A 144179-nucleotide genomic window follows, 5' to 3' on the forward strand; every position below is an offset into this window, starting at 1 on the left:
CTTCTTAATCTACGTGGCCATCCTGCGAGCGAGTGAGTGACCCGGCGGGTTGTGGGAGCCAGTGACCCAGGCCCAGGCTTCCTGCTCATTTCCATTCATCGGGAGCGGGGTCCTCCTCTCCGCCCGACCCCGGCCCTCTCCTCCACACAACCCACCGCCCGACCGGGGTCCTCCCCTCCACACAACCCGCGGCCCGACCGGAGTCCTCCCCTCCACACAACCCACTGCCCGACCGGGGTCCTTCCCTCCACACAACCCGCGGCCCGACCGGGGTCCTCCCCTCCACACAACCCGCGGCCCGACCGGCGTCCTCCCCTCCACACAACCCACCGCCCGACCGGCGTCCTCCCCTCCACACAACCCACCGCCCGACTGGGGCGTGGCCGACAACCCGGTCTACAACTCGCAGACCGGCGGGTAAGCGGGGATCGCACGTGGCTTGGCCCGCGGGAGAGGGGCAGGAGAGACTGAACTGGGATAGATGGTGGGAGAGAGAGAGACTGAACTGGGATAGATGGTGGGGGAGAGAGAGACTGAACTGGGATAGATGGTGGGGGGGGGGGAGAGAGAGACTGAACTGGGATAGATGGTGGGGGAGAGAGAGAGAGACTGAACCGGGATAGATGGTGGGGGAGAGAGAGACTGAACCGGGATAGATGGTGGGGGAGAGAGAGACTGAACCGGGATAGATGGTGGGGGAGAGAGAGACTGAACCGGGATAGATGGTGGGGGAGAGAGAGACTGAACCGGGATAGATGGTGGGGGAGAGAGAGACTGAACCGGGATAGATGGTGGGGGAGAGAGAGCGACTGAACCGGGATAGATGGTGGGGGAGAGAGAGACTGAACCGGGATAGATGGTGGGGGAGAGAGAGACTGAACCGGGATAGATGGTGGGGGAGAGAGAGAGACTGAACCGGGATAGATGGTGGGGGAGAGAGAGCGACTGAACCGGGATAGATGGTGGGGGAGAGAGAGCGACTGAACCGGGATAGATGGTGGGGGAGAGAGAGCGACTGAACCGGGATAGATGGTGGGGGAGAGAGAGCGACTGAACCGGGATAGATGGTGGGGGAGAGAGAGTGACTGAACCGGGATAGATGGTGGGAGGGAGAGAGAGAGACTGAACCAGGATAGATGGTGGGAGGGAGGGAGAGAGAGAGACTGAACCGGGATAGATGGGAGAGAGGGAGACTGAACTGGGATAGATGGTGGGTGAGAGAGAGAGAGAGACTGAACTAGGATAGAAACATAGAAAATAGGTGCAGGAGAAGGCCATTCGAGCCTGCGCCCCCATTCAATAAGTACCCCTTTCCTGCTTTCTCTCCATACCCCTTGATCCCCTTAGCCGTAAAAGCCATATCTAACTCCCTCTTGAATATATCCAATGAACTGGCATCAACAACTCTCTGCGACGGGAATTCCACAGGTTAACAACTCTCTTGAGTGAAGGTGTTTCTCCTCATCTCAGTCCTAAATGGCCTACCCCTTATCCAAAAACTCTGTCCCCTGGTTCTGGACTTTCCCAACATCAGAAACATTCTACCTGCATCTAACCTGTCCCGTCCTGTCAGAATCTTGTATGTTTCTATGAGATCCCCTCTCATCCTTCTAAACTCCAATGTATAAAGGCCCAGTTGATCCAATCTCTCTTCATATGTCAGTCTTGCCATCCCGGGAATCAGTCTGGTGAACCTTCACTGCACTCCCTCAATAGCAAGAATGTCCTTCCTCAGATTAGGAGACCAAAACTGAACACAATATACCAGGCGAGGCCTCACCAAGGCCCTGTACAACTGCAGTAAGATCTCCCTGCTCCTATACTCAAATCCCCTCGCTATGAAGGCCAACCTACCATTTGCCGGCTTCACCGTCTGCTGTACCTGTATGCTAACTTTCATTGACTGATGAACCATGACACCCAGGTCTTGTTGCACCTCCCCTTTTCCTAATCTGCTGCCATTCAGATAATCTGTCTTAGTGTTTTTGCCCCCAAGGTGGATAACCACACATTTATCCACATTATACTGCATCTGCCATGCATTTGCCCATTCACCTAACCTGTCCAAGTCACCCTGCAGCCTCCTAGCGCCCCCCTCACAGCTCACACCGCCACCCAGTTTAGTGTCATCTGCAGACTTGGAGATATTACAATCAATTCCTTCATCCAAATCATTGATGTATATTTTAAAGAGCTGGGGTCCCAGCACTGAGCCCTGCGGCACTCCACTCGTCACTGCATGCCATTCTGAAAAGGACCCGTTAATCCCGACTCTCTGCTTCCTGTCTGCCAACCAGTTCTCTATCCACATCAGTATATTACCCCCAATACCATGTGCTTTGATTTTGCACACCAATCTCTTGTGTGGGACCTTGTTCAAAAGCCTTTTGAAAGTCCAAATATACCACATCCACTGGTTCTCCCTTGTCCACTCTCCTAGTTACATCCTCAAAAAATTCCAGAAGATTTGTCAAGCATGATTTCCCCTTCATAAATCCATGCTGACTTGGACCGATCCTGTCACTGCTTTCCAAATGCGCTGCTATTTCATCCTTAATAATTGATTCCAACATTTTCCCCACTACTGATGTCAGGCTAACTGGTCTATAATTACCCGCTTTCTCTCTCCCTCCCTTTTTAAAAAGTGGCATTACATTAGCTCCCCTCCAGTCCATAGGAACTGATCCAGAGTCAATAGACTGTTGGAAAATGATCACCAATGCATCCACTATTTCTAGGGCCACTTCCTTAAGTACTCTGGGATGCAGACTATCAGGCCCCGGGGGTTTATCGGCCTTCAATCCCATCAATTTCCCTAACACAATTTCCTGCCTAATAAGGATATCCTTCAGTTCCTCCTTCTCACTAGACCCTCGGTCCCCTAGTACTTTTGGAAAGTTATTTGTGTCTTCCTTCGTGAAAACAGAACCGAAGCATTTGTTCAATTGGTCTGCCATTTCTTTGTTCCCCATTATAAATTCACCTGAATCCAACTGCAAGGGACCTACATTTGTCTTCACTAATCTTTTTCTTTTCACATATCTATAGAAGCTTTTGCATTCAGTTTTTATGTTCCAGGCAAGCTTCTTCTCGTACTCTATATTCCCCCTCTTAATTAAACCCTTTGTCCTCCTCTGCTGAATTCTAAATTTCTCCCAATCCTCAGGTTTGTCGCTTTTTCTGACCCATTTATATGCCTCTTCCTTGGATTTAACACTATCCTTAATTTCTCTTGTTAGCCACGGTTGAGCCACCTTTCCTGTTTTTTATTTTTACTCCAGCCAGGGATGTACAATTGCTGAAGTTCATCCATGTGATCTTTAAATATTTGCCATTGCCTATCCACTGTCAACCCTTTAAATATCATTTGCCAGTCTATTGTCACCAATTCAAGCCTCAAACATCGAAGTTACCTTTCCTTAAGTTCGGGACCCTAGTTTCTGAATTAACTGTGTCACTCTCCATCTTAATAAAGAATTCTACCATGTTATGGTCACTTTTCCCCAAGGGGCCTTGCACAACAAGATTGCTAATTAGTCCTTTCTCATTACACATCACCCAGTCTAGGATGGCCAGTTCGCTAGTTGGTTCCTCGACATATTGGTCTAGAAAACCATCCCTAATACACTCCAGGAAATCCTCCTCCACCGCATTGCTACCAGTTTGGTTAGCCCAATCAATATGTAGATTAAAGTCACCCATGATAACTGCTGTACCTTTATTGCATGCATCCCTAATTTCTTGTTTGATGCTGTCCCCAACCTTTATTACTACTACTGTTTGGTCTGTACACAACTCCCACTAGTGTTTTCTGCCCCATGGTATTCCGTAGCTCCACCCATACCGATTCCACATCATCCAAGTTAATGTCCTTTCTTACTATTGCATTAATTTCCTCTTTAACCAGCAATGCCACCTTGCCTCTTTTTCCTTTCTGTCTTCTTCCTAAATGTTGAATACCCCTGGATGTTGAGTTCCCAGCCTTGGTCACCCTGGAGCCATAGATGGTGATAGAACTAGGATAGATGGTGGGAGAGAGAGACTGAACTGGGATAGATGGGAACGAGAGAGAGAGACTGAACTTGGATAGATGGTGGGAGAGAGAGAGAGTCTGAACTGGGATAGATGGTGAGCGAGAGAGAGAGACACACACACACACACACACACACACACACACACACACACACACACACGAGGGGTGAGAGGGGATGGGAGAGACTGGACTGGGATAGATGGTGAGACAGGGAGAGACTGGACTGGGATAGATGGAGAGGGGGAGTGGGAGAGACTGGACTGGGATTGATGGGTGGGTTGTGGGGAGGGAGACTGTACTGTGATAGATAGACAAGAGTTTTTAACAACAAGAAACAGCCAACGGGCCCAACAAGTCTGTTAAATTATCTAAACTCAACTAGCCCACCTTGTCATAATTGCCTCTAGTGCGTACTGTCCTTTTAAAAACAGCTTTAGTCTGCAAATTATGCTAAATCATACCAATTCTTTTCCAGCTCCCTTTATCCTAAAGAAACTGGATAGTATCTGAACTTCGCTGCCAGCAGAGACCAGCATGGTGCAGGACAGTGGTTGTCAAAGTTGATTTCCATTGGTACAGAATGAGAATGAACATGGACAATCGGGGATGCTACTGCTGCTAACAAATGGATCTTTTAAACTCTTCTATGGGACAAACTGTCAACCCTCATCATATTTTAAAACTCTTCTGCCTGTGCAACTGGATTCATTGCGAGTAATGCATCTCTCACCATGACCGTTCCCCATTTTATTTCAAACCGTGGTTTTTTTATTTGTAATTGTTTTACACCTTGGTTATCCAATTATGCATCAGTGTGCAAACAAACCTGTGAATTTGATCCATGTTCCAGCTGGTTGAGACCAGCCGAGTTTCCTCCTTTTTGGGGAATTACTGCAGCAATTGCAGTATTTGATAAGTGCTTCGATGATGCAAAACAAATCTAATGAATCTTAGGAGTACATGACTAAAAGATAATGGAGATACCTGTTATGCCTTCAGTTATGAAGGGTGCAATCAATGTAAGAAATAGTATGGAGCATTGATACTTTCCCGTCCATGATTTGTGTTTAATTGAAGTTTTCTCACTGGATTTGCTTTAATAATTGGTTTTGCACAAAAAAGATTTAAATACATTCTCATTGGATTATCTATATTAAAAAAAACTATTCATTGTAATTTTTCATCTGGTCTGATAAGATTATGAAATCTTGTGTTAGTTGCACTGATGTAAAAGGCACACCTGATTTTAACATTTTTTTTCTTAAACCACTTCTTACACTTGCCCTTACATTTTCATCTATCTGTTTTGCTCTTTCTCTAATGTATCTAAATTGTAAGCCAACTGTATGTTACATTTTGATGTTCTTTCACCTCCCTAAATATCTGAAAGCCATAAACCATGCTGGGGTTTTGTTTACAGAACATTAGCAGCTTTTATTGGCCATTTTACTCTTTTCTGAACTGGGGGTGAAAGTTGGTTTATGTTCTGTTTAAACCAATAGTGATATTGTTGTTCCTTCAAGGAGCCATTAATAAAAACCAGCTAGCCTGTTCAAATTGGAAATGGGCTGGTAAGTGATCATTTGGCACATTCTGCCAGTTAGCTTGTTCCACTCATTGGTCAGGAAAGCCTTGAGTAAACTGGTGGATCATATTCCATGATCACTTGGGCATATCTAATCCGAGACCCCCCTCTTCTTCCCCCCCCCCCCCCCCCCCCCCCCCCCCCAAGACACGTGTATGGGAGATGTGGCAGGGGCAGACCCACGAAGGGCTCTCCACCGGTACAGCGGACATTGTGTTGGAATATATTTTGCTTCATTCCAAGCCATTGGGTGAAAATGGCACCAATGGAAGGGAGAGTACCACCACTTACAAAAACAGGTGGCAGTAGGGTAGTGGTGGTATTGCTGCACTAATAATCCAGAGAACGCAAGTTCAAATTCCACCATGGCAGTTTGAGAATTTGAATTCATTTTTTTTTAAATTGGGAATAAAAAGGTGGTATCAGTAAAAGTGACCATGAAGCTGTCAGATTGTCGTAAAATCCTAACCAGTTCACTAATGTCCTTGTAGGGAAGGAAACTTGCCACTCTTACCTGGCCTGGGCTGTATGTGACTCCAGTCCCACACCAACATGGTTGACTTTTAACTGCCCTCTGAAGTGACCTTGCATGCAACTGCTACACTGCAGTGGTTCAAGAAGACCCACTTCCACCTCTCAAGAACAACCAGGCAATAAATACTGTAATTGCTAGTGATGCCTACATACCAGAGTGAATAAAAAATATTAAATGTGCCAGTAAATTTAGGCAATCCAGAAAGTGCATAGTACACATTTCTCTAGTCTCCAACTCTCCCAAATGGTATAACATTGAACTCTAGGCCTTGAATGTAGAAGTTCACATGCACAATGGAACATGTGGCTTGTTGGCACATCTGTACATTTTTTGTGCACTCCATTTGTGGTCCCAGCAGCCATGAGTTTGAAATTTGTGAAACCGCTACCCCGATTAATGGTGCTTTTTTAGCCTTCTCTTCTGCCCCCTCTCACTACCCCCCCACCATGTGAACTTCCGCATTCACAGTATAGAGTTCGATGTTACAACACCATCTGGGAGAGTAGGAGACTAGACAAACTTGATGAAGCTTTAATGCTTGTACTCTGCACTTTTTAGATTGCCTAAATTTACTTCAGTGCCAAAGAATTTGCATGCCTTTCGCCAAAGTCTAGGTCATTGTAGCAAGCTTGGGGATCAAACAGAAACTCTGTTCAGTATTTGATTTAACCATTACATTATGTGCCCTCATGTGATTTCCTAAACTTTGAAAAGCAGAATGAACACTTAGATTATACTTTAGGCTACAAAACACAACTGCAAATAGATAACTTAAGCAGTCGCAAAGACAAACAGATTTACTGTAATAGATGTAACAAATTCTTCTTTGGAATGCAGAAAATGACAGTCAATTCTCCTGTGCTAAAACTCAATGTTAAGCTGACCATAACCTTTACAGCTACCTCTTATCATTCTCTCTAATGACTTCAGAAGAACTGACAACCTGATATTGGACTGCCCACTTTTAAAATCCTTTGAAGATTGACCAGAGCCAAGGAAATTAAAATATATATCTCAAATTCAAAAAGGAGCTGTATTCAAATGCATGAAAAGCATTCACGTTTGAGTTGAATGGTTTGGCACGTGCCTGGAATCAAATTGACCGGTTTCAACCACTTTGGATCAACTATGAGACATTCCTATATCAAAGAACAGCAGGAGTAATAAATAATTGCTACATGCGAATTTCCATCATTATTTGTGCCACTGGCAATCGATGTGCTCCCTAATTTATTTTGGGTACATAGCCCATTCACACTTTCCCCCTTAAGGGACTGTGCTGGACCGGCAAACGGCTGCGGGGCTCAGAGGGAACTTGCAATATATACCTCCTGCCACTTATTTCCATAGCTTCGCCCCCTGCACAAGACCAGCTTGCGTGAGTTTCCTGGATTTATGCAAATAATGCACTGGCATAGATTTACACTCAAAAATGTAAGCATAGAGTGGTCACCTCATAGTGGCACATAGAGATACTTGGAATTTGATAGTGATTTTCTTTGCAGTTCAAAAAAAATTCTTGAGAGCTGCACCGTACTTAACCAGAGTGCAGTCAGTCTCGGGCCACTGAACATTTTTCAGAATTCCCCCCCGCCCTCCCCACATTCAAAAGGATTAAGCAGCTGGAATGGGCTTCCTGAAAGGAATATTCCTGTTCTGCATAATAGAGCCGCAGAGGCTCAGAGTGACGTGCCATAGCAGAATACAGCAATCCACTCATTGTTACCTCTATTGGTGGTGCTATATTTGCACTTGTTTTATGCTGGTTTTCATTTGCGGAATGACTATTTGTACTAATACTGTTCTTTCTGCGTCCTCCAGACCCCGCCCCCGACATCTCCCACCCGGAAACGGGGCCGCATTGTTCTTCAATTGTCCACGTTGTTTGACAGAACCGCTGAGCCTCCGACCGAGCTGCTGAGTCTCCCCCCAAGCCCTCCTGATTGGGCGGCGGAGAGGGAGGCGACAGGGGAGGGAGAGAGACACACAAGGGGAATAAGAAACACGGGTGGGGCGGGAAAGACACGGGGAGTGGGAGATAGGGAAAACGGATCACTTCTCGGAAAGCTCGGTGCGTCATTGTTGGAGCGGAATTCAGAAGTCACGACACTCATTATTCACTTCATACCCAATAAACCAGTTAACAATCTGACCCACTCAATGTCCCATCTATGGGGGGGGGCGGGGGTATGGTCATGCACTTGCTCTGGGGTAAGGGACTTTGGCTGGAGAAGGCAGCACCTGCGCTGAGGTAAGGGACTTCAGCTGGGGGAGGCAGCACTTGCATTGGGATAAGGGACTTCGGCTGGAACTTGGTGGCTTTTGCTGGGTTGTTTGAGATCTGGCTTCTGAAGTCAGAATGGATCAAATTACAATTTGCAAAGTCAGTCAGAACTTGGGCTGGGCGGTCCCAGTTACACATTCCAGAGAAACTTCAGGATGTGGCTTATCCTCCAAGGGGACCAATCAACAATAGGTCATGTGATAATGGAGAACCAATCAGAGACATGGTGGCCATTTTATTAGTACAAATAAATGCATTATTTTATTATGAAAACTCCAAAATACAACTCATGTACTAAATGAGTACAAATTACTCATATAAGAGATTCAACAAAAGAATATTTATTGCAATATTCATACAATATTATAGTTATATAGTAAGATTCATAATCTTAACAAGCTGCATCCATAAATTATCAGACTTTAATAATTATAAGCCTGGGAGATACAAAAGGATGTTCTCCTTTGACTGTAAGCTGTCAGCTTTTTGTTTCCCGGTGTGTTCTTTGAACTAAACTGCAAACTGTTCCTAATTTAAAAGCTCAAAAAGATACAATCCATGTGACTTTTTGGTTACCTCTGTCAATCAAATCATTAATGTGAAAGTTATTTATCAAACAAAACATTCCATTTGATGGCTGTTTAGCTTTCATAAGAACATAAGAAATAAGAACAGGAGTAGGCCATACGGCACCTCGAGCCTGCTCCGCCATTCAATAAGATCATGGCTGATCTGATCATGGACTCAGCTCCGCTTCCCATAACCCCTTATTCGCTTATTATTTAAGAAACTGTCTATTTCTGTCTTTAAATTGTTCAATGTCCCAGTATCCACAGCTCTCAGAGGCAGCGAATTCCACAGATTTACAACCCTCTGGGAGAAGAAATTTCTCCTCATCTCTGTTTTAAATGGACGGCCCCTTATTCGAAGATCATGCCCTCTAGTTTTTGTCTCCCCCATCAGTGTAAACATCCTCTCTGCATCCACCTTGTCAAGCCCCCTCATAATCTTATACGTTTCGACAAGATCACCTCTCATTCTTCTGAATTCCAATGAGTAGAGGCCCAACCTATTCAACCTTTCCTCATAAGTCATCCCCCGAATCAGCCTAGTGAACCTTCTCTGAACTGCCTCCAAAGCAAGTATATCCTTTCGTAAATATGGAAACAAAAACTGCATGCAGTATTCCAGGTGTGGCCTCACCAATACCTCATATAGCTGCAGCAAGACTTCCCTGCTTTTATATTCCATCCCTTTTGCAATAAAGGCCAAGATACCAATGGCCTTCCTGATTACTTGCTGTACCTGCATACTATCCTTTTGTGTTTCATGCACAAGTACCCCCAGGTCCCGCTGTATTGCAGTACTTTGCATTCTTTCTCCATTTAAATAATAACTTGCTCTTTGATTTTTTTTTCTGCCAAAGTACACTTTCCAACATTATACTCCATCTGCCAAATTTTTGCCCACTCACTTAGCCTATGTCCTTTTTCAGGTTTTTTGTGTCCTCACACATTGCTATTCCTCCCATCTTTGTATCGTCAGCAAACTTGGCTACGTTACACGTCTTCCAAGTCATTAATATAGATTGTAGATCGTTGGGGTCCCAGCACTGATCCCTGCAGCACCCCACTAGTTACTGATTGCCAACCAGAACCATGTGAAGGTTCCTGCCCTGTGTAATATATTTCCAGCTCCTCAGCTTCTGGTTTCACTCAAGACTTTCCTCTTCCTCGAAGACCTATTCTTAACTCTTGTCAGATGTAAGCGTGGGTTTGTTCGGAAGCAGCAGTCGTGTCTCTGAAAATGGGTGAGTCATCTGCAAATATATGAAGGTGCCAATTCAAATTAATGACTTTGTAAAGATCACCATCAATGTGTGAGAACAAATAGTTTGTAGTGACAGAAAGTTAGCTGAGATATATAAAAATGTTGCGTAGGTTTTCTGTATGTCTGCAATAATAGTTATTTTGATCATTTTCTACCTAGTTGTCTCAACACAAGGCAGCAAATGATGGATTACAGTCTATCAGGCAGACCTCTGTTACCTTATCAAAGTAACATTCTTCTCATAATGAAGGTCTATTCATATATGTGGGGGACTCACATTCAAACCTGAATCTGTTCTCTACACATAGGCACACACACACATTTGGGTTGCCAACTCTGGTTTGTCACATTCCTGGGGATTCCATGGTATTCTATCACATGACACCGCTCATGTGACGCTCAATCACATGATATTTCAACACATGACATTTGCCCGCTGTTTGCAAACAAGGTGTGCACAGACCCGGCGAGGCATCGCAAAAGCCAGTTTTCAGGGCGCAATGCGCATGTGCCAAAAAACAGCTTTTCTGATCTGTCAAGATTTCTCTTGACAGATCCTCCACATCCCTGGGGAAAGGACATTCGCGCAGGAGGGATTGAGCTATTTGCCCAACTCGTGCCCAGCAAATTTCCTTCAAACCCTTACGCCTGGTAAAAGCAGGCGTATAGCTTACTTTTGCCAGTGTAGGAGTTTAAAAACATAGAAAAATTAAATTTAATCATTCATTTTTATGTTAAAACCCCTGTCCATTAAGGTAAGTTTATTTTTAACCCTACTAAAACACATTAAAAAAAATTCCAAAAGATATATATTTTTTCCAAAACATTTAATTAACTTTCATTTCAATTAATTTTAAATATGTGAGGTGTTTTTAATATTTATTATGTTGTGTTTCTTGTTTAAGGGGCAGTTATTCTCATTGATAGTAATGGTAACTCGTAAAAACGGAGTTCCCATTATTATCAATGAGAATACTCTTTAGTGATTGGTGGTCCAGGCCCACACGACTCCAGCATTTTCGTCTGTACAGGGAAGTCATCTCCCCGTACGCTGCGCATCGAATGAAGGCCTGAGACCAGAATTGACCACAAGGTACTTTCGCAAAAAAAATTCGGATCGGAGGCGTTTGTCCGAAGGAAGCCTCTGACTGGAATTTCCCCCCCAGTATTGCATTTACCTTAGTTGAGTGTGTCAGTATCACCAATCCCCGAATAAAATATTTCAATTTTTTGTGTTATAGCGAGATGAATAACATAATTTATAAACCAAAGAAAGAACAGAAAGATTTAAGGATAAGTAATATTTAAATAAAAACTACTATGTTTCTACAGTATCAATCCATGAGAAACACCAAATAAAGACTACTGATTCAACAAAAACATCATCAATATAAGTAACTCCTAAGTAAAGTTTCTGCACAATTTTATAACTTTTTACAATGTGTAGCAAGTTATAAAAATAATAATTAATACTAAAACCAAATGCACATGCGCATTTAAACTCGGAAATCCTGAAGTTGCTCTCAGTTATACCCTCCTCCTCCACAGGGTGCGCTGTTGCAGTCATAAGACCATAAGAATATAAGAACATTCTTTGAGGATGTAATGAACAGGGTGGATAAAGGGGAACCGGTGGATGTGGTGTATTTGGACTTCCAGAAGGCATTTGACAAGGTGCCACATAAAAGGTTACTGCACAAGATAAAAGTTCACAGGGTGGGGGGTAATATATTAGCATGGATAGAGGATTGGCTAACCAACAGAAAACAGAGAGTCGGGATAAATGGTTCATTCTCTGGTTGGCAACCAGTAACTAGTGGGGTGCCGCAGGGATCAGTGCTGGGACCCCAACTATTTACAATCTATATTAACGATTTGGAAGAAGGGACTGAGTGTAATGTAGCCAAGTTTGCTGACGATACAAAGATTGGAGGAAAAGCAATGTGTGAAGAGGACACAAAAAAATCTGAAAAAGGACATAGACTGGCTAGGTGATTGGGCAATAATTTGGCAGATGGAGTATAATGTCGGAAAGTGTGAGGTCATGTACTTTGGCAGAAAAAATCAAAGAGCAACTTATTATTTAAATGGAGAAAGATTGCAAAGTGCCACTGTAAAGCGGGACCTGGGGATACTTGTGCATGAAACACAAAAGGATAGTATGCAGGTACAGCAGCTGATCAGGAAGGTCAATGGAATCTTGGCCTTTATTGCAAAGGAGATGAAGTATAAAAGCAGTGAAGTCTTGCTACAGCTATATAAGGTATTGGTGAGGCCACACCTGGAATACTGTGTGCAGTTTTGGTTTCCATATTTACGAAAGGATATACTTGTTTTAGAGGCAGTTCAGAGAAGGTTCACTAGGTTGATTCCGGGGATGAGGGGTTGACTTATGAGGAAAGGTTGAGTAGGTTGCGCCTCTACTCATTGGAATTCAGAAGAATGTTCCTGGTGAAAGCATGGCTCTCATTATATAAGTGCTGGGCACAAGTGGTGGAGTTGCAGAAGGGAGACATCAGCCAGGTGCAGAGCTGATAGCCCCTGTCTCCAAGCAGCCGCTCTCGAGTTTGATGTGATGGCTGGAAGATTGCTGGCACAGTGGACTGACACAGGATGAAGGCATCGAGGCTGCTGCCAGCATCGTGGCTGCTGCCAGGATAGTGGGCATTGATCTTCAGGAAGCTCTGGCCGTGGTTGCACACCAATTGCACATTAAATGAATGGTAGCGTTTGTGATTATGGAATATCTCAGGATTGTTATGTAGTGCCTGCATAGCTGCATGGGTGCAGTTGATGGCGCCCTGCCCCATGGGGAAGCCCGCTCTCCTGGCAAAGTCACATGCACACTCGTCCTGCTTCTCTCTGCTCAGAGTGAAGAAAACGTAGTCCTTTCTCCTGCTGTAGAGACTCAGTGACCTCCCAGATGCCGCGATTGATTTCAAACTGGGAGATGTCAGCTATGTCCCCTGCTGCAGACTGGAAGGATCCACTGGTGAAGAAACTGAGGGCCACGGTGACCTTGACTGCCACTGGGCGAGTTGTAGTCGTCCTGTTCTCTAGCTGCAGGTCTGTTAGTAGGAGGTGGCAGAGTTCTGTGACCACCTCCTTGTTGAAGCGGAGACTTCTAATACTCTGCTCCTGGCTTAACTGGAGATAAGAGAAGTGCTCTCGGAAGACTCTAGGTATGTAAGCGAGCCTATTGAGAGTCCTCCTGGCACTCCTCCACCCTCTGGGTGCATCTTCTCTTCGCTGCCTCCGCTCCCTCTCCCGAAGATACTCAAGCACGAGGAAGACTGCAAGTAGAGCCCCCATGACTGTGAGCAAGTGTTGTGAGCAGAAGCTTTTAAATAAGAATGAAGGCATTCTCCACTTGCAACAACACTCCCTATTACATTTGAACCTTGAAAGAAGTTAATAAAGCTGCTGGAGTTGCAGAAAGTTTCATAGAGCCAGTCAAACGGCAGAAACGTGTCAGATGCAAGTTGTTGCTAATGATCCCGTTAAATACCACTGCCAGACATGATTATAGTCTTGATCGAGTGGCAAAGTTGAAACTCGCAGATCGGGCATCGAATGAATGTCGCACATACACTGACGCATGATCTGCATCATCTACATAATTTTGGCAAGCGCCGATATTGGCAGCGCTGCCAGCCATCCAAAAAAGGCAGCCACCACAGGACCACAGGCAGAAAAGCGGCGGCTGCCATTTCTTTCCCCGAATTTGGTGGTAACAGGTGGCGCTAAACCCCTGAATTTTTGGTCCTAGGAGTCAAAATGGTAGGTTTTAAGGAAGATCTCAAAGGAATAGAGGGAGGTGGAGAGGCAGAGAGGTTTAGGAAAGGACTTCCAGAGCTTAGGGCTTAGACGACTGAAATTACGGCTGCCAATGGTGGGGCGAAAGGAGGTGGGATTCACAAGAGGCCAGAGTCAGAATAATGGAGCATTCAGGATGGGTTGTATAGCTGGAAGAGGTCAGGGAGAGGTGAAGCCATAAAGTGATTTAAACACAGGCATGTGAATTTTTAAATCGGAGACATTGGCAGACCAGGTGCCGGTGAGGACAGGAATGATACGTGAGCAGGATCTTGTGCGGGATAGGACAATGGCAGCAGAGTACTGGATGAACTGAAGTTTACAGAAAGTGGAGGCCGGGAGGCCGGACAGGAGAGCCTTGGGATGTATCTTTTCTTTTTCATTAGTTATAGATGTGTTGGTTAAGCAGAATTTTCTTTGGTGAACCATGGTATACAAAAGTTATCTCACTTATGAGGAAACACTTCATACTTCACACAATGCTTCCCTAAGGATTATCCTCTATTTGTAGCATGGAACGAGAGATCATTTCAGTTCAAAGTGTAAGTTGAAGTAGTAAACAAGCATTCACACCTGGGATATAACTTGTTTCCACAATCCACGTAACACTTACCAGACCACATTATACCATAAACCACACTGAAAAAACTTGCAGGCTGAACCTTCCCTGAATTGCTCTGGGAGGTTCTCACATTTGCTTAAAGATCTACAGCCTATCTCTTTCACATGTGTGAAAGTTGCTTGCTCCTGAGCTCAGTCCACTGCTGTTGAGACTAATATTGTGCCTATGAAAACGGGCTTCATTCATTTAATCACTTTGGTTAAGTTGGCTCCTGGCCTGTCTTGACGAAGGGTCTCACCTGAAACATGAACCGACCTTTCTCTATCGGATGTTAAGTAAACTGTTGCGCATTTACGTTTGTTCTGTTTTTATTCCAGATTCCACCATTTATCTCCAGAAACCATGAGGAAAATTGTAGCATAAGAATTGCCAACCTTTAAACAGGACCTCCATGTTTATTCCTTAAGTAGAAGGGCTGCTTCAGCTGCATCTCAACACTCTGTATCGTCCAAAAGCAGAAAAATGCCTCCCCTCCTGATATCAGTGGGCATTGCAAGATATGTAGGATGAAAATTCAGTACCGCCCATTTTGAAGCATTAATCCAGGTGGAGCGGTAATTATGGCGCCTTGAAAATGTTTGCGCCTCCTGCCAAGAAATTGGCTGGAATCGGACGAAGAGCTGAAGGGGGTGCTAAAGCAGCCGTTACTCACTTGACCTGGGGAGACACTACTGAAAATGTTGGCGGTAAACTTTGTCGAACCGTTGCGCATGCTCCAAAGTCCAATTCACATCCCGGGGAAAAGCCGAGTCTTAAAGGTGCGGCAAGGTAAGTATACGCATGCGCAGCTCCATCTCCTCACTGACTTGAGAGTGGGAAAATGGACGAGCAGCGAGGAAGGCAGAGAGCGCACTATTTCTCGGCCATGGCCCTTAAGGCAACAATCCGCTACATCCTGGAGGGTGAAGAAGGCCAGTGCCAAGGGTCTTCAGGAGGCTGTGGCCCAGCACGTCTCTGCCCATGACAAGGTGGCCAGGACAGCGACACAATGTCACAAAAAATTCAACAACCTCACTAGGTCGTCAGGGTGAGTACCCTTTACATTAACCTTGCAATGCGTTCATGTGAGCCTCACTGTCTTACACAATGTAAAAGCTTTACACCCCTTCTCTATATGTACCAAGCCATGCTCCTCATTGTTGGAGACACCCTAAAAGCTCTCTATTGCCTCACCAGACATGCCCTGCCCATCCAAGCATCGCTCAGCTTCTAGCTCCCAAGTCAGCCTGAGGACACCCACCGACACCTTTTGGCTGTTTCTCCCTGGTCATCGGGAAGTTAATGAAGTCCATTCTGTGTGTGTAAAGAACCTGTGTGATGTCGTGGATGCAGCGATGTGCTGTGAATTGTGAGATGCTGCATATATCTCCTGATGCAGCCTGGAAGGAGTTGGAGGCATAGAAGGTGAGTGCCACCATGAGTCCTGGTGCCGATGTGAGGCTGTATCTCTATATATCTCTAATAAGCTCCTTTTGGAAGCACAGCCTTCTAACACACTGCTCCTCGGACAGGTCCAGGTATGAGCGTTGCCGCTGGTAAAGCCGTGGGAGGTAAGGCCGCCTGTCCTGATGTCTAGGGGTTCTCCTCTTTCAGCCGCCAACATGTCCAACAGCCCTTCTCTCTTGACGCCGCCTTGCTAGAGCATGTAGAATGCAATGCTGGCAGCACAGTAATGCATCCATTAAAGTTTTCAAAATGACTTTTTTTTCAAGCTGTATTGTTATGTCTGTCTGCTGCTGCAATCTCAGAGGCTCAGGCACCATGCTCTGTGAAAACGTTGCACTGACTTTGACCTCCGAGGGAAGCGTTTCCACATCCCTTTAAGTAGCCAACAGTTAACGACTGTGGAAGGCTATACCGACTGTTTTTTCAGACGTGATTCGTGGCGGTCGCTAAATGAGGCGACCGCACCTAATTTAGCGAGTGGGGCGCAAGCGTCGTCGTTGCATCAGGACTGACGTCATGAGTGGACTGATAGTCAGCAGCCAGGCGCTAGTGTTTTTCTCCGCCTCAACTATATTTTCCAGAGGAGCATTACAAGCTTTCTGCCCGGTCGGTATGCTATTAGGCTCGCATTAACGCCCCTTCTGGCCGCTAACTGAGGGGCTTGACAACCAAATTTCCACCCCGTTGCATATCTTAGACCATGCATGACAGACACCAGGTAACCCGGGAAGTATTTAGTTTGGATGGGTTGAATGGTAAGTTATTAATTACATTCTTGAAAGAGGGTGCTTGAACAATAATCTGTGGCATTCAGCATAAGCTAGTGCAAAATCCTTCCCTGTTTGTGGGACCTTGCTGTGTTCAAATTGCTTTGTTTGTCTCGAATAAACAGGGACTGCTGTTCAACTACTACTTCATTGGCTGTGAAGCGCTTTGGGACGTGAGGTTGGAAAATGTGGTATGCAAAGGACTGCTGGAAAGCTTATTAGAGGAAGTACAAGCGGAGGTGAAATACAGTGGTGGGGACTTTGCAAGACTTGGAAAATTTAAAGATATTGAATCATAGAATGATACAGAACAAAAGGCCATCCAAATCGAAGGTAATGATCCAGAGGCCTGGACTAACAGCCCAGAGATGTTATATATGCAGACTATAGATATACTCTCTGTATAGTTACTGTACAGTTGCATAAGATGGAGACTTGTTTACCTGATGTACTATCAATAAGGTTTACACTGTGTATATACTATGCTGGCACCACTAGAGGGTCAAACTAGTGGAGACCAGGGTTTTCTGCCCTGGTGGCAGGGGCTGTATAAAAGGGTAGCCACCATGCGGCTGCCTCACTCTGGAGTTATGAATAAAGGACCAAGGTCACTACAGTTTGAGTACAACACATTGCCTCGTGGAGTCATTCATAAGTACATTACAGACATAACAACTGGTGACGAGAATATGGACTTTCACGCGATTATGGCTACTGTTGGCACACTAAAAGACTTCGTAGAGGGTGATGATTGGAATGCCTTCATGGCAAAGAACCTGGCAGGGGAGACGGATGCATCGGCGCAGAAGCGCAAGGCGATACTGCTGACCTGTTGTGGGCCCGAGGTCTACTGCCTCGGCGAGAGGTGCGTCGGAGAGGCAGTCGGGAGTTCGTTGGAGAGGCCTATAAAAGGCACAGCAGGGAGTCCGGGGCCCAGCGTCGGCGAGAGGTACGTGGAGAGGCAGTCGGGAGTTCGTTGGAGAGGCCTATAAAAGGCACAGCAGGGAGTCCGGGGCCCAGCGTCGGCGAGAGGTGCGTGGAGAGGTGTACTTGTGCAGCTACAGGGAGAAGGCAAAAAAGAAGTAGAAAGAAACAGAAAGGTGATGTCACAGCCAAGGGGGTAAGTGATTGGTGAGTAGTTTTTCTTTTTTCTCTTCTATAACAGTGAGTAAACTTTAACATTGTTGTTACCAATTTAAGTGTATCTAAGGGTTAAGTCATGGCAGGAGAGCTCGGTCACGTAATATGCTCCTCCTGTACCATGTGGGAACTCAGGGACACTTCCGGTGGCCCTGACGACTACGTGTGCGGGAAGTGTATCCGCCTCCAGCTCCTGACGGTCCGCATTGCGGAATTGGAGCTGAGGGTGGATTCACTCTGGAGCATCCACGATGCTGAGAATGATGTGAGTAGCACGTGTAGCGAGCTGGTCTTACCACAGGTGAAGGGTCCACAGCCAGCAGGAAGAGCAGTGCAAGGAAGGTAGTGCAGGGGTCCCCTGCGGTCATCCCCCTGCAAAACAGATACACCGTTTTGAGTACTGCTGAGGGGGATGACTCATTAGGAGAGGGCAGCAGCAGCCAAGTTCATGGCACCGTGGCTGGCTCTGCTGCACAGGAGGGCAGGAAAAAGAGTGGGAGAGCGATAGTGATAGGGGATTCGATGGTGAGGGGAATAGATAGGCGTTTCTGCGGCCGCAACCGAGACTCCAGGATGGTATGTTGCCTCCCTGGTGCAAGGGTCAAGGATGTCTTGGAGCGGGTGCAGGACATTCTGAAAAGGGAGGGTGAACAGCCAGTTGTCGTGGTGCACATTGGTACCAATGATATAGGTAAAAAAAGGGATGAGGTCCTACAAGATGAATTTAAGGAGCTAGGAGCTAAAGTAAAACGTAGGACCTCAAAAGTAGTAATCTCCGGATTGCTACCAGTGCCACGTGCTAGTCAGAATAGGAATCGCAGGACAGCTCAAATGAATACGTGGCTTGAGCAGTGGTGCAGCAGGGAGGGATTCAAATTCCTGGGGCATTGGAACCGGTTCTGGGGGAGGTGGGACCAGTACAAACCGGACAGTCTGCACCTGGGCAGGACCGGAACCAATGTCCTAGGGGGAGTGTTTGCTAGTGCTGTTGGGGAGGAGTTAAACTAATATGGCAGGGGGATGGGAACCAATGCAGGGAGACAGAGGGAAACAAAAAGGAGACAAAAGCAAAAGACAGAAAGGAGATGAGTAAAAGTAGAGGGCAGAGAAACCCAAGGCAAAAATCAAAAAGGGCCACTGAATATAAAGGGGCTGCAGGAGGGGTCAAAACTAAAAATCATAGTTTAAAAACTAGTATTAAAACACTCTACCTAAACGCACGCAGCATTTGAAATAAAGTAAATGAGTTGACGGCACAAATCATTACAAATGGGTATTATTTGGTGGCCATTACAGAAACGTGGTTGCAGGGTGGCCAAGACTGGGAATTAAACATACAGGGGTATCTGACGATTCGGAAAGATAGACAAGAGGGAAAGGAGGTGGGGTAGCTCTGTTAATAAAGGATGATATTAGGGCAGTTGTGAGAGACGATATTGGCTCTAATGAACAAAATGTTGAATCATTGTGGGTGGAGATTAGAGATAGTAAGGGGAAAAAGTCACTGGTGGGTGTAGTTTATAGGTCCCCAAATAATAACTTCACGGTGGGGAGGGCAATAATCAAGGGAATAATGGAGGCATGTGAAAAAGGAACGGCAGTAATCATGGGGGATTTTAACCTACATATCGATTGGTCAAATCAAATCGCACGGGGTAGCCTGGAGGAGGAATTCATAGAATGCATACGGGATTGTTTCTTAGAACAGTATGTTACAGAACCTACAAGGGAGCAAGCTATCTTAGATCTGGTCCTGTGTAATGAGACAGGAATAATAAACGATCTCCTAGTAAAAGATCCTCTCGGATTGAGTGATCACAGTATGGTTGAATTTGTAATACAGATTGAGGATGAGGAAGTTGTGTCTCAAACGAGCGTACTATGCTTAAACAAAGGGGACTACAGTGGGATGAGGGCAGAGTTGGCTAAAGTAGACTGGAAATACAGACTAAACGGTGGCACAATTGAGGAAAAGTGGAGGACTTTTAAGGAGCTCTTTCATAGTGCTCAACAAAAATATATTCCAGTGAAAAAGAAGGGCAGTAAGAGAAGGGATAACCAGCCGTGGATAACCAAGGAAATAAAGGAGAGTATCAAATTAAAAACCAATGTGTATAAGGTGGCCAAGGTTAGTGGGAAAATAGAAGATTGGGAAAAGTTTAAACGACAGCAAAGAATGACTAAGAAAGCAATAAAGAATGGAAAGATAGATTACGAAGGTAAACTTGCGCAAAACATAAAAACGGATAGTAAAAGCTTTTACAGATATATAAAACGGAAAAGAGTGACTAAAGTAAATGTTGGTCCCTTAGAAGATGAGAAGGGGGATTTAATAATGGGAAATGTGGAAATGGCTGAGACCTTAAACAATTATTTTGCTTCGGTCTTCACAGTGGAAGACACAAAAACCATGCCAAAAATTGCTGGTCACAGGAATGTGGGAAGGGAGGACCTTGGGACAATCACTATCACTAGGGGGGTAGTGCTGGACAGGCTAATGGGACTCAAGGTAGACAAGTCCTCTGGTCCTGATGAAATGCATCCCAGGGTATTAAAAGAGATGGCGGAAGTTATAGCAGATGCATTCGTTATAATCTACCAAAAGTCTCTGGACTCTGGGGAGGTACCAGCGGATTGGAAAGCAGCTAATGTAACACCTCTGTTTAAAAAAAGGGGCAGACAAAAGGCAGGTAACTATAGGCCGGTTAGTTTAACATCTGTAGTGGGGAAAATGCTTGAAGCTATCATTAAGGAAGAAATAGCGGGACATCTAGATAGGAATAATGCAATCAATACAGGCCCCAAGAAGAAGTGTATGGAGTGTATACCTGCACCACCGATTGTCCTCCAATGAAGATGGAAGTCGAGATAAACGGCGTTCCAGGCTTCATGGAAGTGGACACGGGAGAGAGCCAGTCAGTGATGAGCCAGGATGCCTTTGAGAGGCTATGGAACGAAAAACGACCCAAGCTGGTTCCAGTACAGGAAAAGTTGCGCACCTACACCAAGGAGCTAATCCCAGTCCTTGGTAGTGCGGATGTAAGTGTAATCCATAATGGCGTGATGCACAAGTTACCTCTGTGGATTGTTGCAGGTGATGGCCCAACACTACTTGGAAGAAGGTGAATGGGGAAGATCCAGTGGAAATGGGAAGACCTCTTCACTCCAGCAATCGATGTCCCCCATGCTCAGAGGCAGAGCAAAACCTCAACTTCGCTTGGGCCAGGCACCAGAGAACAGACCAGCACAGCACCTGAGGCACAGACCGTCCATCACGACTGCGTGGCAATGATCGACCAGAACGACCTAAAAGTACCTTCCCGGCTCCAGTGGCAGGACTCCTGGGGAGGAAGATTGAATTCACAGGCACTCTTCCAGCTTTTGTGGCAGAATCGCGGGAGAGAGGATCAAGGCAGTCGATCTCGAGTACAGAGGCAAGATGGCGTCCCTGCTGCAGCGAGGTGCGGCGTGGCTGAAAAAAAGATGGCCGCGGCCAGACCATGAGGTGCAATGCTGAGGGACCATCACATGGTGTCTAACAAAGGTTTTGATTGGGGTAAAGCCAGCAGGGTTCTCTTAAAGGAGACCTGCAACCAACTGAACTTAAGGAAACATTGTATGCATGGCAATCAATGTAACGAACCGATTACGATTGTGAACAAAATGTTGTTGCGAGATGTCGGTACTATTCCTCATGTAAAAAACAAAATGTTGTTGCGAGATGTCGGGAATAGAGTGTCCCCAAAAGTAGCAAGCGAGCGAATTCGGGAGGGTAAAAGCGCTGATCCTGATGCCCTATCCCAGATCTATCCCACGCTGCAGGCACCCGATGGCATTATTCGCCACGGACCTGGAAACGAAAACGGCGCCAATACGCGTAGTTGGCCGCCGTTGCCCATCACCTGGGTGGAGACGGCACAGCCCCCAGACCCAGTCGCTACCTCGGTCATGTCCGGGAGCGAAAGGTCAGAACCAACGAGTTCCCCAAACGGGACCTGGAGCAGCCAGGTTCCCAACACCGTTAGAGAGCAGGCAGAAGATTCTGCAGCCCTCAAAGGAGGACAGGGAGGCCATACACATCTTGGCTCTGCCCACCACTAGGCAACGGCAAAGGCCCTGTGTCCTGGCAAGGTGAACAAACCAAGCCCACCCCGCTAGCAGGGGGCACAGCCCCGCCATCAGACGACTAGGACACCGTCCGGTTGCTCTGGAACCAGCGTTCTCGCATACCCGTACTGCTACCTCAGTACTGACCATGACTGAACCATGAATGCAATCTACTCAATCCTGGTGGATGACCATAAAATGTAACGAATGTAAGTCACTGAACCAAGGTGTCATGATACAAACTGTCTTTTTTTTCTTGCTTTCTTTGTACTTGCACTGTGTCTGATCCTGTATGTTAATGTAACGGGCCAGCTGCATGATCTCGCTATGGGGGGGGAATGGATGTATGTAACCATGGACACACACATGGATCACACCCAGAACCCACTGGAAACTCCACCGCATCATCAAACCATCCAAACTAGTAACCACTACCCAACATTGTGGCAAAAGGACTGGGGGGTTAACAGGGAGAGAGTCAAGCCAAAGCACAGCCAAGGTGCAAGGGCTATTGACACTTAAGTCTGGGGAGAGCTAAGCCGGAGCACATAGTGCAAAGGTAATTGGCACAAAGGACTTGGGGGAGAGTGATGTTATATATGCAGACTATAGATATAATCTCTGTGTAGTCACTGAATAGTTGCATAAGATGGAGACTTGTTTACCTGATGTATTATCAATAAGGTTTACACTGTGTATATACTATGCTGGCACCACTAGAGGGTGCAACTGGTGGAAACCGGGGTTTCTTGCCCTGGTGGCAGGGGCTGTATAAAAGGGTAGCCACCATGCGGCTGCCTAACTCTGGAGTTACGAATAAAGGACCAAGGTCACGACAGTTTGAGTACAACACATTGTCTCGTGGAGTCATTCATAAGTACATTACAGACGCAACAGGAGACATGAGTTAAAATCTCACCACAGCAGCTGGAGAATTTAAATCCAGTTAATTAATTAAATAAATCTGGAATAAAAAATGAGTACCAGTAATGGTAACCATGAAACTACTGGATTGTTGTAAAAACCCATCTGGTTCACAACTGGCCTATATATGAATCCAGACCCACAGCAATGTGGTTGCCTCTTAATTGCCCTCTGAAATGGCCCGGCAAGCCACTCAGTTGTATCAAATCTCTATGAAAAATAATAATAAGAATAAAGCAAGGTGGACAACCCGGCATCGACCTAGGTACCGGATTTGGACTTAACAAAGACACGCCCAGCCCAGTCGGCTGCAAAGTCCACCTCATTAACATCTGGGGACTTGTGCCAAAATTAATAGAACTGTCCCACAGACTATTCAAGCAATAGCCTGACATAGTCATACTCAATGAATCATACCTTTCAGCCAATGTCCCAGAATCCTCCATCACCATACCTGGTATATACTGTCCCACCGGCAGGATAGATCCACCCGAGGTGGTGGCACAGTGGTATACAGTCGGGAGGGAGTAGCCTTGGGAATCCTCAACATTGAATCCGAACCCCATGAAGTCTCATGGCTTCAGGTCAAACATGGGCAAGGAAACCTCCTGCTGATTATCACCTACGTCCCTCCCTCAGCTGGCGAATCAGCACTCCTCGATATTGAGCACCACTTGGAAGAAGCACTCAGGGTAGAAAGGGCATAAAATATACTCCGGGTGGGGGACTTCAATGTCCATCACCAAGAGTGGCTCGGTAGCACCACTACTGACCAAGCTGGCTGAGTCCTGAAGGACATAGCTGCCAGCCTGGGCTTGCAGCGAGAGAACCAATACAAGTGAAGAACCTACCTCAACCTCGGCCTCACCAATCTACCTGTCATAAGAACATAAGAACATAAGAAATAGGAGCAGGAGTAGGCCATACGGTCCCTCGAGCCTGCTCTGTCATTTAATAAGATCATGGCTGATCCGATCATGGACTCAGGTCCACTTCCCTGTCCACTCCCCATAACCTCTTATACCCTTATCTGTCGCAGATGCATCTGTCCATGACAGCATTGGTAGTAATGATCACTGTACAGTCCTTGTGGAGATGAAATCCTGTCTTCACACTGAGGACATCCTCCATCATGTTGTGTGGCACTACCAAGTGCTAAATGGGATAGATTTAGAATAGATCTAGCAGCTCAAAACTGGGCATCCATGAGGCGCTATGGGCCATCAGCAGCAGGAGAATTGTATTCCACCACGAACTGCAACCTCACCCGGCATACAGTTAGTGTGATTGATCCTTTATTATCTTTTACAGCTATCCATGTGGATTCTATTTTTGTCTTACTGATGGTTGTGTCACTTTTTTTCTACTGCTATTATGTTATCTCTAATAAAGGTCATCTACCTTGGAAAAAAAAAACAGTAAAAGGGAATATTATTTGAATGGGGAGAAATTACAACATGCTGCAGTGCAGAGGGACCTGGGGGTCCTTGTGCATGAAGTTTTTTTTTTGGGCACTAAAATCATATTTTTTCTCCGTGCCCCCTATAAAAGGGGAGGGGGACACTAAAAACACCGGCAATTAAAACAAATTAAACTTTAAAACATAAAATCAAATTAAAATTTGGTTGCTGGGCGTGATGATGCACTCCAGTCCCTCCGGTGCCCACCTCTCGCGGAGGGCCGCGAGCGTACCGGTGGACACCGCGTGCTCCATCTCCAAGGACACCCTGGCACGGATGTACGCACGGAAGAGAGGCAGGCAGTCAGGTTAAACGACCCCCTCGACTGCCCGCTGCCTGGACTGGCTGATGGCACCCTTGGCCATGCCCAGGAGCAGTCCTACGAGGAGGCCCTCGGACCTACCCGCTCCCCTCCGCACAGGGTGCCCAAAGATCAGGAGTGTGGGACTGAAGTGCAGCCAGAATTTCAGGAGCAGCCCCTTTAAATAATAAAACAGGGGCTGCAACCTTGTGCATTCGATAAAAACATGGAACACGGACTCTTCCAGACCGCAGAAATTGCAGGCGGCCTGGGAGCCCGTGAACCGGCTTAAAAATTTATTGCACGGCACTGCTCCGTGCACCACCCTCCAGGCCAAGTCCCCGATAAATACTGGGAGGACTCCCGCGTAGAGTGCCCTCCATCGGGGACCCCCGCCTCCTCCGGACGGCAAGATGGTACGCCATGGCGTGTCCGGACGGCAGGCGAATGGAATGTTGGCCTTAATTGCGAGAGGGATGGAGTACAAAAGCAGGGAGGTCCTGCTGCAACTGTATAGGGTATTGGTGACGTCGCACCTGGAGTACTGCGTGCAGTTTTGGTCACCTTACTTAAGGAAGTATATACTAGCTTTGGAGGGGGTACAGAGTCGATTCACTAGGCTGATTCCGGAGATGAGGGGGTTACCTTATGATGATAGATTGAGTAGACTGGGTCTTTACTCGTTGGAGTTCAGAAGGATGAGGGGTGATCTTATAGAAACATTTAAAATAATGAAAGGGATAGACAAGATAGAGGCAGAGAGGTTGTTTCCACTGGTCGGGGAGACTAGAACTAGGGGGCACAGCCTCAAAATACGGGGGAGCAAATTTAAAACCGAGTTGAGAAGGAATTTCTTCTCCCAGAGGGTTATGAATCTGTGAAATTCTTTGCCCAAGGAAGCAGTTGAGGCTAGCTCATTGAATATATTCAAATCACAGATAGATAGATTTTTTAACCAATAAGGGAATTAAGGGTTACGGGGAGCGGGCGGGTAAGTGGAGCTGAGTCCACGGCCAGATCAGCCATGATCTTGTTGAATGGCGGAGCAGGCTCGAGGGGCTAGATGGCCTACTCCTGTTCCTAATTCTTATGTTCTTATGTTCTTATGTGTACATGGTTGAGCTGTACTTAATTATATTCATCTCCCTATAAAATTGTCAGTATTTGGGTAATATGTGCGCTCAATCTTTTTTTCATGGCATGTTTTCAAATGTATTTGTCGGCTGGGTTGAAAGTGTCAGTTCTTGGTTTTTACCCCACCTACTCCTACGAATGGATTTGTTTTCCATTGATAAAATCTTTCAGTGAGTTGCTTTTTGTGACAATAATATCTTCTTCCTATCTGCGATAAATATACATTAGTGCAATCCTTTACTCCGGAGAGTTCTGTGCCTTTTAGAAGTCTACGGCTCTTCTCCTTAACGACCGTGCGGTTGCTACGTGATGTCATCCCCGGGCTCCGGCGCGGGATGCCTGGCGGCGGCTGGTTGCGGCAGTCGGGCAGAGGCGGCGGGGCAGGGCCGATGGAGCAGCAGAAGGCGGCTCGCGGTTGCTGCGGCCAGGGCCCCGACTTTGCAACGCGGCCGAGCGGACAGTGAGAGTCCGTGGACTCCAGCCGCGGGCGTCATGTGTCGGCCTCACTGAAGAAACAAAAGGTGAGTTGGAGCCCGTGCAGTCGGTGCGTCCCCCTCCCCGGGAGAGCCCGGCACTCCCCCTCCCCCTCCCCGGTTCAGTCGGTGCCTCCCCCTTCCCCGGTAGAGCCCCCTCCCGCTCCCCGGTACAGTGCGCCCCCTCCCCGGGAGAGTCCTGCGCTTCCTACCCCCGTTCCCTGGTAGAGCCCGGGACACACTCCGGTAGACAGCAAGGCTTTCTTGTGAGTTAAACAATGCCTGGAAACATGGTGTCAGTAAGTGAATCTTCACAGAACATATTAATGGTACTGAGGAGAAAGTGTGATTTGTATCTGATGTCCTACTTGCATAACCATAATGTTGTTGTTTCTGAATTGTGATACTGTTCATGCAATAGTCAACTTGAAGTGAATTTGAGTGGTTTTAAAACAAGATTCTGATCAAGTATTGCAATTCCTCTGACATTCTGATTCAGATGAAACTCACCTTTGGCATCTTAAGGGACAAGGCACAGTAAGAGTCGCAGGCTGAAAGCAGTCTGGAGGATGAAAACAGACAAAAGTCATAATTCAAAGATTTACCGACAGTTATCCTTGGCTCAGTGGTTGGACTATTGCCTCTGAGTCAGAAGATTGAATCCAAGTCCTGTTTTAGGACTTAAGCACGTAATCTAGGCTGGCACTTCACTCCATTGCTGCAGGAGAGCAGCAGTGTCACAGATTCTATCTTTTGGATGAGAAGAACATAAAAACATAAGAAATAGGAGCAGGTTTAGGCCATTTGGCCCCTCGAGCCTGCTCTGCCATTCACTAAGATCATGGCTGATCTGATCATGCCTGCTCCCCATAACCCTTTACTCCCTTATCGCTCAAAAATCTGTCCATCTCTGCCTTAAATATATTCTTTGACCCAGCCTCCACAGCTCTCTGGGGCAGAGAATTCCATAGGTTTACAACCCTCCGAGAGAAGAAATTCCTCCTCATCTCAGTTTTAAATGGGCGACCCCTTATTCTAAGACTATGTCCCCTAGTTTTAGTTTCCCTTATGAGTGGAAATATATTCTCTGCATCCACTTTGTCGAGCCCCCTCATTATCTTATGTTTCGATAAGATCACCTCTCATTCTTCTGAACTCCAATGTATTTATGCTCAATCTATCTTCATAAGTCAACCCCCTCATCTCCAGAATCAACCTAGTGAACCTTCTCTGAACAGTCTCCAATGCAAGTATATTCTTCCTTAAATACGGAGACCAAAATTATATGCAGTACTCTAGGTGTGACCTCACCAATACCCTGTACAGTTGTAGCAGGACTTCTCTGTTTTTATACTCTCTCCCCCTTGCAATAAAGGCCAACATTCCATTTGCCTTCCTGATTACTTGCTGTACCTGCATACTAACTTTTTGTGTTTCATAAACAAGGATCCCCCAGGTCCCTCTACTGCAGCACTTTGCAATTTTTCTCCATTTAAATTGTAATTTGCTTTTCTATTATTTCTGCCAAAGTGGATAACCTCACATTTTCCCATATTATACTTCCATCTGCCAAATTTTTGCCCACTCACTTAGCCTGTCTATATCCCTTTGCAGATTTTTTGTGTCCTCCTCACAATCTGCTTTCCCACCCATCTTTGTATCATCAGCAAACTTGGCTACATTATACTCGGTCCCTTCATCCAAGTCATTAATATAGATTGTAAATAGTTGAGGACCCAGCACCGATCCCTGCGGCACCCCACTAGTCACTGTTTGCCAACCGGAAAATGACACATTTATCCCGACTCTGTCTCCCTTTTGAGGGAGACGCCTAAGACTCTGGTGGTGGTTGAAAAAGAGCCTGGGATTTCAACTAGTGCCCTGGGCAGTATGTATCCCTCAACCATCATCAGCAAAACAGATGCATTGGTCATTCCATCTTCTTGTTGTTTGTGCGCAAAATTGGCTGTGTAAGAACAGTGACTGCCCTTCAAAGTAATTCATTGACATTAGCGATATCCTGAGGACACAAATGGCACTATACCAGTGTAACTTCTCTCTCTATGTTTTTATAAGTTTGTCTAATGGTCTCTGTTTAATTCATAGGTGACTATGGAGATCAGCGGTCTCCCACTGGAGTTGTGGCGCCTGATCCTTGCATATTTGCCTCTCCCAGACCTGGGTCGCTGCTGTGTGGTGTGCAGGGCCTGGCATGAATTGATTCTCAGCTTGGATAATACCCGATGGAGGCAGCTGTGTCTTGGATGCAGTGAGTGCAAACACCCAAACTGGCCTAATCAGCCTGATGTTGAGCCCCAATCCTGGCGGGAAGCATTTAAACAACACCATTTAGCTTCAAAAATCTGGACCAAAAATGCCCAGGACCTGGAATCCTCAAACTGTTTGTATTTATTTAGGCGGAAGAAGGATAGAAAAACTATATTCGTCGGTCCAACAAGTGAACATGTAAACCTCAGGAGTGCCTTAGCAGTTGCCAATGTGTATGATAAGATTATTGTTTCCCCTGGAGTATATGAAGAACAGAATGAGGTGACTTTGAAGGTCCCCGTAGAGATAATTGGACATGGAAAGCTAGGGGACGTGGCACTCCTCATTAGTTTCGACCAACACTGTCCAACAGCACGGCTATGCAATCTGGTCCTTATGCCCGCGTGGTTCACACCTGTTGTGTACAAGGTGAGCGAGCATCCATTCCAGAATATCTAGTAGGAACGTGAGAATTGTCAGATGAAAAATTACCAGGGTCCATCTAGTTGGCCTTCCACCATCTTGGTAGTTTGATGCAGTGTTATCATAGGCAGTCCCTCGGAATCGAGGAAGACTTGCTTCCACTCTTAGCATGAGTTCTTAGGTGGCTGTACAGTCCAATACGAGGACCACAGTCTCTGTCACAGGTGGGACAGATAGTGGTTGAAGGGAAGGGTGGGCGGGGAGCCTGGTTTGCCGCACGCTCCTTCTGCTGCCTGTGCTTGATTTCTGCATGCCCTTGGCGATGATACTCGAAGAGCTCAGCGCCCTCCCGGATGCACTTCCTCTACTTAGGGCGGTCTTTGGCCAGGGACTCCCAGGTGTCAGTGGGGATGTTGCACTTTATCAGGGAGGCTTTGAGTGTCCTTGCAACGTTGCCGCTGCCCACCTTTGGCTAGTTTGCCGTGGACGAGTTCTGAGTAGAGCGCTTGCTTTGGAAGTCTCGTGTCTGGCATGCGAACTATGTGGCCTGCCCAGCGGAGCTGATCAAGTGTGGTCACTGCATCAATGCTGGGGATGTTGGCTTGGACGAGGACACTAATGTTGGTGCGTCTGTCCTCCCAAGGGATTTGTAGGATCTTGCGGAGACATCATTGGTGGTATTTCTCCAGCGACTTGAGGTGTCTACTGTACATGGTCCACGTCTTTGAGCCATACAGGAGAGCAGGTATTACAACAGCCCTGTAGACCATGAACTTGGTGACAGTTTTGAGGCCTGGTCTTCAAACACTCTTTTCCTCAGGCGGCCAAAGGCTGCACTGGAGGCGGTGTTGGATCACATGATCAATGCCTGCTCTTGTTGATAGGAGGATCCCGAGATAAGGGACGTGGTCTACATTGTCCAGGGCCACGCCGTGGATCTTGATGTCTTGATGCAGTGTTAATGGAGTTGATGATTAATCATAGCAATCAATCTCTCTAAATTAGACTCCAACAGACCTAGACATGAGGTGAGGAAAACCCCAGGGATGGAAAGCTTTGGGTACCATCTGTTCCTCCCAGGCATCCAACTCTTGCCATATGTTATTTCTCAAATTACTCATATACTGTATATTTGGTGTGTCTCATTATCCTGGATTAAGCAGATATCTTCCTAAAAAGGAGATCTTTCACCTCATTAATCCAGTATGCAAGTCTCGGTTTACTCGGTTATGGCTTGAGATGCTGTACCCAAATTCTACAATTGATGTTTTATGCCAGTGCAATCCACTCCATCTCATTGTCCAATTGAAAACCTTAATTGTTTTACAGAGTGTATAGGTTTTGCTTTGTGTGAATTTTGTGCTCGTCCAAGTGAGGGAGGTTAGTGCTGGGGAATGGAATGCTTTCTGTTTCAGGCTCACCAGTGTGAGTGTTGGGCAGTCCCTATCACAGACTAGCACCACCTGCTCCTCTCCATTTCCTGAGCCAGCCATCCTATGGCCCGGAGTCAGATTGGCGGTTTAATGTCAGTCTTATGCTGTAGGCCCATTCCCATTAGGAGTTGGATCAAGACTGCACAAACTAATTTTATGCAGGATCCTTACAACCAGCAGAGGAGATGTTTGTCCTGTCAGTCTGGGGTGGATTTGAAACCAGGTAGGAGAGGCCAAAAACTAGAGCTTGATCTAATGTGCACCCCAGTCCCAAGAAAATGTCTTGAAGCAAGAGGTCTTCTATTTATAGGGCACCTCACTGGAATGGCCAGTAATCATCCTTCAGCTGCATGCATGCGTGTGCACTGAAAAGGAAGGTTGAGTAAATGCTACAAAAGCTCTGGTTATCTGGCCTTTCTAGAAGCTGGAGGTTTATAGATTTATTAACTACATCCATATTGCTTGCTGAATCACATCCAATTTCCTGCAGCAAAGAGCTTTGTGTGGTTCAGTTTACTGTAATGATTTAAACTGCCAGGTAGTAGAAGATCTTGCCTCCTTGGTGCCATTTAAATCTGAGTGGGTAGGGTGCAGTAAATCACGTTGGCCCACAGTGGATGTCTACATTATTCTGTTTTTATGCTAAACCTCTTGGCAATTAGTAAAAAAGTGAGCTGAAATTTTAAGGATCTTCACATTGTTTTGGTACAAGACGAACATCTCCTGAAAACCAATAACATAAGAAAGCTGCGACAACTTTTAGACCGTATACATTGAATACAAGCTACCAACCTGGCTGGATGCATCAGGCTTATTTTTTCAATAGGATATAACTTAAGCTGGAAGTCTGGCACTGTTTTAGATGGGAGGGGACCAAGATTTAGCTGCATTTCAGCATTTGGTTGATGCTTTATTTTACAGATATATTTTAATTGAGAGATCATCCACCGTACCAATGATGTGAACTAATCATGATTTGCCCTACAGTCACTTGCATATTTTGAGGATGTAGTTTGCATTTTTCTGCACTCTTCTCAACTCTGTCATTTTCAAGATTGAGTTCGATAGACTTTTGTTGAGTAAAGGTAGCCAAGTTTGCTGACGATACAAAGATGGGAGGAAAAGCAATGTGTAAGGAAGACATAAAAAATCTGCAAAAGGACATACAGGCTAAGTGAGTGGGCAAAAATTGGCAGATGGGGTACAATGTTGGAAAGTGTGAGGTCATGCACTTTGGCAGAAAAAAAATCAAAGAGCAAATTATTATTTAAATGGAGAAAGATTGCAAAGTGCTGCAGTACAGCAGGACCTGGAGGTACTTGTGCATGAAACACAAAAAGATAGTATGCAAGTACAGCAAGTAATCAGGAAGGCCAATGGTATCTTGGCCTTTATTGCAAAGGGGATGGAGTATAAAAGCAGGGAAGTCTTGCTACAGCTATATAAGGTATTGGTGAGGCCACACCTGGAATACTGCATGCAGTTTTGATTTCCATATTTACGAAAGGATATACTTGCTTTGGAGGCAGTTCAGAGAAGGTTCACTAGGTTGATTTCGGGGATAAGGGGGTTGACTTATGAGGAAAGGTTGGGTCTCTACTCATTGGAATTCAGAAGAAATATAGAAATTAGGTGCAGGCTATTTGGTCCTTCAAGCCTGCACCGCCATTCAATAAGATCATGGCTGATCATTCAACCTCAGTACCCCTTTCCTGCTTTCTCTCCATACCCCTTGATCCCTTTGCCGTAAGGGCCATATCTAAGTCCCTTTTGACTATATCTAACGAACTGGCCTCAACAACTTTCTGCGGTAGAGAATTCCACAGGTTAACCACTCTCTGAGTGAAGAAGTTTCTCCTCATCTCGGTCCTAAATGGCTTGCCCCTTATTCTTAGACTGTGACCCCTGGTTCTGGAACTCCCCAGCAATGGGAACATTCTTCCTGCCTCTAACCTGTCAATCCCGTCAGGATTTTATATGTTTCTATGAGATCCCCCCTCATTCTTCTAAACTCCAGTGGATACAAGCCCAGTTGATCCAGTCTCTCCTCAAATGTCAATCCTGCCACCCCGGGAATCAGTCTGGTGAAGCTTCGCTGTACTCTCTCAATAGCAAGAACATCCTTCCTCAGATTAGGAGACCAAAACTGAACACACTATTCTAGGTGTGGCCTCACCAAGGCTCTATACAACTGCAGTAAGACCTCCCTGCTCCTATACTCAAATCCTCTAGCTATGAAGGCCAACATGCCTTTTGCCGCCTTCACTGCCTGCTGTACCTGCATGCCAACCTTCAATGACTGACGTACCATGTCACCCAGGTCTCGTTGCACCTCCCCTTTTCCTAATCTGTCGCCATTCAGATAATATTCTGTCTTCCTGTTTTTGCCACCAAAGTAGATAACCTCACATTTATCAACATTATACTGCATCTGCCATGCATTTGCCCACTCACCTAACCTGTCCAAGTCACCCTGCAGCCTTTTCGCATCCTCCTCACAGCTCACACCGCCACCCAGCTTAGTGTCATCTGCAAACTTGGAGATATTACATTCAATTCCTTCATCATTGATGTATATTGTAAATAGCTGGGGTCTCAGCACTGAACCCTGCGGCACCCCACTAGTCACTGCCTGCCATTCTGAAAAGGACCCATTTATTCTGACTCTCTGCTTCCTGTCTGCCAACCAGTTTTCTATCCACATCAATACATTACCCCAAATACCATGTGCTTTAATTTTGCATGCTAATCTCTTGTGTGGGACCTTGTCAAAAGCCTTTTGAAAGTCCTAATACACCACACCCAGTGGTTCTCCCTTGTCCACTCTACTAGTTACATCCTCAAAAAATGTTTAGAAGATTTGTCAAGCATGATTTCCCTTTCATAAATCCATGCTGACTTGGACCAATCCTGTCACTGCTTTCCAAATGCGCTGCTATTTCATCTTTAATAATTGATTCCAACATTTTCCCCACTACTGATGTCAGGCTAACCGGTCTATAATTCCCTGTTTTCTCTCTCTCTCCTGTTTTAACAAGTGGTGTTACATTAGCTACCCTCCAGTCCATCGGAACTGATCCAGAGTCAATAGACTGTTGGAAAACGATGGCCAATGCATCCACTATTTCTAGGGCCATTTCCTTAGGCTGCATCCCAGAGTACTTATCAGAATGAGAGCTGAAATGTATAAGATTGAGGGGGCTTGACAAGGTGGATGCAGAGAGGATGTTTCCACTGATGGGGGAGACTGGAACTAGAGGGTATGATCTTAGAATAAAGAACCGCCCATTTAAAACAGAGATGAGGAGAAATTTATTTTGAGGTTTATAAATCTGTGGAATTCACTGACTCAGAGAGCTGTGGAAGCTGGGACATTGAATAAATTTAAGATAGAAATAGACTGTTTCTTAAACGATAAGGGGATAAGGGGTTATGGGAAACGGGCGGGGAAGTGGAGCTGAGTCCATGATCAGAACAGCCATGATTTTATTGCATGGCGGAGCAGGCTAAGGGGCTGTATGGCCTACTCCTGTTCCTATTTCTTATGTTCTTATTAAACATATCATGGGATATAGATCAAAGAAAGGTAAATGGAATTGAGATATAGATCAGCCATGATCTAATTGAATGGCAGAACAGGCTCGAGGGGCTGAATGGCCTACTCCTATTTCTCAATTCCATAGTGTAGAAAATATAGGATGGCCCAATGGACAGGTATTATCCTTCAATCCTGTGACCTACACTTGATAACTCTGCACTGCGCAAAAATAGTCCTGTGTATTATTATTAATTTGCTTTAGCTGACTATTTCTGGTTTAGTTGACAACGCCCATGTTGCTGATATCCTGCAAATAGTCTTGTTGAATAAGTCATGAATTAATAACCTAATTTAGATGAATAATTCATATTAGTTTACTAGATTATTGATTATGAACCTCTCTAAATGTCAATGTTCAATTGAGTTGTAGTGAGGCTAAATGAGTATCTTGTCAAATTTTATTCTGATAATTTACGTCATTATCCTATCAAGAAATAATCGAACGTCATTTGAAAAGCTGAGGATATGTCCTCACTGGCGATCTGTTGCTGTAGAGTAGTTTAGCATGAATATTAGCTTGAGTAAAATCTTATTACATTGTGTTTTTGAGCATGGGGAAAGGAGCACATATGCAAGGGATATGAACACTGATCTTGTGAGCAGTTTAGAATGCATCATATAAATATAAAGTATGGAGTGAAACACAGCATTTGACCCAACTATCTAAAACAGACTGTGCCCAATTGACACTATTATTAACTCTCCCTAACTTGTTTAAGCTCCCGAGCAATCACAAGTAAAATGTCCAAATAGAGATAATATTGAAATTTCTCCCTGATCTTAAAAGCCGATCAGGCAGAAGTTTATTACATTATCGAACTCTGGCCAATTGCATTCTACTGATAGCTGGTCTATGGCTGTGCTCCAGGAACTCTAGCATAGAAGCATTGACCATACTCGATCAGCTCCGTTGGGCGGGCCACATCGTCTGCATGCCCGACACGAGATTCCCAAAGCAAGCGCTCTACGCGGAACTTCGACACGGCAAGCGAACCCCAGGTGGGCTGGGACAACGCTTCAAGGACACTCTCAAAGCCTACTTGATAATGTGCAACATCCCCACTGACTCCTGGGAATCCCTAGCCCATGACCGCCCAAAATGGAGGAAGAGCATCTGGGAGGGAGCTGAGCACCTCGAGTTCCATCGGTGAGAACAAGCAGAAACCAAGCGCAGATGGCAGAGGGAGCATGCGTCAACCCAGATTCCCCAGCCACCCTTTCCTTCAATCACTGTCTGCCCCACCTGTGACCGAGACTGAGGAGTGCAATGCGGGACCTACAATCACCTGAGAACTCGCTTTTAGAGTGGAAACAAGTCATCCTCGACTCCGAAGGACTGTTGATGATGATGTGCTCCATTTACTGGCAGGGAGGGAGATGGAGGCATTTAGGATACATAACATAAGAAATAGGAGCAGGAGTAGGCCATTTGGCCCCTCGAGCCTGCTCTGCCATTCAATAAAATCATGGCTGATCTGATCAAGTGAGGTTGTGAACTTAAAACCAATTCATTGGGGATCTTGCGGAGCTTGATGCGAGTGTAGGGGACTTTGCGTGGGTGAGGATACAGGTTGCAATATTCTGCAGTAGCTGTAACCTGTGGAGCATGCAAGTGCAGTGCTTAAGAAATTGAATGCTGAAATGACACAGGCATGATTTAGACTTTTCATCGTTATAGAAGACAGATTTGAGCAACAGTGGAAGAAAGCAGTGTTTGTAAGAGAGTAGATGTGGAACACGAAGTGTTATAGAAAGAGGGAGCAGTTTTTTTGCCATCTTGAACTATTTATAACAATAAAATATTAATGGTCGGGGAATGGTTGTACAACAGCTAAGTATAAAGACAATTAAACTAATGTACATCACACTGGAGAGAGGGGGAGGGCACAATTTCTCTAGCTCACTGGTTTATGCCTTTTTGTAAAACATTTTTTAATGAACTAATTAAGATGCAAGAATAACCTATATTAAGGTTTTTAAAGTTCTTTACGAAATGAAAGTGAAGGGGTTAATAAACGCTTTAAAATCATGGACAAAACCTTTTTATGCTAGAGCAAGGGGTTGCCGAACAGTGAAGACGTAGGTTAGCAGGATGGGCTGGCAGGTGGCAGGTACAGTTTAACATGGAGAAATTTGAAGAAATGCATCAGGAAAAAGGAGTAGAGTCTCAAAGGAAAGACGCTGAAAGGAATGGAGGAAGGAAGACCTAGGTGTGGAAATTTGGAATTCCCTGAAAGTACAAGTGGAAATGGGTAAAGTTTTTTTTTTTAAAAAGGCCAGTAGCATTTTGGGTTTTATAAATGGGTGCATTGTGTACAAGAGCAAAGAGGTAATGAAAACTTGTGTTTATATAGTGCCTTCAATGTAGTAAAACATCCTAAGGAGTTTCACAGGAGTAATCAGGCCAAAATTGACACTGAGCCAAAGGGGACATTAGGACAGGTGATTAAAAGTTTGGTCACAGTGGTAGGTTTTGAGGAGCATCTTAAAGGAGGAAAGAGGTGGAGAAGCGGAGAGGATTTGGGAGGGAATTTCAGAGCTTGGGGCCTAAGTGGCTGAAGGCATGTCCGCCAATAGTGGGGTGAAGGAAGTCGGGGATGCACAAGAGGCCAAATTTGGAGGAACTGCGTTTTCAGAGGGTTGTACGGCTGGCGGAGGTTAGGGGTGGGGTGGATCGAGACCATGGAGGAATTTGATTGAGGATGAGAATTTTAAACTCGAGGCGTTGGTGAACTGGGAGCCAATATAGGTCAGCGAGCACAGGGTTGGTAAGTGAATGTGACTTGATGCGAGTTAGGGTCCTGACTTGTGCCTGGTAGATGGTCGAAAGGCTTTGGGGTGTCTGGAGGTGTTGAGAAGCTATAGCTCTGGGGAGAGATTTAAGATACTGGGACTAATTCCACTGGAACAGACTTAATAGAAGAAAGTGGTGAGAGATTTGGGGAGGAGTATATAGTCAGCTGCTGGTGAAGGGAGCCGAGGAATAGATCGAAGTCGGAGGAGTGGGGGGGTGTTATGAAAGATTTTTATGGGTTGGGGGGAGTCAGGGAAGAAGAGTCCCATTTAAAGTCATCACCCAGGTGTGAGGGGAGAAGTTAGGAGGAATGTCTTTCTTTATATGGAGGGTTGTTGAAGCATGGAATGCTTTACCACAAGGAGTGGAGAACTTTGCATCTTTGAGAAGGGCATATAAATAGTTGAAGGGGAACATACAGGACTATGGAGGCGAGCAGGGCAGTAGAAGTGGTTTTGAATTGCTTTGGCAAAGAGCCAGCACACACAAGATGAGCTGAATGACCTCTTCCTGTGCTGAAAACTCCTATGGTACTATGGAAAGCACTAACTACCTGATAAAATTAAGTCCCTTAGGGCTTGACTAATGTACAGTGGACAATCTCCCTCATTCTTACTGGGCCTAATTTACTGGAAAATCATTAATATTAAGTGAAGGATTTTGGACTTTTCAATATGGACATTTAATACCTGTATGAGCAGGAGGAATTCTACTGCAAATCTGTACTTGGAATAAACATTGAAAAGATAGATTTTTGGACTTGAAGCTGCATTTGAAAAAAAACATAAATGCCATGTTCTACAATGAGCACTGCTAGATGATACGAAGATACAGGACTATAATTATCAGGCATTCCTCTAGCTCCCAAAGTTATGGAATAAAACTGTTTCATTGCTATGTGGTGAGTCACAAGAATCTCTTGTGCTTCTTTCTTTCCCTCGCACGTCGCTCTCCTGTTGTTCTGGCTTCTTCAACAGCACCTCCCAAACCCATGACCTCTACCACCTAGAAAGAGAAGGCCAGCAGGTGCATGGAAACACCATCACCTACAAGTTCTCCTCCAAGTCACACACCATCCTAACTTGGAAATATATCGCCATTCTTTCATAGTGAACCTGTGGAATTCTCTACCACAGAAAGTTGTTGAGGCCAGTTAGAAACATAGAAAATAGGTGCAGGAGTAGGCCATTAGGCCCTTCGAGCCTGCACTGCCATTCAATGAGTTCATAGCTGAACATGCAACTTCAGTACCCCATTCCTGCTTTCTCGCCATACCCCTTGATCCCCCTAGTAGATTTGTCTAGCATGATTTCCCTTTCACAAATCCATGCTGACTTGACCTATCATGTCACCTCTTTCCAAATGCGCTGCTATGACATCCTTAATAATTGATTCCATCATTTTACCCACTACCGATGTCAGTTCGTTAGATATATTCAAAAGGGAGTTAGATGTGGCCCTTTTGGCTAAAGGGATCAAGGGGTATGGAGAGAAAGCAGGAATGGGGTACTGAAGTTGCATGATCAGCCATGATCTTATTGAATGCTGGTACAGGCTCGAAGGGCCGAATGGCCTACTTCTGCACATATTTTCTATGTTTCTAGTTACTGGATCAAAATCCAGAAACTCCCTCTCACCACTGTGCAAATACCTTCACCACATGTACTGCAGCGGTTCAAGAAGGCTGCCCTTCTCCAGGGCAATTAGGGATGGGCAATAAATGCTGGCCTTGCCAGCGACGCTCACATCCCATAAACAAATTTTAAAGAATTATTGCACAGTGTCACAGATTGGGGCACAGTTCAATGTTGGATATCATTGCAGTGTTAAATCCAAGGAAGAGGCATATAAATTGGCCAGCAAAAGCTGCAAACCTGAGGACTGGGAGAAATTTAGAATTCAGCAGAGGAGGACAAAGGGTTTAGTTAGGAGGGGGAAAATAAAGTATGAGAGGAAGCTTGCAGGGAACATAAAAAACTGACTGCAAAATCTTCTATAGATATGTGAAAAGAAAAAGATTAGTGAAGACAAACGTAGGTCCCTTGCAGTCAGAATGAGGTGAATTTATAATGGGGAGCAAAGAAATGGCAGACCAATTGAACAAATACTTTGGTTCTGTCTTCACGAAGGAAGACACAAATAACCTTCCGGAAATACTAGGGAACCAAAGATCTAGCAAGAAGGAGGAACTGAAGGAAATCCTTATTGGTCAGGAAATTGTGTTAAGGAAATTGATGGGATTGAAGGCCGATAAATCCCCAGGGCCTGATGGTCTGCATCCCAGAGTACTTAAGGAAGTGGCCCTAGAAATAGTGGATGCATTGGTGATCATTTTCCAACAGTCTATCGACTCTGGATCAGTTCCTATGGACTGGAGGGTAGCTATTGTAACACCACTTTTTAAAAAAGGAGGGAGAGATAAAACGGGGAATTACAGACCGGTTAGCCTGACATCAGTGGTGGGGAAAATGTTGGAATCAGTTATTAAAGATGAAATAGCAGCGCATTTGGAAAGCAGTGACAGGATCGGTCCAAGTCAGCATGGATTTATGAAAGGGAAATCATGCTTGACAAATCTTCTGGAATTTTTTGAGGATGTAACTAGTAGAGCGGACAAGGGAGAACCAGTGGATGTGGTGTACTTGGACTTTCAAAAGGCTTTTGACAAGGTCCCATACAAGAGATTAGTGTGCAAAATTAAAGCACATGGTATTGGGGGTAATGTATTGATGTGAATAGAGAACTGGTTGGTAGACGGGAAGCAGAGAGTCGGGATAAACTGGTCCTTTTCAGAATGGCAGGCAGTGACTAGTGGGGTGCCGCAGGGTTCAGTGTTGGAACCCCAGCTATTTACACTATACATCAATGATTTAGATGAAGGAATTGAGTGTAATATCTCTAAGTTTGCAGATGACGCTAAGCTGGGTGGCATTGTGAGCTGTGAGGAGGATGCTAAGGTGAGCAGGGTGACTTGTACAGTTTAGGTGAGTGGGCAAATGCATGGCAGATGCAGTATAATGTGGATAAATGTGAGGTTATCCACTTTGGTGGCAAAAACACGAAGGCAGAATATTATGTGAATGGCGGCAGATTAGGAAAAGGGGAGGTGCAACGAGACCTAGGTGTCATGGTACATCAGTCATTGAAAGTTGGCATGAAGGTACAGCAGGCGGTGAAGAAGGCAAATGGTATGTTGACCTTCAGAGCTAGGGGATTTGAGTATAGGAGCAGGGAGGTCTTATTGGGGAGTTGTACGGGGCCTTGGTGAGGCCTCACCTGGAATATTGTGTTCAGTTTTGGTCTCCTAATCTGAGGAAGGATGTTCTTGCTATTGAGGGAGTGCAGCGAAGGTTCATCAGACTGATTCCTGGGATGGCAGGACTGACATATGAGGGGAGACTGGATCGACTGGGCCTGTATTCACTGGAGTTTAGAAGGATGAGAGGGGATCTCATAGAAACATATAAAATTCTGACGGGACTGGACAGGTTAGATGCAGGAAGAATGTTCCCGATGTTGGGGAAGTCCACAACCAGGGTCACAGTCTAAGGATAAGGGGTAAGCCATTTCGGACTGAGATGAGGAGAAACTTCTTCACTCAGAGTATTGTTAACCTGTGGAATTCTCTACCGCAGAGAATTGTTGATGCCAGTTCGTTGGATATATTCAAGAGGGAGTTGGATATGGCCCTTACGGCTAAAGGGATCAAGGGGTATGGAGAGAAAGCAGGAAAGGGGTACTGAGGTGAATGATCAGCTATGATCTTATTGAATGGTGGTTCAGTTTCGAAGGGCCGAATGGCCTACTCCTGCACCTATTTTCTATGTTTCTATGTCACAGATTGGGGCACAGTTCAATGTTGGGTATCATTGCACGGTGCCACCGGCTGATTTGTGCACGTTTTTTGCCACCCAGTTCTGCTCGGTGCATGGTCAGTGATTTTGCTTTGCGGAGATGATGCAATCACCTTTGCCTGCGCTTCCACCCCTGCCATTATATAGGGCAGATCAGATGGTGAGTTGCATCGGGGCTGCGTTTGCACACCTCTTAATGGCAACATGAAGTGGTGTTGGTGAATGTGTGGAAGGATGTTGCCTCTAAGGGATGCACGACACCGGGGAGACCAGAATTAAGCAAAATATAAAGAAAACTGTGGAGCAAATGCTCTTTTTCTGGTTTTTAAATAAAAAATCCAACGCTGTAATTTCACTCGTAGGAACTAACCGCAATGATTTCGTGCTTCTTGCACAGATCTTCATAATAGCTATTTGGTGTAAAATTCATGACAATGACAATGACTTTGGGCCCGCACAATCTTCCAACCATTGAAATTAATCACTGGACAATCGTGACCGCTGTTGATCATACTGAGCGCTGAGTTCTGCACCAAAATTCCTGATAAACGTTCCTGTTGCATAAAGCCCTCTGCCGTGAAGTGAGGGAATCATAAAATTCAACCTTTGATGCTTTTGGAATTGTTGGTGTGTACACGGGGTATGTTAACCTAGTGGCTGTGGTACTGGACAAGCAACCCAAAGGTTGCGAGTATAAATACCACCAATACATCTGGTAATTTGTGGGCGGGACCCATAAATGTGACCCTGAAAGCTGCTGGCTTGTTTTGAAAATCCAACTGGATCACCTCATGCCCTTCAGGGAGGGGAACCTGCCACCCCTACCCTGTCTGGGTCTGCATGTGACTTCAGTCCCAATTTATGGATTGACTCAATGCCCTCAGGGCAGCCAGAGATGGGCAGTAAATGCGACCTTGCCAATGTCTCCCCCCATCCCGAGAACAAAGAAAACTAAAAAGAATGGTCTTGGTTTAACTTAATGTGAAGAGATTGTTGAGCACATGTGTTGACTTTGTCACTTTTAATCAACAGACGTTGTCCGGCCATGTCCAGCTTGACAACTGCAACATAGAGAATGGCCAGCTGCAGATCCACGCACCTGGAACCTGTCAGATGAAGTTTTGCACTTTCAGCCAGTCTAGTGTGAATTTCCACAATGTAGCTCTCAGTATAATTGAAAACTGTGAGTTTATTGGGAGTGAGAATACATCGGTGACCGTGGAGGGCCCCAGTCTGACTGACAGAAACTGGGCCTGCAAACACCTGGCGGTGGCTGCCAAATCCAAAGCCGTTTTGAACGCGCCAGGCCAAGCACTTTCAAACACTTGTAGCTCTAAAAATCATTGTCAACGTTCATTGAGCAACTTTAGAACATTTGAATTGAACGAGAATGTGACTGATTCACGCCAGGCTTCGGGCTCCAAACAAAACTTCCAGACGCCCTGCGTGAGAGATGGCCAGTGCAACGGAGAAAGATGCATTCCAAAAGGGAGCCCTTGTGAGGGGGAAGTCATTACCTTGGAGACTGATTACAGTGACAGTGAAATGAGCACGGGTAGCGAGAATGAAGATGATGAGCAGTCTGTGTATAAACTCTCTTACCAGTCCCATGGTCTGAGTCGCCTGTTGGCAAGGACCAATCCGTTTAGACCTCAGAAGAAGGGAACTGATCTCCTGCAAATGGACTTGGAGTTAAAAACTCTCCAAAAGGAGCTGCAAAAGGATAAAGAGGCTCAGATTCTCGCTAGCACCATGCAGGGCTGCTTAATCCGAAAGTGCCTTTTTCGGGATGGAAAGGGCGGTGTGTTTGTCTGCAGTCAAGGGCAAGCTAGACTGGAGTGCAACATCTTCAGAAATCTGAGTTATGCTGTGCGGTGCATCCAAAATGCCAAGGTATAACTAAGGGAAGGGATTTCAAGAGCAGATGGGCAAGGTTGCAAGGTTTAAACGTCAGGGACCCCCACCCCGGCCCCTAAATCTGCCTATTAATGTTGGATTTATTTTGTTCGCCTGGTTTCTAGTCTAAAGTTGGAGCATCTTTTGGATGGGGGAATGGCACAGGGACTCTGAACATGTACTGGGAAGAGATAGAAAGTATCCAAACCTGTCTGCTGATCAGGGAGTGGCTTTGTTGGTGGTGATGGAAAGGCCCAAGCCGACGCTCTTCTATCAACGCTAGTACTGCGATTGAGCAGGCAGGGGCTCTTTTCTCTGGAGAGCTGATGGAGGACTTTAAAATTATGAAAGGGTTTTATAGAGTGGATGTGGCAAAACTGTTTTCACTGGGTGAATCCAGAACAAGAGGGCATAAATATAAGATGGCTGCAAATTTCAAAGTATGGCGATGACACAAAACTTGGAAATGTAGTACACCATGAGGAGGAAAGTAGTACACCATGAGGAGGAAAATAGCACACTTTAAGAGGACATAGTGAAATGGGCAGACAAATAGCAGATGCAATTTAATGCAGAGAAGTGTGAAATGATGTAATTCGAAACGTATAAGATTATGAGGGGGCTTGACGAGGTGGATGCAGAGAGGATGTTTCCACTGATGGGGGAGACTAGCACTAGAGTGCATAATCTTAGAATAAGGGGCCGCCCATTTAAAACTGAGATGAGGAGGAATTTCTTCTCTGAGAGTTGTAAGTCGTGGAATTCGCTGCCTCAGAGAGCTATGGAATCCGGGACATTGAATAAATTTAAGACAGAGATAGACAGCTTCTCAACCGATAAAGGATTAAGGGGTTATGGGGAGCGGGCAGGGAAGTGGACTTGAGTCCATGATCGGATCATCCATGATCGTATTAAATGGCGGAGCAGGCGCGAGCGGCCATATGGCCCACTCCTCCCTATTTCTTATGCTCTTATGTAACAGGGTGCTCTCCCTGCTGTCCGTGTCAATATTTATCCCTCAACCAACATCACTAAAACAAATGATAATTTATCCGATTGCTAATTGTGGGAGCTTGCTGTGCGCAAATGGTTGTCATGTTTCCTACATTTCAACAGTGACTAAACTTCAAAAGTATTTCGTTAGCTGTAAAGCACTTTTGGGACTCCTGATGTTGTGAAAGGCCCTATATAAATGCAAGTTTTTTCTTACTCTACACTTTAGAGGCAGCCTAGGAGCAGACATTTGGTTCTGGATTTCCCTCCACTGTCCTCCCTGAATGGTACGTTTATCCACAAACCCCTCAAGGGGCTCATTGCTGCTCGTCATAGGCAACTATTCTAACTGAGAACAAAGTCCACCGTGGACATTTCTGTCAATAGTGACCTGGTAGAAGTCAGTTTGCTCACTAATACTGGGGTTCAACGCTATACTGCGCAGCCACACTTGCCTCACCAAGGAAAGAATGACCATGATTATCTGAGGAATAGGGGTACTGATTTCTAACAATTCCAGAGTTAATTACCAGTTTGTACTCTGACGTTGGAGTGATGTTGGTTGAGGGATAAATATTGGTTAGGACACTGGAGAGAACTCCCCAGCTCTTCCTCGAACAGTGCCCTGGGATCTTTTACATCCACCTGAGAGGGCAGATGGGGATTATCACCTCACCTGAAAGACAGCACCTTTGACAGTGCAGCACTCCCTCAGTACTGCATTGGAGTGTGTATATATAATGTAGTTATCTTGTTTGTTCACTTTTAAGGGAAAACTGCAGGCTCCAGACTTCTGTCTGTGATCATTGTTGATGCTAGTTCAATATTTTCTTCTAATTGCCCATTTCTAAACAGTTGGATAGGAAGCGTAGCAACAAACGATTGCACAGCAGGACACCAAGTTGCATCATGATAATCTGCCTGTTGAACCAGCATTCATCAGCAGTGCACTGATTCAAGATGAAGGCTGTAGTACCTGCTAAATTTAGTTGCACAGCATGTCAGGTACGGGAGGGGAGGAAGAAAAAAAACAGTGTGAACTAGCTGGGCAAAGATTTAATACGAGGTAGGAAGAAATGCCCAAGAATATTCTTTTTTAATTGAATTGGATTAATGGCCCTTAACTGGCCTGAAGCTTGGTTTTGATATTCTACTTGTGTAATTGAGGCTAAGAATACAAGCTCATTGGTATGACTAGTTTGCAGAAGAAAGTTTTCTGGATTTTAAAAGTCTTGATGAGATAAAGCAAAAAGCCATTCGGGTTCACGGCAGCAATGGTGTGTTTAGTAGGGTCTACAATTATAGAGATTAAAATAATGTTTAAAGAGGGAATCTCGCCATCAGTGCTATTCATAAAATTCTGTATAGAAATAATTTATAATTAACAATGCCAGAAAAATATGCAGAATTCATTAAGCTTAATAGTTCAGCTTCTCTGAACAAACACATGTGAAGATGACAAGAAAGCAACATAATGTTTAAAAATAGATCTCAAATTAATTTTGGGACATTGGTAGTGAAACTAAGCGAAGATTGCTGCTGAAAGGAAAAAGTTGTTTTAATACAGAGCAGTTTCCATTGAATTATAGCAAACAGTGAATAGATATTCATAAACACATTAATTAGGTGTTGGTCTGACTCAGTTAGTAGCACTCGTTCTTCGGAGTTGGAAGGCTGTGGGTCCAAGCCTCACTCCAGGACTTGAGTACACAATCTAGCTTCTGTGTGCTGTATGTAAGGATTGCTGCATTGTCAGAGGTGCTGTCTTTCAGATGAGACATCAAACAAAGGCCCCATCAGTAGTATAGAAAAGAACTAAGGCACTATTCAACAAGAAGGGGAGTTCCCCTGATGTCCTAGCCAAAATTTCCTCCCTCAGTCAGTATAATTCACTCGTGAAGCATTTCAGGGCATTGAGGACATGCAAAGTGCTGTGTAAAAGCAAATTGTTTCTTCTCACCTTACAAGTTCTTTCTGGAACTGAAAAGCACTCTGGATTCTGTACTCTGTAATCTGTTTCTGGGTTGCCCTTTTATAGAATCATAGAAATTTACAGCCCGTCGTGTCGCGCCAATTTTAAATGGGGTGCTGGAACAGTAGTCCTGGGGTTCACAGACACAAATCTTTATAGATGGCAGAACAAGTTGATAAGGCTGTTTGTAAATAAAAAAACACATATGGGATTGTAGGCTTTATTAACAGAGGTATAAGTGCAAAAGGAAGGAAGTTATGCTAAATATTTATAAATCATGGGTTAGGCCTCCACTGGAGTATTGTTTCCAATTCTGGGCACCACACTTTAGGAAGGATGTCCAAGCCTTGGAGAGGGTGCAGAGGAGATTTACTAGAATTTTACCAGGGATGAGGGACTTCAGATTTGTAGACGTACTAGGGCTCCTGGGACTTTTTCCCTTGGAGCACAGAAGGTTAACAGGAGATATAATAGAGGAAATAATTCTAAATTATGAAGGGTTTTGATACAGTAAATAAGGAAAAACTGTTTTAAGTGGCAGAAGGGTCAATAATGCCAGGACAAAGATTTAAGATAATTGGGGGAAGATGAGACATTTTTTATGTAGCGATGAGTTATGGTCTGGAATGCACTACCTGAAGGGATGTTGAAAGCAAATGCAATAGTAACTTTCAAAAGAGAATTGGATAGATACTCGAAAAGCAGGGGTATAGATGGGGAAAGAGCAGGGGAATGGGACTAATTAAACAGTTCTTTCAAAGAGCCTGGGGAGGCTAAATAGACCAAATGAGGGCCAGGAGGAAATCACTGCTTTCAAAGAAGAAACTTTTAATGGACCATCCCTGGGTCGCGCCACATCTATTACCACCGTCACTAAAGCTGCCCCTACAGTTGGTGTATTAATTGCTGTTTTAGTAATAAAGTTGTACAGATCAACAATACACAGGGCTCTCTTCCTGTCCCAAAGTGGCTGCTTTATGCTGGGATGTAATTCCACAGTCTCCAAGAGACCTCTGCTGTTTTGCCCAAGTGAGTATTTGTGGGCTATTTGATCATGGAGTGGGATGTCACTCCATGTGGCGTGGCACTGAGCCTAATCCTTTCCCATGTATCAGATCAGTGCACTTTCCAACAAAGGTCAGTGATAGAGAAGAGCAGGAGCACTGGCTAGTTTTATTTTTGTTGCATTTTCCCTTAATTTGTCGAGGGCACAGATCGGTTATATTCCTCAGCTGAAATTAACTAACTCAGCACAACCTGGGCTCAGTGACAGCAGTCTCTCCTCTGAATCAGTAGGTTGTAGGTTTAGACCCGCACCATGATTTGAGCACATAATTTAGGCTGATACTTCAGTACTGAGGGAGTGCTGCACTGTTGGAGATGCTCTTTTGGGGATAAGGTCTCACTTTCCCCCTCTCGGATGGATGTAAAAGATCCCATGGTGTTTTTAAGGAAGAATGGCATGTTCTTCCTGGTGTACTTGGCAATATTTATCCCACAATCAACATCACTAAAACAGATGATCATTTATCCCATTGCTATTTGTGGGAGCTTGCTGTGCACAAATAGCTGTCATGTTTCCTACATTTCAACAGTGACTAAACTTCAAAAGTATTTTGTTAGCGGTAAAGTGCTTTTGGGACTCCTGATGTTGTGAAAGGCCCTATACAAATGCAAGTTCTTCATTACTCTACACTTTAGAGGCAGCCTAGAAGCAGACATGTGGTTCTGGATTTCCCTCCACTGTCCTCCCTGAATGGTACATTTACCCACAAACCCCTCAAGGGGCTCATTGCTGCTTGTCTTAGGCAACTATTCTAACTGAGAACAAAGTCCACTGTGGACATTTCTGTCAATAGTGACCCGGCAGAGGTCAGTTTGCTCACTAATACTGGGGTTCAACACTGTACTGCGCAGCCACACTCGCCTCACCAAGGAAAGAATGACCATGATTATCTGAGGAATAGGGGTACTGAATTTAACAATTCCAGAGTTAATTACCAGTTGTTCTCTGACTGAAGGAAAAGGGTTCCTCAAGCCCAGGATCAGTTTGATCTGTACCAAGCACTGTGCATATGATCTGATGGCAAAAGATAGCTACGGATGTTCCCGGAATGGTTAATGTCAGGAGATGGAAATGCGCTGACTCTTAAGATCTGGTTTTATTGCGTCGAGGGCACAATCAAAAGTTAATTTGTGCTGTGACCTGGATATTGTAGAAATATCTCTTTATTTATAGATTACTCTGATATAGCGCTTTTCATGACCTTGAGATGTCCCAAAGCACTTCACACTTAATTAAATACTTTTGAAATGTACTCACTGTTGTAATGAAGGAAACGCGGCAGCCAATTTTAACAGCAAAGTCTCACACATGTCATGAGATAAATGGCTAGACAATCTGATTTAGTGATGTTGGTTGAGAGATAACTATTGGCTAGGACACCGGAGAGAACTCCCCAGCTCTTCTTCGAACAATTTCCCTGAAATCTTTTCCATCCAGCTGGGAGGGTAGATGGAGGTTATCATCTCATCTGAAAGACGGCAGCACTCCCTCAGTACTGCATTGAAGTGTATATATAATGTAGTTATCTTATTTATTCATTGATGCTAGTTCAATATTTTCTTCTAGTTGTCCACTTCTAAACAGTTGGATAGGAAGCGTAGCACAGTTGGATAGGAAGCGTAGCAACAAACGATTGCACAGCAGGACACCAAGTTGCATCATGATAATCTGCCTGTTGAACCAGCATTCATCAGCAGTGCACTGATTCAAGATGAAGGCTGTAGTACCTGCTAAATTTAGTTGCACAGCATGTCAGGTACGGGAGTGGAGGAAGAAAAAAAACAATGTGAACTAGCTGGGCAAAGATTTAATACGAGGTAGGAAGAAATGCCCAAGAATATTCTTTTTTAATTGAATTGGATTAATGGCCCTTAACTGGCCTGAAGCTTGGTTTTGATATTCTACTTGTGTAATTGAGACTAAGAATACAAGCTCATTGGTATGACTAGTTTGCAGAAGAAAGTTTTCTGGATTTTAAAAGTCTTGATGAGATGAAGCAAAAAGCCATTCGGGTTCACGACAGCAATGGTGTGTTTAGTAGGGTCTACAATTATAGAGATTAAAATAATGTTTAAAGAGGGAATCTCACCATCAGTGCTATTCATAAAATTCTGTATAGAAATAATTTATAATTAACAATGCCAGAAAAATATGTAGAATTCATTAAGTTTAATAGTTCAGCTTCTCTGAACAAACACATGTGAAGATGACAAGAAAGCAACATAATATTTAAAAATAGACCTTCAATTAATTTTGGGACATTGGTAGTGAGACTAAGCAAAGCTTGCTGCTGAAAGGAAAAGTTGTTTAATACAGAGAAGTTTCCATTGAATTATAGCAAAGAGTGAATAGATATTCATAAACACAATAATTAGGTGTTGGTTTGACTTAGTTAGTAGCACTCGTTCTTGGAGTCGGAACGCTTTGGGTTCAAGCCTCACTCCAGGACTTGAGTACACAATCTAGCTTCTGTGTGCTGTACGTAAGGATTGCTGCATTGTCGGAGGTGCTGTCTTTCAGATGAGACATCAAACAAAGGCCCCATAAGTAGGATAGAAAAGATCTAAGGCACTATCAAAGCGCTGGGGAGTTCCCCTGATGTCCTAGTCAAAATTTCCTCCCTCAATCAGTATAATTCACTTGTGAAGCATTTCAGGGCATTGAGGACATGCAAAGTGCTGTGTAAAAGCAAATTGTTTCTTCTTTCCTTCCAAGTTCTCGGGATTCTGTACTCTCTAGTTCTGTTTCTGGGTTGCCCTTTTTTAAAAAAAAATTACAAACCGTTCTTTTTTTCCCTTTCCCATCCTGAATCCTCAATTGTTCATCTTTTTCTCCACGCTTCTCACTAACCTTTCCTCACTCTTGCGTGGCCATTTTGACTTGAACCGTACATCAAGCAGCTGTTTAAAATGTACCCAGATTGAGGACTCTAATTTGTCCCTCGTTTGATGCTGCCTTCGGGTCTGCATCATCATTCATTCACTTTAGATTCAAATATGACACCAACTGAGGGCCAGATAGAGTCTTTTATACGTATTTACGTGCACGTCAGTCCTTCACACAGCGCAGAGGAGTTGAGTTTGGAAAGCTTGCTCCTTCCTCTACAGTAACTGACTAGTTTTTCATGCCACTTAAAGGAGCACTCCAGGGCAACAGAATTTCATTTCACCAAATCCTAGATCTACTCAACTCTTCTGCTAAATGTTTATTGAGTGCAAATACATTGTTGCAAAATGATGATATATTTATAATTGGGTTCAGCTGCCAACAGTGGTCCAAAATGTAATGCCTGTAATTTCATTATTTAGCTTTTGACACGTATTGAAAAATATAAAAGAATTGCAGCTTCAAATATTCAATTTCCCTGAGCTTGGTGGTCTCTTGCTAGATTGAATTTACAACTCATTGTAATGCCTTCAAAAACTTCCCTATCTCTGTAACCTCCTCCAGCCCTACAACCCTCCAAGAACTCTGCGTTCCTCCAACTCTGGCCTCTTGTGCAACCCCTACTTCCTTCTCCCCACCATTGGCGGCAGTGCCCTCGGCCGTCTAGGCCCTAATCTCTGGAATTCCCTCCCAAACCTATTCGCTTCTTCACCTCTCCTCTTTTCGACTCTGCTTAAGACGTACCTCTTTGGACAAGCGTTTGATCACCTGGCTTAATGTCATCTTTTTTTTACATAGGATGTATGGCACTGAAACAGGCCATTCAACCCAACCAGTCCATGCCAGCATTTATGCTCCACTCGAGCCTCCTCCCATCTTTCCTCATCTAAATCTATGTATAACCCTCTATTCCCTTATCCCTCATATGCTTGTCTAGCCTCCCCTTAAATGCATCTACACGATTCGCTTCAACCACTCCCTGTGGTAGCGAGTTTCACATTCTCACCACTCTTTGGGTGAAGAAGTTTCTTCTGAATTCCCTATCGGATTTCTTGGTGACTATAGTATATTGATGGCCTCTAGTTATGCTCTTTCCCACAATCAGCGGATATAGGGAGAAACATTCTCCCTGTATCCTCTCTATCAAAACCTTTTATAACTTTAATGACCTTTATTAGGTCACCCCTCAGCCTTTTCTTTTGAAAAGAAAAGAAACCCAGCCTGTTCATCCTTTCCTGATTTGTATACCCTCGCATTTCTGGTATCCTCCTTGTAAACCTTCTCTGCACCCTCTCCAGTGCCTCTATATCTTTTTTCTAATATGGCGACCAGAACTGTATGCGGTCTAACCAAGGTTCGATACAGGTTGAGCCTAACTTCCATACTTTTCAATTCTATGCTTCTAGAAATAAACCCTACTGCTTGGTTTGCTTTTTTTACAGGCTTGCTAGCCTCCGTCACAACTTTTAGTGATTTGTGTATTTGTATTCCGAGATCCCTTTGTTCCTCTACCTCACCTAGACTCTCACCCTCCAAGTAATAAGTGACCTCCCTATTCATCCTACCAAAATGTAATACCTCACATTGATCGATGTTGAACTTCATTTGCCAATTATATGCCCATTCTGCAAGTTTATTAATGTCCTCCTGTAATTTGTTACAGTCCTCCTCAGTTTTGACTATCCTCCCACTCTTAAACCATGAGAGCAAAGCTTGAACAGTTTCTCTTGTCTCTACTAAGTTAATTGGTCATGCAGAATATCAGTCAAGTGTTGCTATTGGCTTGGGACCCCTGGCTGGAGAAGGGAGGAAAATATCATCAGGAGTTCTTGCTCCTGATTGCTATCCAGTGAGCCCCTTTGTTGAGTGGACATGTGCAATGTTGGTTGAGGACAGGATTGGTTAATGGCTTTCACACTTGAGAGCCAGCCACCACTCACTGTCGAGGCCAGTGGTGAGGAATCAATTATTTTAATAGGAATATCGCAACAAGAGAGTAGGCCATACAGTCCTTGAGTCTCTTTCACCATTCAATTAGCTCACAGCTGATCTCTTTCTCAGCTGCATTTATCTGCCTTTGCTCCATATACCTGAAACTATTGCCTAACAAATTTCTTTTGATCTCCGTCTTAAAAATTTCAATTGACCCAGCGTCCATGGCTATTTAGGGGAGGAGTTACAGATTTCCACTACCCTTTGTGTGGAAAAAGTGCTTCCTTATTTCACTCCTGGTGACCTAGTTGTAATTTTAAGATTGTGGCCACTTGTTCTGGATTCCCCCACCAGAGGAAATAGTTTCTGTCTCCCTACCCTATTGAATTTTTAAAATCATTTTGAAGACCTTGATTAGATCACACCACAACCGTCTAAACTTCAGGAACATAAACCATTTATGCAACTTGTCTTCATAATTTTAACCCTTTCAGCCTTTGTATCATTCTAGTGAATCTGAGCTATACCCAGGTCACAAGATTGCCTCCAATTCCATGCACTCTAATTTTTCATGAGGACCACTCTCAAATCACTGTACGGCAACACTAGAGGTGACCATTTTGTGAGATTTTGGATTAGGAGTTTGGGGGCCACTCTCCTTTCCACTCTGCCATTTTTTTGGTCAAATCCAGCACACTGCCACCACGCAATATTGTGCTTGAAAGACCGGCTCCTTGTTCTCGAGTTTAAAAAGGAGTCACTCTGTGTATTTACTTTTCTGCTTTGATAAAGAGACCTTAGCAGATTAACATCACCATACCGTGCAAATCCAGCATCTCACACAGAATGTAGCAGATTCTTACCCCAAAGACTGAAATATCAAATTCACATAGAATAGGGGAATTTTAAACTTCACTGCTTGGGCGTTAATCTGGCAGAGCACATGGCCATCCATTTTGCACCTGCGTGATTTCTGTTCCATTGATTTCAATGAATGTTTGGCCGTTGTGGCCCCATTTGGAAGGGTTTTTTATTTACATTAAATTTATATTTAAGATAAACTTGCCTTTCGTAGGCAGCAGCTGTAGAATCCTGAGCAGGGCAGGTCCATCACCTGCTCCGCTCAACGGAAACCAGTTTTCCAGAGGGGTCCTTCGACGTGTGTTCGGTCCCTAATTAATGAATACAATGGACCTGGTGCCTGTTTTAGGCAGCCCCTAAAAAGTGGGTCTGACTTAGCTGTGACCCAAATTCACGGGGCTGTCCCACTGCTTAATTTGTCAGCATTGCGCCTATTTTGCGCTCGAAAAACAAACACAATGCAAACCAATTTGTGATCCCTCAACTGCTGCTGCCTGCAGTGCTGAAACTCTCTGGTAAAACAGACTTGTTCCCTCCTCCCCCCCCCCCCCCCCCCACCCCCTCCCAAAATGTCATTCCAGTCATTCTGAAGGTTTAAAAAAACAAAAAGCAATTGATGATTGCATCTTTAATACAATCTTGCAGCACAGGAGTCCATTCGGCCCATATACCTGTGCTGGCTCTTTGAAAGAGTAATCTAATTATACCCACTTCCCTGCTCTTTCACCATAACCCTGCAATTTTTTCCTAATTACATTGAGCAACAGCCATCCACAGAAGGCTGCATTTTTCTAATCAATATTAAATTGATGGCCAACCTTGGCAAAGAAGACTGAGATTCAATGTGATGGCTCTGGTCATTTAAACACATAGGGCCCAAGTTTCCACATGATTTGCTCCTGATTTTTAGGAGCAACTGGTGGTTGAGACATTCCACTCTACTTTATTTAGCAACTTGTACCTTGGCTTTTCTTTTGAGAAAGACTCATTACATTCTCTTACTAGCAATATAAATGCAAGTTAAGAATTCAAGACACACACATCCATTCTTTTGTTACAATTTTCTTTTTCTTCCCATAATCTTGTCATCATTATTACAACTATACATTGCCTTCTCACCAAGGTCTTAGCTGTGGATTTGGATTGATTATCACTTGGATGTGCTTTTCCACAAAGGTTTCCCTCCCTTGTTTTATTTCTCTTTCAGTCTCTGTCATGCTGAGTTTTTCTTTTTTATTCATTCTCAGAGGAAAAACAATGCATCAAATAGTGTATTTGAAGGAATTCCATAAAAATAAAAAAAGATTTGCCTTTGTATAGCGTCTTTCACGACCACCAGGCATCTCAAAGCGCTTTACAACCAATTAAGTACTTTTGGAGTGTAATCACTGTTGTAATGTAGGAAACGCAGCAACCAATTTGCACACAACAAAGTTCCACAAACAGCAATGTGATATTGACCAGAAAATCTTTTTTTTTTTGTTATGTTGAATGAGAGATAAATATTGGCCAGGACACTGGGGACAACGCCCCTGCTATTCTTCGAAATAATGCCATGGGTTCTTTTATGTTCACCTGAGAGCAGACGGGGCCTCGGTTTAACGTCTCATCCAAAAGATGGCACCTCTGTCAGTGCAGCACTCCCTCAGCACTGCACTGGAGTGTCAGCCGAGATTTATGTGCTCAAGTCTCTGGAGTGGGACTTGAACCCACAACCTTCTGACTCGGAGGTAAGTGTGTTATCCACTGAGCCACAGTTGATACAAGGAAAGCAAACATAAAATCTCTCGGGAGAGGGACCTGAGGATTAAAAATTTAATATGTTAAGGAAGGCATATTTTGGGAGAATGAGAAATTCAGCTAACGAGAGGCTGAACTCTGGAGCATGCTTTACATGGGGGCAAATTAGCCATGCCTGTGTCTGATGTTGGCAAGTGGTTGAGTTGAAAGCAGGGAACCTTGTACAAGCACCAAGTGTTTTGTGAGGCCTTTTATACGGAATCTTGTCTGTGGAACCTTGTACTCTGGTATGATAAACCGCCAAAAAGTGCGCTAGAGCAGAAACCATTATTGGGTACTGGGTTGGTTAAATGCATAAAATGGTGGAAATGCACAGCAAGTCCATTTGTTTCGATGTACTATACTGCTTTATTGAATTTTTATTTTAAGTTTTTTAATTCATTCTCTGGATCTGGGTGTCGCTGGCAAGGCCGAGGTTTTTGTCCATCTCTAGTTGCCCTGAAAAGGTGATGGTGGGTCGCCTTGTTGAGCTAGTGTAGCGGTTTGCGAGGCCATGTCAGAGGGCAGTTAAGAATCAACTATATTGGTGTGGGACTGGAGTCACATATAGATCAGACCGGGTAAGTACGGCATGTTTCCTTCCCTAAAGGACGTTAATGAACTAGTTGGGTGTTTACAACAATCTGACAGCTTCATGGTCAGTTTTAGTGATATCAGTTTTTTTTTATTGCTAATTTTTTTTTTAAATTGAATTCAAATTCTCAAACTGTCATTATGGGATTTGTACACTCGTTCTCTGGATTATTAGTTCAGGTGTCTGGATTACTTTTCTAATAAGTTTCAAACTTCATTTTCCAGCAAAATAGAGGTACCGTATAACCTTCATGCAGAATCATAGAACAGTACAGCACAAAGAGAGGCCATTCGGCCCATCAAATCTGAGCCTGCTCTTTCAAAGAGCAATCCAGTTAGTCCCACTCCCTGCTCTTTCCCCATAGCCCTGCAATTTTTTCTCCTTCAAGTAGTTATCCAATTCCCTTTTGAAGGCTACAATTTAATCCGTATCCACCACCCGATCAGGCAGTGCATTCCAACCACTCGTTGCGTAAAAAAGATTTTCCTCATGTCGTCTCTGGTTATTTTGCCAATCACCTTAATCTGTGCCCTCTTGTTAACAACCTTTCAGCCATTGGAAACCATTACTCTTTATTTACTGCATCTAAACCTTTCATTATTTTAAACACCTCTACCAAATCTCCTCTAAGGAGAACAACACTAACTTTTCTAGTCTGTCCACGTAACTGTCATCCCTCATCCACTGAACCATAATGGTAAGTTTCTTCTGTACCCTCTCCAGAGCCACATCCTTCCTAAAGTGTGGTGCCCAGAATTGAACACACTACTCCAGCTGTGGCCGAACTAGTGTTTTATATAGGTTTACAATAACCACCTGGCTTTTGTACGCTATTTAGAAAGCCCAGAATCCTTTAAGCTTTAACTACTTTGTTAACCTGTCCTTCCACCGTCAAAAATTTGTGCACAAACGGGTCTCTCTGCTCTTGCACCTCCTTTTAAAATTGTACCATTTAGCTTGTATTGTTTCTTCGTTCTTCCTACCAAAATGTATCATCTCGTACTTTTCTACGTTGAATTTCATCTGCTATGTGTCTGCCCATTCCATCAGCCTGTCTATGTCCTTATGAAGTCTATTACTATATTCCTCGCTGTTTACTTCTAAGATTTGTGTCATCTGCAAATTTTGAAATTGTGCCTTGTACCCCAAAGTCATTAATGTATATCAAAAATAGCATTGGTCCTAGTACTGAACTTTAATATATTCAATGGTGGTAATTTTAGGATACTATGGCACACAGTTGCAGATTAAAGCTCTGTGGTTATATCACTTGCCTTCATGTGATCTTCCCCCAACTCCAGAAGCCGGTAGATTAATCATGGTTTAAGCTAAAAACTGATGAGCGGCTTAATTAAATAGTAAATGAATAAATTAACAAAGAAATGAACAGAAACAATCTCACATTATAGGTTTACAGCAGTTATATCTTGCCTAAATATTACCTTTACTTGGTGATTTACTGTTACCATCCAATGTTTTGGCTTATCCATTTTTGAAGGCTTCACTTGGATTTAATTTTTACTAAAAAGGCACAGAAAAAAATTTTTGAGACAAAATTCCACAAGACACCTGCATTTAAATTGAATGGCCTAGCCCCTCCCTTGATAACTGACCACACACAACATCTATAATTCTGCAACTATTGTATTAAAACCAGACGAGTTGCACCTCAACAGGACTGGGACAAATGTCCTCGCGGGGAGTTTAATTAGGGCTGTGGTGGAGGGCGGAAACTAATTTGGCAGGGAGATGGGCACTGGAATGAAATGCAAGTTAGAATATTGAAGCAATGTCAAATCAGGTACAGAAAGAGAAATAGAGAGGTTTGACAAATTTGCTAGAATTCTTTGATGATGTAATGAACAGGGTCGATAAAGGGGAACCAGTGGATGCGGTGTATTTGGATTTCCAGAAGGCATTTGACAAGGTGCCACATAAAAGATTACTGCACAAGATAAAAGTTCACGGGGTTGGGGTAATATATTAGCATGGATAGAGGATTGGCTAACGAGCAGAAAACAGAGAGTAAGGATAAATGGTTCATTCTCTGGTTGGCAATCAGTAACCAGTGGTGTGCCGCAGGAATCAGTGCTGGGACCCCAACTATTTACAATCTATATTGATGATTTGGAGGAAGAGACCGAGTGTAACATAGCCAAATTTGCTGACGATACAAAGATGGGAGGAAAAGCAATGTGTGAGGACAACACAAAAAATCTGTAAAAGGACATAGACAGGCTAAGTGAGTGGGCAAAAATTTGGCAGATGGAGTATAATGTTGGAAAGTGTGAGGTTATGCACTTTGGTAAAAAAAAATCAAAGTGCAAGTTATTATTCAAATGGAGAAAGATTGCAAAGTGCTGCAGTACAGCGGGACTTGGGGGTACTTGTGCATGAAACACAAAAGGTTAGTATGCAGGTACAGCAAATGATCAGGAATGCCAATGGAATCTTGGTCTTTATTGCAAAGTGGATGAAGTATAAAAGCTGAGAAATCTTGCTACAGTTATACAGGGTATTGGTGAGGCCACACCTGGAATACTGCGTGCAGTTTTGGTTTCCATATTTACGAAAGGATATACTTGCTTTGGAGGCAGTTCAGAGAAGGTTCACAAGGTTGATTCCGGGGATGAGGGGGTTGACTTATAAGGTAAGGTTGAGGAGGTTGGGCCTCTACTCATTGGAATTCAGAAGAATGAGAGGTGATCTTATTGAAACGTATAAGATTATGAGGGGGCTTGACGAAGTGGATGCAGAGAGGATGTTTCCACTGATGGGGGAGACTAGAACTAGAGAACGTAATCTTAGAATAAGGGGCCGCACATTTAAAACTGAGATGAGGAGAAATTTCTTCTGAAGGTTGTGGGTATGTGGAATTCGTTGCCTCTGAGAGCTGTGGAAGCTGGGACATAAAATAAATTTAAGACAGAAATAGACAGTTTCTTAAACGATAAGAGAATAAGGGGTTATGGAGAGCGGGCAGGGAAGTGGACCTGAGTCCATGATCGGATCAGCCATGATCGTATTAAATGGCGGAGCAGGCTCGAGGGGCTGTATTAGCCTACTCCTGCTCCTATTTCTTATGTTCTTGTGAAAGAAAAATTGGATTAAGAGAGAACGAAAAAGACAAAGTAAAAGTAAAAAAAACATTTTTAATTGAAATGTTTTTTAAAAATCTCCAACAATTAAAATATGATGGAATGAGGCTCCACACTTGTAATCGTTAATGTTCACTGCAAGAGAGGTTGATTGGCAGTAATTAACATTTACCACACCATTAAAAAGGGTACTTGGACTAAAATGGACATATCCTAACTTTGTAGCGAATTTAGTTCGTGTCTACCATGCAAGGACAGGAACTTCATGCTGTTCAGTGCATTTGAATGGTCAGTCAGACAGCAAGATGCTGTTTTTGCAAAGCAGCACATGTTGGACAGCAACTTCCGGATGCTCGCGTTTAACTGCACATCTGCCCTCGCCTGAAATTGCTGTGTGATTTGCGTACAAATAATGGTGAGTGCCGTTGGCCTCAAATTCTGGGCCAATAGCCAGGGGCAAGTTTAATTGGCACTGGGAAAAGTATTGGCCATTAAATGAAAGGCAGCTTGGATTTGTTAAAGAGAAATCTTGTTTGACTGCCTTGATTGATTTATTTGATGAAGTAACACAAGGGTTGATTAGGGTAATGCGGTTGATGTGTATATGGACTTTCAGAAGGTGTTTGATAAAGTACCACTTTATATTCATGTTAGCAAAATTGAAGCCCAGGGATTAAAAGGACAGTGGCAGCCAGGATATGAAATTGGCTGAGGGACAGAAAGCAGAGTAGTGGTGAATGGTTGTTTTTCAAACTGGAGGGAGCTAATCAGTGGTTTCCCCCAGGGGCTGCTACTAGGGCCACATCTCTCTTTGATATTTTTAATGACCTGGGTATACAGAGCAATATTTCCAAGTTTGCAGATGATATGAAACTCTGAAATATAGTAAATAATGAGGGGGAAAGCAACAGACTTCAATAGATCATAAATTGGTGAAATGGGCAGACACATGACAGATAACATTTAATACAGAGAAGTGTGAAGTGATACATTTTGGGAGGACAAATTAGGAGAAGCAATATAAACTAAATGGTACTATTTTAAAAGGGGTGCAGCAACAGGGAGACCTGGGGGTGTACGTACACAAATCTTTGAAGGTGGGAGGACAAGTTGAGAAAGCTGTTTTTTAAAAAGTGTACTGGATCCTTGGCATTAAAATTGAGACATTGAGTACAAAAGCAAGGAGTTTATGCTAAACTTTTTATAAAACACAGGTTAGGCCCCAGAAGGAATATTGATACTATTTTCGGGCACCACACTTTAGGAAGAATGTCAAAGCCTTAGAGAGGGTACAGAAGAGATTTATTAGAATGGTACCAGGAATGAGGGAATTCAGTTATGTGGAGAGATTGGAGAAGCTGGTGGTGTTCGCCTTAGCACAGAGAAATTAAGAGGAGATTTAATAGATGTATTCAAAATCATGAAGGGTTTTGATAGTGAATAAGAGGAAACTTTCCAGTGGCTGAACATTCGTCAACCAGAGGACACAGATTTAAGGCAATTGGCAAAAGAACCAGTGGCGACAGGAGGGAAAAAATGACACAGCGAGTTGTTATGACCGGGAATGCACTGCCTGAAAAAGTGGTGGAAGCAGATTCAATAGCAACCTTCAAAGGAATTGGACAAATACTTGAAGGGGGAAAAATGTGCAGGGCTATGGGGAAAAAGCAGGAGAGTGGAACTCATTGGATAGCTTTTTCAAAGAGCCAGCACTGGCACAATAGGCCGAATGGCCACCTTCTGTGCTGTATCATTGTATGATTCTGTCCATTATCCTCAAATTGTTGTATTTTGTGGGTAGAATTTATGTGAAACAGAATGTTACTTGAGTAGAATGGCAGAAGCTTGCATGCTCTGTATGTTAAGTTTCCTTGTACTTCAGGTTATTTATACTCTGGTGTATTTGGGGGATGCGGTTATTGTGTTCATTTGATACATTCTTTGTCTGCAATGTTGCTATTTATTGTAGAGGCAACTTTGAAACGGAATGGAAATTTAAGACAGTTTTTGGAATATAAATGTAATAATGGTCCAGATTCTCAAATTGAATAAGTTGCACTCAGTTTTTAGGCACTAGAATTTGAAGCCCTAACCGATAGTTTTGACCCAAGCTATACCAGGGATTTAACAGAGTAAATACAACCAGTAGAACAAGTGATGCAGAAGACATGGTCCAGGTTATTGGACTGAATTACTGTGTATTTGGACAATTAAAGCATGTTCAGCCATGGAGAAAAAGACTATCCAGAAACATTTTAGTGTAATTTAAGTGATATAAGGTCTGTTGCTTTTTTTATTTCACAGTACAGCTGGAGTTGGAAGGTAGCAGCTTGGAATGGCTAGTGAGGAAATGCAGTCCAAAATATTGCTCCAAAAATGGGAAAATTCACCAAATGAAATTTTGATTAAGAAAGAAAATGGGAGATACAAATGCTCTTGATGGTCCCCAATCCTCCCACTAAAAAAACCCTCACATCTTCTATATGTACACAAAAACAACTTGCATTTATATAGCACCTTTAACGTAGTAAAACTTCCCAAGGCATTTCACAGGAGCGTATGGAGACAAAAATTAACACTGAGCTAAAGAAAGAGACATTATGACAGATGACCAAAAGCTTGGTGAAACAGAGGGGTTTTAAGGAATGTCTTAAAGGAGGAGAGAGTAGGTGAGGTTTAGGGAGGGAATTCCAGAGCTTGGGGACTAGCCAGCTGAAGGCACGGCCACCAATGATGGTGTGAAGGAAGAGGTTTGGACAAGAGGTTAGAATAGGAGGACCGGAGGATTGTAGGGCTGGCTTCAGTTTAATGTCTCGTATGAAAGATGGTACCTCTAACAGTGCAGCACTCCCTCAGTACTGAAGTGTTGACATAGAAGCATAGAAAATAGGTGCAGGAGTAGGCCATTCAGCCCTTCAAGCCTGCACCAGCATTCAATAAGATCATGGCTGATCATTCACCTCAGTACCCCTTTCCGGCTTTCTCTCTATACCCCTTGATCCTTTTAGCCGTAAGTCCCATCCCTCTTGAATATATCCAATGAACTGGCATCAGCAACTCTCTGCAGTCGGGAATTCCACAGGTTAACAATACTGAGTGAAGAAGTTTCTCCTTGTCTCAGTCCTAAATGGCTTACCCCTTATCCTTAGACTGTGTCCCCTGGATCTGGACTTGCCCAACATCGGGACCATTCTTCCTGCATCTAACCAGTCCAGTCCCGTCAGAATTTTATATGTTTCTATGAGATCCCCTCTCATCCTTCTAAACTCCAGTGAATACAGGCCCAGTCGATCCAGTCTCTCCTCGTATGTTAATCCTGCCATCCCGGGAATCAGTCTGATGAACCTTCGCTGCACTCCCTCAATAGCAAGAACATCCTTCCTCAGATTAGGAGACCAAAACTGAACACAATATTCCAGGTGAGGCTCACCAAGGCCCTGTACAACTGCAGTAAGACCTCCCTGCTCCTATACTCAAATCCCCGAGCTATGAAGGCCAGCATACCATTTGCCGTCTTCACCGCCTGCTGTACCTGCATGCCAACTTTCAATGACTGATGTACCATGACATCCAGGTCTTGTTGCACCTCCCCTTTTCCTAATCTGCCGCCATTCACATAATAATCCGCCTTCGTGTTTTGGCACCAAAGTGGATAACCTCACATTTATCCACATTATACTGCATCTGCCATGCATTTGCCCACTCACCTAACCTGTCCAAGTCACCTTGCAGCCTCTTAGCGTCCTCCTCACAGCTCACACCGCCACCCAGCTTAGTGTCATCTGCAAACTTGGAGATATTACACTCAATTCCTTCATCTAAACCATTAATGTATATTGTAAATAGCTGGGGTCCCAGCACTGAGCCCTGCGGCACCCCACTGATCACTGCCTGCCATTCTGAAAAGGACCCATTTATCCCGACTCTCTGCTTCCTGTCTGCCAAGCAGTTCTCTATCCACGACCCGATATTACCCCCAACACCATGTGCTTTAATTTTGCACACTAATCTCTTGTGTGGGACCTTGTCAAAAGCCTTTTGAAAGTCCAAATACACCACATCCACTGGTTCTCCCTTGTCCACTCTACTAGTTACATCTTCAAAAAAATCTAGAAGATTTGTCGAGCATGGTTTGACTTTCATAAATCCATGCTGACTTGGATTGATCCTGTCACTGCTTTCCAAATGCGCTGCTATTTCATCTTTAATAATTGATTCCAACATTTTCCCCACTACTGATTTCAGGCTAACCGGTCTATAATTACGCGTTTTCTCTCTTCCCTCCTTTCTTAAAAAGTGGGGTTACATTAGATACTCTCCAGTCCATAGGAACTGATCCAGAGTCGATAGACTGTTCGAAAATGATCACCAATGCATCCACTATTTCTAGGGCCACTTCCTTAAATACTCTGGGATGCAGACCATCAGGCCCCAGGGATTTATCGGCCTTCAATCCCATCAATTTCCCTAACACAATTTCACGTCTAATAAGGATTTCCTTCAGTTCCTCCTTCTCACTAAACCCTCAATCCCTTTGTATTTCCGGAAGGTTATTTGTGTCTTCCCTCGTGAAGACAGAACCAAAGTATTTTTTCAACTGGTCTGCCATTTCTTTGTTCCCCATTATAAATTCACCTGAATCTGACTGCAAGGGACCTATGTTTGTCTTCACTAATCTTTTTCTCTTCACATATCTATAGAAGCTTTTGCAGTCAGTTTTTATGTTCCCAGCAAGCTTCCTCTCATACTCTATTTTCCCCCTCCTAATTAGACCCTTTGTCCTCCTCTGCTGAATTCTAAATTTCTCCCAGTCCTCAGGTTTGCTGCTTTTTCTGGCCAATTTATATGCCTCTTCCTTGGATCTAACACTATCCTTAATTTCCCTTGTTGGCCACAGTTGAGCCACCTTCCCCGTTTTATTTTTACTCCAGGCTGGGATGTACAATTGTTGAAGTTCATCCATGTGATCTTTAAATGTTTGCCATTGCCTATCCACTGTCAACCCCCCAAGTATCATTTGCCAGTCTATTCTAGCCAATTTACGCCTCATACCATCGAAGTTACCTTTCCTTAAGTTTAGGACCCTAGTCTCTGAATTAACTGTCACTCCATCTTAATAACGAATTCTACCATATTATGGTCACTCTTCCCCAAGAGGTCTCGCACAACAAGATTGCTAATTAGTCCTTTCTCATTACACATCACCCAGTCTAGGATGGCCAGCCCTCTAGTTGGTTCCTTGACATATTGGTCTAGAAAACCATCCCTAATACACTCCAGGAAATCCTCCTCCTCCGCATTGCTACCAGTTTGGTTAGCCCAATCTATATGTCGATTAAAGTCGCCCATGATAACTGCTGTACCTTTATTGCATGCATCCCTAATTTCTTGTTTGATGCTGTCCCCAGCCTCACAGGTCTGTACACAACTCCCACTAGTGTTTTCTGACCTTTGGTATTTCGTAGCTCCATCCATACTGATTCCACATCATCCAAGCTAATGTCCTTCCTTGCTATTGCGTTAATTTCCTCTTTAACCAGCAACGCCATCCCGCCTCCTTTTCCTTTCTTACTATCCTTCCTGACTGTTGAATACCCCTGGATGTTGAGTTCCCAGCCTTGGTCACCCTAGATTATGTGCTTAAATCACTGGAGTGGGAACCCACAACCTTTTGGCTCAGATGCAAGAATGCTATCACTGAACCAAGACTGACCACTTGTGCTGAATTTTCACAAAGTTCAACTGTTTAATGGATTAATACAGTGTGTAGTTAGTGGCTTGTGAATATGGGTGGCTGCTGTAGTTTAGTATTAATCAAATGTGCTCTGATTGGTAGGTAGCTAATAGTCCTGTTTCTCATCCTCAGATTATAATGATGAAGAATGAAATTAGTCAATGCAAAGCATCTGGAATCTTTTTACGACTGGCGGCAGGAGGTCTAATAGCGGAAAACAACATCCACTCCAATTCAGAGGCTGGTATTGATATCCGGAAGGGAGCCAACCCTTTGATACTGGTAATTAACACTTTGTTTTGCATGATTCTTTGCTGCCATTGATTTTGACCTGCAATCAGTCTCAGTATAGCTCTTGATCCCAAACAGAAATTATTTAACCTGGGTGTATCAGAATTTACTCCCAAGTGCGCAAGATCTTTTCTCCATTTAACTCCCATTTTAAAAAAAATAGTCTTGTAGGTTGTCTCTTGTATAGCGATGGTATCACTGTGACACTACTAATAACATAGCACGTTGCTCACTTTTTACCTGTTGACACGTGGATCTGAATTCAGCCCAAACTGATGGGATGAAAATCTCTGCCACTCTGCTGATTGTATTGATTCTACAGGAATGGCTTTGGGACTTGTTCTAGTGAGCACCAGCTCACAACACAAAGGAGCTTCCAACTTGCACAAATTGGCATTCAATTGGAGATTGCACTGAGAAAGGTGATGAGCAAAGCTGTTGTGGGAAATGAAAATGCCACCCCTCTGACATTGAGGTTAAGCAATGCTGAGACAGAGGAGAGGAGCCTTGATCTCCACCTGGCCTGTATTTGGGTGTTCAGGGTGGGCGAAAGCTTCAGTCCACAAAAGCCACATCCTTCACTCTAATGTGTACAGAAGGATGCAAAAAACATACCAATTTTTGGATTATCCTACTCCTATCTTTTCTCTCTCTTCCCCCCCCCCCCCCCCCCCCCGCCCCCCACTACTGTTCAAGTCTCTGGTTTTCTGATACCATGAGAAATTGGGCAGGGTGAAAACAAACTCATATTAGAGATACAACTGAGGTACCCAGACAAAACTGACCTTTTATAGTTTATTCATATGGCTATGTTGATTAGCCAGAAATCAACTGACTTTTTCCTCTTCATTTTCTTCCCTCTCTCCTGGAGATGAGGGGTTGACTTAGGAGGATAGGTTGGGTCTCTACTCATTGGAATTCAGAAGAATGAGAGGTGATCTTATCGAAACGTATAAGATTATGAGGGGGTTTGACAAGGTGGATGCAGAGAGGATGTTTCCACTGATAAGGGAGACTAGAACTAGGGGGCATTATCTTAGAATAAGGGGCCGTCCATTTAAAACTGAGAAGAGGAGGAATTTTTTCTTCTCGGGGTTGTAAATCTCTGGAATTCGCTGCCTCAGAAAGCTATGGAAGCTGGCTCATTGAATAAATTTAAGAGAGTTAAACAGTTTCTTAACCGATTAAGGGGTTATAGAGAGCGGGCAGGAAAATGGACCTGAGTCCATGATCGGATCAGTCATAATCGTATTAAATAGTGGAGCAGGCTTGAAGGGTTGTATGTCCTACTCCTGCTCCTATTTCTTATGTTCTTTATTTTCCTACTTTCCCAAAGGATGGGCTTTAGCTCCACATGTACTGATTACCTTGTGGTACCTTGTTCAGTTGCACATTCTTCATGATTGAAGATTGATGATGAACATTAATAGACTATTCTGTCATGGCGTTGGGCGGGAGTGGATTACAGACAAACCCAATTCTGGCATCCAGCAAGAATCACCGGATAGAGACCGGGAGCAGGACCTGCTTGCCCCATGAGGCTAATTGTAGCACCCTTCCACCACTTTAACACTGGTGTGAAGCATTTGCCCAACTTGAGCATCCAAACATGGTCTAAGTGGAGAGTAAGGCTCCCTCTATTCTGACCCAACAATATTCCTTAACCCCAGTCTCAGAGGAGTGCCCTAACAGCATAGATTTGGGGGGTGAAATTGCGATTTTTAAAAATTTGAACAATTAGCGCCAGGCAATAATCATTTAAAAAAAAAATTTAAATTCGGCATTTGTGCTCCGAGGAGGAAGCGGAGCACTAAACCAAGCGCTCCACTTCCTTCCTGGAGTGCAATCGGCTGCAGGCGGGACGGCTGCAGTTCAGCAGTGCTGCACACTGGGCCGTGCAGTGCTGCCATTGAAAGGCTCCTTCCCTCCCTCTCTGCAAAGGAAAAACACTTACCTTGTCCACGATGGCAGCAGCGATCACACGCGATCAGCCCGGCACTCGAGCAGAGTGCTGGGCTGATCGATCGTCGGCAGGAACCCGTGAAAAAAGCTGCGAGAGAGAAGACAGGTTGGTTGTTTTTGTTTACTTACCTCGGCCACCTCACCTTTAAGCATTGCCTCCGAAGCTGCTGTCCGCTCGATGCACGCCTCCTGCCGTTGCCAGTGTTTTCGCCTGGCGATGCGGCAAGGGACGGAATGCAATTTTGGGCCTAGTGCGATGCGTACAGCGATGACATCACGATTTCCGGGCGAAGGAGATTGGGGCGCAAGACCATACTGCTGCCGCAATACACCCGCCGAATTTGCCCCAGAGCCGCAAAGGAATCCAATTTCGCCCCCTTCGTGTCGAATCTGGGGAGTGGGGGGGGGGGGGTCTACTGCCCTTGGAGCGCCACATCAGGTTTATTTTGTAATGGCCTAACAATGTATTCAGTTTGAGTCTGAATTTTCAGAAGAAGCAGTCTGTGGTCTTTTAGTGCTGTGCGGCAGAGGTGATGCCGTTCAAACAGCAATACTCAATTGTGGTGTTTCCCTCTTTTTGCTTTTCTCTGCAGTGTAACCAGATACACAGCGGCCATCGCTCAGGGATTGTTGTGCTCGGGAATGGAAAAGGCATCATTCGCAGTAATCGAATCTATGGAAATAAAGAAGCTGGCATCTACATTTTATATAATGGAAACCCCGTGGTGAGGTGAGTGCTCCAATGAACTGTCTCACTTGCAACTTCTGTCATTTTGGTCCTAATCTCTTGGGCACAGCTGTGACTCCTGGGGTTTGTGTAATGTCTAACTGAGCGTTACAGATATTTGCATGATCTGGAGTCTTTTAAATACATTTGTAGTAGCTGTGAAATTGTATTTTGTTGCTTAGCACCTGAGATATAAATAGGCAACACATGTTTTTCTTGAGAGTAATTGGTGAACCTACAAATCCCAAGTTGCATTACTGCCGTTATGTGTATGTCATGAATAGTTAAATGTAATCTGCTCATCTTCATTAAAAAGTAACAGTGGAAAAAGGTATATTGTACATTTAGACTTGTAACAAAGACTGGGAGCCTTACTATTAGCCATTCCACTGAGTTTTGCTAAAACATGGTTTCGAAGCATTGTGTTTTTTTTTTTCTCAAAAAGGTGCTATGGAATATTCCCAAGCCGAGGTCTAACCTAGATACTGACTCTTTATTTACAAAAGTCAACTATAGATGACTTGTTACGATAATACAATTCACGATCAAACAGTTATTAGAATATAGTTACACTATGTTTTAGCTAGGTTATAAAGGTCTGCGGGTAAGGTGATCTGGATAAGGTAATGAACATCTTTATGACATCTCAAGCAGTTAATAACCTTTTTCCTTCCCAAAATTGCCACAGCCAAGGTTTTGGTGCTGAGCTTTGGCTCAGTGGTACCACTCCTGCCTCTGAGTCAGAAGGTTGTGGGTTCAAATCCCACTCCAGATACTTGAACATAAAATCCAGACTAGCACTTCAATGCAGTACTGAGGGAGTGCTACAATGTCGTGCCGTCCTTTGGAAGGGACATTAAACCAAGATCCCATCTGCCCTCTTGGGTGTTCTGGCCAATATTGATCTCTCAACCAGTACCACTTGGTCATTTTTTTCATTGCTGTTTGTGGGATCTTGCTGGGTGCAAATGGCTGCTGTGTTTCCTACATTACAACAGTGATTACACATCAAAAGTACTTCATTGGCTGTGGGACATCCTGAGGTTGTGAAAGGTGCTATATAAATACAAGTTATTTCGTTCTTCACTCACTCACTCACGTAAAGCGCTGAGTGTCGTTGATGTATGTGGGAAAACTTCTGGGTAACATCCCAGAAGAGAAGCATTGAAAGAAAAAATGGTAAGAGCTAAGGCTGCAACCCTGGGGTATGCCAGTGGTGACTCTGCAGGTGTGGTAAGAGATTCCCCCCTTAACCTCCACTGACACAGACAGTAACACTTCCTAGTCCTGTATGTATTCAGTTGATAATGTCTCTTCACAGTGGGAATCACATTTACCAAGGACTTGCCGCAGGTGTTGCAGTGAACGAAAATGGAAGGGGCCAAATATTGGGTCAGTATGCAGCTTTACAACATGCAAAACACTGGGCTTTTTAACCAAAGACACACATTTAAATTGAGCACTCTGTGAGGTTATGCTCATTTTGCTAATCTATATTACAAGAAGGACTCGAGCACTCACTGAATTTTAAGTAACTAACAGAGGCTCTATTTTTAGTGTCTTATTTCTGTTTGTATAATCTTTCCAAGGCCTGATTTTATTTGCTGTATTTGAATAAAGAGTACCTGTGTTCCCACTCAGTGTTTACAACCTTTTGAAATAAAAAAACAAATCCATCATGGTAAGGTTCTCTTCCCCAAACCTCACTTATGTGTAGTATGCAGCTCATGGTTTGATCAATTAGTTAGAGATTGGAGCTCTTCCGTTAATGGATGTACAGAAATAATTTGGTGGGGGAGGGGTGGAAATCACCTGCGGCTGTTCTCTGCCCAGTATTGCTGCTGGAGAAGTGTGTACGTGAAGGCATTGGTTGAAATTTACCAAAATTCCCTGGATTCTGGGGAGGTCCCAGCAGGTTGGAAAACTGCAAATGTAATGCCCCTATTTAAAAAAAAAAAAAAAAAAAGAGGCAGACAAAAAGCAGGAAACTACAGATCAGTTAACCTAACATCTGTGGTTGGGAAAATGTTGGGAGTCCATTATTAAAGAAGCAGTAGCAGGACATTTGGAAAAGCATAATTCGATCAGGCAAAGTCAGCATGGATTTATGAAGGGGAAGTCATGTTTGACAAATTGGCTGGAATTCTTTGAGGATGTAACGAGCAGAGTGGATAAAGGGGAATCAGTGGATGGTAGTGTATTTGGACTTCCAGAAGGCATTTGACGGAAGATGCCACATAAAAAGTTACTGCACAAGATAAAAGTTCACGGGGTTGGGGGTAATATATTAGCATGAATAGAGGATTGGCTAACTAACCGAGTCGGGATAAATGGTTCATTCTCGGGTTGGCAACCAGTAACTAATGGGGTGCCGCAAGGATCAGTGCTGGGACCCCACCTATTTACAATCGATATTAATGACTCGGGAGAAGGGACCGAGTGTAACGTAGCCAAGTTTGCTGATGATACAAAGACGGGAGGAAAAGCAATGTGTTTGGAGGACACAAAAAATCTGCAAAAGGATATAGACAGGCTGAGTGAGTGGGCAAAACTTTGGCAGATGAAGTATAATGTTGGAAAGTGTGAGGTCATGCACTTTGGCAGAAAAAAAAATCAAAGAACAAGTTATTTAAATAGAGAAAAATTGCAAAGTGCTGCAGTACAGCAGGACCTGGGGATACTTGTGCATGAAACACAAAAGATTAGTATGCAGGTACAGCAAGTGATCAGGAAGGCCAATGGAATCTTGGCCTTTATTGCAAACGGGATGGAGTATAAAAGCAGGGAAGTCTTGCTGCAGTTGTACAGGATATTGGTGAGGCCACACCTGGAATACTGCGTACAGTTTTGGTTTCCATATTTACGAAAGGATATACTTGCTTCTGAGACTGTTCAGAGAAGGTTCACTAGTTGATTCCGGAGATGAGGGGGTTGACTTATGAGGAAAGGTTGAGAAGGTTGGGCCTCTACTCTTTGGAATTCAGAAGAATGAGTGGTGATCTTATCAAAATGTATAAGATTATGAGGGGGTTTGACAAGGTGGATGCAGAGAGGATGTTTCCACTGATGGGGGAGACTAGAACTAGAGGGCATAATCTTAGAATAAGGGGCCATCCATTTAAAACTGAGATGAGGAGAAATTTCTTCTCTGAGGGTTGTGGATCTGTGGAATTCGCTGCCTCAGAGAGCTGTGGAAGTTGTGACATTGAATAAATTTAAGATGGAGATAGACAGCTTCTTAACTGATGAGGGAATAAGGGGTTATGGAGAGCAGGCAGGGAAGTGGACCTGAGTCCATGATCGTATTAAATGGCGGAGCAGGTTCGAGGGCTGTATGGCCTACTCCTGCTCCTATTTCTGATGATCTTGTGTAAGGCAGGATTGGGCTCAGCTGTGATGCTCCTTACTGTCACATAACCTGATGACATTTACTACTGCGATCCAGAAATGACGAATAGGTAGAGGGAATAGGTGTCTGTAGCTCGTGGAAGCATGTCCAAGCAGTGTTCACAGCCTTCAGGAGAGGAGGGGGGCAGTTGGAGAAAAGAGAATGATTGAAAGCTACTGAGATGGTCGTGGGTGTTTAAAATTACATAGTGCCGTGTATGCTCCCTATCACTGTCCCGTTCCTAATATCGTTTAAAATATAGCGCAATTTGCTGATGCAGTAGTAATTTCCGCGTAGGTTCAACTCGCACCCCAGGAGATGGGCGTAAACAGATAGTTGGGTATGTTCTTCGACAACATTCAACATGGTTTATCATTTCAACTGAGTTTGTGGTTGTTGTTGTAATTACATATATTTCATTTCAATTTTAGAAAATATTATACGTGAAAATCATTGGGGAGGTGCGGATATTCGGCGAGGAGGGGACCCTATTCTGAGAAACAATCTTATCTGCTACGGTTATTCAGATGGAGTCGTTGTGGGCGAGCGAGGGAAAGGGTTGATAGAAGGGAACACCATATATGGTAAGGAGTGCGATAGGTTATATTTCAGCTCATCTTTAAGTTTCTGTGTCCTGTGTAATCAAACCTCAAATAGGTTTGTTTTTGCTACTTACACTGGTCTGCGCGCAGGTTGTTTAAGTACATTGAATTAAGATGTCCTGTCCGATTAATGAAGTGGCGCAGTGCCGTGTTGTACAGCAGCGACGTTCCCTATCACTGTCCTGTTCCTAACATAGTTTAATATCCTGCAATCGTTTAAGAAACAATTGGATGTCGTGCTGTGGAGGGGAACAAAAGAGAAATGGATATATACTTGAAAAAGAAACATTTTCAGAGCTATAGGGGAGGGGTAGTAATTGGTAAGTTCTTTCAAAGAACCGACACAGGCACAAAATGGCCAAATGGTCTCCTTCTGTGCTGTAAGATTCTATGACACTAGGGCCTTTCTGGCCATTTGCCCTAAGATGGAGCAAAGAGCTCTTTTCTCCTGTTTTTTATCTAGTGAACACTAAAAGCAACTTCCCTTGTTTTCTTTGCTTGACCAAATTAATGACTGGTTTATTGACTGGATGGGAACTAGTTGATAGACCCTCACAAACTTAATCACATCTGCCATTGTGCTGTTCAGCAGGACTGCTGAACATTCGACAAATGTGCCATTAATTCACAATGACTTCATGTAAACAGCCCCACTGTGATCAGTCCAAATTGTACTGTGAATTCCACAGTCGTGATGAGAATGCAGTGCAATCAATCTTGCTGATTTAATTTGCATGGTTTCCAAATGAGTCTGTTCTGTTGACAAACTCCTTCACAGCCATCACAAGGTCAGAGTAAGACATTAACCTTGGTGATTAGCAGAGCTTTTACATTTAAGCTTATAATCATAGTGAATGAATTCTGAACACATTTGAGCACCTATGTCGAATTTCTTTTGATCAGGGAGTACTGGCACTTTATTGAACAGATTCTGCTTTTCATTGGAATTGGACGCCAATCAGTCTTTTCTATGTTTCTATGTTTCTTCAACTATTGAAAATGATGTATGCAAATATATCTGTTCTATAACTTCCATGTGTCATTTCTGGTTTGCACTGTGCACATTTCTGCTCTCCATATTATAAAAAGGATATAGAAGCATTGGACAAGGTGCAAAAAAGATTCACAAAGATGATACCAGAACTGCGAGGTCATAGAAACATAGAAAATAGGAGCAGTAGTTGGCCATTCAATATGATCATGGCTGATCCTCTATCTCAACACCATATTCCCACTTTTTCCCCATACCCCTTGATGCCTTTTGTTTCTACAAATCTATCTATCTCCCTCTTAAATATATTCAGTGACTTGGCCTCAACAGCCTTCTGTGGTAGAGAATTCCACAGGTTCAACACCCTCTGAGTGAAACAATTTCTCTTCATCTCGATCCTAAATTTCCTATCCCGTATCCTGAGACTGTGACCCCTTGTTCTAGACTTCCCAGCCAGGGGAAACATCCTCCCCGCATCCAGTCTATCCAACCCAGTCAGAATTTTAAATGTTTCAATGAGATCCCCTCTCATTCTTCTAAACTCTAGTGAATACAGGCCTAGTCGACCCAGTCTCTCCTCATACGACAGTCCTGCCATCTCAGGAATCAGTCTGGTGAACCTTCGCTGCACTCCCTCTATGGCAAGTATATCTTTTCTTGGGTAAGGAGACCAAAACTGCACACAATACTCCAGGTGCGGTCTCACCAAGGCCCTGTATAACTGTAGTAAGAATTCCTTGCTCCTGTACTCACATCCTCATGCAATGAAGGCCAACATACCATTTGCCTTCCTAATTGCTTGCTGTACCTGCATGTTTGCTTTCAATGACTGGTGTACAAGGACATCCAGGTCCCTCTGTACATCAACACTTCCCAAGCCATCACCATTTAAATAATACTTTGTCCTTATGTTTTTCCTACCAAAGTGGACAACTTCACATTTATCCACGTTATACTGCATCTGCCATGTGTTTGCCCACTCACTCAACCTATCTAAATCGCCTTGCAACCCCACCTAGTTTTGTGTCATCAGTAAACTTGGAAATATTACATTTGGTTCCCTCATCCAAATCATATATATATTTATATATATTATATATATATATATTATATAATATATATTTATTTTTATATATTTATATAGCAATAGAAATATATATGAATAGCTGGAGCCCAAGCACTGATCCCTGTGGTATCCCACTAGTCACTGCCCGCCACCCCGAAAAAGACCCGTTTACTCCTACTCTCTGTTTCCTGTCAGTTAACCAATTTTCAATCCATGCCTATACATTACTCCCAGTCCCCTGTGCTTTAATTTTGCACACTAACTTCTTATGTGGGATTTTATCAAAGGCCTTCTGAAAATCCAAATACACTACATCCACTGGTTCTCCCTTATCTATTCTATCAGTTACTTCCTCAAAAAAACTCCAGTAGGTTTGTCAAACCTGATTTTCCTTTCATAAATCCATGTTGACTTTGTTTAATCCCGTTGATATTATCTAAGTGTGCTGTTATCACATCCTTTATAATAGACTCCAGCATTTTCCCTACTACTGATGTCAGGCTAACCAGTCTGTCGTTCCTTGTTTTTTTTTCCTCCTCTTTTAAATAGTGGGGTTACATTTGCCACCCTCCAATCTGCAGGAACTGTTCCATAATCTATAAAATTTTGGAAGATGACAACCAATGCATCTACTCTTTCCATGGCTACCTCTTTTAGTACTCTAGGCTGCAGATCATCAGGCCCTAGGGGTTTATCTGCGTTCAGTCCTATTAGTTTCTCCAGCATAAGACTGAACTGGTTGGGACACTTTTCTCTGGAAAAGAGAAGGCTAAGGGTGATTTAATAGAGGTCTTTAAGATAATGAAAGAGTTTGAAAATGTTTCCACTTGTAAGAAGACCAAAACTAGAGGCAATTGTAAGAGAAATTAGAGCATTAGGGGTTAAAGTGCTGGTTCCTGCACCGACCCATAAGGAGGTAAAAGGTCTCTCTTCGGCCTTGTCCCAAGGCTCCAGAAATGATCAATTCAATAATATTCCGACAAGATACGATGTGAGAACCTAAATAGACATTGATAAGACCTTGCGAAGAGGCTCGAGGCGGACTCACGGGCACCAAGGAGAATCAACAAATTCTGACCTAATGAAGTCATTCTAGTCACGGCCTAAGGTGGTCACGAGGGTCTTGGCCTGTCAATCCAAAGTAGCACTAATAAGGTAATCCAATTAGAGAAGTAGTACTGATAAGGCAGTCCAATTAGAGATCTAGGGAGGTCTTACCAGGGAACGGAGAGGTTTTTGAAATGTATAAAAGTTGTATGATTGTGCTGTTCGGAGAGCATCTCCACTCATAGGCGGCTGTGATAAGAGGTGTTCCCGGACGTTCGTAATAAAAGATCGTTATACCTTGCCATCCGTCTCTGCCTGCTAACTCTGGGGGCTGTTACGCGGGTTGGGGCGAGCAACGACCCTCTATATCAGGGGGCCCGCTCGTGGGAGGAGAAGCCTTCCCATTTTCCCTTACACAATAAATATAAGATAGTCACTAATAAATACAATCGGGAATTCAGGAGAAACTTCTTTACCCAAAGAGTGGCTAGAATGTGGAGTCATTGAGGCAAATAGCATAGATGCATTTAAGGCGAAGCTAGATAAGCACATGTGGGAGCAAGGAATAGAAGGATATGCTGATCGGGTTAGATAAAGAGGGTTGGGAGGTGGTTCATGTGGTGCATAAACGCTGGTATAGACCAGTTAGGCTGAATAACCTGTTGCTGTGCTGTAGACTCAATGTAATTTCAATAGAGGGGGTTCCTTAGAGACTTGTGTTCACCCCTGTAGTTTTCTGTAAAGAGGCTGATATCTGAAAACTCTGAATAAGCAATGGTTTTATTGCTTCATATCGACAGCCCATCCCTGTGATTCATACTGTTTTAGTCTTTAACGTCCTGTCATTCAGCCAGACTTCACTGTAAAGGTGATGCTTTACTTAGTAGGTGGGTAGGATTAAAATCCACATCCAGCCCCCGGCCACAGTGACCAGAACAGTCTTGGGTTCGATTCCCAATTAGTAGCAAGGTAGCTGACGTCAGCAGAATGGCAATTGGGAAGGTCCATGTGATGTGCGAATGAAGTCGGTCTCAACGACCATGTCACAACATTCGCTGCCTAACCTCCCACATGAAGATCAGCTACCAGACAAAGTACTAATGGAACCGTACCCCAGCATGGGGTTATACAATTCCAAAGAGAAAAGAGCAGAACGTCAGAAAGGACAAAAGCATCTTGAATAAAGCTGTTCACTGTTTCCTGAATCCCGATTTAAGAATTTCATTTCATTCATAAATGTCTGTGCAGGTAACAAGGGCTGTGGTGTGTGGGTTATGTCCTCTAGTCTCCCCCACATTGCCAATAACCAGATTAGCCGCAACAACATCTATGGAGTGGCTGTCTTCTGTCGTAAAGATGATGCAAACGACTACCTCAACAACCAAGGAGGCAATGAGAACTTCAATGATGAAGGGGAGATCGTCAATTGGGAAAACGACTTTGACAGTGATGAGGAGAGATATACGTCGCACAAGCCAATCACCGTGGCACTGATTGAGTTTAACAACATCAATCACAATGGCGGTAAGTGGATAATCAAACTTAAAGCAAATTGTGCAAGTAATTGTCGGTGATGTGTGAGCAATTGGTTTCAAAGGCTGAGTATTAAACGTCTTCAGACATTCTCGTTGGTCACAAAGCCAGGGTAGGATAACTTAATTTTTAAAATAACTATCACGGTTTGGCTGATGGAGAATATATAATATTGGAAATTGAGAGAAGTAGCTGTTGGAAATAAAACCATTACATTTCTCTTGTAATAAAATCATGGAAACAAAATACTCTGGTGAGAATGTGGAACTCGCTACCATATGGAGTGGTTGAGGCAAATAGCATAGATGCTTTTAAGGATAAGATAGATAAGTACATGAAGGAGAAAGGAATAGAAAGATGTTGATAGGGTGAGATGAAGTAAGGTGGGGAGGAGGCTCGTGTGGAGCATTAACACCACTGTTGGGCCGAATGATCCATTTCTGTGTTGTAAATTCTATGTATGCTTTCATACTGAATTACACCTCATATTCCCCTCCGGCTTAATTTTTTTTTAAAGAGGTACTTTTGGTGAGGTGCTTATATAACCATTAGCAAATCGCACATGTTCTGTTCAATGTCCATTTTAACATGAATTATGGTATAAGGACAGGAACATTATACTGTGCAAAACACAACCAGGCCAATTTTTGTCTCCTGGTGTAAGTCAGTTCTAAATCATTAAGAATGGTAGGGGGTAATTTTGACTTTGACATAAAACAGGCAATATTGGTTCAGACGCTCGTTCTACATTCTTCCGATTTTCATTTCTGTTGACTTCAATTACCCCCTGTAATATGCTAACAGCATCTAAAATTCCAAGACCAGTCCCCTGGGAGGAGAAAATTGCATGCAAGTGAAATTTAAAAGGTTGGGGATTTAAATACAACTTTGGCGAGGCGCAGCATAGGCGGTGGTGGATCAGCTGCCCATTATACACCTTGCCCAAATTTCCTTTCCTTTTGGGAGGGGTGTATAATGGATAGCTGATCTGCTTACAGCCCTTGTTTTGCTCCCCCATTGGAGTTGGAATAGTTGATGGTTCATAGGGTGTCAAGTAGCTTCCTGTTATCTCAGCACTGACTGAAAGCTACGACAGAACTGACTTCTCTCATCCTGTCTCCGCCATCATTGTGGTAATCAAAGTTAAAAATGTTATGGCACATTATTGGCAGACTGGCCTGAGAGTTTGATTGGCGGCCTGCAAGACCTCCATTGAGCTCCAAATGCAATGTGTTATCTCCAACAAAGTAAGATGCCTGTAAATAAACATGAACTATGTCATGTCTGGAAAGCAGCAAAGCAATTTGAATCCAGAAAATGATTAACTATATATAAAGTGGTGCCCGCTGTAAGGCCTTCAGTGTACTGTTGAGATGGTGTCCAGTATAGTGGATCCGTATGGTTCGCAGTATGGATTGTTGTCTGGGCTATCACTTTTTAAGCAACCTGCTATAAAAGGCCGAGTGTATCCTTGATACATTATCACTGTGGAATGATGCATACTCCCACCATTAACTTTCCCCAAAAGTTTGGTGTTCGGGCTTTTTTGTTCTCGGGGTGCACTTTTCGTGCAATGGGTAGTGGAAATCAGGTACATTCTCTCTCCCTCCCCGAAAGGCAATGGATACTGGGTCAGCTGAAATTGTTAAGACACGGACCAATGAAATTTTGTTGTGAGTCACATCAATGAAATTTTGTTGTGCAAGGAATATGGATCAGGCAGGTAAATGGAGTTGGTACAGATCGACCATAATCTAATAGAATGGCAGAACAGGCTTGAGTATCTGAATGGCTTACTCCTGTTCCTTTGAGGTTGATGCTGGCCAGACCACATTTATTGGCCATCCGTAGTTGCCTTGTGAAGATGGTCGTGGGCCTTCTCCTTGAACTGATGTAGTCCTTGTGCTAATGCTGCCCTCACAATGGTGTAATTGGAATTATCAGAGCATTTGGTTAGAACTTCAACTGTAATGCCATCAGGTTGGTTCCAGAAAGAGATTATTATTTGCACACCCAGTTACTCTTTACTGTTGCAGCCTGTGCGTTTATAACTACTGTAGTTTCATGTGCTTGCTGACTTCCTTTCTTTTTTCTCTCATTTCTTCTAATCAGCTGCTGGACTCTACATAAAAAGCAGCGAGACACTCAACATAATAGCCAACGCAGTCCATGCCAACCATGACAATGGGATTGCAGTTTATCAGAGCAGTCAATTCACCCACATCACAAACAACAGCATCACCTGCAACAGTGTAGGTGGAGTTCTTGTAGAAGCAGGATGCAAAGTTGAACTCCGGGGCAATGGTATCTATGACAACAGCAGCCATGGTGTCACCTCAAAGGGAGAAGGGACTGTCTTGGAGAATGACATCCTGGGAAACCATGGGTGTGGCCTACAGCTACTGGAAAATGCAGATATGAAGGTGGGTTCTCAATCAGAATTTTAAACTGTCTTTAGTGACCTTTGAGGACCAGACCATTTATTTTCTCTGAACATACAGTTGCAATATTTTGTGACTAGAGTGCAATCAAAATAAGCCTCCATCTCGTTGTGCAACTTACTTTGGCTGAATTACGCGTCAATGTTAAAATATTCCGTGCTTTTTAACTGCAGTAGGTGAGTTATGTACTGACACCAAAACTCTGGCCCCCAGTTAAAATTGGGGCCAATTAATTACTTTTGAAGTGCAGTCACTGTTGTTTTATAGACAAACACACAGCAAAGTCCCACAAACAACAATGACCAGATAATCTGATTTTAGTAATGATGGTTAATAAATATTGGCCAGGACACTGGGAGAACTCCTCAACTCTTTAAACAGTGCTGTTGGATTTTTTACATTTACCTGTAAGGGCAGACCTTCGGTTTAATGTCTCGTCAGAAAGAGTGCACTGAATGTCAGTCTAGATTATGAGCTCAAGTCTTCGAATGGGGCTTGAACTAATGCCCTCTGGCTCAGACTCCAGGATGGTATGTTTAATCCCTGGTGCAAGGGTCAAGGATGTCTCGGAGCGGGTGCAGGGCATTCTGAAAAGGAAGGGTGAACAGCCAGTTGTCGTGGTGCATATAGGTACCAATGACATAGGTAAAAAAAATGGGATGAGTTCCTACGAGACGAATTTAGGGAGCTAGGAGTTAAATTTTTAAAAAGTAGGACCTTAAAAGTAGTAATCTCAGGATTGCTACCAGTGCCACATGCTAGTCAGAGTAGGAATCGCAGAATAGCTCAGATGAATACGTGGCTTGAGGAGTGGTGCAGAAGGGAGGGATTCAAATTCCTGGGACATTGGAACCGGTTCTGGGGGAGGTGGGACCAGTACAAACCAGACGGTCTGCACCTGGGCAGGACCGGAATCAATGTCCTAGGGGGAGTGTTTGCTAGTGCTGTTGGGGAGGAGTTAAACTAATACGGCAGGGGGATGGGAACCTATTCAGGGAGACAGAGGGAAATAAAATATAGAAAAGAGAATCGTAAAAGTGGAGGGCAGAGAAACCCAAGGCAAAAAACAAAAAGGGCCACATTACAGCAAAATTCTAAAGGGGCAAAGTGTGTTTAAAAAAACAAGCCTGAAGGCTCTGTGCCTCAATGCGAGGAGTATTCGGAATAAGGTGGACGAATTAACTGCGCAGATAGCAGTTAACGGATACGATGTGATTGACATCACGGAGACATGGCTACAGGGTGACCAAGGCTGGGAACTCAACATCCAAGGGTATTCAGCATTTAGGAAGGATAGACAGAAAGGAAAAGGAGGCGGGGTGGCGTTGCTGGTTAAAGAAGAAATCAATGCAATTGTAAGGAAGGACATTAGCCTGGGTGATGTGGAATCGGTATGGGTGGAGCTGCGGAATTCCAAAGGGCAGAAAACGCTAGTGGGAGTTGTGTATGGACCACCAAATAGTAGTAGTGAGGTTGGGGACAGCATCAAACAAGAAATAAGGGATGTGTGCAATAAAGGTACAGCAGTAATCATGGGCGACTTTAATCTACATATAAATTGGGCTAACCTAACTGGTAGCAATGCGGTGGAGGAGGATTTCCTGGAGTGTATTAGGGATGGTTTTCTAGACCAATATGTTGTGGAACCAACCAGGGAGCTGGCCATCCTAGACTGGGTGATGTGTAATGAGAAGGGATTAATTAGCGATCTTGTGCGAGGCCCCTTGGGGAAAAGTAACCATAATATGATAGAATTCCTTATTAAGATGGAGAGTGACAAAGTTAATTCGGAAACTAGGGTCCTGAACTTAAGGAAAGGTAACTTCGACGGTATGAGGCGTGAATAGACTGGCGAAGGATACTCAAAGGGTTGATTGTGGATTAGCAGTGGCAAACATTTAAAGATCACATGAATGAATTTCAGCAATTGTTCATCCCTGTCTGGAGTAAAAATAAAACTGGGAAGGTGGCTCAACCATGGCTAACAAAGGAAATTAAGGATAGTGTTAAAGCCAAGGAAGAGGCATATAAATTGGCTAGAAAAAGTAACAAACCTGAGGACTGGGAGAAATTTGGAATTCAACAGAGGAGGACTAAGGGTTTAATTAGGAGGGGGGAAATAGAGTATGAGAGGAAACTTGCAGGGAATATAAAAACTGACTGCAAAAGCTTCTTTAAATATGTGAAGAGAAAAAGATTGGTAAAGACAAACATAGATCCCTTGCAGTCGGATTCAGGTGAATTTATAATGGGGAACAAAGAAATGACAGACCAATTGAACCAATACTTCGGTTCTGTCTTCACGAAGGAAGATACAAATAACCTTCCGAAGGTACTAGGGGACAGTGGGTCTAGTGAGAAGAAGGAACTGAAGGTTAGCCTTATTAGGCGGGAAATTGTGTTTGGGAATTTGATGGGATTGAAGCCCGATAAATCCCTGGGGCCTGATAGTCTGCATCCCAGAGTACTCAAGGAAGTGGCCCTATGATCATTTTCCAACAGTCTATCGACTCTGGATCAGTTCCTATGGACTGGAGGGTAGCTAATGTAATACCACTTTTTTTAAAAGAAGGGAGAAAGAAATCGGGTAATTATAGATCGGTTAGCCTGACATCAGTAGTGGGGAAAATGTTGGAATCAATCATTAAGGATGAAATAGCAGCCCATTTGGAAAGCAGTGACAGGATCGGACCAAGTCAGCATGGATTTATGAAAGGGAAATCATGCTTGATGAATCTTCTGGAATTTTTTGAGGATGTAACTCGCAGAGTGGACAAGGGAGAACCCGTGGATGTGGTGTATTTGGACTTTCAAAAGTCTTTTGACAAGGTCCCGCACAAGAGATTGGTGTGCAAAATCAAAGCACATGGTATTGGGGGTAATGTACTGACGTGGATAGAGAACTGGTTGGCAGACAGGAAGCAGAGAGTCAGGATAAGCAGGTCCTTTTCAGAATGGCAGGCAGTGACTAGTGGAGTGTCACAGGGCTCAGTGCTGGGACCCAAGCTCTTTACAATGTACATTAACGATTTAGATGAAGGAATAGAGTGTAATATCTCGAAGTTTGCGGATGACACTAAACTTGGTGGCAGTGTGAGCTGTGAGGAGGACGCTAAGAGGCTGCAGGGTGACTTGGACAGGTTAGGTGAGTGGGCAAAGACATGGCAGATGCAGTATAATGTGGATAAATGTGAGGTTATCCATTTTGGGAGCAAAAACCCGAAGACAGAATATTATGTGAATGGCGGCAGACTAGGAAAAGCGGAGGGTGCAACGAGACCTGGGTGTCATGGTTCATCAGTCACTGAAAGTGGGCACGCAGGTACAGCAGGCGGTAAAGAAGGCAAATGGTATGTTGGCCTTCATAGCTAGGGGATTTGAATATAGAAGCAGGGAGGTCTTAATGCAGCTGTACAGGGCCTTAGTGAGGCCTCACCTGGAATATTGTGTTCAGTTTTGGTCTCCTAGTCTGAGGAAGGACGTTCTTGCTATTGAGGGAGTGCAGCGAAGGTTCACTAGACTGATTCCAGGGATGGCTGGGCTGTCATATGAGGAGAGACTGGATCAACTGGGCCTTTATTCACTGAAGTTTAGAAAGATGAGAGGGGATCACATAGAAAAGTATAAGATTCTGACGGGACTGGACAGGATAGATGCGGGAAAAATGTTCCCGATGTTGGGGAAGTCCAGAACCAGGGGACATAGTCTGAGGATAAGGGGTAGGCCATTTAGGACTGAGATGAGGAGAAACTTCTTCACTGAGAGTTGTTAACCTGTGGAATTCCCTGCCGCAGAGAGTTGTTGATGCCAGTTCATTGGATATATTCAAGAGGGAGTTAGATATGGCCCTTACGGTTAAGGGGATCAAGGGGTATGGAGAGAAAGCAGGAAAGGGGTACTGAGGTGAAGGATTAGCCATGATCTTATTGAATGGCGGTGCAGACTCTAAGGGCCGAATGGCCTACTCCTGCACCTATTTTCTATGTTTCTAAGCACAAGTGCTATCATAGAGCCAAGGCAGATATTTGCAGATGCTGCTAGAAAAGTGACTTTAGCAGAAACTGCCGAATGTTGTGTGCTAACCACCCACAGGAGGCTGAACATTTAGTTATGGAATGCAAGGGTATGAGAGAGCAATGCTGTATGGTCTTTGTATAATGATGTTGAAGTGCCTCCACATCTGATGTGGTTGTTGAAATTTTATGCAGTATGGAGTCCGGCCTCTCCATGCAGCACTGCTTTGAAATGACTATATCTGCCACCTCCCGCCAAACTCCCCCAGGGACAGAAACTAACGGGCCTTATTCACCTGCTGACGATTCTCAGGGCTGAACCCAAACATTAAGTTTAATGATTTGTTCGTCTGCGATCTGGGCTGTTACTAGGAGATCCAGTCGGAGGTTTGTGTCATATTTTCCGATGTGTTCCTAGCTGTTTAATGATGGTTTGAAATGTGTTGCTTGTATGTTAAAAGGGTGTTGCCGCGCTTTGCCCCTTGCAGCAGCATCAAACCTAGAGCGTCATGATAAAAGCTGTCTTTCCAGGGCATTGTCACCTACATTTTATAACTGCAGTAAATGGAGAGTGAGGCTCCTTCTTGCCAAAAGTTTTTTTTAACCTATTTGCCGATTTATTGATTTGGAGTTGGAAAGGAAGAAATTACTTGCATTTATATAGCGCCTTTCATGACCTCCAGATGTCCCAAAGCTCTTCACAGCCAATGAAATACTTTTATTGAAGTGTAGTCACTGCTGTAATGCAGGAAATCGCGTTAGCCAATTTGCATACAGCAAGATCTTATACGTCCACCTGAATGAGCAGACATCCTTTGGTTTAACATCCCATCCGAAACACGACACCTCCGACAGTGCAGCACTCCCTCAGTACTGCCTTAAAGTGACAGCCTGGATTATGTGTGCAAGTCTCTGGAGCAGGGCTTGACCCCTTCTATCTCCGAGGTGAGAATGCTATCACTGAGTCACAGCTGACGCCTTGGTTGCTACATATCTAGAAAAACTCCAGATTCTCATTTCTAGCAATCGTTTCCTTTTTTAAGTATTCTATGACATAACAGCCAACTCTTATTAATTCAAAATTGCTTTTGTTTTGATATTTTAAAAAATTATCCATGAGTTTGAATTAAACAATTGAAATAAAACAGCGCCAATGTGTTTTTTTTGGGGTTCGATTTCAGTTTGAATTAACATAATTCAATTTAGCAGATCATTTGAATTAAGCAATCAATTTAAGAGGTGTAGACTGTTTATCTGGGGAGCTTTATGACTATCTGAACATTACTGTGGGATAGGGGAGAGAATGGTTTATTAGAAATGGGAATGATCCGTGAGATAACTCTTCGATGTGCTTTGCTGCAGGTGACAAAGAACAGAATCCAATCTCTTCACGACTATGGGATTGCAATCTTGGACCAAGCTAAGGGAGCAGTGCAAGAAAATCAAATTTTCAAAGGAAAAATAGGGAAGACCATTTTAGAGAAAACGGAAAACCCAGAAAAGTGTACTGTCCAGAGCAATGAAATTTTAGCCTGCAGCAAAAAGTAAGATCTTGCTGTTTATAAGATATTTATATTTTTATTAGTTTCCCTTGTGCATAGACATGATGGGCCGAATGGCCTCCTGCCTTACTGTAATTTCCCCAACCTGCTTATTTTCTTCTGTGTGCCTCCCACCTTCTCGCGCTGAGCTAGGTTAGGTGGGATCTTCCATCTCGGGTCTCTTGGTTTGGAGGGGGAGGGGGTGGGGGGGGAAAAAGAGAAATGAATGCGTCTTTTGGAAATCCACTGTCACACACACATTCATACTCACACACTCCCTCTCCGGGGGGGGGGGTTGGAAGCCAAAGATTCCCGAGTCGAAAGGCCTCCTCCGCTGCACTCCGCTTGGCTTTCTGCCGAGAAAAGTGGGATGAAATTCCCGCCCACTCAGTCCCAGTGGTCGGGCAGTAAAAAATGGCGCACCGCCCGGGGACCGCTGAAAACGGGCAGACCATGTGCTTCACCAATTTCGGCCCCCATGTCTTCCCCTGGCAAATAGTGTGAAGTAGTGGAAGGATTCGCAGGCTGATTAACGGTCTGACATGCCACAATGTGAACACTCCTGTAGCCGTAACATCTTAGTGGATAGGGTGGTTAGTCCTATACAGAGGGAGGGTTTTATGAGCTCCCACAGCTCATATATTATCTATTGAGAGAGGACATTAAACAAGATGTAGGCTCAGGATTAGTGTCCACTGTTGTGACACCAAAGTGTGACAACATGCAATTTTTTTATACAGTCTCCATCACTAATAGTGAGCGCGTTAGTGCGAACCTGATTTGTCCGCTCTACCCATTGGATGGTTTATATGTGGTCGTGTAACTACCTTGGAGCGCTTGTCATGACGAGTCATATATATCTCATCCTTTTTCCATTGGTATTGCTAGCTAATCCACTCCCTGTCTCACACAACATTGTAATGTTCTTGATCTGGTATTCCACTCAAGTATGAGTGTAGAAAATATGTGAGCACCTTTCATCTTGTTGCGTGGACGATTTAATGAATTTGATTCAGCCAAGGTGGCAGGTAAACTTGATGGACTTTAATAACTCCCCTTCATTATACATGTGATAAAAATTAATGTAAAAGTAATCTACATAATTTAGGTTTATAAGTCAACAATAGATTGCAAACTATAACCTGACCTCACTGGAGGGGATTAAGTGTAGGAGGTAATTGTACCTCAACGAGGTGCAAATTTATTGAACACCTGGTGCAGTTTGAAAAAGCCAGTACATTTAACACGCTGTAAGCTGATAATAATATTGATGGACATTGGTTAGCAATATTAGCCCGATTTAAACGTGGGTGGTGTAAGTGTTGGGGATTGTCTATCAATGGTGAGCTCCAAACCTACAGACATGTTTTTAAAAAAAATTTTGATAGTAAACCATGGTAGGACAGCACTGTTAATGCATTGGAGGTTTTATATGTTATACACTCCATTCCTGCTGTGTTTGGTACTGGTCAGTGTTCAGTCCTTCTACAATGCAGCATCGCTTCAGCAAACAGGAAATGATAGATTCTCAAAGTCATCCTTAAGAATGAATAAGGTTCATCATTCAGCTTTCTCTACAGGACTGAGTAATGGTTGTCTCATTGTATCAGCCTGTGGGTTGAACACCGTCGCTCCTTGTGTTCTGTGACAAGTGAGATCTGTAAACAACATTCATAATCTTTAGTCCTTAATTGAACATTTCTGTTAGTTCTTGCAGATCTGGTGTAGCCTGGAAACTGGACAACCCTCCAGCGAGGCCACTTATCGATGGATCAAATCGAGCCACCTCCACGGTCCAGACCAGTCAAAGAGTTGCATCCATGACAACTCGAATAGCTGCAAGGGTCGAAGGGGGCTGCCATGGCAACGGAAGCATTTTCTGTTCCATTCTTTAATGATGAAAATCAACATCGGTACAGAACGTGCCACAGAAAAAAGATTTAATGCCTCAGCTCGTGTATCAAATGTGCTTTTAGTAATGGACAAGAAACTTGGGGCACACCTTTTGTTAATTCACTGCTTTACAGGTTATCTTGGACATAATATAATCAAATGAACAGCATGACTGTTGATTTTAACCTCCATTTGGAGTTTAATATGGTGCAATTCTCTAATAGAAGCTTAAACCTGCTTATTAAAGTTCCTGGTTTCGTAACTCATAACTCATTATTCTGCATAATTAACAGCTGCCAATCTTATCCATGTATTTTGACTCCAGGGCGGTATGCAACAAGGACAATGCTTTACCCTGTACCTGAATGTTTCCCAACCTGTGGCATCTACACAGAAATAAGATATTTCCCCAAACATTTCAACGAGCAATGGTTATGAATGGAATTCCACCGATTGGGGAACCTGCAGAACATTTCATTGTGTGTTAATTTAACTTTTTAATTTTCTTTGTGGAATAGTACTGAATTCCTTCGAAAGTTTTATTATTTTTAAGAGTAAAAGAACGTTTTGAGACCTTGGTTACACTGGACTCTGCGCTATGTGCCTAGATGGACAAAACTTTTTTTTTTTAAAAAGAGGTTTTTTACATTGCGCACTTCCCCTGAATCCTATGGTGTGGTACTTTGTCATGGAGCACAGGAAGATCTTGGGTTTGAACCCTGGTCTGTAATGTGGTACACAGAAGCAGCATTGCTGACGTGAAATCAGCTCCCTGATGGCGATCTAGTTTAGAGGTTAAGCTCCCTGATGCTGGTCACTTTGCGAAACACTGGAGCTTAAGTTTGTTTAACGATTTCTTCTGTGAGCTATGTCTTGAAGCCATTTATAAAGAATGCTTGGCACGTAGCACATGGAGGAAATCTCCCCCTGACCTTATTCCATTCTGATTCAGGACTCCCATTTTGTGGGGGGGGGGGGGGGGGGGGTGGTGGGGGCGGCGGCGGCGCAAGTTTCTTTCGATTTGAAGGGAGAGTCTCTCTCTAGTCTGGCTTCAGAATGATGTCAAGGGAAACCCCGGAGGCCAATTGAAAAGAAAACCTATTTTAAACACCACCTTATGGAATTTCGAATTTCGGTTAAACTTGACTGTGTAGAGTCGATCCATTTTAAATCTTCTGCCAAACAGAACTACAGCTGATAGTGATCCAAGTCTTAGTAAAATAAAAAATATTGGCCCTGAAATTCCACAGGGTTTCTAAACTAGTGAGAGACCAACAAAAAACTCCCGAAGAACAGTGTAAAAGTCCACCCTCCGCCATTGCCCTGAAGGTTCCACCAGACCTCCTGACAGCCTAGGATTCCAGTAGAATTCTGGTGGAATTTGAGGGCCACAGTGTAGGTATTGAATACCGTGTAGGGCAAGTTTCCACAGCGGTTTTCCCCACTCGCACACCGTGACTTTGCCATTTTTCTAGCGTTGCCGTAGCTCTTCTATCAAAGTTAGGGAAGTTGTTGTCATGAGAGAAAGAGAACCCCTGGGGAATCCCTTGAAGAGTTGGGGAAAATGCTTGCTTTTCGACTTTTACCCGCATTGTGATCCTTGCTCATCCCTGTCTTATTTGGATGTCTCCAAAAGGAGAAACTTAGAATAACTTTTCAGTCAGAATGTGAAGAGCTGCCTCACACTTGCGAGCAGTGACAACCGTTTCTCTGTTCAGCTCAGTGAGTTGATTGTATGATGCTGCATTCATGTTAAAAATTGAACACCGAAAAAAAATTGGCAAAGGATAATAACACAATTATTCAAAATCTAGAAACATAGGAAGCAAAATGCAATCGGGGCACAAAACAGGCAATAGTGGATCGCCCAGCCATTATACACACTATCCGCTTCAGGGAAAGGAAAATCAGGTGGCGTAAATATCAGCTGGGCAGTGGAACTGGCAACCGATCTGCTACTGCCCGTTTTACACTCCAACTGAAGCTTCATTGTATGTTTTAGGCAAGTCTCAAATTTAGTTTTTATTTTGTGTAAAATCTTGGAGCTCCATTTATTGTTGATCCAATCATCTTTTAAAATTGGTTATACATGGAGTGAGTTTTCAATTCCCCAGGTTCTATATTACTATTTAGTAATTCTCTTAAATCTTCCTGTAGATTGGCAGGCTATTATAAAAAATATCATTGCTAGTCATTACCTTTTTTCCTGTTGGCTTGTAATGAAAAATAAATATTTTTTTTTCTAATCCCATCTCACATGAAGCCTCTGATTTTACATTTATATAAGAACACAAGAAATAGGAACAGGAGTAGGCCATTTGGCCCCTCGAGCCTGCTCTGCCATTCAATAAGATCATGATCCTGACCTCAACTCCACTTCCTGCCCACTCCCCATAACCCTTCACTCCTTTATCATTCAAAGGCCCAGCCTCCACAGCTCTCTGGGGTAGAGAATTCCAAAGATTCACGACCCTTAGAGAAGAAATCCCTCCTCATTTCTGTTTTAAATGGGCGACACCTTATTCTGAAACTATGCCCCCTAGTTCTAGATTCCCCTATGAGGGGCAACATCCTCTCTGCATCTACCCTGTCAAGCCCCCTCAGAATCTTATGTTTCAATTAAGATCACCTTTCATTTTCTTCTAAACTCCAATGAGTATAGGCCCAACCTGCTTAACCTTTCTTCATATGACAACCCCTTCATCTCAGGAATCAACCTCGTGAACCTTCTCTGAACTGCCTCCAATGCAAGTATATCCTTAAATAAGGAGACCAAAACTGTATGCAGTACTCCAGGTGTGGTCTTACCAATGCCCTGTACAGTTGTAGCAGGACTTCTCTACTTTTATACTCCATCCCCCTTGCAATTAAGGCCAATATTCCATTTGACTTCCTGCTTACTCGCTGTACCTGCATGCTAACTTTTTGCATTTCATGTACAAGAACCCCCAGATCCCTCTGTACTACAGCATTTTGTACTCGCTCCCCCATTTAAATAATAATTTGCTTTTCTATTTTTCCTACCAAAGTGGATAACCCCACATTTTCCCACATTATAGTCCATCTGCCAAATTGTTGCCCACTCACTGAGCCTGTCTGTATCTCTTTGTAGATTCTTTGTGTCCTCCTCACAATTTGCTTTCCCACCTATCTTTGTATCATCAGCAAATTTGGCTACATTATACTCGGTCCCTTCATCCAAATCATTAATATAAATTGTAAATAGTTGAGGCCTCAGAACTGATCCTCGGTGGCACCCCACTAGTTAGTTTGCCAACCTGAAAATGATCCGCTTATCCCGACTTTCTGTTAGTTAGCCAATCCTCTAGCCACGCTATCATATTCCCTGAAACCCAGTGAGCTCTTGTGCAGTAACCTTTTGTGTGGCACCTTATCGAATGCTTTCTAGAAATCCAAATACACATCAACTGGTTCCCCTTTATCCACTCTGCTTGTTACATCCTTAAAGAACTCCAGCAAATTTGTCAAACATGAGAAGGGAGGTTATGCTTCAATTGTATAATACACTGGTTAGGCCACAGCTGGAATACTGAGTGCAGGTCTGGTTGCCGTATTATAGGAAGGACGTGATTGCACTGGAGGGTGCAGGGGAGATTTACGAGGATGCTGCCTGGAATGGAGAATCTATGAGGACAGATTGGATAGGCTGGGTTTGTTCTCCTTGCAACACAGGAGGCTGAGGGGAGACTTCAGTGAGGTGTATAAAATTTTGAGAGGCCCAGATATAGTGGATAGCAAGGGCCTATTGGTGGAGGGGTCAATTATGAGGGGGCATAGGTTTAAGATTGTTGGTGGAAGCTTCTTCACGCAGAGGGTTGTGGGGTTCTGGAACTCGCTGGAAGGGTGGTAGAGGCAGAAACACTCACCACATTTAAAAGGTGCTTGGATGGGCATTTGAAGTGCCGTAACCTGCAGAGTTACGGACCGAGAGCTGATAAGTGGGATTAGACTGGATAACCTCTTGTTGACTGGCGCAGATACGATGGTACATACTGCAAGGAGTCTAATACAGCCAGAGTGATCTTCTGGATGTGTCAGAGAAGAACTTTCCCAGATTTTTTTCCCCCCAATTGGCCTGGTTTTTATCTCTTTTGCCTCTCCCAGGAGATCGCATGGCTGCGTGTGGGGTGGAGTGTAAAATGTTGCGCTGCAGGGGGTGTCGCAGTTGTGTGGGGTCAGACTGGTTGGGCCCGATGCTCTTTACCTGTCCACCATTGTACATTGTTCATAGGTTTATATGTAACCTTCAGAGCTGCTAACCGTGTGGCCCTTTGTCGGCCGGCGTGAACACGATGGGCCGAAATGGCCTTTTTCTGCACTGTAAATTTCTGTTTCTATGATTTCCTTTTCATAAAACCATGCTGACTCTGCTTGACTGCATTATGATTTTCTAAATGTCCTACTAATGGATCCACTTTCTCTGCAGCCACTTCTTTTAAGATCCTCAGATGCAGGACCAGGGGACTTGTCCATCTTTAGTCCCATTAATTTGCCCAGTACATTATCTCTAGTGATCATGATTGTTTTAAGTTCCCCCACCCCCTGTAGCTCCTTGATTATCAATTATTGGGATGTTTTCGAGTGTCCTCTACAGTGAAGACAAATACAAAATATTTGTTCAAAGTTGCTGCCATTTCCGTTTCCCATTATTAATTCTCTAGTCTCATCCTCCAAGGGACCAACGTTTACTTTAGCTACTTGTTTCCTTTTTATATACCTGTCGAAGCTCTTGCGTTCTGTTTTTATATTTCTTGCTAGTTTACTCTATGCTATCTTCTCTGTCTTTATCTTTTTTTAGTTGTCCTTTGCTGGTTTCTAAAAATTTCTCAATCCTCTGGCTTTCCACTGCCCAACATTGTATGCCTTTGTTTTCAATTTGATACCAGCCTTTACTTCCTTAGTTAGCCACGGATGGTTCATCCTTCTCTTAATCGTTCTTTCTCACTGGAATATATCTTTGTTGAGTTATGAAATATTTCCTTAAATGTTTTCCACTGCTTTTCTACTGTCTTGCCCTTTAATATATTTTCCCAGTCCACTTTAACCAACTCTGCCTTCATACCTTTGTAATTATCTTTATTTAAGTTCAGGACACGAGTTTGAGTCTGAACTTTCTCACCGTCAAACTAAATTTGAAATTCTACCCTGCTATGATCACTCTTCCCAAGAAGAACCTTCACTACAAGATCATTAATTAATCCAGACTCATTACACATTACCAGATCTAAAATAGTCTGCTGACTGGTTGGTTCCACTCTGGGCCCTAGGATTTGGAACCATATTGTATTTCAATACAAAACAAAAGGAACTTGTTTTTTTTTATAGCATCTTATCACATCCTCACACTATCTAAAAATTTACAGCCAGTCAAATACTTGAAATGTAAGCATCTGTAGCTGCCAAGTTTGCACGCAGTAAGGTCACACAAACATCAAATGAATTACATCTTACTCTTTAATGATATAGGTTGAGCGATGAATATTGGCCAGGATAGTCGGAGAACTCCCCTGCTCTTGTTCATACAGTGCCATGGGCTCTTTTACATGCACTTGAACAAGCAGATGGAGCTGCTGTTTAAAATCTCATCCAGAAGACAGCACCTCCAACAGTGCAGTACTCCCTCAGTACTGCACTGAAATGTCAGCCTAGATTATGGGCTCAAGTCTCTGGAATGGAGCTTGAACTCACTGAAAGAGTGCTAATGACAGCCAAGCAGACACAAAATCAAGTCAATTGTTTATATAAACAAACAGTTGAATTTTATGTACCAAAAATTTCTTCATATTGATTCCATCTGGACTTAGTGTCAGTAGATTGTTCCCCTTCAATTGAAAGGATGCACTGCAGCTCATGAAGAGTAAGAAATTTAAAAATTGTGAAACCTGCAATCTGTAACCGAGATACTCCAGGCCCCCACATGCCTTTTCTTTACTGCAGATAGCTGTAAACTGTCCTTGGCATTTTTCAAAGTTATCGCTCAACAACACCACTAGAACAGATGGTGGGTGGGTAACAGCTGCAGGACACATTGCACATATGATGAAAGCTCCCAACTGGTGTTATGTTACTTCCCTCCCCCCTTCCTCAAAAACAAATATAATGGCATTTGACACCAGGATGGGGCTTGGTCTTCGCTGTGATGCCCTCCTTAAAAGATTAACCCACTTAACAGTGAGTAGGGACCATTAATTATGAGCCCAGCTCTGCAGGAGCATGGGAGAAATTTGGATGAGAAATCTAATTAAAACCATTTATCAGTAAAATTATTCTCTACCTCCATTTTCCTCCAGAAATATCATTTAAATGTATTTTTCAGAAAAATCACAAGTTATTCTGATGTCAGTTGATGTAGTAAATTAGAATATGGAAAACCCATCTGTATGTCTTTGCCTCACTGCCGCAGGGGTTTTAGCAATTTAGGATGTGTCTTAGTGTTTTAAATAATTAGCAGTTACCTTTTCTAACCCATCAGCAAAACATAAATGAATAATTAGTTGATTTCAAAATTCAACTCTTCTATTTTGAAACCTAAACTATTCAATTCTCTCTCCTTTCCCCCCCCCCCCCCCAAAAAAGCTTATTGCAAATTTTGGAATATAAAATCAAAGCTGCAACAGAAGTATCCACTTTCTCATTCTGTTCTACACACACACTAAGCACAAAACTATTTTGAAATGTGATCTCGTTTCTCAAAGTGATTTCAAGAAAACCTACAGATTGTACTGATGCAGCCTGATAAATTAGATACACGACAGGTGACTGACTGCACACTCCAAATTCAGCTCATACTAGCACAGCTCTGGGGAAAATATCAAGTCTGAGTCAGGATTTTGAGAAAGGATAAGGGGTTCAAGTACCTGCAAAACCTTTAATAAAAGTATTGAGAGGCACAAGATAATTCACTGGATCCATTTAATGTAATTGTGAAATATGTATTTTTAAAATGTTTGTACTTGTTTAGGGCATTTTAAATGAGAATAAAATTCAGAAAGCAGGAATAATTTGCAAAAAGAGAGTGGCCAGATTACACAATCTAAGACTAATATTGGCTTACTGTAAAACAGCAGCTAACATATCACATGACATCTTTAACATTGAAAATCCTAGCACTGCACCACCTACAGGAGTAATAGCTACTTAGCAGTTTTCAATAAAACACGAGGCACATATGCTGAATTTGATATCAAGGTGAGGATGTCAGTATCGTGGAACAGAACACCTGTTACCCAGTGTCAGAACTACAGGTCATTTACAACACACCCCAAGGAATAATTTTCAACCTTCTCTACCAGGGTGGTAATCTGGCAGAGCAGTTATAGAACCCCACTGATTTTCAATGCACTGAAATCAACAGGATGAAAATTGGTTGGGTTCTGAAAAGGGCAGGTGATCCACTCCACCAGATTACCACCATGGCAGTGAAGGGAAATTGGCCCCCAGTCACTATGTGCATCTGATGCCCGACGTGTCCCCTTGTCCTCAACGCACCTGATGATGTTGCTCAACGGGGTTGGGGTAATATATCAGCATGGATAGAGGATTGGCTAACTAACAGAGAACAGAGAGTCGGGATAAATGGTTAATTCTCTGGTTGGCAACCAGTAACCAGTGGGGTGCCGCAGGGATCAGTGGTGGGACCCCAACTATTTACAATCTATATTAACGACTTGGATGAAGGGACTGAGTATAACGTAGCCAAATTTGCTGACGATACAAAGATGGGAGGAAAAGCAATGTGTGAGGAGTACACAAAAAATCTGCAAAAGGACAGACAGGCTAAGTGAGTGGGCAAAAATTTGGCAGATGGGAGTATATTGGAATGGGTGAGGTCATGCACTTTGGCAGAAAAAAAATCAAAGAGCGAGTTATTATTTAAATGGAGAAAGATTGCAAAGTGCCGCAGTACAGCGGGACCTGGGGGTACTTGTGCATGAAACACAAAAGAATAGTATGCAGGTACAGCAAATGATCAGGAAGGCCAATGGTATCTTGGCCTTTATTGCAAAGAGGATGGAGTATAAAAACAGGGAAATCTTGCTACAGCTGTACAAGGTATGGGTGAGGCCACATCTGGAATACTGCATGCAGTTTTGGTTTCCATATTTATGCTTTGGAGACAGTTCAGAGAATCACTAGTTTGATTCCGGGGATGAGGGGGTTGACGTATGAGGAAAGGTTGAGTAGGTTGGGCTTCGACTCATTGGAATTCAGAAGAATGAGAGATGAACTTATCGAAAGGTATAAGATTATGAGTGGGCTTGACGAGGTGGATACAGAGAGGATGTTTCCACTGATGGGGGAGACTAGAACTAGAGGGCATGATCTTAAAATAAAGGGCCGCCCATTTAAAACAAATGAGAAATTTCTTCTCAGTTGTAAATCTGTGGAATTCGCTGCCTCAGAGAGCTGTGGAAGCTGGGACATTGAATAAATTTAAGACAGAAATAGACAGTTTCTTAAACAATAAGGGGATAAGGGATTATGGGGAGCGGGCGGGGAAGTGGAGCTGAGTCTATGATCAGATTAGCCATGATCTTATTGAATGGCGGAGCAGGCTCGAGGGGCCGTATGGCCTACTCCTGTTCCTATTTCTTATGTTCTTATGCTCACTCTCTGCCCCTTCTCTCTCAAAGAATAGGAAGGTTCAGCCTGCATGAATGCATACCAGGAATTTGGAAAGGAGCTTCCAATCTCTATATAAAAAAAAATTATGTTTAAGTACTTGAACAGAAAACAAATGCATTAAAAAAATGATTTGGGTACAAGGGCCATATGGACACCTGTTGATTTCGAGCCAACTTTACACAAAGTATGGAGTGGTGCAGTAAAGGGAAATACAATTATTTTGGCAAGACGAGTAAAACTTGGGCATTTTTTCCCCCCTCAAATCTCACCACAAGCCACACAAGCCGTGTGTACTCGCAACATCCAAATTACTGAACAGCAGTACAACAATGCTTGCAAACCCAAAGCTTCAGTTTGAGCCTCAGACAAGCCAAGCAACATCTGCTGAGAAAAAGCTGAATTTACATTCACTTTAGAGCAAAGTAGCTTAGGGGGAGATTTAATAGAGGAGCTCAAAATTATGAGAGGTTTTTTTTTTATAAGAGTTTAAACTAGCAAGCTCAGTAATCAGAGTACACAGATTTAAGCTAATTGGGAAGAGAATTTTGTTTTAAAACCAGTTATGGTCTGAAATGCAGTCCCAGAAAAGGTGGGGGAAGCAGTTTCACTAGTAACTTTCAAAAGGGAATTGATATACACTTGGAAAAGGGAAAATTTGCAGAGCTATTGGGAAAGAGCAGGGGAATGGAACCAATAGGATAGCTCTTTCAGAGCCGGCACAGGCACGATGGGTTAAATGGCCGCCTTGTGTGCCACAGGATTCTATGAACTGAATTGCTATTAACATGTACTCAGCAAAAAGTCTGTAAGGCAAGGAAAATGGCCCATCAAGCCTGCTCCTTCCACACACGATCTACACACCGCATGCAGCAAGACTTGGACGATCCAGACCTGAGCTGATAAGTGGCGTAACATTCACGCCACACAAGTGCCAGGCAATAACTATCTCCAACAAGCCAGAGTCTAACCACCTCCCCATAACATTCAATGGCATTACCATCACTGAATCCCCCACCATCAACATCCTGGGATCACCATTGACCAGAAACTTAACTGGACTAGCCACATAAATACTGTGGCTACAAGAGCGCGTCAGAGGTCGGGTATTCTACAGCGAGTGTCTCACCTCCCAACTCCCCAAAGCCTTTCCACCATCTACAAGGCACAAGTTAGGAGTGTAATGGAATACGCACCACTTGCCGAGATGAGTGCAGCTCCAGCAACACTCACGAGGCTTGATCCCATCCAGGACAAAGCAGCCCACTTGATTGGCACCCCATCTACCGTGACTGCAGTGTGTACCAACTACAAGATGCTCTGCAGCGATGCTAAGGCTTCTTCGGAAGCACCTCCCAAACCTGTGACCTCTACCACCTAGAAGGACAAAGGCAACAGACATATGGGAGCACCATCACCTGCAAGATCCCCTCCAAGTTACACGCCATCCTGACTTGGAAATATATTGCTGTTCCTTCATCTTCGCTGGGTCAAAATCCTGGAACTCCCTTCCTAACAGCACTGTGGGAGTACCTTCGCCACAAGGACTGCAGCGGTTCAAGGCGGCAGCTCACACCACCTTCTCAAGGACAATTAGGGATGGGCAATAAATGCTGGCCTTGCCACGGACGCTCACATTCCAGGAACGAATACAAAAAAATACCATCTATATTCCAATAACACTGATCTGTGTCCACCATGTCAATAGAAAATGTGTTTATTCAGATAAGTGAATGTTACAAATTAAATAAACGTTTTGATGAAGCTTGTTTAGTACTTCTTGATTCTCATCTTAGTCTGGATAATGTTTAAACATTCTTAAAAGTAAAAGTATATTCTACTGAATTTCCCTACATTTCTAAATCTTTTAAAAAAAACTGCAGCTTTCTTTATCACACCACTTCCTGGTTTTGAATTGTTGGTTAGAGGCAGTCTGCAAGATACCTGGTGCAGAATTCGTGTTATATCAAAAATAAAGAGGACCATTTGCTACCCATTGGGACACATTACAGATTAAACTTTACATCAATTGAACCAACACCATCAAAAAGCAGATTGGTTGTTCATTCATTTGCTATTTGTGGAACCTTGTGTGCAAATTAGCTGTCACATTTAACCATGTAACGAGTGACTGTATTTCAGCAATAATCCCTCAGTTGTGAAGTGCTTTGACCAGATAAGAGTCTATTTAATCCAAATTCTGTATTTTATTTGTATAGGCAATTCAGTTGAACATAAGTAAAAGGTTGTGTTTTCAAATACCTGCTGACAGCATTTTGCTGAACAGTGTCATGAGGAGTTAATACAAGGGTTTTTGCTACTGAATCCCTTCCTGCTATTGATTGAACCACTAAGCGAAACACATTTCACATGGAGGAAAAACAAGAGATTTTAATCTGTGCTGCTTTTCTGTACCACCTAGTAAATGGTTTGGGAGTCTCGTGTCGGGCACGTGGACGATGTGGCCTGCCCAACGGAGCTGGTCGAGCATGATCAGTGGTTCGATACTGGGGATGTTAGCCTGAGCGAGAACACTGACGTTGGTGCGTCTCGCTTCCCAGTGGATTTGCAGGATCTTGCGGAGGCAGCGTTGGTGGTACTTCTCCAGCATCCACATGCCCGACATGAGACTCCCTAAGCAAGCGCTCTACTCGGAACTCTGCAAGCGAGCCCCAGGTGGGACACCCTCAAAGCCTCCTTGATAAAAGTGCAACATCCCCACTGGCACCTGGGAATCCCTGGCCCAAGACCACCCAAAATGGAGGAAGAGCATCCGGGAGGGTGCTGAGCACGAGTCTCATCGCCGAAAGTGTGCAGAAATCAAGCGCAAATAGCGGAAGGAGCGTGCGGCAAACCAGGCTCCCCACCCACCCTTTCCTTCAACCACTGTCTGCCCCACCTGTGACAGAGACTGTAATTCCCGCATTGGACTGTACAGTCACCTGAGAACTCACTTTTAGAGTGGGAACAAGTCTTCCTCGATTTTGAGGGACGGCCTATGATGATATGATGAGTAAATGGTTACAGATCAGCATCCACAAAGACCTGAGCCAGGTCTATCCAACTTAGTCAAGATTTGGTTTGTAAAACTGGAAAGCTTTTTATAGCATTTAGATGGTGCCTTTCACATCCTCAGGACATCCTAAAGCACTTCACAGTCAATTAAGCACTTTGAAATATAGTTACTATTGTTATGTCGGCAAATACAACAGCCAATTTCATGCACAGCAAGATCCCATAAATAGGAAATTAGATAAATGACCAGGCAATCTGTTTTTTGTTGGGGTTTGCTCAACTGTTATAAAAGCTGAAAGGGGAAGAGAGCTTTCCAAACATATTACATCTGCCTGCCATTAGTCAGTAATGATCTTCGTTGTAAGGACACTAATACTGCATTGCATGTGCAGGTGATTCAATGCATTTTATATGATATCCATGCGAGCTTGGATTTTACTGGGCACAAGCTTTGATCTCGACAGATCCTTTGATACCTTTAGTTATGCAGCTACAGGAACGATTTGCTTTAGAGGGCTGTGTTTCATTATATAAATAATATTAAAGACGGGGCATGAAACACAAAGCACAAGGTATCGGTCACCTTTGTGGTTTTAAATTCATCATGTCTGCTATTAGCTCAGCTAAAACACAGCTGAGCCTGATCAACCTACACTTTCCATCAGTCATTGAAAAGTAATAGAACATAAGAACATAAGAAATAGGAGCAGGAGTAGACCATTTAGCCCCTTGAGCCTGCTCACCATTCAATAAAATCATGGCTGATCTGATCAAGGATTCAGCTCCACTTCCCTGCCTGCTCCCCATAACCCTTTACTCCTTTATTGCTCAAAAATCTGTATCTCCACAGCTCTCTGGGGCAGAGAATTCCATAGATTTACAACCCTCAGAAGAAATTTCTCCTCATCTCAGTTTTAAAGGGGCGGCTCTTATTCTAAGACTATGTCCCCTAGTTTTAGTTTCCCCTATGAGTGGAAATATCCTCTCTGCATCCACCTTGTCGAGCCCCCTCATTATTTTATATGTTTCAATAAGATCACCTCTCATTCTTCTGAACTCCAATGTGTATAGGCCCAAACTACTCAACCTATCCCCATAAGTCAACCCCCTCATCTCCAGAATCAACCTAGTGAACCTTCTCTGAACAGCCTCAAATGCAAGTATATCCTTCCTTAAATACGGAGACTAAAACTGTACGCAGTACTCCACGTGTGGCCTCACCAATACACTACAGTTGTAGCAGAACTTTTCTGCTTTTATACTCTACACCCCTTGCAATAAAGGCCAGCGTTCCATTTGCCTTTCTGATTACTTGCTGTACTTGCATTCTTTTTGTGTTTCATGCACAAGGACCCCCAGGTCTCTCTGTACTGCAGCACTTTGCAATTTTTCTCCATTTAAATTGTAATTTGCTTTTCTAGTATTTCTGCCAAAGTGGACAACCTCACATTTTCCCACATTATAGTCCATCTACCAAATTTTGCCCACTCACTTAGCCTGTTCTATATCCCTTTGCAGATTTTTTATGTCCTCTTCACAATTTGCTTTCCCACCCATTTTTGTATCATCAGCAAACTTGGCTACATTACACTCAGTCCCTTCATCCAAGTCATTAATATAGATTGTAAATAGCGGCTGATTATTCCCCTTTATTTGAATGCAAGTGCCATGGGATCTTTTATGTTCACCTGAGATAGCTGTCGGAGCCTTGGTTTCAGCTGGAAGACGACATGGCCAACAGTGCAGCACACCCTCAGTTCTGCATTGAAGTGTCAGCCTGGATGATGTGCTCAAGTCTCTGGAGTGGGACTTGAACCCAAGACCCTCTGACTCAGAGGCGAGTGTAATACCAACAGCTATGTACAGAAATGATAAATCTGGAACATTACTCTAAATTAAATCTTGACAGTAGGACAATGAGGCATAGGGTCAAACTGTTGATAGGCAAACAAAGGACTGAAAGCAATTCTTCACACAAAGAGGCATCAGAATATGAGATGTGCAAGGCAGAAGCTGTGAAACCATTTAAGAAATATTTGAATGTTGTGATTGGGGGGAGGGGGTATGTTTTTTTAATCAAGGATGAATGGGCTTCTTCATCTATATCAATCTTACGACTCTGCCCCACATATTTAAATCCCGAGGAAAAGCTCTGCAAAACTCTTGACCCCCAAAAGTAATTGAGCAAAATTCCAGAATATCAAGCCATACCATATCCAATGTCAACCTACTACCAAACTTCACCAGGAAACAAACAACGGTGTCTCAGTATAACCAGGTTAGCTTTGACTGAATTGATAAATAAGATGTAAAGGGTGAAGATGTGCAAAACAACCAGTTTGTACAAATTCTGATCCAAGCAACCTGACACATCCACTGGAAATCAACTGGACAAATACTCAATTCCACATGAATTACTCAGTTGTATGTTGAAGTTTTAATAATAAAACCAGAGACATATCTCAACAGTTAACTATTAACTCATAATTTAAAGCGCCTATTACATCTCAATCATACTGTAATGATACCCGGGTCTTACTATTTAAAATTAAAATATTTTCTGAAGTATTTGCCAACTCTTCATAGCAAACAGGGTTTCTCTGGTTAGAGATTCTTCACATATGTTCCTTTGTGCACTCAGAGGTTGATTTTACCCTTGGCTTGTGTGCAACGTTACTTGTAATTTTTTTGGGGGGGACCGTGCGGACCATTCAAAATATCGCGCATGCAGTCTTTCCCATTGCAAAGCCGGCTACGTAAGTCCCCTGGAGCGTTGCGCGGCCACGTGGCTTAAAGAGAACGTGTCTCTGATTCCAATTTTTTTCATTTCATTTTCTTCCTTTTGTGTCCACGAAGTGTACTTTGTACAACCAATGGTAATATGAGAGTCGCTATTTTATGATCCTCTGCAGCACCACCGGGAATATCCACCTTTTTCTTTGCAACCTTTAAACCCATCGCTCTTGCAATGTCCAAAATTCTGTAAAGTACAATAAAACATGTATTCAGAAATGAACAGCTTTTGTACCATTCTCTACATTAACAAAGTGAGAGAGAGAAAGATAAATGAAAACAGTTAATGGCACATGTAAGGGGAATGTTTGCTCATGCACCAATTCAACCCTTATATAATAATCAAGGTGCGACTGTGGAGCTCCTAATCAGACCCCGGAGCACATTGTTGAGCACTGCCCACGGAGGATGCTTGTAGGCAGCCTGCGGGATATCCACGCTGTTATGCCGGAAGGTTTGGCCTGGATATCCAACTTGGATATTGACATTTGATTTGCGTTGCTACTACCATACGAAAGATGATGATAATCAAGGTTTGTGCAACTGAATTGTTAGATAAAAGCAATATTCTGCTCACCATGGTTGGGGGTTCAATGTCCCCAATGAGGTAGAGATTTTTGTTGGGTAATGGTATGAAGGGATATGGAGCAAAGGCAGGTAAATAAGAGTTGAGATACAGATCTAACTAAATGGGGGAACAGGCTCAAGAGGCTGATTGGCATACTCTTGTTCCCAAATTACTGTAGTGTAGAGCAGAGGAGTCCAAGCTTTTGCCTCCATGGATCACAGAGATATAGTATGGAGCCTCAGGGGCTACATACAAAATTCAATTCGTATTTCAAAGTCTTGATGTTCTAAATTTAGGATTTATTCACCAATGAGGCAACAGAGCTCAGAACAGCCCATTCCAAACCTCCAAGCCCACAGAAACCAAACAGGACAAACCACAAATCAGAAATGTAAACACAAATAGGATCGAGCTGTCTAGGGTTCAAGGGCTGTGCTTGAGGCCTCACTTGGGACCCTGAGCTGGAGGTCGCACGCCACTGCTGTAGACAATGTAGGATTTAGTAGGGAGTTACAAATCTGAAAATGTTAGAGGTGGGTGAAGGTACATGTCACGATAGCCATCTTTTATGGTCAATTGGGCATTTAGTGGCTCTGAGCCAACACTACACAGCTGTTAATAACTTTACAAATTCAGGGCAGGGAACTATGAAAATTGTCAAAATGCTGAACGTTCTAAGTCCTTGTTAGTGGTAAGCTTAAGACATTATAGACTTCAAACGTTTAATTACAAGCCATTAAAGTGCATTGCTGCTAGGAATTAAAATATATTTTCTACTATCGGACTGGGCAGAAATAGTGTTGCAAAACAGTTCCAATTGTTCTTGCTGTCAAAATAGGCAAGACTAAGAAATTACAAAATAAATGCATGTCCAAATCTAGTGAGGCCCAGTTACTGCAGGAGTTCTGGAGGTTGGTTTCACAACGAGTAGTCCTTAATGGAAACTATTTCATTTCTTTATATAAATTATCTACATTCAGCATGCAGATGTCAAAAACCATTTAAAATGTACTAAACCAGCACTGAATTTAGTGAGGGTCCCAACTGAAGTGAGCCATTCGAAAAGATAAGGAGCAGAAAGCACTGTGCAACAGTTTTTCTTTTTAAATTGAAATTATATTTAAACATTATCTTACTTTCTACAAAACTGTTACTATTTAGCTACTCAAAAAAAACAAATGGATTACAAAAATATGGAAATTGTGTACAACACACTTAGAACACCTGAAAAGACACTTCAGCTGGGCCCCTCACTAAATAGAGGCACAAACATCATCACATTGCACTACTGCTAAAATACATTTCCATCAATGGAAGTGTCGTCAGTCACAAGCTTTTAAAGGGCTTGGGCCCACACACACTAAAGCAGAGATCTTGCATAGAAAGAACTAGAACAAATAAGCATTTATTTTCACACCTCTCACAATGTCCGAAAGTGCTTCCTTCACACCCCATACTTTACAGCTCAAACTTTTGCATACACTTTCACAACATTGTGTGCGGCATACTTCTGGGTGCAGGATCTGAGCACTTTGTAGCCTTGGCTCATGTGACATCTAAACTTGCAGTGCATGTGGAACCCGATTTGTGTTGTGTGAATCAGGTTGCCATGCCCCCAATTGGACACTCTTAAATAATGAACATTAAAAGGACCATTCTTTCCAATCTGCATTGCTTGCTATTACGTGGCCTGCTCTTTCCAATCTAAAGAACTTGCATTTATATAGCATGCTTTACAATCAGTACTTTAGACGTGTAGTCACTGCTAGGAAATGCAGCAACCAATTTGTGCACAGCAAGTTCTCACAAACAGCAATGTGATAATGGCCAGATGATCTGTTTTAGGGATGTTGTTCGAGGGATCACCTTGTCAAGCCCCCTCATAATCTTATACGTTTTGATAAGATCACCTCTCATTCTTCTGAATTCCAATGAGTAGAGGCCCAACCTACTAAACCTTTCCTCATAAGTCAACCGCCTCATCCCCAGAATCAACCTAGTGAACCTTCTCTGAACTGCCTCCAAAGCAAGTACATCCTTTCGTAAATATGGAAACCAAAACTGCACACAGTATTCCAGGTGTGGCCTCACCAATACCTTGTATAGCTGTAGCAAGACTTCCCTGCTTTTATACTCCATCCCCTTTGCAATAAAGGCCAAGATACCATTGACCTTCCTGATCACTTGCTGTACCTGCATACTATCCTTTTGTGTTTCATGCACAAGTACCCCCAGGTCCCGCTGTACTGCAGCACTTGGCAATCTTTCTCCATTTAAATAATAACTTGCTCTTTGATTTTTTTTCTGCCAAAGTGCATGACCTCACACTTTCCAACATTATACTCCATCTGTCAAATTTTTGCCCACTCACTTCGCCTGACTATGTCCTTTTGCAGATTTTTGTGTCCTCTTCATACATTGCTTTTCCTCCCATCTTTGTATCGTCAGCAAACTTGGCTACGTTACACTCGGTCCCTTCTTCCAAGTCGTTAATATAGATTGTAAATAATTGGGGTCCCAGCACTGATCCCTGCGGCACCCCACTGGTTACTGGTTGCCAACCAGAGAATGAACCATTTATCCTGACTCTCTGTTCTCTGTTAGTTAGCCAATCCTCTATCCATGCTAATATATTACCCCCAACCCCGTGAACTTTTATCTTGGAAGGGGAGGATCCAGTTGTCGTGGTGAACTTAGGAACCAAGGACATAGGTAGATCTAAGAATGAGGTTCTTCTGAAAGAGTTTGAAGAGTTGGGGTCCAAATTAAAAAGCAGAACCTCAAAGGTAATAATCTCTGGATTGTTACCTGAGCCACGCGTCAATTGGTATAGGGTTAAGCAGTTAGAAAGTTAAATGTGTGGCTCAAAGAGTGGTGTAGGAGGCAGGGGTTTTGCTTCATGGGCACTGGCACCAGTACTGGGGAAAGATGGAGCGGTTCTGTTGGAACGGGCTCCACTTGAATCAGTGTCCTGGCGAATCAAATAACATGGACAGTAGATGGGGCTTTAATGGAAGGGGGTGGGAGGATTCAGGAAAGAATTTAAAAGCATCAAGAGAAATATCAAGGCTCTCGAGAGCAGAGTTTGGGGTGAGAATAAGCAGAGTGGACCAGGAAAGGAGAGAGAGAGTAACAAAGGTAATAGAGCATTACTGACTATGCTGACATCAGGGAAAAATAGACAGAGCTAAAGGCACTATATCTGAATGCGCGAAGCATTCGCAACAAATTAGATGAATTAATAGCGCAGATAGAAATGAATAGATTTGATTTAAAAGCCATCACGGATACGTGGTTGCAAAGTGAGCACAGTTGGGAACTAAATATTCCAGGATACTTTACTTTTAGAAGATATAGGCAAAATGGAAAAGGAGGAGGGTTAGCCTGATAATAAAAGATGGGATAAAGACAGTAGAGAGAAAGAATCTTAGCTCTGAAAATCAAGTAGTAGAATCAGTTTGGGTGGAGCTAAGAAACAGCTGGGGCAGAAAACATTGGTGGGAGTTGTTTATCGGCCCCCAAACAGTAGTGATAATGTAGGGCTCAATATAAATCAGGAAATTAGAGGTGCATGTGACAAAGGTAATACAATCATCATGGGGGACTTTAATCTACATATTGATTAGGCAAATAAAATTTGCAGTAATAGTGTGGAGAACAAATTCATGGAATGTTTACAAGATGGTTTTCTAGATCAGTATGTTGAGGAACCAACTAGAGAATAGGCTATTTTAGATCTAGTATTGTGCAATGAGAAAAGGTTAATTAATAACCTTGTAGTAGGGAAAAGTGGCCATAATATGATAGAATTTTACATTAAGGTTGAAAGTGATTTAGTTAAATCCAAAACTAGGGTCTTAAATCTAAACAAAAGAAACTACATAGGTATGAGGGGAGAGTCGGCTAAGGTCGATTGGGAAACTACATTGAAAGGTATGATGGTAGATGAGCAGTGGCTAGCATTTAAAGAATTAATACATAATTTATAACAAATATACATTCCTTCAAGGCACAAAAAACCCACAGGAAATGTGATCCAACCATGGTTAACAAGAGACGTTAAAGATAGTATTAGATCAAAGGAAGAGGCTTATAATGTTGCCAAAAAGAGCAGTAAGCCTGAGGACTGGGAGCATTTTAGAATTCAGCAAAGGAGGACCAAGAAATTGATAAAGAATGGGTAAATAGAATATGGGAGTAAATTAGCGAGATACAAAAAAAAACAGACTGTAAAAGCTTCTATAGGTATGTAAAAAGGAAAAGATTAGCAAAAGTAAATGTGGGTTCCCTACAGGCTGAGACAGGAGAAATTATAATGGGGAATAAGGAAATGGCAGAGAAATTATACAAATACTGTGTGTCTGTCTTCTCAGAAGAAGACACGAAAAACCTCCAGGAAATAGTGGAGTACCAAGAGTCTAGCGAGAATGAGGAACTGAAGGAAATTAGTATTAGTAAAAAAATAGTACTGAAGAAATTAATGGGACTGAAAGCTGATAAATCCCCTGGACCTGATGGCCTACATCCTAGGGCTTTGAAAGCGGTGGCTATAGAGATAGCGGATGCATTGGTTGTCATCTTCCAAAAGTCCATAGATTCTAGAACGGTTCTTGCAAATTGGAAGGTAGCTAATGTAACCCTGCTATTTAAGAAAGAAGGGAGAGAGAAAACAGGGAACTACAGACCTGTTAGCCTGACATTAGTAGGGAAAATGCTAGAATCTATTATTAAGGACGTGGTAACAGGGCACTTAGAAAAGAATACTAGGATTGGACAGAGTCAACATGGATTTATGAAAGGAAAATCATGTTTGACAAATCTGTTCAGAGTTTTTCGATAAGGGGGAACCAGTGAATGTGAAGTATTTGGATTTTCAGAAGGCATTTGATAAGGTGCCGCACAAGAGGTTATTGAACAAAATTAGGGCTCATGGAATTGGGGGTAATATACTAGCATGGACTGAGGATTGGTTAACGGAAGAAAACAGAAGGAATAAACGGATCATTTTCGAGTTGGCAGACTGTAGCTAGTGGAGGTGTTGTAAGGATTGGTATTTGGGCCCCAGCTATTCACAATCTAGATCAATGATTTGGATGAGGAAATTAGGAGTGGGAAAATAGAGTATGAGAGTAAGCTTGCAGGGAACATAAAAACTGACTGCAAAAGCTTCTATAAATACGTGAAGAGAAAAAGATTAGTGAAGACAAATGTAGGTCCCTTGCGGTCCAGACCTGTAACATCCCGCTATAGGTCAGAAGTGGTTGAAATATTAATGAAAGCGGGAAAGGGGTACTGAGATGAAGGATCAGCCATGATCTTATTGAATGGTGGTACAGGCTCGAAGGGACGAATGGCTTACTCCTGCACCTATTTTCTATGTTTCTAATTAAGTGAATTTATAATGGGGAATAAAGAAATGGCAGACCAATTGAACAAATACTTTGGCTCGGTTTTCACTAAGGAAGACACAAATAACCTTCCGGAAATACTAGGGGACCGAGAGTCTAGCGAGAAGGAGGAACTGAAGGAAATCCTTCTAAGTCAGGAAATTGTGATAGGGAAATTGATGGGATTGAAGGTCGATAAATCCCCAGGGCCTGATCGCCTGCATCCCAGAGTACTTAAGGAAGTGGCTTTAGAAATAGAGGATGCATTGGTGGTCATTTTCCAACATTCTATTGACTCTGAATCAGTTCCTATGGATTGAAGGGTAGCTAATGTAACCCCACTTTTTAAAAAAGGAGAGAGAAAACAGGGAATTATAGACCGGTTAGCCTGACATCGGTAGTGGGGAAAATGTTGCAATCAATTATTAAAGATGTAATAGCAGCACATTTGGAAAGTAGTGACAGGATCGGTCCAATTCGGAATGGATTTATGAAAGGGAAATCATGCTTGACAAATCTTCTAGAATTTTTTGAGGATGTAACTAGTAGAGTGAACAAGGGAGGACCAGTGGATGTGGTGTATTTGGACTTTTAAAAGGCTTTTGACAAGGTCTCACACAAGAGATTAGTGTGCAAAATTAAAGCACATGGTATTGGGGGTAATGTATTGACGTGGATAGAGAACTGGTTGGCAGACACGAAGCAAAGAGTGGGAATAAACAGGTCCTTTTCAGAATGGCAGGCAGTGACTAGTGGGGTACCGCAATGTTCAGTGCTGGGACCCCAGCTATTTACAATATACATCAATGATTTAGACAAAGGAATTGAATGTAATATCTCCAAGTTTGCGGATGACACTAAGCTGGGTGGCGGTGTGAGCTGTGAGGAGGATGCTAAGAGGCTGCAGGGTGATTTGGACAGGTTAGGTGAGTGGGCAAGTGCATGGCAGATGCAGTATAATGTGGATAAATGTGAGGTTATCCACTTTAGTGGCAAAAACAGGAAGGCAGAATATTATCTGAATGGTGGCAGATTAGGAAAAGGGGAGGTGCAACGAGACCTGGGTGTCATGGTACATTAGTCATTGAAAATTGGCATACAGGTACAGCAGGCGGTGAAGGCAGCAAATGGCATGTTGGCCTTCATAGCGAGAGGATTTGAGTATAGGAGCAGGGAGGTCTTACTGCAGATGTACAGGGCCTTGGTGAGGCCACACCTTGAATATTGTGTTCAGTTTTGGTCTCCTAATCTGAGGAAGGACATTCTTGCTATTTAGGGAGTGCAGCGAAAGTTCACCAGACTGATTCCCAGGATGGCAGGACTGACATATGAAGAAAGACTGGATCGACTAGGCTTATATTCACTGGAATTTAGAAGAATGAGAGGGGATCTCATAGAAACATATATAATTCTGACACGACTGGACAGGTTAGATGCAGGAAGAATATTCCTGATGTTGGGGAAGTCCAGAACCAGGGGTCACAGTTTAAGGATAAGGTGTAAGCCATTTAGGACCGAGATGAGGAGAATCTTCTTCACTCAGAGAATTGTGAACCTGTGGAATTCTCAACCACAGAAAAAGTTGTTGAGGCCAGTTCGTTAGATATATTCAAAAGGGAGTTAGATGTTGCCCTTCCGGCTATAGGGATCAAGCGGTATGGAGAGAAAGCAGGAATGGGGTACTAAAGTTGCATGATCAACCATGATCATATTGAATGGTGGTGCAGGTTCGAAGGGCCGAATGGCCTACTCCTGCACCTATTTTCTCTGTTTCTATGTTTCTATGAGGGGACCGAATGTAATATATCCAAGTTTGCTGATGATACAAAGCTAGGTGGGATTGTAAGTTGTAAGGAGGATGCAAAGCGGCTTCAAGGGGATATAGACAGGTGTAGTGAGTGGGGAAGACAATGCTAAATGGAATATAATGTGGAGAAATGTTAAGTTATCAACTTTGATAGGAAAAATAGGAAAGTAGAGTATTTTTTAAATGGTGAGAGATTGAGAAATGTTGGTGTTCAGAGGGACCTGGGTGTAATTGTACACGAATCATTGAAAGTAAACATGCAGGTACAGCAAGCAATTAAGAAAGCAAATGGTATACCTGTATTAGCCTTTATTACTAGAGGATTTGAGTTTAAGAGTAAAGACGTCTCACTGCACCTGGAGTATTGTGTTCAATTTTGATCTCCTTAACGAAGGAAAGATGTACTTGCAACAAAGGTTCACCAGAATGATTCCTGGAATGGGGTGGGGGGGGGGGGGGGGGGGGCAGGGGGCGGAATTGTCCTAGGAGGCCGAATTGAAACATACAAAATTCTTACATGGCTTGACAGGGCAGATGCAGGGAGGATGTTTCCTCTGGTTGGGGAGTCTAGAACCAGGGGGGTCACAGTCTCAAAATAAGGAGTTGGCCATTTAGGACTGAGATAAGGAGAAACATCTTCACTCAGAGGGTGGTGAATCTTTGGAATTCTCTACCCCAGAGGGCTGTGGAAGCTCAGTCTTTGAGTATATTCAAGTCAGAGATTAGTAGATTTTTGGCTATTAAGGTAATCAAGAGATATGGGGATAGTGCAGGAAACTGGAGTTGAAGTAAAAGATCAGCCATGATCTCATTAATGGCAGAGGAGGCTCGAGGAACCAAATGGCCTACTCCTGCTCCTAATTCTTATGTTCTTATAGTGTTAGTTAATAAAATATAGCAACTGTGTGACTTGGTTAATTTATAACACTCCAGAAATCCAATTCAGCTATTCCAGAATGAATGTAGGGCAGAATCAATCAGAAATCTTACACCTATAATGTAGCATGTTAGTGTGCCCAAGCCTTTGTGATGGTCACAGAATACAAAGGGCACACCTGCAATTCCTCAGATGGTAAGCTCGCAACCTTTGCTTAACCATCAGCTGGGAGGCATCACTGAAGATAAGGAGGGGAAATTTCAGGCCAAGTTATCCCAGGTTGCTGGTTACCAAGTAACCAGTACAGGCAGAGACTACTGACAGTAATAACCCGAGGGGAGGAAATAACTAAGCAACTAATGAAATATTTCAAAGAAAAACAACCTTACCTGTTTTCACTGATTTTCAAATCTCGCTGTAGATATGTGAGGTCAGTTTGAAAACTGTTGATGTGTAAAGCCAGTGCAATAATGTATGTCACTATCTTGGCTTTCATGGAAGCAGGCATTACATTTTTTATACTGAAAGCAGAGACAGTAGGACTTGGTTAGATACAAGATTTGAGGACATGACTTCATACAACAGCCACCATTGCAAACCCTTGTTTCATTTATTGCCAGATGTACAGTCAATTTTAGAGATAGGATAAATATATTCTTACTGAATATTCTTGGAGTTAAACATTTGTTATTTTATTCAGTAATACTATTGGGGACAGAAATTCGGGTTTTAGCACTTTCACCCGTTTTTGGGTGATAATTGCGGTGGAATTTTTTTTTACTGCTGGGGTACAATTATCGCCAGACCTAATAAAATTTGCCTAACGGTGACCAGCGATAGCGATAAATCTGGCGTTGCACAACTGAATTTGTGCACAGGAGCCGAAATTTGCAAGTGAAACAAAAACGTACCTTTTGTGCATGCGCTATTCCCCCCCCCCCACCCCCCTGATTTTTTTCTTCACCCCGTGCTTCTGATCAGCTTTCCGGGAGCGCCCATGCATGCACAGTACACCCAGGGCTGAATAAGCCATTTTCAAATAACAGGTACGATAGAAGGAGGAAATGGGAGCAGGCAGAGTGAAAAAATTCGGTAATGGGGCGTATGTGGCCCTCATCACAGTTGTGGAGAAGAGATGGGGGGAGATTTAAATAGGAGGGGTGCAAGTAAACCACTCCCAGCGGTTCTTAGGCGTCTTTGAACCAGCATTTCTGAGGAGGTGTCTTTCGTGGACGACATCAGAAGGACCCACACCCAGTGCCGCAAGAGGTTCAATGACCATAGTGGGTCTTTGAAAGAGCTGTCCAATTAGTCCCACACACCTGCTGTTTCTCATTTTCAAGTATATATACAATTCCTTTTTGAAAGTTATTATTGAATTTGCTTCCAACATCCTTTCAGCCTGTGCATTCTAGATCAAAATTCGTTGTGTAAAAAAAAAAAATTGTCCCCATTTCCCACCATGTCAATTATCTTAAATCTGCGTCTTCTGGTTATAGACCTTCTTGCCAGTGGAAACAGTTTCTCCTAATCTGCTCTATCAAAACCCATCATTATTTGAACACTTCTATCAAATCTCCCCTTGACCTTCTCTGCTCCAAGAGAACAATCCCAGGTTCTCTAATCTCGCCGCATAACTGTAAGTTCCTCGTTCCTGGTGTCACTCTAGTAAATCTCCTCCTCTGCACCCTCTCCAAGGCCTTGACATCCTTCCTAAAGTGTGCTGCCCAGAATTAGATACAATACTCTAGCTGAGGCCTAACCAGCGATTTAGAAAGGTTTATCATAACTTCCTTGCTTTGTGCTCTATACCTCTATTTATAAAGCCAAAGATCCCTATGCTTTTAAAAAAAAATAGCCTTATCAACTTGTTTTGCTACCTTCAAAGATTTGTGTGTGAACTCCAGGTCTCTTTATTCCTGTACCCCCTTTAAAACTGTACCATTTAATTTATATTGCCTCTCCTCATTTCTCCTTTCAAAATACATCACTTCACACTTCTCTGCATTAAAATTTAATCTGCCATGTGTCTGCCCATCTATACCCTCCTGAAGTCTGTTACCACCCTCCTCATTGTTTACTACATTTCTCAGTTTTGTCTCATCTGCAAACTTTGAAATTATATCCTGTATACCCAAGTCCAGGTTATGAATATATATCAAAAAGAGCAGCGGTCCAACTACTGACCCGAGGGACACCACTGTATACTTCCTTCCAGTCTGATAAATAATTTTTCACCACTACTCTGCATTCTGTCTCTTAGCCAATTTTGTATTCATGCTCCCACTGCCCCTTTAATTCCACGAGCTTCAATTTTGCCAACAAGTCTATTACGTGGCACTTCATCAAACGCCTTCTGAAAGTCCATATACACAACCGCACCATACAACTTCATCAGCCCTCTCTATTAGTTCATTAAGTAATTCAATCAAGTTTTCCAGATGCTATTTGCCTTTAATAAATCATGTTGGCTGTCATTTATTAACCTTTGTTTTTCCAAGTGACAATTGAATTTGCCCCGGATTATGTTCTCTAGACTTTTCCCCACCACCTGTAAACTTGAGTTGTAAACTTCCATAAACTCTTTGAAGCAGAGATAGTCTGAATGTTTTCATCTGTACATCATTCACCTCTACTTACCCCAGAACCAATGAAATTGTAATAAATTAGGACTGACCGCGAATAGAATATAATCTCAGTTATTTGAAAGTTGCACATGTCAGCTTCTCAATGAACTAGAATTTAAACCATCTTCATCCCATCACCCAACCAAGTAGTCACAATGACCTGGGATTCAAATTCAAAGAGGTCATCAAATCGAACATATATATACAAAATTAATACCCAGCTATATATAAATATAAATAAATATATACATAAAAATATATAAATAAATATAATTAATAATATTATAGCACTGCTTCTGGCCACAGTATTATAAATGAGGCAGCGAACATCACTTCACAAGGTGGTTTCATTCTCTACCTCCCAGAACAATGTACAATTGGTGGCAAATGTATGTAGTTTACTGTCAGGTCCCCAACCTTTGTGGAAGAACTACAAACTCACAAACACAAATACAACTGCACCACCAGGGTCACTACCAGTCTCCAACAAAGTTTAAATGAGCCAAATTCCGAACATACAGGCAGCCACAATACATTGTACATTAATAGGCAATTAACCGATAAATCCAGAGAACAGGCAATCAGAAGGGAGTTGTTCACATGTATCTATATTGGTAAAGACATTAAAAAAAGAATTCTAAGAGGCAATAATGGATTAAAGGATTAATTTGAATGGCCTGCTTAATCATATACTAATATATTCATAGGTTTTTTTTACAACACAATATTAACTGTTTCAGTGGAATTAAGATCAGCTTTCCACCTGCACACTAATGAGGAGACAAATTCTGCAATTGTGGGCTAAATTTTCCCTGGTCATTTGTGCCGTTTTTTTTGGCATTTTTTTCTCCCAAGTTTCCCCCCGCGATCTGCGCCAGCGTAGCTCATGTCGCAGTTTGGCCATCGTTTTTTCCTCCTAGGTCAGCACATCTGACCACTCCCGAAAAACCTTCTGGGCACTTAAGAAAACCAGCGCCCATTGACAAATCACCATTGTTTTTAAATCGAAGATTTTGGAGGGAGTCAAGAACACTGTCAAAATCAATAATAAAGTTCAACTTTTTTTTAAACCTGTCAACGTAGTAAGTGTAAATTTGTTGGATTTCAGAAGTTTTCTCTTTTTTTTTTACTCACTCACGCCACCACCGAAGGTCTTGAAGCAGGGCTGGAGGGTCGTAGCTTTGGTCGGCAGAATCGGCCCTGTGCCCGGACACAGGGGCTCGGCTAGAAAACAAGCCGTGGGAGAGGGTGTGGGGAGAAGAGAGAGCGAGGTGCCGATTGGAAGGCTTCGAGCCCGGAGAGCGAGGTGCTGATCGGAAGGCTTCCGAAGACTGCAATTAGTTAAGGGGGGGGGGGGGGGGGGGTTAAGAGGAGGAGTCACAAGGCCTTGGGTGTGGTCCATCCATACAAACCTTGGGAAAAGAACTGCAAACCTGTCCTGCCTGCCTGCTTTCCTGCTGTTTTGAGCTCCTTTCAAAGGTTAAAGTATGGGGGCATTACTGACAATGCCATACCTTGTGCGAGCCTTCTGCATCATGGTGTCATTGTTCATAGGTTTATATTTAACCTTCACAGCTGCTGACTGAGGGCCATGTGGCTCTTTGTTGGCCAGCACGGACATGATGGGCCGAAATGGCTTCCTTCTGCGCTGTAGATTTCTATGTTTTTAATGGTGCTACGTAGGAGACAATTGATTCGACATCATCGCATCAGGAACATCAGAGCCCGTAGGGTTCTGGGCAGGAGGCCTTACCCACCTCGGGTATATCGAGACAGGTGTTCGTACCTCCACCTAATGATGTAAACTGTGTCAGAAGACTACGTTTCTGCAAAGAAGTTGTAACTGAGATCTGTGAGTTGGTCGAGCAGACCTACAACCTAGAAACATCAGGAGGACTGCTTTGTCAGTTGAAGCGAAGGTTACAGCTGCATTTTCATTCTATGCCTCCGGCACATTTCAAGCTACAACTGGGGATGTGTGCGCCATCTCTCAACATGCAACACATGTCTGCATTCGCCAGGTGACAGCTGCATTGTATGCGCAGAGGAATGACTTCATAAAGTTCCCCATGACAGCCCAAGCAATCCACGACAGGGCTGTAGGCTTCTTCAGGATTGCTGGCTTCTCAAAGGTACAGGGCTGCATTGATTGTACCCACATCGCCTTGCGAGCACCTTTGGAAGATTCTGAGATGTACAGGAACAGAAAATGCTTCCACTCCATTAATGTGCAGCTCGTGTGTGACGACATGCATCATATCATGTCAGTCGATGCAAGATACCCTGGGAGCACCCATGTTGTGTTCATCCTATGCGACAGCCTTATATCTGCCATGCTTCAGCAGCAGCAGCCAGAAGGGCGGAGCTGGCTACTGGGAGACAAAGGGTACGGCCTCGCCACCTGGCTCATGACGCCCCTACATGTAACCCGGACAGAAACTGACCATCAATACAACATGGCGCACATTGTGACACGCAGCATCATAGAGAGGACCATTGGCATCTTGAAACAGCGTTTTCGATGCCTAGACCATTCCGGAGGCTATTTGCTGTACTCCCCTGAGATTGTCGGTCAGTCCACTGTTGTGTGCTGCATGCTGCATAACTTAGCCATCATGAGGCAGCAGCCCCTGGTACTGGAAGACCCACCTGCGGTGAGAGTGGCTGATGATAACGATGTGGAAGATGCAGATGACGAGCAGGGGGAGGAGGACGATGAGGACGAAACACGACGGCGGAGGAGGGCGAGCCATCGCGCCCCTTAACGATGGCTCGACCCTTGCGTCAGCAGCTCATCCGTGAACGCCCGAGGGCTCAGCAACAACTATTCCACATGGGCCATGTTTACTGTTTGGAGCTGTTCAGTAATGTTGTGTTGTGTTAATGGAACATGATTCAGCTTTAATGTAAAATATATTTTATTCAAAAGTTTATCACACAGTTCTTTTGTACTTAACTTTAATAAAATTATTCTTGTATCAAACTTTACTTTAAGATCACTTACAAACTTTATCATTAAAAACTTTAAACTTATAAATTTACATAGCTTACAAAAAACTTTTAATTTGAGAACAGTTACAACAGTAACCCACTAGTCACTGCCTGACATTCTGAAAAGGACCCGTGTATTCCCACTCTTTGCTTCCTGTCTGCCAACCACTTCTCTATCTATGTCAATACATTACCCCCAATACCATGTGCTTTAATTTTGCACACTAATCTCTTGTGTGGGACCTTGTCAAAAGCCTTTTGAAAGTCCAAATACACCACATCCACTGGTTCTCCCTTGTCCACTCTACTAGTTACATCCTCAAAAAATTCTAGAAGATTTGTCAAGCATGATTTCCCTTTCATAAATCCATGCCGACTTGGACCGATCCTGTCACTGCTTTCCAAATGCGCTATTACATCTTTAATAATTGATTCCAGCATTTTCCCCACTACCGATGTCAGGTTAACCGGTCTATAATTACCTGTTTTCTCTCTCCCTCCTTTTTTAAAAAAGTGGGGTTACATTAGCTACCCTTCAATCCAAAGGAACTGATCCAGAGTCCGTGGAATGTTGGAAAATGACCACCAATGCATCTACTATTTCTAGGGCCACTTCGTTAAGTACTCTGGGATGCAGACTATCAGGCCCTGGGGATTTATCGGCCTTCAATCCCATCAATTTCCCCAACACCATTTCCTGACTCCTTACATAAGAACATAAGAAATAGGAGCACAACACCATACGGCCCCTCGAGCCTGCTCCGCCATTTAATACGATCATGGCTGATCCAATCATGGACTCGGGTCCACTTCCCTGCCTGCTCTCCATAACCCCTTATTCCCTTATTGTTCAAGAAACTGTATTTCTGTCTTAAATTTATTCAATGTCCCAGCTTCCACAGCTCTCTGAGTCAGCAAATTCGACAGATCCACAACCGTCTGAGAGAAGAAATTTCTCCTCATCTCAGTTTTAAATGGGCGGCCCTTTATTCTAAGATTATGCCCTCTAGTTCTAGTCTCCCCTATCAGCGGAAACATCCTCTCTGCATCCACCTTGTCAAGTCACCTCACAATCTTATACGTTTCGATAAGATCACCTCTCATTCTTCTGAATTCCAATGAGTAGAGGCCCAACCTACTCAACCTTTCCTCATAAGTCAACCCCCTCATCTCTGGAATTAACCTTGTGAACCTTCTCTGAACTGCCTCCAAAGTATATCCTTTTGTAAATATGGAAACCAAAATTGCACGCAGTATTCCAGGTGTGCCCTCAATAATATCCTATACAACTGTAGCAAGATTTCCCTGCTTTTATACTCCATCTCCTTTGCAATAAAGGCCAAGATTCCATTGGCCTTCCTGATCATTTGCTGTACCTGCATACTAACCTTTTGTGTTTCATGCACAAGTACCCCCAGGTCCCGCTGTACTGCAGCACTTTGCAATCAAATAATAACTTGCTCTTTGACTTTTTCTGCCAAAGTGCATGACCTCACAATTTCCTACATTATACTCCATCTGCCAAATATTTGCCCACTGACTTAGCTTGTCTATGTCCTTTTGCAGATTTTGTGTGTCCTCCTCACATATTACTTTTTCTCCCAGCTTTGTATCGTTGGCAAACTTGGCTACGTTATACTCAGTCCCTTCTTCCAAGTCATTTATAGATTGTAAATAGTTGGGGTCCCAGCACTGATCCCTGCAGCACCCCACTGGTTACTGATTGCCAACCTGAGAATGAACCATTTATCCCTACTCTCTGTTTTCTGTTCGTTAGCCAATCCTCTATATATAACATAATAGCCCCAACCCCGTGATCTTTTATCTTGTGCAGTAACCTTTTATGTGGCACCTTGTCAAATGCCTTCTGGAAGACCAAATACACTACATCCACTGGTTCCCCCCTTTATCCACCCTGTTCATTACATCCTCAAAGAATTCTAGCAAATTTGTCAAACATGACTTCCCCTTCATAAATCTGTGCTGACTCTGCCTGACCGAATTTTGCTTTTCCAAATGTCCTGCTACTGCTTCTTTAATAATGGACTCCAACATTTTCCCATCCACAGTTGTTAGGCTAACTGGTCTATAGTTTCCTGCTTTTTATCTGCCTCCTTTTTTAAATAGGGGCGTTACATTTGCAGTTTTCCAATCTGCTGGGACCTCCCCAGAATCCAGGGAATTTTAGTAAATTACAACCAATGGATCCACTATTCCTGCCGCTACTTCTCTTAAGGCTCTAGGATGCAAACCATCAGGTCCAGGGGATTAATCCACCTTTCGTCCCATTATCTTACTGAGTACCACCTCCTTAGTGATTGTGATTGTGTTACGTTCCTCCGCCCCTATAGCCCCTTGACTATCCAGGGCTTGGTCCTTGCAGTGTTGCATCTTGTACTGCTGCAGCTTCTATTTTTCCAATGCTCTCACACAGTACTTAACTTTTTCTCACACACAACTGGCTCTTTAAAAATGGCTGATTCCCAACTCACAGCTGTATTGCGCATGTTCGTCCATTGCAATGACATCAAAAACATAACTTTTCTCCAACCCCCTCCAAGGCAACTGGACACGCTGCACGGCGCCAAATTCAAATGATACATCAGGGAAACTTTGGCAAATTATTTCCGGCGCATTTCTGGCCTAGAAAAATGGGCGTAATTCTGGCAACACGCCAGAAAATGGGCTTGGGAGAATTGAGTCCATAATTTCAAAAAACCTTCCACTCTGTTTTTATCAGGAACAAGACATTCTCTCCCCGCCGCCGCCACCACCCCCCCCTTCCCCCATTTATACACACTAATTCCTCAGCACTTCTGGCCATTACGCATAGCACTGAAGGAACAGCAGGATAAACAATCTGGGAACAATATTCTGAGCCGAACAATGGTGCTTTCCAGAGAGGCTGCAAGCTTTCTTCTTTTAATAGCCCAGAAATCCCGGCCTCCCTGGGTCCGTATGAAATGTGTATGGACTCTGGAAGGCATCGTAAAAGACGGTTTTCAGCGCACAATGCGCATGCGCTGAAAGTTGGCTTTACCGATCTATCAAGCTCCACATCCTCCGCATCTCGGGGGCAAGCTCATTTGCAAAGGCAAGATTGCGGTATTTATCCATATCTTGCCTGGCAAATGTCCTGAAAACTCTTGCGTCTGATAAAAGCAGATGCATAGCCTACTTTTACACATTTTATTATTAAAAACCCTGCCCACTACACTGTTTATTTTAAACCATAATTAAAAAATCTTTTAAAAACTATCTTAATTTTTTTTTCTCCCAAGACATTTCTTAACTTTAATTTCAATTAATTTTAATTAAATGAGGTGTTTTTAATTTTTTATTGTGTGTTTAGTGTGTTTTTTTTAATCTCATTAATAGCAATGCGAACTCGTAGATACGGAGTTGTCATTGCTATTAATGCTGTGGAATACTGTAGCTGATTGGTTGTGCAGGTATATGTGACAGCACTTTCTGCATCTGAACCTGTAGGACGGAAGCGCGCTTCGCAGTGCAGGAAGAGAAGACCTCACCATCAGAATCCCAAGCTCCTCGGGACCATCAGGTACTCTCGTAAGAATTCTCTGGTCGGAAGCTTTCGTTCAAAAGAAGCCTCCGACCGGAATTTCAGGGCCATTATGTTGTAGGAAATGTTAATGGTACTGGCGATGTTCAGGACTTGGTTATTTGAACAATCTTCTGTACTTGTTTAAAAAAAAAATTACACAATTCTCCTTTAGAAGCTAAACCACTTGAAGCATATTTACCGTCCATTGTTGTAAGTCAGGACTGTGAAATTTTTCATCAAACTGTTTTTTACAACATCCGCAACATCACTCCCAAGGGAACCTGAAGCAGAAAATGTTAAAAACGGTACATGAATATGAAGTTTAGTTAGGAACAGACTGCTCACGTAGTAGAAATACAGCGCTGGATAATTTATTTTTGGGAAAGATCGAAAATAATACAATTGCACACATAAAATTACATTAACATATTGATTTTTAAAATCTGTATATACCAATAGATATCTAGCACAAACTACTTATACCTGTCATTATCACTTTTAAAAACATTACTTAAAAAAAATCCTTTGTGTTAAGTCAGAAGATAATTGATACCTGTGAATGATCAACAAGGCAGGAACCTGACCAAGGGTTTTCAGATGGTAGGAACAAAGTGTAAGTAGTTTATAACCATCATCTGAATTTGAGACAAGATTATAATCCAGAAATATTTCAGGGTATTGCTTTTAAAAATATAGATCATGAAAACTTCATGGGTGCTTTTTTTCAAATCTGAGTCTATTTATGCCAATAGCAACCATTTCATGACAATATGCAATGATTGGCAAACTGACGATCACTGAAAGTTTATCAAGAAAACGTGGGGCAAAATAATTAACATTCAGCCTAACAGTTATCAAGTTACTAAAATCACTTCCCTCCATTAAACAGCAGCTAAAAACTGCACCTTCAAAAGTACGTCAAAGCACAAACTATTTGAGTCAGACAGGGATTTTCTATCATATTGCGAAGGAAAGCTTATCCCAGAACAGAAGGATGTGGAAACCTTTTCAAAAAGTCGAAAAGAAGGAAAAGTGATTGTGGCACACACACATGCGTGTGTCAGTGGGGTAATCAATAAGCTGACTGTACAGTAGCTTCAAAACTCTTGCTATGGAGTGTGAATACAGTTATTTTATTTTCCGGTTACCTGGAAACAGTTAAATTTCGTCCAGGTACTGCAGTAGGAGGCAGAATAACACCTTGTGCAAAACGTCTGAAAATAAACCTGCAAATAGATGCTGACCCGGTGGATTAATGACTGCCTATGCTGCACAGAACCAGGTTTGATCGGCAAGTTTGCACTCTTAGGGCTCAATTTTCCCCAGTGATTTGCGCTGTTTTTTTTTTGAGCAGGCTGCTTTTTTTGGCCTCAGTTAAAAAAGTGTTTCCGCAATCAATTTGCACCAACGTAACTCAGTCAGTTACGAGTTTTTTTTAGTTCAGTTTTTCTTTCAGCCAAAGGGGGCTTAACCTGCCACCTGCACCAATTCTGGCCATTTAGGCAAGTTTGGCCAAAGAGTTACTCCAGTTCTGCTTAGGCCTTTAGTTTTGGGGGTGGAGCTGCTAGATAAAGCATCTTTAACGTAGTGAAATGTTCCAAGGCGCTTAAAGCCTATTTGACATCAATTTGCTTAAGACCCTTCATCTCGCAGACCCAAATTTCATCCAATTAGTTTGGGTTCAAATCCAGGTGGTGGGTGAAAGGGCAGTGCACCTCTGCACCAATTATTGCTTCCACATTTTATGACTGTTCAGTGGAACGAAAACAATGTCATAGAAATGTAACTCTGTATTTCAGCCCTTACGTAAATTAGGCAAGATTTTATCAATGATATTACTTAACAAATACAAATGATCCAGGTCTTAGACATTCTGCTAGAGTTCTCTTTTTAAAAACATTCTCCCTACACCTCTCCTGAAGGCATTGACTGTTTAATGAGGTATGGTTTCACTGTTTAACATCTGTAGTGGGGAAAATGCTTGAAGCTATCATTAAGGAAGAAATAGCGGGACATCTAGATAGGAATAGTGCAATCAAGCAGACGCAACATGGATTCATGAAGGGGAAATCATGTTTAACTAATTTACTGGAATTCTTTTAGGATATAACGAGCATGGTGGATCGAGGTGTACCGATGGATGTGGTGTACCGATGGATGTGGTGTATTTAGATTTCCAAAAGGCATTCGATAAGGTGCCACACAAAAGGTTACTGCAGAAGGTAAAGGTACGCGGAGTCAGAGGAAATGTATTAGCATGGATAGAGAATTGGCTGGCTAACAGAAAGCAGAGAGTCGGGATAAATGGGTCCTTTTCGGGTTGGAAATCGGTGGTTAGTGGTGTGCCACAGGGATCGGTGCTGGGACCACAACTGTTTACAATATACATAGATGACCTGGAAGAGGGGACAGAGTGTAGTGTAACAAAATTTGCAGATGACACAAAGATTAGTGGGAAAGCGGGTTGTGTAGAGGACACAGAGAGGCTGCAAAGAGATTTAGATAGGTTAAGCGAATGGGCTAAGGTTTGGCAGATGGAATACAATGTCGGAAAGTGTGAGGTCATCCACCTTGGAAAAAACAGTAAAAGGGAATATTATTTGAATGGAGAGAAATTACAACATGCTGCGGTGCAGAGGGACCTGGGGGTCCTTGTGCATAAATCCCAAAAAGTTAGTTTGCAGGTGCAGCAGGTAATCAGAAAGGCGAATGGAATGTTGGCCTTCATTGCGAGAGGGATGGAGTACAAAAGCAAGGAGGTCCTGCTGCAACTGTACAGGGTATTGGTGAGGCCGCACCTGGAGTACTGCATGCAGTTTTGGTCACCTTACTTAAGGAAGGATATACTAGCTTTGGATGGGGTACAGAGACGATTCACTAGGCTGATTCCGGAGATGAGGGGGTTACCTTATGATGATAGATTGAGTAGACTGGGTCTTTACTCGTTGGAGTTCAGAAGGATAAGGGGTGATCTTATAGAAACATTTAAAATAACGAAAGGGATAGACAAGATCGAGGCGGAGAGGTTGTTTCCACTGGTCGGGGAGACTAGAACTAGGGGGCACAGCCTCAAAATACGGGGGAGCCAATTTAAAACCGAGTTGAGAAGGAATTTCTTCTCCGAGAGTTGTGAATCTGTGGAATTTTCTGCCCAATGAAGCAGCTGATGCTAGCTCATTGAATGTATTCAAATCACAGATAGATAGATTTTTAACCAATAAGGGAATTAAGGGTTATGGGGAGCGGGCGGGTAAGTGGAGCTGAGTCCACGGCCAGATCAGCCATGATCTTGTTGAATGGCGGAGCAGGCTCAAGGGGCTAGATGGCCTACTCCTGTTCCTAATTCTTATATTCTCTTATGCTCTTGGTGCCTATCTCCCTCCAGTACTTTGGCCAACTCCCCATCTTTCAAGCATGAGGTTTAACAACGATTATTAACAGCTATCCAGCCGCATGAGGTACTGGGCTGAATTCAGTCCTTACCCCACCCAATATCCATTAGTGATCAAAGGGCGGCACCTATACAAGATTGATAAGACAAGTTGTACTGTCTCTGCTGCTGTTCTGGTTGAGAGAAGACTATGGGCTCAATTTTCCCCCCAAAAAAATGTTCTAAGTTTTCCCGTTTGATTTCTTCATTTTGGCGAGAGTTACTTGTGACAATACTCCTGAGATATTAAGGAGAGGATTCAAAGTAACAGCAACATTAAAATGTCACCAAAAAAAAGTTTGTTAAATACCCTAAATTGTATTAAATTAATGGACGTTGTGTGCAGACAGAATGACCTCAGTATTTAATGGGATCATTTGAATTAATGTACTAGAATGTATTATTCTAACAAAAGGTTTCACCTATTAAAAGGCATTATATAAATACAAGTTGTTGTTGTTGGCATCTCCCAGAAGACAATTGAAAACTGCTCAAAATCAACTCAAATTGAGAGACAGTCATTTTTGAGCACATTTCCTTGGTACAAGGTGCTCAAATTATTTTGTCCAAACTATGGAAATGAATGAGTTGACAGAATTTTTTGACTGCAAATTTGTCTCCAGTTAAGTCAATCCCAAGGTTCAAATACAACTTCTTGGTACCATACTGTAGACTACAAAGCCCGTCAGTATGACCACCAATGTGCCCTGTAATTTTGTTTGGGGCTGCGCGGGCCATTCAAAATACTGTGCATGCACGATTTTAGCATTAAAAGGCCAGCAAGCCAGCTGCACAGGGTGCCTGGAGCACTGCACAAACGCACAGCTTACAGGGAACACTGGTGACCACTCCAGTTTGCATTCATTTATCACTTGTTCTGGAGATCAGATACTAAATTTGAACCAAGGATGTCAGTACCTCAGTGACTGCCCCATGTGGCAAACTAGAGGCAACGTTTGAGACTTGGAATTTAATTAATTCGCAAAACACACAATCACAATGACTCCTCAGCCTATACTCTCACGGTTTTATATTTGTTCATTAGACTTGCTTCTAAGTCACTCCCACCACCCGCTCTGCTGACCTCCAAGTCTCCCGACTTTCTGACTTCTGAACAGCAGCTCTGCTTCATCTTGCACTCCCAGGAAGTGAGAGACATCTTATTGGAAGGCTAACCTCGAGTTTCTATTTATACAGCACCCTTTCACATTCTCAGGACATCCCAAAGTGCTTCACAGCCAATTAATTACTTTTGAAGTGCAGTCACTGTTGTTTTGTAGGTAAACACAGCAGTCAATTTAGTGCACAGCAATAAGATAAATGATCGGATCATTTGTTTGATGTTCAGTTGAGGGATAAATGTTGGCCAGGACATAGGGAGAACTCTCCTGCTATTCTTCTAACTTTTTACGTCCACCTGAACGGACAGATGGAGTCTTGATTTAATGTCTTACTAAAAGATGGCACCTCTTACAGTGCAGCACTCCTGCAGAAAAGCACTGAAGTGTCAGCCTAGATTATGTGCTCAAGTCCTGGAGTGGGGCTTAAACCCACAACCTCTGTCAGAGTTCTACCATTGAACAAAGCTTACGGAATCAAGCCACTATTACCACTGCTGGTAACAATCCAGCTTTGTAGCATTGGGGACGCCAGGAAGACAAATAAATCAGCACAGAAGCTAAACTCGTGAAAATGAGCAACAATTTCCCAAATCATTACATTTACACTTCAATCCATTAATAATTAAGACACCTGGAAAGTTCCTTTTTCGTCACTCAGTAACACAATTGTATTGTTAGTTCATGCACATCTGACTGTCATTTTCTGATTGCCTGTAGACATTTTGTGCAGTGAGCTAATACAGGCAGTGTAGATTGATCACAACAGCAATCATACTGTGGCACTGGGTGATTACAAAACAATGGCTTTGCCTATTACTATCAACAAAGGGGAGGGGATTTTAACTTTGCTGGGACAAAGTGAAATCTATTGGAAATTAAACTGGATACAAGGTCTACAAAGAAAGTACAAGGTTCATATATATTTTCATTTGAAGACTTGTAAAGTTCAATTGAATCATCTGAAACTTCAAATAAATAGGTAGAATCCACAACAACATGTGTAGATTCCTGACCTTGATGGTGATAAATGTTGGCCAAGACATGGGGAGAATTCTCCTGCTATTCTTCAATCTTTTTACTTCCACCTGAATGGACAGATGGAGTCTTGATTTAATGTCTTACTAAAAGATGGCACCTCTAACAGTGCAGCACTCCTGCAGAAAAGCAGAACCCTGCAGCCCCATATTTAAACCTAGGCCCAGATCAGTACTTTTATACCATGCAAGCAATGAGAATGTTGTGCTTAGATCAGGAGTGGAACGTTTATCCAGATTCCGGTGTGAGATTTTGTTGCACAATTAATGGTAAGCTTTCAATGCCCCTAGGTCTAATTCGTTGAACTGATGTACATCAGTCTTCAGTATTACTGACAAAAATACAAGAGACAGAGATTTTACCTTTGTGCTTGAATTCGTGGTTTTTTAAGTTGTGCAATCTGATCAGAATCTGTAAATAAAACAGGCAGCGACCCTTATGATCAAGACTTTTCTCATCCTGAGTTAATGACTTAAGTGATTCCAGAACAAAGGAGGAGTAACTAAAAGTAAAGAATAAACCAGCATTAGATCATTGCCTAAATATCATGTAGCAAACCTCTTCTACCCTCTACTAGTCCAAACACCATTTCTAACCCCGATTTGCTTAAAAAAAAGGTACTAGTGTGTAACAAAGACGATGAAGGACCGAAGGGCATAATGAACTGTAGAAGCTGTGTATCAGGATTTTGTTTTGTAAAATGTACTCTTCAGAACAGGATAATATAGTTAAAGGCATCCAAAATACAGGATGTCTAAATAAACTTACTTGCCAGTTTGTGCCAGTTTGCAAATTTCTTCAGCAGTGCTAATCTTCAGTGGTACAGAGTGTGCTTCGAGTGCTTGATACTCGGGTGTTGAGATGACTTATTATGAATTAAGAAGCCACCCACAGAAGAAAATATGATAACCTTAAGAAACTTAACACAAAACTACAATCACCCAATGATTGTGTCCAATTGTCCAATACCATTGCAGAACTGTAAACAGATCAAGTGTTCATCATTTCTTACAGAAAGTCTCACCATTAAGATCTTCACATGGACTAAATTATCACAATCTTACAATGTTACTGCACACAAGATGATTCAGCCCATTGCACCAGTTACCCTTTCCCATACCCTTTTAAGTTTTTCTTTTTTCCAATATTTATCAACTTCTCTGTTAAAAACCATTATAGTTTGAGCAGGTAGATGTCAGGTGACATGTAATGTGAAGAAATGTGATGTATTTAATTTTGGGAGGAAGAATAAGGAAAGGAATTATACACTGGTAACATTTTAAAAGGAGTAGAGGAGCAGTGAGACTTGGAGGTTCGGATACACAAATCTTAGTGGGAGGGCAAGTTCAAAACAAAAGATGTATGAGATTCTAGATTTTATAAATAAGGGCCTAAAATATAAAAACCTGTACAAATCATTGGTTAGGCTGTATTAAAAATATGTCCAATTTTGGGTGTCCCAGGGAAAAGATACAGTAGCGATTAATTACGATGATACCAAGGATAAGAGGCTTTAGTTACGAGGAAAGAATAGTGAAACACTGGCTCTTTTCATTAGAACCAAGAAGGTCAAGAGGAAATCTGATAGTGGTGATCAAAATATGAGAATTTTTGATTTATTTCCACTGAATGGTGAGTTAGTAACTACAGGGTTTAAATTTAAGATCATCACCAAAAGTATGAAGAGAGATTAGAAGATGTTTTATTCATGCAGAAGATTGTTAGGACACGGGAAAGTTCTATCAGAATCTATAACGGAGTATGTTTCAATCCCTACAACTCAGAACATGTGGGAGTCTGGGGACATGTAGCAGAATGGATAGCAAGCTGACTACAAAACAGAAAGCAGAAAGTAGGGGTTAAAGGTAGTTACTCAGATTGGGAAAAGGTGGGAAGTGGTGTTCCACAAGGATTGGTGCTGGGACCATGGATGGTTCATCATTTACATAAATGATTTGGACTCAGGAATCAGAAGTACGATTTCAAAATTTGTGGACGACAGCAAATTGGGGGGTGCAGTTAAGACAGAGAAGAACTGCGACAAAATACAGGAAGACATTAATAAACTTGCAGAATGGGTGTGTAATTAGCAAATGAATTTCAATATAGATAAGTGTGAGCTGGTACATTTTGGTAGGAAGAATAAGGAGGCCACATACTTCTCGGAAAGTAAGTATCTAAATGGGGTAAAGGATCAGATCTGGGGGTAATCACTAAAAGCAGCGATGGGAGTAAATAAAGCCATAAAAAAAGCAAAGTTCTGCGGTTCATTTCTAGAGGGGTAGAATTGAAAAGCAGAGAACTTATTAGATTTGTATAGAACCTTGCATATACCACACTTGGGAATATTACGAACAGTTTTGGTTTCCATATTATAAAACGGTTATAGAGGCACTGGAGAAGGTGCAAAAAAGATTAACTAGAATGATACCAGAACTGAGAGGCTATACCCATCAGGAAAGGCTGAACAGGCTGGAGCCCTTTTCTATAGAAAAAAAGACTGAGGGGTGACCTGATAGATGATTTTAAGATTATGAAAGGATTTGAGAGGGTAGATGTAGAGATGATGTTTCCACTTTTGGTGAGACCAGAACTAGGGACCATAAGTATAAGATGGTCCCTAATAAACCCAACAGGGAACTAAGGAAACACTTCTTTACCTAGAGAGTAATTAGAATGTGGAACAAGTAGTTGAGGCAAGTAACATACCTGTATTTAAGGGGAAGCTAGTTAAGCACATGGGAGCAAGGAATAGAAGGATATGTTGATGGGATTAGAGGACGAAGGGTGGGAGGAGACTTGTGTGGAGCATAAACACTGGCACAGACCAGTTGGGCTGAATGGCCTGTATCTGTGCTGTAATTACTTTTAATACTTTGTAACTCCCCTCCCCTGCACCAAATCTAAAGCCCTCTCTATAACAGCATGCACCACAGAATAGTAACATTAAATACATTGTGTATAGCTCCTAAAGACAAGTTCAACTGTTTCTAGAGCGTTGGTACTGTACTAGTGAAGAGCAACTAACTACGAAGCACAAGTTCAACTTTCAGTTAGTAAAGGATACTGTCCTCAAACTTGTAAACATCCTCAGGCTTATCTGCATCAGCATGGCAGGGAGGAAGAAAGCTCGACTTGTCCTGAGACTCAAACTGCGTTGCCTCATTAGCCAAAGCTTTGGGAAAACAAAATGTGGGAAATATGTTACACCTCAAACAACACTCCATAGTAATACACAAAAACAGAAGAGTAGCTATTTCCTTACATTTACTGTGCTAAACACAGGATTGCACAAATATGTAACTGCTTATTCACCCAGTGGAATCTTCACCCTGCTAATTTTTTTAAAAATTTGTTCTCAGGATGTGGATGGCAACCACCCCTAGTAGCCCTAAGAATGTGGTGAGGACACTTGAGGTCATTACAAATCAAACAGATATTGTACGCCAGACTGGGTTTCCTTCCCAACGAGAAATAGTGAACCAGTTGGGTTTTTACACTTTTCTGGTAAATAACCAGATTTATTGAGCGCAAGTTCACAACTTGACATGATGGGATTTGCAACTCATGATCTCTCCGATGCTAGTCTAGTACAGGTTGAACCTCGCAAATCCGGCGCGCTTTGGTCCGGCAACCTCCCTGGTCTGGCATCATTCCTGGCGAGGGGTCGCGACCCACGCTGTGTCTTGTGAGCGGGCGGGCGGGCAGCCCTCGGACCCAGTGACATTGTTGCTGCCCCCTACCAACAACACCCTCCCCGAGCTGCCGCTCACCTTTTTGAAGTTGGACTCGGAAGCCGGATGGAAATCCTTTTTATACAAGAAATTGGCGAATGATTTCCCCATGTCCACGTGAACTGCTTCACAGCCGTCACGCCTGAAAATGGGGTTGGGATCAGGAGGAGCCGTGGGTTCCCATAGGGACGGAACGAGGCACTACAGAGTGGGCGGGAGCACTGCTGGGTCAGAGAGCAGGTGAGGGCCTGACCGGGTATCAGGTGAAGGGATATTAGTGTTTATTGAAACCGGGTACTGTTGACAGCGCTGCTGACAACGACCCGACCGTTGTCAGACCTCTGAGATGGAATTAGCGACCTCCACTGCCTAAACTAAGAAAACAAACGCTGGCATGCGGCGCCCAGAGAAGCTGCCATATTCCTACATAGCCCTGACTGTGATGGCTATCCAGAGCTCTCCCACCAAACGGCTGACGCTCAGCGAGATCTGCCAGTTCCTCCAGAGCCACTTCCCCTTTTTCCGAGGCTCCTACCAAGGCTGGAAGACATTTGGCCAGCAACCTTGACGGGATGGGTTTACCGGGATAATCTGTCTTTCACCTCGCGGCCAACAACGATCACTATATGGGAAGCTGTATGTGATCTTCGGTCGGAGACTACCCCAACCACGCCGCCAGTTCACTACTAGCGTCTCCCTTGCTGACCGGCGGTGGGGTGATGCAGCCGCACTCCATGCATACTACCTCGGCATCAGCATGGGCTCCTTCGGCCTCTGCGCTGAACAACGGGGCTCCTTACATCAAACAGCAGCCCCTCTCGCCGTGCAACCCGTCGGCGAATCTCACTTCCAACCTGCAAGCACACTCCCCAGATCCGTCCTATTTACATCAAAATAGCCACAACGTGGCTGATATAGAAGGTATGGAGCCCATGGTACTAGTTACAGATTAGCACAAATAGCTTTTGTAGGAAGCAATTCTAAAACTTTGCTGACAGTGAGGTTTTTAAGTCTGGAGGCTGGGGTCGACGTGACTTCCCGTGGTCCGATAAATTCTCTTGTCCGACACAGGCCAGGTCTCGAGGGTGCCGGATTAGAGATGTTCAACCTGTACCACAAGCACTACATTATTGCACCCAACTAAGTCTGAGACCTAAATAGTTAGATATTCTTAAGTATGTTGGTATGTTGTACAGAGCTTAGTCAGACCCCATCTGATTATTGCAAACTTCAGGAAAGATACTGGTCTTGGAGAGCTATAGTAAGATTCATCCAAATAATACCAGGGCTTAGAGTTAAATTATGAGAACAGGCAGCATAAACTTGACTTGTATTCCCTTCAGATTAGAAGGTTGAAGGGTGATCTGATCAAGATCTTCAAGATGATAAAGGGATTCTATAGGGTAGATACAGAAGAATTGTTTCCTCTAATGGAGGAATCTGGAACAAGGGGCATCATTTTAAAATTAGAGCTAGGCCATTTAGGAGTGAAAACAGAGAGTACTTTTTCACGCAAGGATAGTGAAAATCTGAAACTCCCCCCAATGGCCAACTGAAATCTTCAAGACTGAGATCGATAGATTTTTGTTAGGCAAGTATCAAGGGATATGCAACAAAGGCAGATAAATGGAGTTCAGGTATAGCTTAGCCAGGATCTGATTGAATGGCAGGCCAAGTTCAAGGGGCTGAAAGACCCACTCCTACTTCTATGTGAAAGACAGGTGCAGGAATGGCTTGGCGTCAATTCTGATCCTTCCCAAAAGTACAGCCATGATTGAGACTAAATATAGGAAATCTCAGGTGTCAACTAGTATCCTGCTATCCTTTGTTAAGGTGCAACGGAATGCTATTCCACCCCGCAGTAATCACTAACAATGAAATATCCTGTAAGGAATGAAGAAATATGGAATCAGAACAGGCTATTTACTTGGGCTCCATTGTGAACCTCCTGAGGTGTTGAATGAATATAGGTAAAACATCTAAAAGGAGAAAATTCAAATATCTCCCTGGTCTTAGGTGGCAATCAAGCCCAAGTTTTAGGACATCAATTTAACATTTTAATCTACAATTGTAGGGAGTTCCAAGGAAACAAACACCAGGGGCTAGACTTTCCACTTATACTGCTCTCGCCCATCATCATCATTATCATAGGTAGTCCCTTGGAATCGAGGAAGACTTGCTTCCACTACAAAAGTGAGTTCTTTGGTGGCTGAACAGTCCAACAGGAGAGCCACAGACCCTGTCACAGGTGGGACAGACATTCGTCGGGGGGGTGGGGGGGACTGATTTACCACACGCTCCTTCCGCTGCCTGCGCCTGACCTCTTCACGCTCGCAGCGTTGAGATTCGAAGAGCTCAACGCCCTCCCGGATGTATTTTCTCCACCTCTTCGGCCAGGATCTCCCAGGTGTCAGGTGTTATGTCGCACTTCACCAGGAAGGCTTTGATGGGTCCTTGTAACATTTCTGCTGCCCACCTTTGGCTCGTTTGCAATGAAGGAGCTCCGCATAGAGCAATTGCTTAAGGAGTCTCATGTCTGGCATGCGAACTAAGTGGCCTGCCCAGCGAAGCTGATCGAGTGTGCCTAGTGCTTCAATGCTGGGGATGTTAGCCTGGGCAAGGACACTGATGTTGGTGCGTCTGTCCTCCCAGGGAATTTGCAGGATCTTGCTGAGACATCGTTGGTGATATATCTCCAGCGACTTGATGTGTCTTCTGTACATCGTCCATGCCTCTGATCCATACAAGAGGGCGGGTATTATTACAGCCCTGTAGACCCTGTAGACTGGTGGTAGGTTTGAAGGCCTGGTCTTCGAACACTCTTTTCCTCAGGCGGCTGAAGGCTGCATTGGCGCACTGAAGGCGATGTAGAATCTCCGTATCAATGTCTGCCTTTGTTGACAAGAGGCTGTCAAGATATGGGAAGTGGTATATATCTGGGCGGTAGTCGATGTCCCACTTTTAAGAACTGCCGAAATACTGCCCATTTTCAAAACCGCTAGTTTCGGCTTTTTTGGAGGGCAGGGGGGAGGTGGCAGTAATAAGTGAGCAGCAGCAAGTGAGCGGTGGAAGTCTTTTTCGTTGTGCAAGGCCAGCGCCCCTAACAACAGCCGTTCTGCGTATGCGTGATTGGTTTTTTTTCTGCACTTCACTTTTCCCGTGATACGGGGGTCAGGGGTCACTTGCGCATGCGCAGAAGAGGAAAGGTGAGAGAGACAGACAGAGAGAGCAAGTGGAGAGAGGCTAAGCAGATTATTTGACGTTTTAAACATTATTACCAATTTGAAATCCATTAACAATAGATATTGAGGGAGGGAGGGATGCAGGACATGGCTGAGGTAGGAGGGAGGAAGAGGGCCAAACGTTTTTCGGACGAGGCCCAAGCTGCCTTGGTCCACGAGGTAGAGATGTGGTGGACCCAATTGACCCAGGGTGGGTGTGGGAAACCACCCCCCCAGGGTGTACAAATGCATATGGACGGAGATTGCAGAGGTGGTGTTGTCGGCCGCCCATGATTATCGAGAGCCAAGCCAGTGCTGCAAGCGCTGGGAACGACCTCGTTGCGCCTGCGAAAGTACTAACTTTAATAATGCACTGACTCGTTACTTAAAATGTAAATCTGCCAGATTGTAGTTGAGCTTGGTAAGCTGGGTAAGCTTGGTGTCATGCATTACTTCCTATTCACAATCTTATTACATTGCTTTTCGGAATTTAGATGTGTTCTTCATGCTTCAATTGCATCCTAACGGTATTAACATATAACATTAATGGGATATTGATGAAGAGCATTGGGGATGGCTAATTGTGGCTGTCTATCTGTGTGTTCCGTACTAGTACCTGGGCAATTAGCTTATACCATGCTTGTCACTTTGCAGTAAAAGATATTTTCCAATCGCGCGGAACGTCAGCACACAGGAGGGCCGGCAGAGCTGGTTGAATTGACTGATCTCGAGGAGCGGGCCACAGCCCTTGTAGGGGCACATAATCGCTTGGTCACCCGCGGTGGTGCAGATCCAGTTGTGGTGGCAGGTAAGTCATGTATAATCCCCGGGTCGTGCAGTGGTCAATGTAGGTCTGACCGCTGCTCCCTGTAAATGCATTGGGAGTAAGGCCTCCTCCTCCTCCTCAGCAGTCTGCCACCTCTTTGATTGGGCACATAATGCTCTTCAATGAACCTTCTTCCATCTCTATTCTGCAGCATGTGAGTAGTCAGCAGTATTGGCTGAGAAATTACAGGCCCCATTCCTTTAATTATCCTAAACTGTCTTCAAAATTCTTCAATTGTCCTTAAACGACAAATGTACTCTAAATTGACCACAATGTGCTCAGATAAAGTTCAAGATTTTCAAACACCCTTAAAATCACTCAATTATTTTAATGCTCACAAATTTGAAGCAGCCTTTTCGTTAAGTTCATCCGATTTAAAACATGGCGTCCATACCGCTGGGTTAAGGTCAGGGAAGTGCAGCTTCTTCTGAGCGGTTTTTAAAGGTGGGCGGTATTTGGGCGAATTGCCAAATTTAGCGCCCGGCAGTAATTTCCACTTCTAACGTCATTTTGGGAAGTACACAAGCAATGATGACAGATTTTAATTGTAAAAAATGGGCGGGCAGTTTCGCTTACTGCCGGCGGTAATTGACTGCCGAATTTACCACCGACGGTATATGGGCAGTAATTTCCATTTAAACACTATTTTGGGCGGTAAAGTGCTTCTCAGCAGTAAATAGGCGGAATTTTGACAAAAATCTAGCCTCTGGATCTGTTTTGGGTAATCCAATAGGGATAAAAACCATCAAAATACATTAAGGACAAACATACTCATTGAATAAATTAACAATGGCTAATTTTAGCCAGCCACGTGCACTGGGTACCACACACTAACCACCACAGAACAAAGACAATTTCATGCAGACATCCAAAGATACTGCTGGCTGATGCCATTTTGAATGCCATTTAACCCTATTTAAAATATAAATATAAAAGATATAGGGCCAAAAATTGCGGTCGACCTGCAAAAATACTATGCCCCTATCTGATGGCGGCTCTCCTGCGAAAACATGCATTCTGACATTACGCGTAGGAGCGCAGCGTAACGGCCCACGGATCCCAGGGACACAGCCTGTACAGAAGCATACCTGGGATCACATGGGCCTAGTCCGTCAATCAGAAAACAGCTAGTCTTTCATTCATTTAAATAACTACATTACTATAGCCTTTAAAATACATGCAGATTTAGCTTTGATCATGGGAATCCAATTCATTACTCATAATTCACACTTCTAAACAAATACTGTGCACTATGAAGACAGTTATGAAATGTAAACATTAAAAAAAACCTGCAGCTTTACCATACACTAGGATTGCTTCTCATTAAAACTTTTAAGTCATTTAATTTTATATAAAAAGCATTTTTTCCATTTTGGATAACCCCTTATGCTGTGGAAACAGGCTCTATGCCTCTATCTACCAGCCATAAAATTTCCGTACGTAATGGCAGTTGGTGGAAAAATAGCCCAGCTCTATGTCAGTGGCGGAGCAGATGGCCTGTACATTGACAGACCGCAAGTTCGGGATTTAGCGCTTGTGCTTATCCCGAACTTGTGGTGGATTTCAAAGGCTGTATGATGGCATACTCGAGTACGCCGCCATAAAATTCCTATTTTCATCATAAACCCACCATTCTGTACTGCAGCCTGTTCCCAGTCTTCACTTCGCAGAACTTTACATACCCTTTAAAATAATTATTTCCCTCTATTTCAGTCACTGTGATCCAGGTCTTGATTTATTTTGCATACAGATCTCTTAAACGACGACCTAACTTGGGGCATGTGGATGAAGTACTTTGTGTTAAGTTCTCACCGAGAAGAACTAGGCATGGAAACTATTACATATCTCCTCCCAGATAGATGATATTCCCCAATTATTCAAGACCAACAGCAGTCTTCAGAACTGCGGACATCCATAATGCCGAATCTCTCTGCATTAAAGATTCTTTCATGTATCATGTATTTAATGTGCCTATGTCTTACTAGCTGTCACTAAAGTGAGCGGACGTTTTCATTTCTCTGATTCTCAGCAATGCAATGCAAAACTTTGGTGCTGACCAATCATCACAATGGATGGTTCTGAGATGCATATGTGATTTATCCGCATAACTTGACAAAATAGTCGTTAAACCTCAATGCCCCTCCCCTTGCATCTTTCCTCTGATTGCTGTAAATGAAAATGATTTTGTGCATGGCGATTGTTTGATCTTATCATAGTAATGAAGCAGCCTCTGCCCTGCAATTTGACTCTTTTACCTGTTATTCCTTTCTTATCAATGATATTTTCTGCTGCTTTGGCCACAGCTTTCTGCAAGGTCTCATTCCCAACTTGATTCAGCCTGCGAGAGCTCAAGGCACGTTTCTGCTTGTTCGTACCAAAGGCCTCAATGAGAGAATCCACCTAGAAATCAACAGCATGCAGTTAATACAGATTAATAGCAAAACATCAGTTTGGTTAATTACTTCCTTCCTATTCATAGGCCTGTACAGGCTGGTTAAACTAAAATTGAATGAATGCAATATTCTAAATCCTGATTGTTCAAGCAGTTGACCTAAAGGCCTTGAGGTCTTTTTCAGGTTTCTACTTGCTCCCAGTTGTTTACCTTGATTGAGCAAATTCCATTAGCTCACACTTGTCACATGAACACATGATGCCAAGTGAAATGGAAAAGTAAACACAAACTCAAAGGACTGAGCTGTGCCTCCTAGTAGGTGACTGCCATTTTTGTTAGTGCCTATGAGAAAGCCCCATATACTCAGCTGAGGGATGCTATGTGATTAAGATACAGCATCACCAGCGTTGAGACAAACCTGCTCCACTATTAGAAACATAGAAACATAGAAATTCGGCCCTTCGAGCCTGCACCGCCATTCAATGAGTTCATGGCTGAACATGCAACTTCAGTACCCCATTCCTGCTTTCTCTCCATACCCCTTGATCCCCCTAGTAGTAAGGATTCATCTAACTCCTTTTTGAATATATTTAGTGAATTGGCCTCAACAACTTTCTGTGGTAGAGAATTCCACAGGTTCACCACTCTCTGGGTGAAGAAGTTTCTCCTCATCTTGGTCCTAAATGGCTTACCCCTTATCCTTAGACTGTGACCCCTGGTTCTGGACTTCCCCAACATCGGGAACATTCTTCCTGCATCTAACCTGTCTGAACCCATCAGAATTTTAAACGTTTCTATGAGGTCCCCTCTCATTCTTCTGAACTCCAGCGAATACAAGCCCAGTTGATCCAGTCTTTCTTGATAGGTCAGTCCCGCCATCCCGGGAATCAGTCTGGTGAACCTTCGCTGCACTCCCTCAATAGCAAGAATGTCCTTCCTCAAGTTAGGAGACCAAAACTGTACACAATACTCAAGGTGTGGCCTCACCAAGGCCCTGTACAACTGTAGCAACACCTCCCTGCCCCTGTACACAAATCCCCTCGCTATGAAGGCCAACATGCCATTTGCTTTCTTAACCGCCTGCTGTACCTGCATGCCAACCTTCAATGACTGATGTACCATGACACCCAGGTCTCATTGCACCTCCCCTTTTCCTAACCTGTCACCATTCAGATAATAGTCTGTCTCTCTGTTTTTACCATCAAAGTGGATAACCTCACATTTATCCACATTATACTTCATCTGCCATGCATTTGCCCACTCACCTAACCTATCGAAGTCACTCTGCAGCCTCATAGCATCCTCCTCGCAGCTCACACTGCCACCCAACATAGTGTCATCCGCAAATTTGGAGATACTACACATTTGCACCTAGCCAGACTGTAGACGCGAGGCACGGCGTAGAAGTGAAGGGTTGCAGAATGCTTGTACCAGTCATTCAATCCAAGGCTACTCTTGAGGCTACTGGCAGTTAGTTACAAAGCGACATTCAGAGAAGCCCGACAGAAACTCGCCTTCAGCCCGGGAATGGTGCTTGGTGTTCAGGGGAAGGGAAGGAGAAAGAACTTTAAGAACACATACAAATGTCAGGGTGAGAAAAGGTCACGCATCGCATCCCATCCCGTTGGTATCTTAACTCTTCCATCATGACATCCAATTGAATTCTGAATAACCCCAATGTTTTTGTTTTGATTACCTTGCTTGGTATTTTTTTCAAATTTTTATCACTCATTAAGTAAATAAGGGATTTTAACTCTCAATCTCTGGGATGCTAGTCCACTATCATAACCACCAAGCTTCTATACTCAAAACATATTTATGTCAGAACCTTATTTTTAAGCACTCTACTGTGCCCTCTTCTATATTTTTGTTTACTGACCAGGGTTTGTGATCAGCGAGTATTTATACAGAACAAATCCTCAGGGGATCTCATAGAAACATATAAAATTCTGATGGGATTGGACAGGTTAGATGCAGGAAGAATGTTCCCAATGTTGGGGAAGTCCAGAACCATGGGTCACAGTCTAAGGGTAAGGGGTAAGCCATTTAGGACCGAGATGAGGAGAAACTTCTTCATTCAGAGAATTAAGAACCTGTGGAATTCTCTACCACAGAAAGTTGTTGATGCCAGTTTGTTAGATATATTCAAAAGGGAGTTAGATCTGGCCCTTACGGCTAAAACGATCAAGGGGTATGGAGAGAAAGCAGGAATGGGGTACTGAAGTTGCATGATCAGCCATGATCATATTGAATGGTGATGCAGGCTCGAAGGGCCTACTCCTGCACCTATTTTCTATGTTTCTATAAGAGGGACAAATTACACATGGCCTTTGAAAGAAAAGTTGATGAGCTGAATGGTCTTTTTTCATTTCAGGAGTTGCTTCCCCACAAGGGGAGTTTAAAACCAGAATGGGTAAATGCAATAGGTGATGTTGCAAACAGCTCAGCAGTTTTATCTCTGGTCTGTGCTGAATTAGCCAATCTCAGGCAGGTTAGCTGTGGGAACACTACAATTATCCATATTAATGCTGGACTAGAAACACTGCATGGTTACTGTCTGTGCAGCAGTGCTTCTATGTGGACAGGACTCTACATGGTTGTGGAGACCTCAATCGACAAATAGTGCAATATCTACTCACGTAGAACAGCCACTTGGGTGAGGAACCAGATCGGTGTCACTGCTCATGGAACTGTAGACCTACAATTTATCCCAGTGCGCTTTCTTGTGGGCAGTACTGGCAGGAGGCTGTAAGTAACCCAATCTCTCCTCGCCTGGAACAGTATTTAAAAGTGGGGATACATCATCAAAGCAGCATTAACTGGGGGCGTGGGGCGATATCAAGGATTTCAATATAGAATTAGATTTGCTTTCACGTGGTGTCATCTGTAATTTTGAATTCATACTTCAGTGATTTTTTTCTTAATTCATTCTCTGGGTGTGGTAGTCACTGGCAAAACCAGCATTTATTGCCCATCGCTAGTTCCACTGAGGTGGTGGTGGTGGTGGTGGAGGAGGGCCTTCTTGAACCGCTGCAGTCTGTGTAATGAAAGTACTTCCACAGAACTGTTAAATAGGGAGATCCAGAATTTTGACCCAGTGATAATGAAGGAATGGCTAATTATGTCCAAGTCAGGATCGTGTGTGACTTGGAGGTGATGGTGTTCCCATGCACTTGCCATCCTTGTCCTTCTGGCTGGAGAAGGTCACAGGTTTGGGAGGTGCTGCTGAAGAAGCCTTGGCGAGTAGCTGCAGTGCAACACAAAGATAATACACAGCGCAGTCTTTGTCAAATGCTACACAAAGAATAATTACCTTCTCCCTGTAAGAGATGCCTTTTTCATTAGTATCCCCTCCTGCAGCAGATTCACCTAAGGAGACAACACTAGCATCAATACGTTGCTCCGACTCATAATGGACATTTCAAATAATTCTTGGGAGATGGATTGGAAGTCTAGCACTGCACACACTACTGATGTCACAGGTAATGGTCTCTGGTGCTAGACCACAATAAACATGCAATTCCAGGCAACCTCCGACAAAACTTGAGAAATAAATTAACGTGCATTTATACGATGCCTTATTGCATCTCTTAAGCATCCCAAAGTGTGTCACATGGAATCCTGAATCCTGCTTGCCTATTACTCCTCGTCCTTCAACACCTCAAGTTGAAAATCTTCATTCTTGTGCTTAAATCCTTCCATTACCTCATCCCTCCCTATCTTTGTAACCTCCTACAGCCCAAATAAGCTGCCCACTCCACCCTCCAAACCAGTTCCATTTCTCTCCCCTGCTATTGTCTCAGACTGAACCTGGCTGTTCACAAACTTTCAGATCAGCCATGATCTTATTAAATGGCGGAGCAGGCTAGAGGGGCCTAATCCTGCTCCTATTTCTTATGTTCTTGGCATCCTATTCAATACTGAGCTGAGCTTCCGACCCCATAGCCTCTCCATCATAAGACCGCCTACTTCCACCTCAAAAACACTGCCAACATCCTCCCCGCATCAGCCCATCTGCTGCCAAAATCCTCACCCATGCTTTTGTCACCTCCAGAGTCAACTATGCTGATGCTCTCCTGGCCGCCTCCCTTCCTTCACCCTCTGTAAACTTCAACTCATCCAAAGCTGTGCTGCCTGTATCCCATCCTGCACCAAGTCCCGCTCACCCATCACCCATCTATACTGACCTATTTTGGCTCCTGGTCTCTCAAAGCCTCCAACCTCCAATTTAAAATTCTAATCTTTGTGTTTAAATTTCCTTATAGCTTCACCCTTCCCAATCTCTATAACCTTCTCCAGCTCCACGACCCCCTCCCCAATCCTGAATTATCTGTTCCCGTGTCTCTGGCCTTTTGTAGCCATGCCTTCCGGTGTCCAGGCCCTATGCTCTGGAATTCCCTCAACACCCACTCTTTGAACGGGCTTGCGGTCACTCCATCTTGAGACGCTTCTACCTTAACAGTGGCACATAAATCCAAGTTTTGACACAAAGAAGCTTGATTAAGCCATATCTAATTATGAACATAAAAACATAAGAAATAGGAGCAGGAGTAGGCCAAAGTCCCCTTGAGCCTACTCCGCTATTTAATACGATCACAGCTGATCCGATCATGGACTCAGGTCCACTTCCCTGCCCGCTCCCCATAACCCCTTATTCCCTTATTAAGAAGCTGTCTATCTCTGTCTTAAACTTACTCAATGACCCAGCTTCCACAGCTCGCTGAGGCAGCGAATTCCACAGATTTACAACCCTCAAAGAAGAAATTCCTCCTTATCTCAGTTTTAAATGGGTGGCCCCTTATTCTAAGATTATGCCCTCTAGTTCTAATCTCCCCTCAGTGGAAACATCCTTTCTGCATCCACCTTGTCAAGCCCCCTCATAATCTTATACGTTTCGATAAAATCACCTCTCATTCTTCTGAATTCCAATGAGTAGAGGCCCAACCTACTCAACCTTACATCTTAAGTCAACCCCCTCATTTCTGGAAACAACCTAGTGAACCTTCTCTGAACTGCCTCCAAAGCAAGTATATCCTTTCCTAAATATGGAAACCAAAACTGCACGCAGTATTCCAGGTGTGGCCTCACCAATACACCAATACCCTGTATAACTGTAGCAAGACTTCCTTGCTTTTATACTCCATCCCCTTTGCAATAAAGGCCAAGATTCCATTGGCCTTCCTGATCACTTGCTGTACCTGCATACTAACCTTTTGTGTTTCATGCACCAGGACCCCAGGTCCCGCTGTACTGCAGCACTTTGCAATTTGTCTCCATTTAAATAATAACTTGCTCTTCAATTTTTTCTGCCAAAGTGCATAACCTCACAATTTCTAACATTATACTCCATCTGCCAAATTTTTGCCCACTCACTTAGCTTATCTATGTCCTTTTGCAGGTTTTTTGTGTCCTCCTCACACATTGCTTTTCCTCCCATCTTTGTAACATCATCAGCAAACTTGGCTAAATTACACTTGGTCCCTTCATCCAAGTCATTTATATAGATTGTAAATAGTTGGAGTCCCAGCACTGATCCCTGCAGCACCCCACTAGTTACTGATTGCCAACCAGAGAATGAACCATTTATCCCGGCTGTTTTCTGTTAGTTAACCAATCCTCTATCCATACTAATATATTACCCCTAACCTCGTGAACTTTTATCTTGTGCAGTAACTTTTTATGTGGCACCATGTCAAATGCCTTCTGGAAGTCCAAATACACCACATCCACTGGTTCCCCCTTATCCACCCTGTTCGTTACATCCTCAGAGAATTCCAGCAAATTTGTCAAACATGACTTCCCCTTCATAAATCCATGCTGACTCTGTCTGTTTGAATTATACTTTTTCAAATGTCCTACTACTGTTTCTTTCAACATTTTCCCAACCACAGATGTTAGGCTAACTGGTCTATAGTTTCCTGCTTTTTGTCTGCCTCCTTTTTTAAATAGGGGCATTACATTTGCAGTTTTCCAATCTGCTGGGACCTCCCCAGAATCACAGGATGCTCAAGAACTATGTATTAGGAGAACTTACCAGGAAAGAAGGGATGCATGTTGAACAGCTGAGCATCGTGCACTTCCATTTTCCCCGTTGTTTTATTTAGCACACCAACAAAATACCTGAATGGAACAGAACACATTCCACTAAATGAAAGCTTTTTAGTCACTTTTATCCAGTAACTTCCCAATCATTTCCATTTTGAAACAGTAATTTCCAGGCATTAATCTTTTATTTTATACAAATACTACATGTAAACACTTAATCACTCTCTTATCAACGCTGTGACATTTTTTCAGTTCTCTCCAAAAGCAAATAATCCAATCAAAATGTAACATACAAACAGCTGAACTGTTTCATGGTGCTTTTTTTTTAAATAGTTAAAGGGCATCTTGAGCAGCCTGAGGAAACCACATTATATTGTTAAACTTTGTTCTTGTCACTTTTTGCTTAGTCACTTTTTGAATCTGGCAAATTGAATGTCAAAACAGAAGACTCAGTAGATTACCAGAACAGATCAGAATAAAAATAAAACCCATTATTGCTTCCTGATGGCAAGGAGCAATGGAGTCATACAGATCAGGAAGGTCTCAATTTTGACACAAAGTCTATTGCATGTTTGCTGATTTGGGGTAGAAGAGGTACCACAATTGAGCTCAGCATCTCCATCAGGACAATGAAACATTGGCCGGGGGTGTGCTCCAGTATTGCGTGCTGGAAGCATGCTTCTGGGTGTCAGGTGGCGGCAGGATCGAGGTTGACTGTGATGCTCCCACCTTTCCCGGCGGGCAAAAAACCTCATCCATAAAGAATGTTCCTTACTCAATAAGTTGTGGACACCCTTCAAAGGGGGAAAATGGCAGGAAAAAAAAATCAGGCAAAATGCAAGAAATTGGTGGACTCGTGTCATTTTCACCACACTATCCACACGTACTAATTCATAATGTATTCACTTTGCATGATGAGTTTTGATTTTAAATTGGCCATGGTAGCATATGGGATGGGGGAGGGAAACAGCTTTTTGGACCCTGATCGTTCTCCAGTAGCACCTGCCAGAAAGTACATGAATGTAAGTGTTGAATGACAATAGGACTCAAGGCTCACACATGAAAGTAGCGAAGGGCCATCCACAGCTGTGAAACTGCACTGAAAGGAAACTGGGAGAAATTTAAAAAGGAGTGTCAATTAAGAGAAGTTGGCTTAGAACGGGTTGAATCTTTAACGGAAGAGGTGCACAAGTTCTGGATGAGGGACAGAAAGGCCCTTCCTTGCTCTTATTTTATACATAATTGTCAAGTTCAGAATATAGATGCGAATTTCCTGTGGCACTTCTCACAGTAATGCAGAGATTATGCAGCTTTATAAGAACACAAACATTATACAGGTTGAACCTCCCTTATCCGGGACTTCCTTATCCAGTACCACCCCTCATCCGGCACCATTCCCAGCCGTTCCGACATGAACAAATTGAAGTCCTTCCTCGCTGCCAACTCCCGCAATCGCTGGCCAGACCCCACAATCCACCGCACCCATCCCCCCCGCCCATGATCTCTCTGCAGCACTCCCAAACCCAAGTCAGCCAGCCCCGATATCCCCTTGCTCAGTACCTGTACCATCCAATTTAATGTGACCTCCCCTCGTCTGGCAAAATCCCTTATCCAGCAACGGCCAGGTCCCGGGGGTGCCGGATAAGAGAGGTTCAACCTGTACCATGTAAACCACAAGGCAGTAACTAGTGGGGTGCCGCAGGGATCAGTGCTGGGACCCAACTATTTACAATCTATATTAACTACTTGGAAGAAGGGACCGAGTGTAACGTAGCCAAGTTTGCTGACGATACAAAGATCGGAGAAAAAGCAATGTGTTGAGGAGGACACAAAAAAATCTGCAAAAGGACGCAGACAGGCTAAGTGAGCGGGCAAACATTTGGCAGATGCAGTATAATGGAGAAAGATTGCCAAGTGCCGCAGTACAGCGGGACCTGGGGGTCCTTGTGCATGAAACACAAAAGGATAGTATGCAGGTACAGTAAGTGATTAGGAAGGCCAATGGTATCTTGACCTTTATTGTAAAGGGGATGAAGTATAAAAGGAGGGAAGTCTTGCTACAGCTAATACAGGGTATTGGTGAGGCCATACCTGGAATACTGAGTGCAGTTTTGGTTTCCATATTTACGAAAGAATATACTTGCTTTGGAGGCAGTTCAGAGAAGGTTCACTAGGTTGATTCTGGAAATGAGGGGGTTGATCTATGAGGAAAGGTTGAGTAGGTTGGGCCTCTACTCATTGGAATTCAGAAGGATGAGAGGTGATCTTATCGAAATGTATAAGATTATGAGGGGGCTTGATAAGGTGGATGCAGAGAGGATGTTTCCACTGATGGGGGAGACTAGAACTAGAGGGCACGATCTTAGAATAAAGGGCCGCCCATTTAAAACTGAAATGAGCAGAAATTTCTTCTCTCAAGAGGGTTGTGAATCTGTAGAATTCGCTGCCTCAGAGAGCTGTGGAAGCTGGGACATTGAATAAATTTAAGACAGAAGGAGACAGTTTCTTAAACGATAAGGGAATAAGGGGTTATGGGGAGCAGGCAGGGAAGTGGACCTGAATCCATGATCGGATTAACCATGATCATATGGCCTACTCCTGCTCCTACTTCTTATGTTCTTATTATTCTGCTGCTATAGTGTAAGTGTGTGTCCCATTAAAGCTGCAAAATATAATCAATTTAAGTAAATATTGCATGAATTCATACGCAGGTCAACGGAGAAACTGCAGATGTTGCAACTGGTATTTTCCGTTGAAGAGCTTGTACATTCTAAATGACGACCGTTGTTTCCACACAGAATCCTGCATTAGAGTGTGTAACGTTCAAAGTATGATGTGCAGGAAGTACATGCATACTCCAGGTTTTTTTAAGATACATTATACTATAGTGTGAAAGTTTATTAAAGAGAATGCAGAAAAACTTGCAATCTGTACACTGTAGATTAAAAATACTGCAAATGCTTAAAACATGAAATAAAAACAATATTAAATTGCTGGCAACACTCAATCAATGTTCTCTACCTGTATATTAACCTAACTCGTGAGGCCATCCTTTCAAAGCTCAAGAGCCTGACAAAGAGCTGCAAGTCTTGGATTATTTTATTCAACAGTAGACAATCTCCTGTGGCATTGCACAAAGGGAGCCAAGACTCAGTGCAGTATTCAAATGAAGTGTGGTTAGAGGGTGATAATAAATAGACCAAAGGGTGCAGACATATTTCAATCCCCATTTTAAAGACACACATCGTTCCCATTATGAAATCCTATGTCCACATTTATAATGGAAACTTATGTAAATTTGTCACGCTGTAATTATAGCCACTGGGGAAGGGTGTAATTACAGCATGACAAGTTTACATAGGCAGTTTCCATTATAAATGCAGACATAGGAATCATGAATGCAGACACAGGCACTTATAACAGAAAAAGTTGACAGAAAATGCAGAGACATGTAATATAAATATACATGTATTAAAACTTTTACATCTAGCACATAATCCTGTCACACTTAATGTAACACTTCCCCTGACACACTTTGTTGAGAAAACCCATATTGTTATACAAGTGTATCCTCTAACTCAATGCGAGCAATCCCACAGCAGATCTGTTATAATGATCGATATTATGATTGTAACGACAACCAGCACAACTGTATCATGTATTTATAAAAACTTATTTCTCGTTCCCATATCAATTACCCTTTCCATCTCGCTCTCAGTCTCCTTTTCTCCCTCAAGTTATGCGGGGCAGCTTATTCCATGAACACCCCAAGTAATGCCTCTACTCCACATTACAGCATCTGGCTGCTTTTTCACTGCAGAGACCACGAGCATGCAAACTTTGTACTATGGAACTAACATTGCAGCTTCCTGTACTCTACTGCTAAATAAAATGACTGCGCTTTGCTGGCCACATTGCCCAATCTGTTGCTGTATTTGGGGGAAAAATCATTGTATCTTACAGGACAGAAGGCCCATTGTGCCTAAACCAGCTTTTTGAACAATGAGTCCCATTCCCCCACTACTTACTCAGAGCCCTGCAAATTTAACTAACTGATATTCTGCTTAATTCACAATATAGTGTAAGGATTCAGCGAAAACATCGACAGCAATAGCATAAACTTTTGGACTTTGCTTTTGGACACATTTTCTGTTACTGCAGAGAAGCAGACAGCATGATTTAGGACCGGTCCAAACATGTTCCATAGGAATACAGATCAGGTAGGCAGGGATGATTCGATGGCTGAATACGGGAAGCATCGCAGGAAGGAACCTAATGGAGGACAATTTGTCATGTAATGGTAACCCATCAGGAAGACTGGTCGGTGCTCAAGACACAAAGGAAGCTTTTCGGTCACCCAGACTTGTTGGAGCTTTATACCCAGGAACAGGCCAATTGACAAAGATACCGGCCGAAAAGGTGTTTCATTTTACTTTTTAGTTGTACTGCCTCAGGCGAAGGACTAACTTTGGCCTAAGAAGGAGCATTTTTGCAGGAATAAGAGGGGCAGTTTTGGCTGCCATCTTTCTCTCTCTCTCCTCTTCTACGCTTGCTTGCTTCGTTCAACGTACTCAAAGACCGAACACTGTGTCTGGGACGGAGAGAAGAAACACCATCTACGAGCAAAGAGAGTTCATCGGGAGAAGCAGCGAGTAAGCCAGAGGGAAAACTGGTGAGCATTATCCCAGCCCAAGCATTCTTTAAGACCACTGCATGGTGTGAAGGGATGTCATTGTGTCCCAACCAAGCCTTAGGGGTTTAGTGGGGAGGTTTCTGCACGGATCATAGGCATACGCACATTCTGTTGAACAGATTTGGTGGTGCCCTATCGAACCAAGCAGGGGTGTTTTGGTCGTGGGTACTTGGTGATAGGAGCCTGTTCAGACGGGCCAGGGTTGTGTGTTGTACTGTGTTTGTTTGTTTTACACCACCAGGGTGTGTTTTACTTGGTGCAGGTATGTACTTTAA

General features: G+C 43.2%; 3 protein-coding genes across 3 annotated transcripts in view; 2 read left to right on the forward strand and 1 right to left on the reverse strand.

Moving 5' to 3' along the window:
* tomm5 (translocase of outer mitochondrial membrane 5 homolog (yeast)) overlaps positions 1 to 5597 on the forward strand; it is a 5761-nt gene extending 164 nt beyond the window's left edge. The window contains exons 1-2 of the mRNA XM_070900746.1: positions 1 to 32; positions 4509 to 5597. The exon at positions 1 to 32 is cut by the window's left edge and continues 164 nt beyond it. Of these exons, the coding sequence (XP_070756847.1) occupies positions 1 to 32; positions 4509 to 4543 (67 nt within the window). The 3' untranslated portion in view covers positions 4544 to 5597. The remainder of the gene's footprint in view (positions 33 to 4508) is intronic.
* Positions 5598 to 26316: 20719 nt separating this feature from the next.
* Positions 26317 to 86087, forward strand: fbxo10 (F-box protein 10). The gene is made up of 11 exons (XM_070880350.1): positions 26317 to 26505; positions 28564 to 29154; positions 41860 to 42720; positions 63772 to 63921; positions 66486 to 66622; positions 67941 to 68011; positions 70439 to 70591; positions 74962 to 75237; positions 77359 to 77669; positions 83063 to 83244; positions 84950 to 86087. The coding sequence occupies exons 2-11, from the start codon at positions 28570 to 28572 to the stop codon at positions 85134 to 85136; spliced, it is 2913 nt and encodes a 970-aa protein (XP_070736451.1). The 5' UTR covers positions 26317 to 26505; positions 28564 to 28569; the 3' UTR covers positions 85137 to 86087.
* Positions 86088 to 99210: 13123 nt separating this feature from the next.
* polr1e (RNA polymerase I subunit E) overlaps positions 99211 to 144179 on the reverse strand; it is a 47456-nt gene continuing 2487 nt past the window's right edge. Inside the window, exons 4-12 of the mRNA XM_070900860.1 lie at positions 139201 to 139286; positions 136480 to 136535; positions 133030 to 133174; positions 126061 to 126168; positions 123762 to 123858; positions 123356 to 123495; positions 117607 to 117688; positions 108614 to 108745; positions 99211 to 99772 (exon numbers count right to left, since the gene is read on the reverse strand). Coding sequence (XP_070756961.1) covers positions 99616 to 99772; positions 108614 to 108745; positions 117607 to 117688; positions 123356 to 123495; positions 123762 to 123858; positions 126061 to 126168; positions 133030 to 133174; positions 136480 to 136535; positions 139201 to 139286 — 1003 coding nt within the window. The 3' untranslated portion in view covers positions 99211 to 99615. The remainder of the gene's footprint in view (positions 99773 to 108613; positions 108746 to 117606; positions 117689 to 123355; positions 123496 to 123761; positions 123859 to 126060; positions 126169 to 133029; positions 133175 to 136479; positions 136536 to 139200; positions 139287 to 144179) is intronic.

The sequence above is a fragment of the Pristiophorus japonicus genome, chromosome 1 (assembly GCF_044704955.1).
Source record: "Pristiophorus japonicus isolate sPriJap1 chromosome 1, sPriJap1.hap1, whole genome shotgun sequence".
NCBI classification, from domain to species: Eukaryota; Metazoa; Chordata; class Chondrichthyes; family Pristiophoridae; genus Pristiophorus; species Pristiophorus japonicus.

Coding starts and splice junctions, on each gene's coding strand:
- fbxo10 (XM_070880350.1), top strand. CDS start 28,570: ATGGAGATCAGCGGTCTCCCACTGGAGTTGTGGCGCCTGATCCTTGCA. Junction 68,012..70,438: donor TGGAAGGGGCCAAATATTGG/GTCAGTATGCAG, acceptor TTTCAATTTTAG/AAAATATTATACGTGAAAAT. Junction 70,592..74,961: donor AGAAGGGAACACCATATATG/GTAAGGAGTGCG, acceptor ATGTCTGTGCAG/GTAACAAGGGCTGTGGTGTG.